The 144,179-nt window shown below is 41.3% G+C and overlaps 3 protein-coding genes across 3 annotated transcripts in view; 2 read left to right on the forward strand and 1 right to left on the reverse strand.

The window, feature by feature from the left end:
* Positions 1-11,533: 11,533 nt before the first annotated feature.
* On the forward strand, positions 11,534-113,678 carry LAMA4 (laminin subunit alpha 4; the record flags this gene model as incomplete). The annotated part of the gene is made up of 38 exons (XM_084261325.1): positions 11,534-11,734; positions 35,743-35,844; positions 47,227-47,351; positions 51,353-51,433; positions 56,220-56,434; positions 59,803-59,898; positions 61,212-61,363; positions 61,504-61,614; positions 64,896-65,007; positions 68,149-68,316; positions 69,072-69,265; positions 71,147-71,263; positions 72,991-73,139; positions 75,146-75,287; positions 76,340-76,436; positions 77,185-77,301; positions 79,244-79,429; positions 84,120-84,259; positions 85,473-85,646; positions 86,572-86,714; positions 87,031-87,193; positions 89,212-89,345; positions 90,475-90,646; positions 92,606-92,737; positions 93,796-93,938; positions 97,281-97,416; positions 98,549-98,686; positions 100,222-100,355; positions 101,664-101,828; positions 102,510-102,663; positions 103,380-103,573; positions 105,109-105,298; positions 105,946-106,101; positions 106,935-107,094; positions 108,096-108,226; positions 110,330-110,423; positions 111,439-111,558; positions 113,023-113,678. The coding sequence occupies 38 exons, from the start codon at positions 11,534-11,536 to the stop codon at positions 113,166-113,168; spliced, it is 5,484 nt and encodes a 1,827-aa protein (XP_084117451.1). The 3' UTR covers positions 113,169-113,678.
* Positions 113,679-119,279: 5,601 nt separating this feature from the next.
* Positions 119,280-132,315, forward strand: TUBE1 (tubulin epsilon 1; the record flags this gene model as incomplete). The annotated part of the gene is made up of 12 exons (XM_084261281.1): positions 119,280-119,304; positions 119,380-119,453; positions 120,666-120,718; positions 122,561-122,618; positions 123,140-123,255; positions 124,273-124,394; positions 125,828-126,015; positions 126,819-126,994; positions 127,732-127,872; positions 129,336-129,476; positions 130,360-130,534; positions 132,104-132,315. 12 exons carry the CDS (start codon positions 119,280-119,282, stop codon positions 132,260-132,262), a joined length of 1,428 nt encoding a protein of 475 aa, XP_084117407.1. The 3' UTR covers positions 132,263-132,315.
* A 1,421-nt stretch (positions 132,316-133,736) lies between these two features.
* CCN6 (cellular communication network factor 6) overlaps positions 133,737-144,179 on the reverse strand; it is a gene marked incomplete at its 5' end in the record, with an annotated part of 14,497 nt that continues 4,054 nt past the window's right edge. The window contains 7 exon segments of the mRNA XM_084262342.1: positions 133,737-134,226; positions 134,632-134,825; positions 135,481-135,723; positions 136,123-136,388; positions 139,652-139,710; positions 139,713-139,805; positions 139,807-139,862. Coding sequence (XP_084118468.1) covers positions 133,942-134,226; positions 134,632-134,825; positions 135,481-135,723; positions 136,123-136,388; positions 139,652-139,710; positions 139,713-139,805; positions 139,807-139,862 — 1,196 coding nt within the window. The 3' untranslated portion in view covers positions 133,737-133,941.

Consider the following 144,179-nt stretch of genomic DNA (forward strand, 5'->3'; position numbering starts at 1 on the left):
TCGGGAATGTACATGAGGAAACAGAAAGCAATTTAAACCTCTACCTGTGCTCGTCAACTAAGGAAAGCAGGAACAGAAAACAGGAGCTTAAAGACAGCTTTTCCATCTGTAAATAAGCATAAAAACTAACTGGGTAGTGAAGAAAACTTTCTGGCAGCGAGCAGTAATTTCTCAGCTATGGAAACTAGTGATAGTCACCAAAGAAAGTGGTTGGTTTTCTTGGATATCACAATGGGAACAGTGTCAAAGTGTTAGTGGGTTTACTGTAGTCTCCATACCAGGAATATTGACAGGAAGAATTTTTTACCATTACATTAGTGGTAAGCAAAAATATAAAAAGCATTTTGTATCCTTTTCCTCTTTGGCACAAATTATGAGAATTATACTGGCTACATAAACCTCATTTGGACTTCCCATCAATTACCAGAGTAATGGGTGATGCTATGGAGACCAAGAATATGTGCTGGAATGATACAGCAGTCTCTGAGTCAGGAGGACTGGGATAAATCAACTGGTATTGTTTTTAAAACAAATATAGATCCAGAAAGTCTGAATGCACCTCACTGTGAAGAATGAAATGACTGGTGATGGGACTGGTTTCTTATTTCCTTGCCTCTGTACGTGTGAATCAATTGGTCTTGACTGCATCGATGCTGTATATGGTAGATGGCTTGACTGGCTTGCACCATTCCCACAGCACATGGCAAGCTCCGGGAACAGAGTGGGAGCACTGCAGCTGGAGTCCACATGGCATCCACCCAGACCCATTATACTTTGTAAGGCTGTTATCCCACTGGCCAGGTAGTCTGCAGTTACAGACCCACCTGGCTAGCTGGTTTATTAGGGTTGTTAAACACTTTCATCTCAGAAATTAAGTTCTGATACATCTTTCACCTTAATTATGGAGCAAAGTTTCTCAAAAAGATATTCACAGCTTAGCCAGAAGAATCATCTAATCTACATGCAAAGCTTAGAGAAATCCAAGTAAATATTTCTAAAGTTATCTAAACAGTCCACTCTTTCTCAAAATTTCAGGTATCTAGCAGTGAAATCTTCCCAGGAGACCTGAACCTCAAGCACACAATTGAGGAGGTGGCACAGGGACAATACCATCAACACAACCTTCAGCAACACACAGCAGATCTGCCTTTAAGACTGTCGTGGTTTTACCCCGGCTGAGAGCCGAGATCCACGCAGCTGCCTGGGACTGTCCTGTTTGAAGTTAATAAGTCTCTATTACGTAGGAAAAGCTGCCGAGTTAAGCTTCTGATTCTTGTTAAAGGCAGACAGCTTTTCCTGTTTCAGATAAAGTCTGCCTGAGACACCAGAGAAGAAGCAGCTGCCTCCGGTCATCCCCGCAGCATGCGTATCTAAGGGCAGTTGCCTCACAGCACTGATCTGTTTGGAGTTTTACACAATGCCTGTCCACATGCGTACGCACTCAGACCTCCGATGGCTTAATAAAAGTGGACAAAGCAACATGGATTTCCTCACAGCTATGAAAGCAAGCGTCTAAAATTGAAGGGACTGGCTTAATCTGGAGCTGCCCGGCTGCATAGTTAACAGCTTGGCAATTAGAGAGCTACCAGGATTCATTTGGACGTGTGGGTAGGCAACTAAATCAGCCAATTTTCAACATGCATGCACAGTGCTCTGTCTGTCGGCTCCGTCGTGGCTGGCTGCTGTTGTAGCAAAACACTCTGTGCCAGCTCAGAGATGCTGGTGTTTCCTGAATTCTTTCTCATTCTGGTTTACCCAACAGCACAGCACCTTTGGTATGTGGTAACCTCACCACGCAAAGTCACTATGGATGGAGCGTGATCCACACGTTTGGAATGAAACTTTCTGTGGTGCAGGGTCTCTCTCTCTCTCTCTCTCTCGGAGCAGCTGAGGTCCCAAAGCTGCTGTTCCTTTTCCTCTGATCTGGATAGATCTGTGTAGCACTTACGCAATTCATTAGCCATCAAGGCTCGCAGTGGAGCCGGGTAGCAGCTGAAATGGTGTAGCTGTTGCTGTCAGCATTTCCTGGCAGCGGGACAGGGGCCAGCTGCTCAGCCAGGCCTGTTGCTAACAGACAAGTCGGGTTAGCTGGTATTGTGCTTCCTGTCAAAGGGAACTGCTTTGTTATTCTATTGAAGCCATCAGTTGGCCATGGCAAAAATCACTAAAAATACAGAAATCTAAAAAAAAATAAATCCCAAAGACAGTGTTTACTCTGTGTGAAACCCTTGCTGTTGAGACAGGACATGAAAATTGTGCAAAACTGTGTGACACTTTATTTTTTTTTGCCTTATTACAGGTCTTAGTTTCATTCAAATACTTTTGGCTTATTATGCAAATTAATACTCTTTTTGATTGAAGCGAAATCAACAGTACAGTTAGGTTCATTTGCGGTCAAGACTTAAATGTCAAAGACAAATGGGAAGTGTAATAAACACAACAATTTAAAAAAAAAATCTAATTACCTGTCTTAGTTCACTGCCTTTCTCATTTCGAGAGCCTCTATTATTCTGATGTCTTTGATTAAGCTCTTTCGGAAAAACTCAGAGCTCCAGCTGTCCATCATAATTGATGAGCTCAGCTAATTGCATCATACTAGCCAGTGCCCTTCATCAGATAGTCAAGACTTTGATGAGCATTCATTTAGTGCCTGTGGACTTGACGTTAACAAATTAAGCTGTCAGGAATACAGGTGGCATAGTGCAATCAAAATTTATTCCTCTTCCTTGACTGCTGGGCTGTTCAGGAGAAGTAATTCAAGCATCCAAAACCAGTAAGCCAAGAGTAGGTTCACAGCTTCCTCCACTTGAACGAATGGAAATAAGTAAGAGGGAAACCACAGATTTGGAAAATGCCCCATCAGATCATATGGCAGTGGGTGTGGTACAGAAATCTGGACTTCGAAAAGTTCTGAATCTGCCTTGCTGAACTGTTTATGCTACAGGGCAACGTTTCTCATCCCAGTAGCAAAGTGTTTGACTGCCTTTTAGGCTTTTTTCCTGCCAGCCAACTAAGGCTGTTCTCAAGCACTGCTGGCACTGAGCAACTTTAAAGCTGGCGCAATGCTTAAAAAGGGAATGACTGAGCACACAGAGCTGGCTGGTGTTAGAATCCTCTCCTATGGGACATAGGGGTTTGGAAAAGACTGATCTTGCAAGGCCAAACTGCTATCTCTCTGCTACATCTAGCACAAGGGGACATGTCAGGGTAAGTTCAGAGGTCAGTTATAAAACCTACCCAACTTGCCAGTAAACAATGCACTGAGTACTTTGCTGCCCTGGTTATTCTGCTAGAGTTGTCAGTATCAATTCAGTTTAGCTCAGTTAGATTTCATTTCTGCTGTCAGCTGTAGGTGACGTACTGCTGTCTGGCCACCAGCACATCTTTGGAACATGAGGGATAAACTTGAAGGGATCTAAGACAATTTCTTCTTTGTGCTGACCATGTAGGATCCATGGGAAGCATTTTGGCAGTGAGCTGGAATATCTACTTCTGTGTGACTTCACATCCAAGGCTAAGTTAAGCACTGTTGGATTTGGGAGAGCTGTTAGCCAGTTTTCCAGGGTCTGAAGTTTTGGGTGGGTTGTTGAGGATTTTTTTCCATTTTGGAAAGCTGTTTTATGGAGACTTCTAGAGGGGTTGTAAAGCTCAGTGTGGACTTTTCTGCAGCTCGTTTTCTTTAGCCAATGTTCCATTATTATGATCAAACAACACTTGATGAGGAAGGGTGGGGAAGCTTCCCTGGAGAGAGAATGGAGAATTAAAAATAAAAAAAAAACCCAGAGATATTTAACTTGAATTAGATAAACAAGTTGGGAAAAACAGGGAAATATCTGAAGGCTCCAGACTGAGAGGAAAGCAGTCAGTGTAGGTCAAAGCATAATGCAATGGAAAATGCCGCACCGTGTAGGAATTCAATAACTAAATACACCAGTTTAGTAGTGTGTGAGTACCAAAGCCAGGTGGAGGATGAGTGATTAGAAATTAAGCTTTTAATGTTTAATTTTCTTTGTTGTTGCCATTAGAGTAAACTCTACCTGACTTGACCTGGAAGAGCAGTTGTCCCCTTGTGCCCAGGATTTCAGCGACAGATCCAAGCTAAGTTACGGAGAGGAATCATTAGATTAAGAGGGCAGCCCCATGCAGGAACTGCTGTAGCTTTTAGAACTCTCCAATAAAGGACCTTTCAGAGGCAGCAAGGACAGGAGTGAAAACATAAAGAACTAACAAAATAAGAAGTATCTTTCTGGAGATTTGCAAGGAGAACAGCAATGGGAAAAAAATACAAGGAAATTTGAGGTTGGGATAGGCCTTCACTTTAAGGGAAGGATTTATCTGATCTGGATCATTATTCACCTATCATTAGTCTGAACATGGTTGAATTGTGCAAAACTATTTATCTTTCCCTAGGTAATCTTTTTCAGAAGCAAATGAGTTCATGGTTAACAGCAGGGAAAAGTCTAGCATCCAAATCCTACACTTCATTCATTATGATGGAGTGCCCAGTGATGATTTCTGTCTTCACTGGTACTCAGTGCAACTTCAGTAATTATAGCAATACACTGATTTCCTTATCTGCCTATATTAATCTCTCTAAGTCTGGCATTGAAGCCTATTCCTATCAATTTCAAAAGAAACTGTTGACACTGCTGGTCAGGTCCATCAACTCTCTTCTATAAATAACACAAATAAACACATTCCTGGCTACAATGCCATGTATTTCTTCATCAGTGTATCTACTGATATTAAGCATCATCATCATCTGCAAGAAAAATATAGTTGTCCTCGTCCCTCCTAATCATATTCCCTCCAGACTCAAAACAAACCTACAAGCATATTTAATAAAATCAGGGACATTTCCATTATAGTGATTTCTTTTTTTTTTTTTTTAATTTCTCACTTATCATTTATTTTGTTCTAGCAGAAGGCATCACTTTCCTGGCTATAACAGACTGGATTGATTTGTCTTGGCTTATTTTATCTTAAAAAATAAGCAGAAATGCCAAGAACTTATATGGGAGACCATCTGGAAATATCAGGTGTTGGATGTGCAAGCCAAGGTGTCAGAGCCAAACACTGGGTCACAAGAAACTGAATGACTGAAGTATTACAAGAGGACCTTGCCATGGCCACAGTGGCATGAGAATCATAACAGGAAACGAAACGTTTCAACTGTTCATCCACAGAAGACAAGAAGCACAGTCTCCATTCCTGCAAATTCCCCTTCACTCTTCCTCTTTCCAGTCCTACCTCCTCTAGCTCACTCTAATTGACTTTTTAAGACCACTGGGTCTGCTATTTAAGCAACACTGTGGTATTTTCTTTCCCCATGCGCCCTTCTACAACAGGAGTTGGGCTAACACCTCTCACCCACTTTGCAGTAATTTGTGTAGAGAAGCTGTCTCAGAAGCAGGCAGAACCTTAGGATCTGTAAGGAACGAAGTAGATAACGTCATTAATGGTATTATGGCACCTCTATAGCTCAGGCCATTCAACAGGAATAATGATATATCAAGAGTACCTGGGAGTTCAAATATGGGTGACAAAAATGACCAGAAGTACTGAAAGACTAACATATTAAAAAGGAATGAAGATGTTGTTGCTAATTGTTTAGAATTCAGAGGAGGATACTGGATTGGTAAAACCACTATTCTAAATCTGATTGACTTTTAACAACGAGTGTAGGCTGGATTTTTCAAGTAAGTTATGCAATCTTACATGATGCTGTGTTCATTTCTATTCTTACAGAGTCCATACAGTTCCCAAGGACAATGCTTTTAGTGAGAAAAACAGGCAGCTCTTTCCCTATTGCACTCTGGAAGTGGAAACCTTGAGAAATCTTTCTCAGTAAACAGGCTTGCCTTTAGCACCATGGTGTTAAAGATTAATGACATTTGCAAGATTTGGGCATGATTAATTGAATTTGAAGATTTTTACAGAGGAAAAAAATCGGCAGTAACAGGTATTGATACAGAAAAGGAACACTACAAGGTTAGTTGCAAGCAGCTTGGAACCAGCCAGACCCCAGTGTTGCCAGTAACTAGTAACATGAAGGATAAGAGCTGTTGGCTTTTGAGTGTTGTCATGTGGTAAACTCATCAGATGATGCCCTTAGCGAGTACAACAAAGAAGCAAAGGACATGCTTGTGCTTTCTTCCACCAGATTGGTAACTTGAAGGCTTTGAAGATATGCTGTCCTTGAACCCTACAGCGTAACTTCCATCTTCTACCTGCAAGCATAGACTTTTCTTAGTATGATATAATCCAAAGCACATCAGATAACTTAATGTGAGTATCATTTTGCTTTCATAACTGAGGTTTCATTAGCATCTCTATCTGGCACCGTGACAGGGAAATTATTGCTCGTTGCCCCTCAGTTGACATAGGTTTCTAGTGCAGGTTGTAGACTGCTAATTCATTTGATGATACATATACTGCCAATGTCTTCTAACCTTTAAAAAAGGTACTTTGAGCACTGGTTCCAAAATATTTTGGATCGCAAACATGAGTCATCTGTCAACATTTCCATTGGACCACCATGCAACATTATCAAATGTTTAACTGGTAACACTTGGCACTAGAGCTCGACAGACTGCGTGCAGATCTCCCACTGGGACCTGACAAACCACCAGTGGCCCACACACAACAGCTTGAGGGTGGCTAATTTGGAATATGTTATTTGTAATAAGACTTCCACTGGATTCTTCCTTTTGTCTTTCACTAATCCTACTGTCTGTCACAGCGAATCAAAACCAAATGTTAAAGAACTGGGAAAGAACTTGTAAAAAGAACAGAAGATGATACTGTGAAAACAGAAGGAGCAACTCCTGTTTCTGTACTTTGCCATATTGAAGAAGACCCGTTCCAAATCTGAGACTGCTCATGTAACACACCCACATTATCTCTGCCAAGGATAAAGAAACTGGAAGTCCATTACAGTATAAATTTACATTCAGAAGCTTGTGTTTTTAGGAGCACCCTATGCCCCATTTTATTTTTTCAGAATTTCTACACAAAACTGCAGTTTTTTAAGAGGAATGTGGTATGTTAAAAGTTTTTAAATTGGATACAGGAAACAGCTTTCAAAACCAATAGTTGTTCAGCAAGCTATTCCACTGCATAGCAATATTTATGGAAATTAATAAATGTACAGTATTTTCTGCTTAAAAGATGTTGGTTTAAAATATTTGTGGAGAGATGCAGATCTTGTAAACTGTGATGGACTGTGTCTTTCTTGATTTCTTGTATTTCATAAGAATAAATTATTTATTATTTAATAAATCTACCATTTGAAGTTGTCTGAATTTTCTTCCCTATATAGATTCATAACATAAAATTTTCCAGATTTTTAATGTCTTGGGCCAGAGAGAGACTTTTTTAAAGGACCTGATTTTCCAATGGTGTTAAATAGGCATCTCCCTCCTTTTAAGACTTTGATCTTGAGAATAATTGCAATCTTACCTATCTCAAAGTGCTGTAAATTAGCACTGTGAACTCTTTTACAGGGATATTAACATCTCTGTTCCAATTTTACATAAAGAAATGTGATTGGCAGAAATGTCATTTTCACTTTTGACCATTTTTATGAATGACATACTCTGTTTTCTGTAAATGTATTTCAGGGTTTTTGCATTTTTAGTAACTGCAAGGTGGGACACCTTCATCATACACTGAGGTTCATTTTGTTACCTGCTGTGTACATGCAATAACAACCTGGGTTTACTTGCATAACTTGTAATTTAAGCATCCTTAACATTAATGGTATCTCCTGCTGTGGCACACCCTACTTACCACCAAAGGTGTCCTTCCAAGACTGTACCACCAGCCATCTCCCCAGCAATGTCCCCTACCACACCTCCTCTATTTTATTTCTCCAAATGCATCTCTACATATTTTTCCTCATACCTTTTACTTTGTGTGCCCTCATTGCACATGTCTCCTCCCATGGCTCCTGCCCCAGCAGCTGCTGTCATTATAAGCATCTGTTTCAGCAGAGGAACCATGTTTGGGGGCAATGTGGGCTTTTTCCCTCTGTTAACAAGCTAACTGGACTGGCCCAGGGCACCCTGCAGCTGCTGGTCTCCAAACCCTGCTGTTCATTCCCAATACAACTACTAAAATAAGCCAAATTATTTAAATACATAAGCCCTGAACTCTTCAAAGTCGTTATGTGACTCACACACAAGATTGCAGGATCTTGACCTAAATTAAGTACCTGTGAGCATGCTGTTCAACTTCCTCTCAATAACCCTGCAATAAAAAGGCTTTGGGAAAAAAAATCAATTAAATTTTCAGGGTTTAATAATTCAATTAATTTTAATTCCTTGAATTAATTAAATTGTCAAAACTACAAATCACTCAACATAATGACTAATTCCTACCACTTACATACTGATATGTCTTGTGACATCCTACCAGTTCTGAACTCTACCCAAAAGCATGACACTAGGCAGATGAAAAGATCCAAAGAAATCTTATATACAGTGAAAATTACCTTTTTAAAGAACCTCTTTTAAAGCGGCTTCTATTCTGAAATTTTATTTACAAAAATTCCCAAAAAAATTTCTGGAAGGAATTATTTTCTTCATTGTTGCAATGCAACACAGAGGAAAATAAATAAAAATACGATCACTTACAGAAAAACAGTGCTACACCTTATTTTTGTTCCACTCTAATTAGAAGTGAAAGACAAAACCATAACAACTAATGACTTCCTAGGAAAAAGAAAGCTCACAATGCTAGGAATAACTCTCAAGAAGCCAATTAACATGGTCCTCCACCTTAAACAATTTCACTTCTCAGATTTACCCTTTGATAACTTTCTGTCTTTGATGGATATTGAAGCAAGTATCTCCCAACTCTTCCTCTCACACCTATTGTTTTCAAAATCACATCTTATTTTCTGCCTTCACCATTCAGCTTTCATCTGGATAGTTCCTCCTATGCTCGGATGTAGTCTCAGTTTTCAATTCCCACACGTTTCTTTCTTGAGCTTCAGGTCCAAAAAGACCTCACAGTTTGGCCAACTCTTCCTGTCTTTTCTGTCTTTCTGGTTCATGCAATTTCTTTACAGACTGCTTACTTTCTTCAGTTCCTTTCTCTACTAATCAAGAGAACTTGCCTCCCTGAATTTGTTGAAGACTGACTGCCAGAAATATGCAAATTAGATTTTCCTGTTCTTCTCATCTAAAGGTTTATGAACCTCAAGTAACTGTTCCACAAGTTAAGACACTGGAACAGGTTGCCCAGAGAAGCTGGGGATGCCCCCTCCTTGGAAGTGTTCAAGGCCAGGTTGAATGGGGCTTTAGACAACCTGGTCTAGTGAAGGGTATCCTCTCCCTATGGCAGGGAGTTTGGATCTAGGGCAGCTTTAAGGTGCCTTGCAACCCAAAACAGTCTGCGATTCTAAGTCATCTTCCTTTGTCATCTTGCCAGCAGTTCCTCCCTAAGGTCTGGGAACAGATGTAGAAGATTCTCTGGTGGTTGCTTTAATTTAAAAAAAAAATGTATATAAAAATTTTACTCAAACTTATTCCAGTAATTTGCTTCACCAAGTAGTTAAAAATCTCCATTGCCACCATAGGCGTGGTGATCCGGTCACTTACTGTCACGATATTTTATTCTCTTTCTTGCCTGTGGTTTAACATTGTATTTACAGCTTAAACTTGTCCCTGTAATAGGAGGCCTGTTGGGAACCTCATGGTGTCCCTGTCAGGTCTTCTGTTCCCCAAGCCTTCAGACAAGCTCCAGACCATTCGCAGGACTGACTGTCATTAGCAGAAAGAGATAGAAAAGTCTTTGTAGCCCTCAGTAACTTCTCACCCTCAGGCTCCTGGGAGGCAATGTGCTTTCCACACTACCAGATCCAGGTAACAGAGATATGTTTTCATTGCTTGCAGGACGGACTTACCTGCAACCACCATTGCCATCCTTTATTTCCTCCTAGAAACCTTGCTTCTGGGCCTCAAAGCCTTGGATCTCACAGCTTTTTCTTTCTCTGCCAGTGTATATTTTGTCCCACAAGCTTGATTGGCCTTGCCTGCTCAACTGCACCATTTCTGAATCAGTCAGTCTCTTGGTTGTTAACTTCTTTATAGTCTCTATATGACATCTGTACAGCATTTGTGGGCCCAAAGCTGTGCCTACAGGTGTGTATAAGTTAACAGATTGCCAAAACACTTTATTTTACCCTTAATTCTCTATTGCCTGCTTCCTCAGTTCATAATATCATCAAATATCATATCAAATAGGAAAGGAGGGAGAGAGGGAGAAAGAAGGAATCCAATCCCAGAAAGAAGCCTGATACACCATTTTCTTTTAAGACTTAAGAATGAAGCCTGACAGGCCAGTGGTGTTACAGACCTGGGGACACAGGACAGCTGAGGGACGGGGTGCTGACCCCTTGGCTGGAGCAGTCGTCATTAGTATAATGGTACCCTGACTTTGTCCCAGGACCTAGCAAGGGTTACTGCGTTGTCTTTCTGAAATCGTAGTCATAAAATTAAGCCGGCTATAGGCAATATATGCAGCTCGCTTTCATGCGCACACTGCAAGCCTTGTTACCAGGGCCTTACAAAGCATCACTTGAAAAAGGAATACAAGATGCTCTTTGTAAATAAAAGTTCATGAGTCTGAGGAATGAAGTCATTTTCCAAAATCGCAGTGAACGATATTCTTTTTCACAAGCCGATGAGAAGCTGAGAGGTGGGCTTGAGGGAAAGGATCTAAATGAAGCATGTTAGAGAAACCACTTAGCCCTATTAGCCCATGGCACAGCCGGACTGTTTCCCTCCTCCTTCTCCTCCTCCTTCTTCCGCCCACAGCTTCCCCTCCCCCATGCCAAAAGAAAAGGTTCATCTAGCAGGTTTTTTTAATGTATTTGGCACCTTTCTGCCTTCCACTGAATAAACTGGAGATGTTAAAAACAAAAAGACAGTCACGAGAGTCAGTGCTTCATGTGGAGCAGTCGGATGGACTTGTGGGGGGTGTGGCATGGGGGGGGTGGGGGAGGAAAGGGTGACCTCACTTTCTGAACAGCAAAGTTTGAGTGGGAGGGTCTCAACACGAAAGGTAAAAAAGGGAATGATGTGAACATGTGAAGGAAGCCAGAGCACCGAGCAGAGCGTCAGTCTGTATCCTGACACGGGGAGATAAGGTGGCTGGGGAGCCAGCGGTGCTTTCCTGGAATACAATCTCTGTTTGACACTCTCTGCTTAAGCACTGCCCATCTGTATGTTATTGAGCTGGAGCCTCTGGGGAAAAAGAGGAGCCACAGGCACAGAGAGTGAACGAAGGAGGCAGCAAAAGCGCTTTTCTTCCCCTCTTTTCCTTTTTTTTTCCTTTATTTTTTTTCTTTTTTTCCTTTTAAATGAGGATCTGGTTAGACTGCCTTGAAGTGCCACATCTGGAAACAGAACGCTGAAAGAAAGTTAAAATAACTGAGGCACCACTAAGCCAAGGGGGGCTGATTGCAGAAGAGGGTAAACAATTACTGAGACGATAGAAGAACCACTGCTGGATGTAAGGGGAGGAAATGGCTTTGATCTCCGCCTGGCCCCTCGTTTCTCCTATATTATTCCTTTTGAGATGCTTCTCCTCCAGCACAGCCTCAAGTGAGGGAGGCGTTTTTCAGTTTGACATTGAAGGTAGCTCAGCGGTCAGCGTGCAAGAAGCCACTGTTATCAGAGGGCAGCAGCAGGCAGTAGCTACTGGAAGTTGGGTGCCTTTTGCTGAGGTACAGTAACTCCCTTCTCTCTCTAGTGTCTGCACTTTTCCGCTTTCATCTGTCTGTGTTGAAACTCCCATCTGGTTAATGTTAGCTTAATCATTCGGTCCTTAAAGCGATACTGGAGGGTGTTTTTGCTGGGGGGGGGTCTGAGACTTTGCATTTCGGGACTGGAGAGATACAGTTCAGACTTCAAAATGTACACATGCCCTGCCTGCTGTGAGCAGACAGCTGCTGTACTTTGCAGTGAAGCTGGCTTAGCACGTCTCTGACTTTCCTGCCAACATAACTAAACAGGCCTGTCCAAACAGAGCTGTTTTACAAGGGTTAATTGTCACAACACTTTTCTGCTTGCCTCGTTGTAGTTCCTGGAATTGTAATTCATTAAACTTCCAGAAAGAGTCTGTCTTTTGGTGGCAAACACCCTACTGTAGAAGTTTATGCTTTTGTTTCTGAATGCCATAATGTGAAGTTCCTTCTCGCAATGAGACCAGGGATAATAAATCAAATGCATGTAGGAAACTGGCTGCAGAGAAAACACCTGCAGAGATTTTAAGACTTCCAAAAAGTGTGACAAATGAAACTAGAGAAATCTGAGAAGCAATTTGATGGTGGAATATTTTCTTGCAACCCCTGTGTGTTAGGATTGGTTGATACTCCTTGTTCTAGCAATGCTGCATTGGGAATGGGCTACTCAAAAATACAGCTTGAGAAAACAATTTACTATTCCAGCATATACTTGGTGGGGGAGGAGGGGGAAGAAATATCTCATGCGTGGGAGACGCAAAGCAGGAGGCAAATTGAGTTACATAAGGTCATGGGAAGGGAAAGAGTAGTTCTTCTAGCATAACATCCAAAAATGAGGTGAGAGTAACATAGCCGTGTCATTATGACAATATCAAGATTGTGGTCTCTGATATCACAAGGCTAGTTTTCCTCCTACGTTCCAACTACCAGAACTAACAGCCACAGAAAAGTAGTGCACAAGCCCTTCAGACAGCTGGGGTTACCGTGGGGCAGGGCAGCACTCATCCCCCCAATGCACCGGCTCCAAGCAGCTGGAGAGCCTTGGGAACTGCCTGCCCACCCTGCCAGGGGCTCAGCCGAAACATGACCTGTGTGAGAAAACTGGAGGCTAAACCCTGCTCTGATCAGCATACAGGCTCTTGGGAGCCATCCTGGGCTTGAACAGGCTCCGTGACGTGGGATGCACAGTTCTTCTCCCCTGGCCTGGGATCAGCCCTGGGAAGCTACATTGCCACCTGTTGCTTACAACATGGAAAATCCCTCAATGAAATGCCTGATTTAAAAGCCAGATGTGTTTTGTAGCTGCTTTTCACAGGATAATGGGCATGGGTGATTATTAGCCTTTCTCGATATGACTGTGTAATATGGTTTTCCCAAAGACACAGGTCACATTCATTCACTTAAATATATTGGACTTTACCCCGGGGAAGTTCCATGAGATGTATTGGATGTTGCAGGGGAAAGCCCCCTTCACCCATTTCAATCCTCCCTGGTTTTATTCGTACAGTTTGATCTAACAAACTCACTAACTGGTGTTTGCTCTGGCAGTTTACTTCAGCCCCTGCCATGGAAGCATTTAGATTCTGGATCCCATGTTACAAGTGAATGATGCTGCTTGCTATTGTCACGCCAAGTCACTTGGCTGCAGGATGCCATGAAGAAGGAACCAGGATTTCAGGCTCCTTTGCTAGCTGCAAGTTCACTATTGCATTTCAAAGCCCATCTCCATGGCAGTGTCCAGGGAAGCCCAGTAGGATGCTCTTTTGGGATAGGGCTGATGGCTCTGTAACAGTGATGAACCCACTTACCTGTTGATCCATGTAAGTAGCTGGTTACAGGAGACGGGGAAACGGCTCTAAGCCCACTGATGTAGGGGCCAGAGAGTGGTCATCTGGTAGTCTCTGAGCCAAGACAGGAACATTTCTTTTGGTCTTCCCCCTCCCACAGCCCACCTCCCCTCCCTCGGGCCCAAGAACAGGGTTTATCCCAGCAGGTTTGAATTAGCCTCTTTCAAAGCCCAAGTTCTTAACCCACAGCTCACAGTGAGCCACAGAGTAAACTCCCTTCCACAGAGTGGTTAGACTCAGCTCCCTCATCTAAATATTGACTCAGGCCTGTAGCTCTCCCGAGCAGACAGAGGCTGTTAGTCATGTTGAATAGTGCCAGATTATACAAAGTGAGCAGATTTACAAGGCAAAGATACAGACCCATGGGCGTTGCTTCATGATGGACTGGGGTGCCAGTCAACCATGATGTGAAACACGCCACTATACAGCTGCAGCACAGATCAGGGCAGATGGAAATCGTGACATTTCAGCCTGTGGGGCAGGTGCTGATCAGCATTTGCCCCACACATGACCCTGCTCTACACAACATCTTCAGAAATTTGCAAGGTCTGAAACAGCCCTAATGGAAGTTTCCAAGCTATGACTGGTGGGATACTCTTAAATCTTGGTAAGGATTTGATAACTATGAACCTAGAGAAGAACAGGAGACCTCAATAATGTAAATACATATTAGTGAATATTTCTCAGTTTTCCACTCGTCTTCCTTTCCCATGTTTGGCAACCCTAAACTCTGAGGAACTAGGGGAAGTGGTTTAAAAATTCAGAATTAATGCTAAATCAGGACTTTTCTGTGCCTTGGATTTGCACAAAAGCCTCTTGGTGGTAGAGACAAGAAGACTAAATACATTTTCAATGCTATGCTAATATACTGTACACACTCCCAAAGAAGACCAGGAGTCTGAGTTGGACCTCAGCAATACCTAATAGCTTGGTGTCCTAGTTGTTAATCAGTATGTAATCCAGTATACCTAAGTTAGGCAAATAAATCATGCCTAAAAATTTTTCAGTCCAAATGAGGCTCTATCTTCAAGTATAAACCCAAATTCCCCATATGGTAATTCCTATCTGTCTTCCCTCAAGGGCCTCAAAGGAGCCTCTTCCTCTGTAAGGACTACATTGGAAACTCACTTCAGGACAGCTTTATTAATCAGCAAAAGGCTGGGGCATAAAATGTAGATGTTTAAATTAGCTGGGCTAGATTCCACTCAATGAAATGTCATGTTATCTGCATAAAGACCACTGGGAGTATCCCTCATGGAATAATGTAGTTAGCTCTCTGCCTCTGTTTCAAAAAGAATGTTTATAAATTTATGATAATTATTCAGAAAAGTATCATGAGGAGTACTACAGTATCAGAAACTGGAAGATATCTGAGAGACTTCAAAATCCAATCTGCTTAGAGAAGTTAAGGAAAAAATTTGAACTTACCATGTAAGAACATATACAGGCAAAAGAAGTAATAGACTTCCTAGTCTGACAAAAGAAGGTCTCATCATATGCAACAACTGGAAACTGATGGTGACTCCATTCAGATTACAAGTTAGTTATAAATTTTCATTTCAAAGGTAATTAAGTACCTGAGACAATCCAGTTTTGTTGGATTCTGTATCAAGAGGTAGATAAATACGAAAAGCACTCTCAAGTGCTCAGTAGCTTGTGTGCTCTGTAGGATTAAGTTCCTTGTCTCACAAAGACAATAAGGGGGTATGGGAGAGATGTTACAGTGTCAAATTATGGTGTGTATGGGGAAACAGTGAGAAAGAGAGTGAGGACAAAGCGCAGGATGCGACTCATCAGTATAACCCATCCACGCTGGAGGCATTAAGTCAGAGACTGATTTTTCCAAGTAAAGATAGAGTAAAATATTTCACAAGATTCATCAGAGGTGGAAGTGGATGATTTAAAACTGACAGACATATCAAATGAAAGCAAACAAGTGAGTGGCAAACATCAAAAATCTTTAGTTTGGTTCCACTCATTAGCTTGGGCACGGCGGAAGGAAAGAGGGTGGTGAGACGCTTCCAGTTTTGGTGGGGCACAGAGTTAAAAGTGTAAACCAGCAGTAACTTCTGAGAACAGTTATACCCACTGTCAAACACATGCCTTTAAAATACAAGGCAAATCATACATTACCATCTTGGTTTGAAGCCTGCTGCTGTCAACATTTGTGAGTGTAAATTCCATTGACATGATGGTTTTAATTACATAGGTATAGATTTTGTTCCCCAGTAGGAAGAAAGTTCCTTACAGAGTCTTAAAATGAGAATAGACAAAGGTACAAATACTAGAAAGCATGGCATGATGCCCTGTAATTCATGTTGAGGGGTCACTCACTTTAATGCAAAATTAATGTAAGGTGGCATCCAAAAAAGACTCATGTCATTGTGATGTAAATGACTACATGAGGTCAAGAAAATAGCACAGACCCCAGTGCTGGAATTGAGTGTGGGAAGGATTAGTGGAAGAGTGTGGAAGACAGGCATTCTGTGGTAACACTTGCTGAGCAAGAAAGGATAATTTTAAATGTCCTCTGTGGAAAGAAATGAAACAAATAGTGGGAAAGAAAGCAAATCGAAGCAGGAAAAAGACAAAGGAGAGGAAAAAATATTAGAGCAAGAATGAGATAATCAAGAGCCTTAAGAGCAAAGAAAAAAATTAAATAGTTGGGGCAGGGCAGGAAGCCAATTCCCAGAGCAAAGGAAGGCATGATATTGTTGGACGGATGGAAGAGGAAAACCATTTCCAGCATCAGAGTTTTTAGCTCAGGGAAAAAACAGAGGGGCAAAAGAACTCCTTTAAAGGAAACAATTATCATAATCGAGACAAAATCACTCATTTTCTGTAAGATAAATTAAGAGGCAGAAGTTACCTTTAGAGCTTACATGTTCAAATGTTGTGTTTGACAATCATTTTCCCCACCTGACTCCTACCAGCAACCACTGATCTAAATTTTCAAAAGCAAGAAACTGTATTTGAGGTGCTTTCTTTCTGGCTTTCTAAAGCAATAAGCAATTATTAGCATGGGATCTGTGAAAAGCTCACCTCTCTGAAATATCTCATATTAAATATATAGAATGAGAGCCCTCAGAAGTCCCAGCCACTTGTTAACAAAGATTCCCTCTTACTAAAGTGCCTTCACCCCTTCCCCCACAAAAGTTGGAACAAAGTCTTGTAGACTGTTTGGAGAAACCACAATTTGATTCTTAGTTGTGGCATTAATCCGTTCAAAACAAACTACCACTAAAAGAAGCAGCAGAAGACCTAGTCCTGAGGTGTGAGCCAAAAAGGGTTTTAGCCTGACAGAAACCTTTATATTCTTTTAAGCTAATGGGAACCACTTCTACCTTTAAAAAAGCAGATCTTTAAATTAATTCACTTCAGACCTTTGAGGTTATGTTAGGTTAACTCCCATAATGGGCAATTTGGATTTCTAGCTGCTGTTTTTTTTCTGGTACAACAAGGTTATGTTCTGAGAAACATCTATTAGTGGGGAGGAAGTTTTACTGCAGATGTTTGTGATTCCAGCTTAAGTTTCTCATCAAAGCTCTAATGAAAATCAGATGCTTGGACTAGAGCTGCCAGACCCCAAACCCTTTAAATCATAGGAAGCTGAAGCAAATGTAAGCACAGGACAGAGCAGATGGATAGTGGGGAATGTTCTCATGTTCTTCATTTCAAGAAGGTGCATAAAGCACCCATGAGAACAAAGGAATTTAAACTCCACTGCAGTAAGTTCCCACAAAGTTTTGGGCAAGTACCAGCAAAGTGTCCAAAAGCTTATTCAGGACTGTGAAAACCAATAAAAGGCATTTCATACCCACTCTTATTCATGACATGGGAAGCAAGGAAGGAATTAAAAGTCCAGTTTTTCCAGGGGGCATGAGAGGCAATAGAAGAATCGGTTTCTAAAGGAGAACTTGTCCCAATTTAAACTGATCACAATTAGAGCTCAGAGTGCTCAAGAGCTGTGTAACACAGGTCTAGTTCCCAAGTAATACATAACCAGCCACTGATAATTTACAATTTGCTTCCAGACTTAGATTTCAAATGCCAAAATATAGACACCCTTGGTTTTTATATTTTAATAGGTCCTCTTGAATGTTTGGATCTGATCCCAGTTCATTTTCAGACACCACCATGAGCTGGGGATGTTTGGGTTATGCATCCTAATGCAAGACTTAACAATTGCTGAATAGTACTTTATACAAAGCTGTTAGAACGCCACAGGTTTTGAAATCTAATTGTTTGTTGCTAAATGATCTCAAAGAGATTCTCCTAATTATCAGTCAGGATACATACAACGTGCATTTGGCAATGCAGAGATTGACTAAAAATGGAGTTGATATGATCTGGCTTTGTCATTCCTGTTTAGCTGTATTGTGCAGTTCTTTAGATGGTTATTTCCTTAAAATAAGTACTTCAGAAATACTAAACTCCTTTTTTCATCTTTTTTCTTTTAAGACAAACCAGCAAGAAACAGTGTTAAAACCCCAACATTCAAGAGTTACTAAGATACCTAATATGAGCCAAAGAGTAAAAGAGGGTTGTGAAAAATATTTTAGAAATTACCATTCCAAGTTTACAAGACTGTGAGAAGAACTAAAATGTTGTATTTTTAAGCCATGACATATGAAAGCCAGGGAGCACAGGAAGAACTGACACACTTGAACATCAATTTGAAACATAACTTAATAAGTACTGAATTAAAATTCTCTACCTGCATGAACAATTTCCAATATGATCTGTAAAAAAAAAAGCCATTTCAACTGAAACTATAAGGATCTGAATCACTCTTTGACTCTTCCCAACAAAAGTTAATAAAAATGAACTCATTCAACCTTTCACCATTAGTATCAAGAGGAAGAAAAAGCACACAGAACCAGCAACTGAGCCAGATCTGGGCTGGGTTGTACCCTGTTACTGCCCTACACCGCATGTGGTTACTGTTGTGTGAAAGGCCACCTGAGCAGCCGCCTCTTCTGCCAAGGCTAATGCAAGGCCAATATGTCCTAGGGTTTCCACTGTGGTTTTCCACCTCTGGAGCCTGGATGATAACCTGTGGAGAGCCACAGAAAGCCTGTGATTCATGACTCCCCAAGCCTGGCTGAAGGGACCCTTCCTTGAAAGCACTGTGTGGAGGCAACTATTTGTCCAGAAAAAAATCTGCTCCAGAAGCAAAAAAACAAAGCTGGCAGGGCTAAACATGGCACAGCCCTCCCTACCCCAGCTATTCTATTCCTACATACCAGGGTGCTCCAGAGAAGCTAACAGAGCCTGGCCCGCTGAAGCTTGGGAAGGTCTCGAGAGCTCCAGTACCTGGCACAGATCTTTTCAAGGTGGGGGGGGATATGGGCAGGTGTTGAAGGTCTAGACATGGTTTAAGGTCAGAGGCATTTTTTGGTTTTATTGCAGGTTTGTGGTTTCCTGTGGCTCCCTGCTTCCCATCAATGGGGAAGATTGTTTACAGAGGCTGTGCGGTGTCACTAAAACACCTGCTAAGTACTTTTAAGTCATCTGGAAGCAGAGATTTGAGCAAGAGATTTTTGTGAGGCATAAGGAAAGAGATTGGATGGGTTTTTTTCTTTTGATGAATCTACTCTTCACCCTCTTTGAGCCAACAAGAAACTAATTTTTTCATTATCAGCCCATGTCTGTGATGAAACAAGCCATGGATGGAGTGACTGTGAGATATCAGGAAAGGTCATCCTTTCTCCTGAGCCCTGGGCTTTCCTCTTTCCTTTCAGGGCACAGTCTCTGCACACCTCCATGCTGGATGTAAGTCCAGCAGAATAAATTTACCCATAGCAAGCTTTCCCTTCTATTCCTCATATTTCCAAAATACTGGTGCTATCAAGGGGAAAACTCTGCTGGGAGGACAGAAACATGGCACCTTCCCATCAGCTATCCCCAGCAGCTACCTGTTTTGTCCACGGTTGGGCCACCCTTTGGATGGATTGATAGGTGAAAGCTTTTTCTCTTGATTTTTCAAGTTTTTCACAGTGTGAGTTGTGTTTTGTGCTAACAAGCTTTTAAATTAATGCCTTGAGTATTGGTCAAGCAGATCATTGTATGTCCCCACTGTGATTCCAACATTTCAAAGAGCTGCAAAATCAAAGCAGTAGATACTAGAATTCTGGGGGTTGGGGGAAATCAAACAAAGCTTTAGATTTACCCTCTCAGGTTAACAGTGTCCCTTTAAAACAGTCCTAACTGTTTTAAAGGCCACTTTTATTTTTGAACCTTTGAAAACTTTTGTCTCTATCTGGAAATCCCCCAGGAGCACTGTATTTTGTCAGTTGATTGTGTCTCACTTATCTGGGGGACTCAAGAGGAGAAAGCATGACTCAGAATCCACATCTCATGTAAGCGTTTTGTGGGAACTGGGTGGAGGGTGGTTAATGAGGAAACAGTACAAAATTATTTCTCTTTGAAGAAATTTGGCATTTTATTTGAAAGAGGAGAATAAAATAGCTACCTTTCCAACTGTAGATTTTCTGTTTCCAACAGTGATGATCTGTAAGAGTAAGGGTTTTTTTTACATAGTGGCTGTAGAAATAAGTACATTAGAGCAGAGGCTGGTATTAATCTCTAATCCTTTGCCAGCTTGCAGACAGCTAAAACATTTTAACCCTCCCCCTTTTTGAAGAAGAATGCCTTTTAAGCAGAGGCTTTGTCTTTCTCGCTGTATATGGAAAAAATGACTATGCACTTCTATGGAGAATGCCTAGCTGAGAAATGTTTATGTTGGATCGAACCCCATCTCTGCTGCTGAATGGCATTCTGTTTTCCACTTGGACTGGGGAAGTGGTAACCGTCTGGAAAAGTTTTTAACGCATGAATTTATTTTTTTTTTTCAATTAAAGACAATTGCTTCATCAAGGTAATAGATAATGGTGGTGTTGCTCCACATAAAGCCATCTGGCTTTCAGCTATTTCTTGGGGTTTTTGCGGGAATCACCATTACTCTGTCCCTACTGCAAGGGAAGCACGCACAAGCATACTCAAGGAACAGGAATGTGGAGTGATGGTGGGTTGGGAAAGGGGTTCCTTGTCATTCTCCTCTGTTGCCTGTGCTCTGCTTTGCTCATTGGTTTGGGTATTACCTGTGTGCAATTAGCCATATTCAGTCATGTGCTTGTTGTTGTCTTGGATAGAGGTCGTTTTCACAAGAAGCTGGGAGGGTTACAGAGGACAGCTGACCCAAATTAGCCAAAGGGGTATATTACATACCATATGACATCATGCTTAGTATATAAGGGGGAAGAAACCTGGCTTGCAAGGAGGAATTGCTGCTTGGGGGACAGGCGGATTCCAGGTGGTGAGCATATTGCATTGTGTATCACCTGATTTGTATATTCTTTTATTAGTATTGTTACTTTTCTTCTTTGCTGTTCTGGCAAACTGCCTGTATTCCAACACATGACTTTCATGTGTGTGTTCTGATTCTCCTCCCTGTCCCACCAAGGGGGTGACCAGTGAGGGAGTAGCCATGTGGTACTTAGTTGCCAGCTGGGGCTAAAGGACAAGCACTTCAAGCTATATTATGCAACAGGGACAAACAGAGGTAGCTTTTATAGTGTTAAGTTGCTGCTGAACACATAACAGTTGGAAAAACAGGCTAAATTCAGTCATCAAATATGTTCTTTAGCAACTGCACAATGGCCAGACATGATGTGAATGGCTCCAGACCTGGAGTTGCAGCCCTGTACTTTCAGGTGGGATGCAGACAAAAAGAGATAATACTAAAATCCACATACAGGGGATGACAGAAAGGAAACTAGTAACAGAAAATCATCACTCATTGAACAGTTCACTTATTGCAAAAGATTACCAATTCAAGACCAGTGTCCCTGGTTTATTTTTTTCTTTTGAAGAGTCAAATGATTGAGCTTCACAAAAACTCACCACTGCAGCTTTAATCAGCATTTCATATCTTCTACTTAGAAAATCTCACTATTATATTAATTAATAATCCCAGGTGTATGGCAGATGCACCCAGTGAAGCTTTGATTGTCATTGAACCTATCTCATCTTGGAATTTAATTTAAAAATATAAGAATATGCAACAATATTGGGGATTTTCTCTAAATTACTATTTCAGCAAGGAAGAATTTGGTTTTACATTTGAAAGCTAAATAATAAAACCAAAAGCTTGCTATTGTCTAATTCACACAGTTGCTTTGGATTTTAATCTCATTAAATGCAATTAGAACTGAGATACCTGTTAAGATTAGTGGATTAAAAAAATTATTACTAATACTGTGCTCAAAACGCTTTACAAACTTCTGGTTAATTTGTAATTTATAATATCAGTGGAGCACTGGAAGTACTAAATATTTCACAATGTCAGAAATTTAAGACAATAATGCAGGAATTTAATTACCACACCAGGGTGTTTATCATAAAACTATCACAAACACTGATTTGGAGACTAAGCTCAGAAATTTTTACCTAGATATTTTTACAGTTTTAGAAACAAATTTGAACTTGCAAAATGCTGATTTTCATGAGGCTCCTGCCCGTGAAATGATAAAGACTATAGAGTGGCTTTTTGCATGCAGACAGTACTCTACCAGCTGTAGTGTCCTATTAAATGGAGTGATTAACAGTCTAGCTATGATGTCACACACCGAATTAATTTCTCCAGCAATAATAGTTAGTATGTGACCTTTCTGTTTCAGAAGGATTTGATACAGTAGATGAGAAATAATGAAGGCTCATAGAGATAGAGCTTGGAGGCCTGAGGGGAAGCTGATGAGCAAGCTTGGGTTTACTTCTCTAGGTTTTTGAGGCTTCAAAGATCAAATAAACCTTACAGAAAACAATGAAGAAGTTGCAAAGCAGATGTATGCTTTTTTCTGCATGTTGTAGAGTACCTCATGGTAAAGTGTAGGACTTCGTCTTTTTTTATGATGACTTTGATGGTAGAGGATGTCTGGCCAACAGATCAGTTACTAACTCCTGAGATCCTCATTCTCCAGGGAAAGACAAAGATCCCTCTGAAATGTCACTTCATAGGGGTTTGTAAATTCAAGTACAAAGGCACTCTTGAATTTGCTATTACTTGAGGTCTGGGAATTTCAAATCCATTTATTTTTTTCAAATGATAAGTTATAGTGAAGTATGACAACTCTTAGGCCATAACCAGGGCACTTTATTTTTAAAATTAGTTATAGTATAATTCAGTAGTTGGAAGAACTCACAGCAACCTCTTCTATAGCCGATACCTGGTTTGGGAAGATATATGCAGCAAATAAAGAGAAATAAACAGGGCAGGTTAAAAGGGGAAGTTAGCAGCAGAACTAATGTTATTTTGTACCTTCAGAAGAGTTCCAACACTTCATTTGTTTTTTCAAGAAGAGGAAAATGGTTTAATCATTGTATCTAACAAAAACAAATGCCTTGAAAGACATTTTAACAAAAATAACTTCTATATCAAATAGATTCCATATTCATATTTCCTTCCTCTTATGTATTGAAGAAAAAGGTTTTCCTTAAGTATGTTAAAAGCTCTCTTACAAAGTTAGTTTCAACTTTTCATGTGAAATTTTAACACTGACATATAATTCTTTGACTAATCCTTTTCATATATCTAGTATGCTTTGGCAGTAAATCCTCACAGGTCACTTACAATAGATGCCCTCAAATACCAGAGTGTGGCCTATCCCTTAGGAAGGACAGAGGAAAAAAATTGGAAAGATGGCAGAATGCCAAACAGCTTTATGTAGATACATAGATGGCTTTTTAGCTGGAACCAAAAAAAGTTCTTTCAGCACTGGGTCAAAACAATTGGAAGTCTTGGGTCCAGCAGCAGCTTTATAGCCACTGTAAGGATCTGAAACAAGCAAAGTATGACCACCAGAAATGTCTGCCCATGTGGGGATATTCATTATTCCTGGTAGTTTGACTAGTTCTTTTAAAAGCCATGGTGTTGTTGACTTGTCACTGCTGTGGATTACGTTAGGGTACATCTGGAACACTATCATCTGGGGTTACATTGGCTACATCTGGATACAGTCGCAGGCAACCAGCTCTAGGTGGCCCTGCTTAAGCAAGGGAGTTCCGCCAGAGGTCCCTTTCAACCTCAACCATTCTGTGATTCTGTGTGACTGTGGTCATTAGTCTCTTTTACAGATAGAGAAACTGAGTGAAACAGTAATGTTTATCATCACATGAGATAAGCAGAGGAATGTGTTTTCTTTAGTTCCAATATCCTTATCAATAGAGCTAGGGACAGAGGAGCTCATGCACAGAAACAAGATGATGAGATTCTCATCTGTTCAGTGAGAAGGAATGTTCTTCTTTATATCAGTTTCAAACAACATAATGAAACTATTGCTGCAAAGCTGTTGGCAGATTAGAGGTGAAAGGTTTGTCATGAAATGGGTGAGTGACTAGAACCAGCTGCAGGGAAAGGCAAAGTGGAGGAGTTGGAGGACAAATGGAAAGCAGGACAGGGAGGACATGAGCATGAGTAGAGAACAACGCAGCAGCAGAAGGGCTGTGGGAGCCAACAGAGGGCAGGTGAAGATCCACAGCCCATAAGTGTAATGTTCAGATGCCCCATTAATAGAAACAGCCCAACAGAAGTGCAGAGGCCTCCCCCAAGAAGGGCCAATGAACAACCATCTCATCTGGTTGGCATTTACTGTAAGACTGTTTAAATGACATTCAAGCCTTGTTGCCAACAAGAGAGACATATAATATAGACAAGACTAAAAGGTAACCTATAAATAAAAAACTAGAGTGAATGCATGCTATAAATAAAAAGTGAGGAGCCATGGATTTAATCAATGTCTCACTATATATAAACGGACCTATTGGAACATGCTGCCTGCAGCAAACTCATCACTGCTACAAGGACACGCTGCGCTTTTGAGGAAAGTGTATCTGCACACATCTCTAGCCATATGATGAGTCTTTCTCTTCAGCAAATTCCAATACATCCAAATACTGGGGACACGAGAGCCAGAAGAAACTGATAAATGATTTGCAAGTCTATAGTTATGACTGTAAAAAGTAGCAGGAATATGAATAACAGGACAATGCCAGAGCTGTCATCAAATACTTGTATATAAAGAGCCCAAGGACATCTTCTATAAAATTTTTCTTTCTCCTGCTTCAAAAATCACAACAAAGCACAGCAGAGAAAATTTAGTTAGGCAAATTTTACCCCAAGTCACACAGTTCATGTAGGATCTATTAGATATGTTGTCCACATGGCCAACCATAGTTATGTCAAATGGAGTTGTAGAGATGGATCTTTTTGGCAGATTGAAGGAGTAACAAAAGTCTAAGTGTTTAAATACAGCCATCTGTTATCTCAACTATTTCAGCTGCTGAGAGACAGAGACCATCCTCCCAAGCTTGTCCCATAGTAGGTATTATGGGAAAAAATGCAGAGCTTTGCTCTGTGTTTCTTGATTACACATTGCTGGCAATCTTGTGAACAGCCTGGTGTTTGTGTGTGGAACAGATGAGGATAAAAGCTGTGAATAAGAGGAGCGGTGCCAAATAATATTCAAAGCAGCAAATAATATTGCAAGCACTGCTTCATGCAGTTATCAGTGATGGCCCTACCATTTTGGAAAACAGAAATCGAGAGTCTGGTCATACAGAGGCGTCTGGCCATTAATGCTTCTTTCCATGCTTTGTTATCCTGTAGTTACAAAGTGTAGCAAGACAGTATTTCATGGCCAGCTAAGCCAAATGGGAAAGGAAGATTGTGTGCTGATGCACACTTCTCATACCTTAGATGAGCTACTACTGTATGTGTAAAAAATGTAGGGTCCTGGAGGCTGACAAAATCACCATAGTTCTACCCTTTACCTGTCAAATTCATCCCAAGACTTACTTAACAGTGGTTCTCAGCTGTAGTCAATATTTGGTGTAAAAGTGTTTCCAGCAAAAGCTAGTAAGATAGGGCAAATGAGTTCCTCACCCACAAAAGTGGAAAAGTCTGGGTTTGAAGTATACCAGAGCATTACACACTGCCTGGATGGGCAGAGCATTGGCTGGAAAAGATGTGAGATGTGGATAAAAGCTTTTGTCAGTTCATCCCCTGTCAGAATTTGGCTCCATCTCCATGACTTACAGGCTACTCAAACCAGAGCATTAATTAATAAACACCCTATTAGGCTGGTAAACTCAATCTCCACTGGATCTAGTGCACCTACCTATGTATTCTGAAAAGAGAGAAATGAATGTGGGCTTTCCTGTCTCTGGACTCTACTCAGCAAATGCAGTTCACAGTTTTTCTAGTGAACATGCCAGTCCAGTTCTCTGGGAACAAGGCAGCAATGAGCATGACTGAATCAACAGCAGGATCCTGCAGGGCAAACGTAGATATATCCTTCCCCCACACACTGAACCCTCATCCATCCCCAGGTACACATGCGCTTTTGAGACCTCCTACATAGAATCATAGAATCACTTAGGTTGGAAGAGACCTTTAGGATCATCAGGTCCAACCACAGCCTAACTCTGATTAGTCCATCTCTAGACCATGTCCTCAAAGCACAGCGTCAACATGCCTTTTAAATACCTCCACCACTTCTCTGGGCAGCCTGTTCCAATACTTGACTGCCCTTTCAGTAAATAAATTCTTCTTGATATGTAAGCTAAATCTCCCCTGGTGCAATTTGAAAACATTTCCTCTTGTCTTATCTCTTGTTACCTGAGAGAAGAGACCAACCCCCACCACCAACCACACCCTCCTTGCAGGTAGTTATAGAGAGCGATAAAGTCTTCCCTAAGCCTCCTTTACTTAAGACTAAAAAGCCCCAGTTCCCTCAGCAACTCCTCACAGGACTTGTGCTCCAAACCCTTCACCAGTTTCATTCCCTTCTCTGGACACACTCCAGCATTTCAATGACATTCTTGTAGCGAGGGGCCCAAAACTGGACATAGTACTCAAGGTGCAGCATCACCAGAGCTGAGTATAATGGAACAATCACTTCCCTACTCCTGCTGGCCACACTATTCCTGATACAGGCCAGGATGCTGTTGGCCTTCTTGGCCACCTGGGCACACTGCTGGCTCATGTTCAGCCGGCTGTCCACTAACACCCCCAGGTCCTTTTCCTCCAGGGAGCTCCCCAGCCATGCTGCCCCAAGCCTCTAACACTGCGTGGGTTATTGTGACCAAAGTGCAGCAACCCCCATGCTGAACACCAAAAGGTTGGCCTCTGCCCATTGATGCAGCCTGTCTAGGTACCTCTGCAGAGCCTTCCTGCCTTCCAGCAGATCAACACTCCCACACAATTTGGTGTTGTCTGCAAAGTGAGAAAAGAGCCCACAGCTCCTAAGTGCGCTGCTCACCAGTAGCATGGACCAGCACAGTTGCCTTCTGTAGATCTGCTGGATTTTATGTTTTGGCAACAAAAGGAGTGGGGCTTCTCCTGCAGGTCACAATAGCCAGGAAGGTCAGGCCAATGGGGCACTGTGTTACTGAAGGTCTTTTTTCTTTGCATAAAGTTTCCCAGCAGATCGAAGAAGAACTAAATCTTTGTGCTTATGACCCAAGGAATTTGAAACGTCTGTTACTTTGCTGCTAGGGAGAAAGAAATGGTCAAATGTCCATCAGTCTGCAACTGGCAGTCTGGATTTTAAAAGTCTGTGTTTAAATGTTCTGGAAGTTAATTAAGTCCTGAGCTGAAAAGCAGAAGTAGAAGCAATGATGGTGTTCTCTGTACTTTCTTACTGAAGGAAACATCAGAAGTAGATTCATATATCTATCTGAGGTAAAGAATATTGCTTTGTAGCTAATGTTTTCCAGGCATGATAAGCCATACAGTTTGTGCCTAGCCAGAGTGATTTTAAGTGAGGATGTCCATGGAGCCAAACACATTGTTTATTTACATTCCAGTTTGGTGAAGCAGTCATTTCAGTGCAGTTAAAAGCCTACATTTTGAAGGGAATGAAAAGGTTTCCTTAGAACGGGGCTGTGCTCCTTTCTGCCCCAGAACTTCCCTGCATACTTATTCAGGGAATTTTACTCGAGTCACTAGCTCTGGAGATTGTCAAAGTCACTCACAGCATCAGAGCTCTTCTTCCCAGCAGTATCTACAGTGTTTAATTGCAACCTGGGCCAGAAATGAACATGGCAGCACTAATATGATGTCAGGGATCAATTTTACTCTTTGTAAAAGTGGTTAATCTGGTATCTCACAGGCCTGTGTGAGAACTACAGTCACTGCAGTATTTCAGATGACAACACAAAGTCTTAGTAAAAATTTCTTACAGATTTCTCTCTGTTCTCTGCTGTCCAAAGCCATCAAGATGAAGTAGGACTGAGCTACTAGCAGGGGAAAAAATTATTTCCAGATAGCAAATGTTTATTTTAGTGGCATTTTACAGCTTTTCCTAAGAATTACAGCTTTACTGAAGGTGCCAGTGTATGTGTACGCTTTGTGCCCCCCTAGGAAGAAAAAAATCTCAGATGGGCTGAAAAGATTTTGTTTGTAGATTTTTAATGCACAAGTATTCAGTAAGGAAGGTGGCATCAGTGCAGGGTAATATAATGCAGCTCCTTCAGAGAGCTAGCTGTAAATATCAGAGGAGACACTATCTGGACAAAGGGAAACATCCCATGAACACACTCTGAACTGACCAATATTGGCCTAAATTCAAATGTAGAAGCAGAATCACTTGGACCTGTCAGGCACCTTTAGATGCATCACTTTCTGCACTTGAAGATACTGACTGGTAGAACAGACTGGTAGAAGCCTTTGCACTTCTCCAAAGGTACAGGATGCCCTGAAGTTTCACCAGATCTGTGTCGTGGCAGCTGTACACAGCACAGCACACCTGAAGTGCAGTAAGTTTTGTCTCCCCAGACTCTGTATGCAGTACAGGTGTGCCTGCACATGAGCTAGCCCTCCAAGACCTCTTCACAGTCAGTAGAGAGCAACAGGCACAGCTGACCTACTGTAGACACATTTTAATACAGAAGGAACTAAACCATACAAAGGGTGTCTGTCTGGCTTCTTCCCCTCTGGATGTCTCCATGCTGATGACTCCCAGCTTGCTGTGATTTGGGTTTCCTACACACACAGTCCCACTGGCCAGCTGTGGAGGCTGCTGGCCAAGATGTCCCTGCACTAGCAGAGTCACAGCTGTGTAAGCTCAGCACTGCACCTGGGGCACAGAGGTCCTCTGGGGTTCAGCCTGGGACTCTCTTCATGGTTGACGTAGACATGTCAGGTGGGACCTGCTGAATGCTGAAAATGTGTGTTTTCTGTGAGCACTTGGCTGGGGATTGAGTATTTCTGAACACGAAGATCCTATTGCAGGTGAGAAAGACCAGGAATCACTTCATGAAAGATTCCTACCTATTCTGAGGAGACCAGAGAAACTGGAATAGCATCAAATGTACAGTAAAGGACTGCTTTCTCAGACTTGTTCCTCTAATGTGCTTATTTCTAATAAAAAATCAGATAAATGAAAGTACTGGAAGACATTCAAACAGGAAAACATCTTTATTTTTAGGAAGGGCAGTAGGCTATTTATCTCAAGCTGGCCTAAGCAAACAATCTTCAAAAAGGCCTCAGAACTGTGGCTGCCAATTCCAAATACTGCTCATAAAAAATAAACAAAAGCAAGCACGTTTGAGTTGGGTTTGGAAGAGTCCCCAAGGGGCAGAGGGCTGTTGTTTCCACGGCAATGCCATGCACTTCCAGCAGGCTGGTCTCCCTTTTAGATCCACAGACTTTAAAACGTGTGGATGATATTTAGAGCATCAATTCACCACGGTATAGCAAAAGATGGAAAGTTTCAGGGCTGTAGTATTATGGTGAGTCCTAAACTGTTTGGCAAAACCATTCCTTCCAGAGAAACATTAAAACTTGATGGGAAACTGTCAAGAAAGGAAGAATCCTTTTCTCCATTCAATTTGTCTGATTATTTTCATCAACAAAATAAAAAATTGGGCTTTATTTGCTCATGTGGCCTTCTTTGACAGGTATTCATGGCCAAGGGTAATTATCTATGTATGGTTTTGACCATCACCAGATGACAGGTAACAAGAATTAATTTAATTCTCTTCCACTGAAGGCTTAAAGAGCACAATCAGGAACAACTACTGTGACTTGAGTAACATCCCATAAATTAAGCTATAGTCATTTGTCTTGCCTCTTGGCATACAAAGTAGTGGGAGGGTAATGACACAGGATAGAACTCCTTTGTATTTTCCCAGGTACATTTGGGATATTAGGTTAATTTAGTTTTCATTTCATCACAAGCCCATGAGTTTATAGGATTCAACTGTGTCCAGGCTGCACTCACTTTTACTCTCCTGAACCGACCTTTGAAGTGAGAATCTACTAAGTAATATCATAATTTTTGATCTTCACTCTCATGTCTGAACGTCTGTGTAGCCCACTGAGGATCCCTCTCAGACCTGGAAGGAAATGTCAGCTAAAGCTAAACTTAGAGCAGTGACTTGGCAGCTGATGTACCATGATGTGGTACATCATGGTACACAGCTCCTCTGAGTGCTGTGCTTCAGCTCCCCAAGTGCATGAGCTGCCTACTCTTTTACAATGGTCCTCAAGGCAAGCACCATCTTTTTCTCCTGGGTTTGTTTTGGATCAAATGCAATGAGTTTCCTGGCCCAAGACTGGTAGGCATGAGTATAACAAAGGCTGAAATGTCTTAATGTAGACCATTTAACCCTGAATCACATCCCTTCATGTGCTCCAACACTCAAGAGAAAACTCTGGAAATAACAAACTTTGGTGTGGATCCAAGGGAACCTTTTATTGTGGAAGAAAGAGACCCTTTGTGCTTTTACATATTCACAGGAAAGCCACAAGTTCCAGTACAAACTAAAGAAACTTGCCATGTTTTCTTACTATTAGATGAGAGAGTCAATGGCTACATCTGAATTACCAAATAAAAAGCCATGCAGAGACCTCAAGGCAAGTAGCATAATACAGCCCATGGCCACGTGCTGAAGCTCTCTCTGTGCTTGCCCAGAACAGCACAGTCTCATGCAGACAGCCTTGTGGGAACATGTCCTAACAGATGCCGTGCTCTGAGCTGTGCCTGGACATTGTCAGGGAAAACACAATCTGTCAAAAAGCAAAATCAAGGCAGAAAATGAACCGTCACTCAGTATGGATGATCATAAGGCAGTGCCTGAAACCATGCCTTGCCCTCCTTCAGCTGGCTGCTGCAGATGTAACCACAGAGAACATTCTGTGCATGTTTACCAGCACGGCGCTCTTCCCTTGGGAAAAAAGCAAGCCAGGAGAAGCAGGGTCAAGACAAACATACCTACCTGGGCATGACAGCACCACTACTGCTAGCTGGCAGCTGGGAAGGAATGGGGACCTGATTCTGCCCTCAGTTATGCAGGCACAGATCAGGGGCAGCAGCAATGAAATTGGTGGAAATGGTTGAATGTAATATGGGAGTAAACTCATACCCTGTCTTTGTCAATTATTTTCCATCTGCAGTCCCATCTTTCACCCATACCACTAGGAGGGCCTAAACAAGCAGTATATGACTATAGGCTCCACAGCTCTTCCAGCACTGCAGCTGGTTCTTTTTCTTTTAAGAAATGTAATAATTAAATCCAGATGCAAAGGGAGGGGGACTAAATGCCCCATGGGTGTGAAAAATTTTCAAGAGCTCAGCAAGATCCACATTAGATTGGACTTTACATCTTGAACTGGTGAAAACATTGTCTCTTGAGCAAAAATAAAAATTCTAATAATCGTGAAGACATAATTGTTAATGCAGAACTAGCATCTTGGCCTACTAGTTGTCTTTATTCAGAAAGAGACCAAGAACAGAAATGTTCCTCACTCAATTGCCTACATAACCATTTTTCAGGGAAGGTATTTCCATTTTGTTCCAGCCGTGTTTGTGCTTTGTGTGCAATTATTTTGTGCTCCCAGAACATTTGGCCATTTGAATCCCTCAATTAGCTCAACACTCTGACACTTCTTTTTATAAATATGATGTTGGCTCATGCCCTGGAACAACTAACCGATCAGTCCATCACCACAAGTAGGACAAAGATCAACAAAAATATATTAGAATACTAGAGAATGCCTGAGAAATTTTCTGAACCTAAAGGAAACTATCCAGATCCCATTTTCACAGAACTGCAGGGGCTGGAAGGAACCTCCAGAGATCATCAAGTCCAATCCCCTCATTCCCACTTCCCTCATAGCCTTGATTGTCAATACCTCACTTCTAGTTTAAAGTAATGAAGCTCATGGTTTAAAACACTACATTAAAATAATGAGTATCTGCACCTTCCAAGTTTTTGTGATGAATTGAATAATGTGGAGGGAAAATATTTCCAAAAAATACCCAGGTGACTTAAGATCCTGCATCTCATTTTCAAAAGGGGCTCTAGCAGCAAGAATAGCAAAGGTACCCAAAACTGAGGCAGATGTTTTGAGGAACTGAGAAGAGAGTCTGCTCAGAACTCAGAGTGTGAGCTGGTTTCCCAGTGGACCTCAGCAAAGACTGTACAACCCTACCCGTACAGCTGGAACTGGTGATGTTGGCACTGAACTGTACCCAACTGGCTACTGCTGGGTGAGTGAACTAGATGAAGGCTCGCTCACGGCTGTAAGCCAGCATACCCTTAGTTGAAGTATAAAGGAGATGAGCTTTATGGCTGACTGAAGGATTGTCCATATTCACCATCATAAGTAAAAAACTATTCTGCTTAGACCTGGAAAACAAAGAAGGCTTTTGGCCAGACACTAGTGGACTGGCTGCGACCACCCATCAGTCGAGGGTTGTCAGAGAATATAACATGCCTTAGACCTGGATGGGTGGAGAGAAAAATTCCAAGACACATGCTGGGATAAGAATCTGTTTTCAATTTAGAAACTGTCTCCCTTCCACGGTGTGTGGCATAATCATTCAGCTGAAATCCTTATCCTGGTGGGAGCCAGTCCTACAGCTCCATGTTAAGACTAAACAACTGAAAGAAACAAGCAGTACAAGTAGATAGTATTTCTGATGTCCCAAAGTGGCTATGGTATGAAGGCTTTTCCTCCTAGGAGCTATTATCTAAGAAAGTGTTTCCAAAGCAAACCAGATAAAATATTGTGTGTAAGAATGGTAAAGGCAACTGAGTTTTCCATTTATGTTCATCTCTGCTTCTCAGAGCTCTCTGGGATAAGATTGGATTAATGATTCATTTGTAAACCTCATGTCTAAAGCTTGTTGTTAGTCATCTCATAAGATCCATTATTTGCTAAACAAGCAGCTTATCTGGCTGAATAGAAGCATCTACCCACCCTTGAGAATGGAAACTACCACAAAGATGAACCTCAGAATGACTGCCTTTTGCTACCCAGTGCTCCACAGCTGTATGTGCAGCACCATGCAGACGTAGTTTCAGGCCCCAAAAGCAATACAGCCACAGATCTATGCCAGGGTTAATTAGTCACAGCCACCATCAGGGCTAGGTAGCATTACTACTCACAGGCTATGTTTTGAAGTGGAGGTATCACTGCCCACTGCTGCATTCGGTATTAGAGACCTGCTGTTCATATCTGTGGTGCTTTCACCCTGGCTGGAGGCCAGACACCCACCAAAGTCCATCACTCCCCTTTTCAGCTGGACAGGGGAGAAAATACATATTGAGAGGCTTAGGAGTTAAGGACAGGGAGAGATCATTCCACAATTAGTGTCAAGGGCAACACGGACTAAACACAGAATTAAAGAAACACCTAATTTATTACACACATAAACACTGAAACCAGAGTAGGATAATGAGAAGTACAACCAGGTCTTAAAACCTCCCACAACCTATCCCTTCTTCGCAGACTCAAGTTGATTCATGATTTCTCCCCCTTCCTCCCCCCTCAGGTGGCACAGGGGGAGACAGGGATGGGGGTTTCAGTCAGTTCCTCACAAGTTGTTTTCCTTCTTAGCTGGGAGAGGGCATTCCTCACACCTTTCCCCTGCTCTAATGTGGGGTCCCACCCACGGGACACAGACCTCAATGAACATCTCCAACATGAGTCCTTTCCCACAGGGCTTCAGCTCTTCACCAACTGCCCCAGCGTGCGTGACTTCTGTGGGGTGCAGTCATAAATCACAGAATGTCTCTCAGTCTCTCAGGCCCAGCCTGCTCCAGCCTGGTCCCCCATGGACTCACAAGTTCTGTCAGAAAACCTGCTCCAGCATGGGCCTCTCTGTCCACAGGCTGCAGGTCCTGCCAGGAGCTTGTTCCAACGCAGATCACAGTGTCTTCTCTATGTCTCCACCTGCTCTGGCATGGGGCCTCCCCAAGGGCTGCAGGTGGGGTCTCTGTTCCCCATCATCTTCCACTGGCTGCAGAGGGACAACCCTCTCCACCATGATCTTCTCCACAGGCTGTAGGGGAATCTTTCTTTCAGGCACCTGAGGCACCTCCTTTCCCATTCTTCACTGACCTTGGTGCCTGCACAGTTCCTTACATCTTCTCACTCCCCTCTCTGGTGGCAAAAAGCAGCTGCTTGTGTTTGGTTTTTTCTCATAAATGTGATTCCCAGAGGCGCTGTGACTGTCGCTGATGGGCTCGGCCTTGGTCAGCAACGACTCCGGCCTTGAGCCAGCTGGTGTTTGCTCTGTGGGGCCTGCAGAGAGCTTCTGGCTGCTTCCTAAAGAAGCCACCCCTGCAGCCCCCCCTTCTCCACCAGAACCCAACCATGCAAAACCACAGTATTATAGCTTACAGTAGGCATACAAAGCAATGGTCAGGCCAGTGCAGCAAAGAAATTATTCTTTATTTCAGGGCAGCCCAGGAAAATGAGGAAAAGGGAGATACAACTGAAACCTAGTCCTCATTAGATCAGTAAAATATAATAACAAGCCTCATGCTTCATACAAATGTGAGCTATGTAACCTCACTCTGCTTCACTTCAACCTCCCCCCTTTTCCCACATTTTGCAAGAGTAAGTGACCCCAATAGCCACAGAGTACACAGAGTGCTGTACAGGCTGCCACAGAAGATATTCCAGGAGAGCCTGAGGAACCTTGGGCTCTGCAGCCACTTCAGGGATACTGTTTCTAATTGCTAGCAGAATTGCTAGCAGGAACCGGGTGGGCTGAATTATTTCTGGAGATCTAAATGACAGACTATGGCCTTCACATCAGTGCTGCAACAATACTGCAAGAGACAGGCAAGGGTAAGAAATTTAGGATCCAAAACATTCATGATGGATTCTGTATGGATCCAACACATTAAATATGACATGGGGAGACTGCACAGGGTGAGCAGGTGCTGCCTGAATAACAGAGGCCAACCTCTGAGTGCCTTCACCAGTTTTGCATAATTTACACATATCAAATAAATTCTACATTCTTTCAGTTCCTTTTTATTTTCTAGTCTTAGAAGGGCATCTTAATAGCTTTGCTTGTGTTTCTGATTCCTCATATTATTGGTCTTAAAAGCCAATTTAGATATTTATAATCTTCTGCTTAATTTTGGTACATTTGGTAAATTATCAATAGCCCTAAACTGAAGAATGACTAAAGAACTGTTATATCTCCCAGGGACTGATTACTTCCTGGAATTTCAACAGATTATTGCTGGTACATCTCCCCAGCCTCACAGACAGACAGACAGACAGTCCACCCTGCTTCGGTAGCCTCTCACAGCAGCCAGTCAGCTTTCATTCAGAAGGGCATTGATCTTTGTAGATATGTTTCTGTCTCCTCTAGGCTCTGCATCCAAAGCCCATCAAAGCCAGTACGAAGTCTGCTTTTAGTAAACTTCTTAATGCTTTTATTTTTTAAGTTATAAATGATTTCTTTCCTATACATACACATTCATTACTGAATAAGGATCATAATTTCTAGCTAACTCATCCTTTAGTACAAAATGCAGTGAAAACCTGCTGGCTCCTCACCTGTAGGCAGGCACCGCTGCTGGCCAGGGGCAGGACACAGGCAGGAATGCTGACAGCTTCAATATTGTAAAGCAAAAAGAGCAGCACCGGGGCACAGAGTGAAATAACAGACCCGAGTTCAACAGCATGTGTGTGGTCTGCTATGGTGGAGTTGTGCAGTATGCTCTGGAGAGACCTGATGGTTGTAATTCTTGCTTTCCCCTGCCTCTCAGCCAAACCCAACTCTCCAAATATGTATGCATAGGAAATGCTTTATTTTTATTTTTTCATTGTAGGGATGCCAAGAAGGATTTTACCGTACCAGCTCAGGAAAATGCTCTCCTTGCAACTGTAATGGGAATGCAAACAGATGCCTGGATGGATCTGGAATCTGTGTGGTAAGGAATTCCTGCCTTCTCTGCTGGTGTCTCACTGAATAACTGTACTACTCTTTTTTTTTGTTTGGTTTGGTTTTGGTTTTTTTGGTAAGAAGGACCCTTTCACCTTCTTTCAGTCTTGCATGAGGCTTCACATGAAAGAAATAATTCCCAGGGTAACCCAAGGAACCATGTTCTGACTCTTCTGTTAGAACCAATGCTCAATGTCAAGACACAGCAAAAGCAGTGTCAATGCCACAGGAGCTTTTTGTTGATGGGCAGTCATAAGTAGGGCCGAGGTCAAAACATTAATAAGATTATCCTGGCCTAATTTCATTCTCACTTAGTTAAATTAGCTCTGCAGTTTCAAAACACTTCCTGTGTGTAGTATTTCTGAGTCAGGATGCTGGGGAAAATTTTAGTCCATGAGAAATGCAGGAGTTTGGTATACCCATGGAGAAGAAAAAAAGTATAAATTCAAACACATTTCATTCTCCCCTTTATGAATACAGTGCTGTATAACATAAAAACAATTTACAATGGTGAGTGACCACTCTGAGTGTATATACATGTGCTATCCATAGTAATTCTGCTGCATGGTAGCCTCCTGATGAAACAGCATGAGGTTGAAATAACACACCAAGGCAAGAGCGTGTAGAGCTCCAAGGTAGTATTGCAATTTCCTGATTGTTCCATCTCGCTCTATGTTGGCTCATTGAGAAAGCTGCAAGTTAGTATTACTCATTGAGCACTTGCAGCTCCAGAGCAAAATTGTGTCCAGTAAAACTAGCCCAAATTACTAGTGGGCAGTCAGAGCAGTAATACACTAAAGAAAGGATGGAAGTTACTAATGTAACATATCTAAACCACATAGCAGGAGCTAGGCACTAGTGTACTCTTTACAGGCTTGTAAAGCTGAAGTAGAACCCAGAGCTCCTTGCTCTGCCATGTGTTACTTTTGACAAGTCATAAACCTTTGCCCTCAGTTTGTCTCTCCATAAAATGGCCTGATAATATTCGCATACTTCACATCGTTGCAGCGTCTATCAAATTTCCAGTTATATAAATACAGACAGCCATGCTCCGTGGCGTATTTCCTACCATTTTTATTCCTGTGGGAGAAAGACAATGCAGCCAACAATTATTACAGCTTGGCCACTGTAGTGTGCTGAGTATTGGCTGATTTCTCCAGAACACGTATTGGCTTACTCTTTTAACATTACATTTTTTAAAATGGCTTCACACTGCCAGGCATTCCCAGTTATTCTCTTTCACAAGCACATGGCTTTTGCTCATGGGATGATTGTCCCCTTAGTGACAGGTGACAATGATGACAAGAGAAAATTTCCAATGAAAGACTTGAGAACAAGAGAAAGAGCTTGACAGATGCCTGCTTCTGATGACTCTGGTGACCAGATATGAGGTAGCGAAGTGCTGAGATCCTCAGTTTAGAAACACAACAGAAATCTTGTCTCCTCTCTTTTACAAAAATAAGGATGAGGTCAAGCGTTTGGAGAAAAAACCAAAAAGTTACTGTATCAGCAGGAAATAATCTGAAAGTATATGTGCATTCCTGACTGGTGTTTCTCCAGGACACCGAACTCTCAGAACACGTCAGGTAGTAAAAAACAAAACTTAGAGGTAAACCCCAGTTTACTGCTTGAGTTCAAAGAAGCCATTTGGTGACATATCTGAAAGATTTAATAAGCCATTAAGTTCAGGGCATTCATTTCTGAAGAACGATGAACAGTGACAAGGCTTAAGTGAATTAAGAGTGAAAAGGAGAGGGAAAGAGCATGGTTCAAGGTGAGAGCAAAACCAAAAGGGGTTTTGAATGCACGGTAGCATAAAACAGGACCAGAGATGCCCATGGGCACTGCAGTCACAGGACTTTCCTGAGGATGGGGAAGTTTCCAAGAAAGGCTGATGAAACTGCTAAACTGCAAAAAGTGACCGAGGAAACCTGGGAGAAGAAGAGTTTAGAGAAAGAAAGATGGAATTTGGAGTCCATCAAGAAGAAACATGTTAAATGAATGAAAGCAAGTAATTTTGGGAAAAGAGACTTCATGGTTGATAATATTTTGTATTGGAATGAGTGGACAAAGAAGCTTTCCCTAAGAACCATTCTGGAGAAGCACAGGAGTGTATCTCGCCAAAGCCTACTCAGGGCTGAGGCTGGATCAGAAAGGAACAGGTACCTCCTGGTTGGGAGCTTCTGCAGAGTTAGGACCACATGGTATGGAGAGCTCACGATTGTCTCAGTCCTCAATTTTTTAGGCAAATTATTCCAATAATTCTTGCAGTGGTAGCCACCGCGCCTGACAGTAAGATGTATATGACCTGCATTCAGTTGGTTTTTAATAGGCTGCTTAAAAAAAAAAATAAATCTGCATTTTATCCCATATTATAATTGTTGTCATTCTCAGTTTCTATCAGTATAAATCTGCTATCTCCCTGTTTCTGAGATGCAATGGTTTTATCACTTATGGACTCTCCACTGGCACCACACATTACCCCACCCATGAGTCGCAGATGTTTCAGAATGTCCTTAGGAAAAGACCTTTAGAAGAACTGGTGTTCCCCACAGTTAAAAGTTTTGATGTCTGTATGTTTATTGACACAATGGAATGATTTAAACACGAAAAAATATAATTTTTTAACGTTAACTCTGCTAACAATGACAGAAAACAACATAGAATACTAATAGCACTGTGTTTAGTTGGTAGATTATTTTTGTAGTGTAAGTAATAACTAAGCTGAATAAATGAATAAGGCGGCATGAAAATGTGCTCTACTTCAAAAGAGATGAAATATGAGGGTCAGACTCCATGCAATGCTCTAAAACCATCTTACTACTGAAATCCTCCAAATCAATTTGGTGAATATACTTCTCACAGCATACAAATTAATGACATTTTCATTGGCCTCTGCCCTGATTTGAAATCAAATAAAATTAAACCCCTATTAACAATGCCTTAGGGTGCTCATGTCTTTAATTTCCACTGACATAAGTATCTGGTTTAGGGGTCTGTTTCAAAACTTCTCTCAGCTTATTCATAGAGTGTAAATCAAATCCACAAGTCTTTAAAAGCTTATTGAACAACACAATCAATGAATCAACAATCTCATTAGGTAACCAGACAGAAATTATTGCAGACAGATCCTTTCTTGGATAGATGTCAACATAAAACTGGAGTAGAAACGCATTGTCCCAGGATTAAAACTGAAGGGCCACTCAGTGCAATTTTTCTAGCATAGAAAATCACCCAAGTGTTGGAAGAAGAGCAGCCAGAGCAATGTAAGCTTCATTATGATATAATACAATACAGATGTCAAATAATGCTTCATTTCAAATACCATTTCATTATCTGCTCATGCATGTAAGGCTAGTAGAGGAAGAAACACCAATTCTTTGTACTGATTTTAGACTTTGAACTTTTAATGTAGTGTTTCTATGTAATGTAATGTAAGGCAACTAGCTAGGAGAAGGAAGTCATTTATGGGACCCTCTGGCTTCTGATTTTGGAAGCATGCATAGATGTGATGTTAAGTGGGTGAAACCACAAGTGGCTGTAGGAGGTAGAATGACATGCATTTCCCCTGCATAATGCCCATTGGGTTTTACTGTTAATAAGATATGGAGATATGAAAGGGATATTTTACCTCCTTCACCATCCCCAGACCCTACCCCACAATGACCCACACCTAAGGTATTTCTTTACAGCACCTCCACTGAGGGTTCAACATTTGAAAATTCAGGCATGAGAGTGGGCTTCAAATGACTTGACAGCTAAGCAGAATGTCAGAGCAGTCGTGATGATCAGCTCTGAAGTGAGTGGCATATGGAGGAAGGGGAAACAGCTTGTCTGAAGCAGTGAGCTCTGATGCCATACGTAAGTAATGTAATGGGAAGGGCTTTACCATACTGATAAATCTGACTGGATACACTAGAGGAAGAAGTTGCTTGAGGTGACAGCAGTGTACTGTGACAGTGACTCCAGAACACAGTTAAATGGATTGGAAAGTTGAAGGGATTGAAAAATGACAAAGCCAGATATCCAGACAAGATTTTTGTTGGACTGGGTTATCAGTGTCCTTTCTGATATTACTACTGCTATTAGAGGTTAGATCTGCATGAATGGATGGAAACACATAAAGCAGAAGGATCAAGTCTGGAAAGAACACTAGAGCTGAAGATGAAGGGTAAATGTGTCGGTGTCTCCCTAAAAATGTCTTTTTTGTTATTACTCAGATCCTTGTATTTCATTAGTCTATATATATAAAAGGCATCCAAAGATTACTCAGAAGTAAATAAATAAATAAATAGATAGACAAATAAATAAATAAGAACTTTTTGGAACAAGGAAGGCCAAAGGATCATAACGGTGGAAAGGATATCCTGGTATCCTTTCCTTTCCAGCCTTTTATGGAATTTTTTACAATACAGCGTATTGTCATGTAAGTGATTTGTGTTTAAGCTGTTGGGTTTACAGCTGAGTGGAAAGGTTGGAATGGATTTGGCAGTTCTGCCCAAGAGGATAATATGTTCCACATGATTGCCAAGGAAGGTCTGGAGAATTGCCAGTGGATCTACAACAATCCATCAAGCATGAGCAAAAAGCAGCAGGGACCTAGCAAAACTCTCCAGCTTATTAGGTACTTCTGGCTTCATGAGGAGCCTTGCAGCTTACAGCTCACTGTTTCTTCCTACAAAGATGGACCTCACCTATCTATAGTGACCTTGGTGATTCATGTTTGGAAAGCGAACCAGAACAGTCTGGTGCTGAAATGCAGCCCTTCTCCAGCGTGTGTTGGTGTGCACTAGTCGAAAGTGGTAGTGTTAATAGATTCATTTCCTAATACGCAGCTATCTCCATCCCTCTTAGCTATGTTTCAATGCAGCAGTCACTGTCCTTACTCTTTTACTATTGAAAACTTGCAATAGGCACCCCCAACACAGACAACTCTGCTTCTGTTCCCTGTATAAAAGGCATGTAGGAAAACAGGCAAGGCTGTGAAGATGGGCTGTTGTTGCTCCCAGGCCTGCCCAGCCACATTTCACACAGTAAGCTAAGACAAATGATTAGAAAGTAGAGGGCCAGGAGGTTTTGTCAAACCATCAGCCTCACTCATTAATACAGAACAAATTTCCACAGCCCCAAACTTTGACACAGAGGGGGTATGTTGACTCAAACTGGATCAGGAACCGACTTCTGTTGCTGTTATTACTTTAGGTTGGCAGTTGTCTTTACCTCAGTGGAAGCTGTGCAATACTTAGTGTCCCTTCTTAGTGCCTCTTGTCCTTCTGTTAAGAAATTTGGAAAACTAACACCGTGTCTTATCCACAGCAGCTTGAGAGAGAAGGCTTGAAATCATAAACCCCAAAGAAAAAGATAAAACATGTCCATCTCCTGGCTTTCAAGTCATTATGCTGAAGTAACTTTTTTTAAACAACTATTATTTTGGGACAGCAGTAAGTTCTGGCATGCCAGCATGGACAGTGTTATGCAGTTCTGTAACCTCAGAAATGAGACCATCTCCCAGATTTGGGAAAGCCTAAATCTGTACCCAGATATTATACATCAGGCCAATCTTTACCCTTCCAGCAATAAACACAGACAAACTGGACAGCAGTGGAAACTACTTGCATGTCTTTACCCATATAATTTATTTATTCTTGTGAAATCTTTCTGCATTGCCAACTGTTAGAAGACAATTGCTTGCTCTCAGAGGAGCAAGAAATAATGAGGAGGAAAAAACCCCACAAAAACAACCCAGTTCCTGCTACATTGTAACAAAGACTGGTTTCAGCTGCAAAGTAGTATTAAGAATTCCTAACCAGGGTCTGAGGACACTTGCGGATTTCACAGGCAATGTTTCAGATCCTAGGATTCCTTTTGGTTTGTTGTTGTACTAGCTGCACTAGAACCAGGGCTGGGTATTAATGTTTTGTCCCTGGAGAATCCCCCTACCATCTCACATTAGGTGGCCAGCACAGGTAATCTGCTCCACTCTGTGGCAGGGAAGGTAGACAGAAAATGGGTTTGCTACCCTAGTTTTCCAAGGAGGAGGTCCAGCCTGCCTAAACTGTGCTGCCAGCCATCCGATGAAATCATCTCCCTAAAATAACCACCTAAATGGCACATTTAATGAAGCTGATATCTCTGAAGACCGTTAGAGGAGTTACCCTCTCTTAAGTTCAGGTTCCTAAATTAAGGTGAGGCAGATTCCCACCTCTTAGATTTTCATTTGTGTTCATTTGCAGAAAGGCATGTTTGTTTTTTCGCTGGGAAACCTGTCCTGGTAGCATTGCCTGAAGAGAATCAACAAACTTTTCATTATTATTCATGGACCAGCATATCTACTGAGCAGAACCACATCACACAAAGTGCCCTATGGTCTCAGAGCAGCAGTTCCAGCTTTACTTTCCAAGCAGATGAGTGTAAAACTTCAGTGCTGACAACCATTCACAAATACCACCCCCCTCCTGTAGCATCTTTTCATGTGCTTTTCTTGTGTGTAGCATATAGATGGTTACACTAAGGGCCAGGCAGAAATGCTCACCCTAATTTACTGACTCTCAGTGACAGCAGAGTAGTAGAACCAGCTAAGGCATTTTCTAATGTAGGAAAATACAGTCCAGCCACTGTCATCTGACAGGCTGCTGCTGCTGTAGCGATGGATGAATCATTATACGCCGTATCCTCGGATAGAAGCTTTTTGAAGCCAGGCTGCTATTCAGCTGGATTAGATCTTCTGGAGCTGAAATGTTCAGGAGGAAAGAGCACCTCTGCTTGACTTTCACTCTAAGAAAATAAAGGTTGTATTAACATGGCCATAGGAAATGATTAAGCTTAGAATTTTAGCTTGCTATAATATGAAACATAGATTACAAAAAGCAGAGTATATGAAGCCTATTTATGATACTTCTAACTGCATGGTTGTACCTGTTTTCATGACCTTTACCATGTCTCACTCTGCTCTGTACAAAGGCAGGCAGCAATTTTCTGCTAAACTTCAGTGTTTGATGTCCTTTGATATGTATCACTGAGTATTTTCTAGAGATTTTTATTTCAGTCTTCCTTGTTTTTCAAAGGAAAAACCAAAAACCAAGAGTAGCCATTGGAACTCATACAGCAAAGCACTTTAAAATCCAATTTCACAAAAATTGCCAGAAATCGAATTCCATTTTTTCCTCATCATTACTTCTCTGTCAAAAGTGACCCTCTCCAAAGCAAAACATTTTTCTCAAACTAACAAGCCAGTGACACCCTGTGCTGAGAATCAGCCGTGAGCGCAGGGAGGGCGTCCTCTCTGCCATCAGAGATTACTTCAGGCTTACTGAAGTCAGCAGTTTTGTTGGAGACACAAGCTTGTGGAACATACAGTAGAAGGACACCTTTTTTTTTATTGCTGTAAAAAATGTGATTATAAATACCCAGATGAATTCTGACTTGTTAAATAAGATAAAGCCACTTTTCCATAATCACTAAACAGAGAGAAATGACAAAAGAGTATCCTCCAGCTCTCAGCTAACAGAGTCTTTGGGGTAAAAGGGACTTTTAGCTCATCCCTTCAGTTTAGAAGATTAAAAACACAGCAAGTTTAAGGAGCAACATCAGCTCCCCTGCTGCCCTGCTCTGTTCATCACAACAGTATCTGAGCTTTGGAAAGCAATAAGAGATTTATTCTGATAATACCCGTGTGCTGTTTGGAGACCTGAGGACAAGAGAGGTGAAGTGAATTGCTCAGAGCACAAATGAAGAGTGTGGTGAAGGCTACAACTGAACACAGCCCACCTCAGGCCTCTGCTAGTGCTTCACACACAGGATTGCTCTTTCTCTCTGAGCACTCAATGCCCACGCTCTCACTCTCATCTCTCTTGTGCTACATTAAAATCACCTTTTCATGGAGTAATGACAAACAAAATCTATTTTTGCAATGGTATTAGCTTCCCAATGCCTTCTGGCTCACACCTGGTGAGATCTGGACATCTCCCTAGCAGCTGTATGCCAGTCTGCCCTCATTTCTCTCAACTCCTCTGCTCTTACCAAGTTTCTTTTCTCCTCCTTCTCCAAGTCAAGCTTTCTGTATTATAGAGCCTTTTAGTTAATTTGATTTTCTGTATACTACTTACTCTCTTCTTTACAGCAAGAATTACTATGAAAAAATATCTTTAGCTGTACAACTATTGGTGTTTAATCTATTTAAAATCCATGTTAAAAGAAATTGACATTTTTCCCTTTGTTATCATATTCTACCTGTTGTAGAGTTCTTTGGCCAAGTCACAGCTCTGTAGAATATAAATCAATGCTGTGCAATAGGTTCTGTATGCCTATAAAAAATGCAGCAACATAAGCCAAGTCTTCTAGAATCAAAAAGGATCTGGATTAAACAGAGTCCTGCCTGGGGGCTTTAATGGGATTCAAAGAAGGAATATTGGCTAAAGAAAAGATCAGATTTGTTGTCACAAGGGAGTGTCCGTTACCAAAATTATACTTTTCAATGCAGATTGATGATATCTGGACACAGACTTTGGAAAGAAACCCAAACAAACCCAAAACATCAATGTTGCCAGGACAAAATTCTGCCACTAAATTAAGTTACGATATTCGGATACAAAACTCATTTAGCAATGCCTCCACAAAACTCATTTAGCAATGCCTCCACAAGTCAAACTTGACTATTTGTTTTCATTAAACATCTTCCTTAATCATATTCCTCACTTCTCATACTCTTTTCTTTAAAGGAAACACCTTGGTTGGAGTAGAAAGTGAGTTTCAAATCTGTAGGGACTGGCTCAAATGAAAAATCTGCAACCACAGAGAAGCCAAGGTGCTCCTTGCCCCATGCTGGGAAGCTCCTGACATCCCAAACCCAGCTTCCTTGTTATTCCAGGGACCGTCAGCTGCTGACAGCAGAATGACCCCTGTGATGGGATTGGTGACTGATAGAGAATGAACTGCGGCACTGCAGTCATTTCTATGCACCTCTGCCAACTCTGAATGTAACACAGGAGGTCCCAAGCAAGGTCCAACCATAGGTCTCCGCTGTCCCTATTGGGTGCCCAGCAGTGGCAATAGAAGATGCTGTCTGGGGAGGGCACCTAGCCTCGCCGGCTTCTGAATCTGCTTCATACTCTGCCAGCATCCATCTCCTGAATGCTTTTTGAATCCATTCATGAATCTGTGGCCCATTAATTTCTCTGGGACCCCCCATTTGCCACCACCAATACTGTCATCTGCTGGCAGTAGGATACAGAAGTTTCTTACCTTCTGTGTAAGTACCTTTTCAAGGTAGTGCCCCTCAGCTCTTGTGTTGCAGGATTCAGGTGAAGTATCACTCTGCATCCAGCTTACCTACCAACTTTGTGATGTAACGTAGCCCAAACACACCCTCCTGGCAGCCTTTCTCTCCCAGCTGAGCAGCCCTAGCACTTTTGGTCTCTGTTTGTGAGACACTGGCAAATACTGAACAAAACTGGTCTTTGCACCAAGGCAGAGGTGCTCCAAATAGTCACTCTTCCCCATGCTGAAAAGTTACCACTACACCCTACATGTTGCTTCCTAGCCTTTATCAGCTTTCAGTGTGTAAAATGAACTTTTTTCAAGTCCCCTGACAACTTAGTTGGCTTTTATTAAAGTCCATATATGCTACATCCCCTGGTTCCCCTTCATACACTTGCTAATTTGCACCATTATACAGCAGGTAAATGAAGCAGCAGTTCCTGACTCAGGTGGTGCTTAGTCATCTCCTCAAGAGTGACAGAGCCCTGGGACAGGCTGCCCAGGGAGGTGGTGGAGTCTCCTTCTCTGGAGATATTCAAGACCTGTCTGGATGCCTATCTGTGCAATATGAGCTGGGGAGCTGCTCTGGCAGGGGGGTTGGACCCAATGATCTCTGGAGGTCCCTTCCAACCCCTACAATTCTGTGATTCTGTGATCTACTCAGAGATCTTCTTTATTATCGACATTGTCATCTTACCAGGGATGAAAATCATATCCATCAGTCTGCAGTTTCCATGACCCGCTGTTTGTAGGTCAGAAGAAGGAAGAATCAAGCATGCTAATCAAGAACCACAGCAATTAAGCACTGACAGAGTAGCTCTCCACGTACTTCTGCCATCAGCTGGCTCCTTGCTGCCTCAGGCCTTGCTTAGCTGTTTGTATCTGTCCTGTATCGGTATGAAATGGTGTAACTGGAGAGTTCTGATTCAGGGACACTGAAAAATTCATTGCACAGCTGCAAGAAAGAAAAGCACTTCTGCACTCTTCCTACTCGCTGAAAGTAATTTGGTGAGACAGCTGGAATTTGGAGGGTTGTGGGGTTTTGATGACATCTCCTGGGTGTTTTGCTGAAGCAGAAAGGGAGACAGGAGTGTGCAGGAGCCCAGCAGCAGGCAGGAGCACTGTTCACGCACTCTGCACCAGTCACTCATCGCCTTGCCACGTGCCATGGGGACAACCCACATAACCTGTGGCATCAGAGTCTGTCCATTTGTAAACCAAAAGATAGACTGATGCTTCCTTAAGCTTTAAGGACTTACAAATTCAATTTACAATTAATTACAGCACACATTGACATCTTTTTGTGATTGAAAATATTACGAGACACAATTTTGCACCTAACATTATGAAATATTTTGCAACAAATATTCTGTATGACTTACCACAGCTTGATTTACTTCCACGGACCCCAACAGTGTCAGCTGGTGGCCAATTTGCCTCTGCATGAGGAAGCGTAATTCTTCACAAGTGTTGAAGTGTGGAGGTGAAATTTGCTTATAAAAAGTAAGAGACATTTTCCACAGTTGCTCTGTATTTCATAGAAAGGCCAGTTACAGAAGTCTCCTGCTTCTTCCCTCCATTAAGTGGATGTCCTTTAAAGCTCAGAGGAAGGTGTAGTGATAACACACCCCCTTCATGCTGTAACACTTTTCATCTTAGGAGAAAGACGTCAGAGGCACTGGTATATTAGCCATGATTTGCAGGCAGATTCCCCTGTTACCAGCAGATATTTTCAATTTTGTTTTGGTGTCAGCAAAGGGGATTTCTTTCCTACTGGCACATGCAACTCCAAACAGGGCTGTGGTTCCACCGGAGTACCCCTGACATCTCTGAGGACAGGCAGTGCTGCTTCTGCTCCAGGACCTGGCAACCACATATGCCTGTTTTGTCCTGTACTGCACCTTGCCAACTCTTGCTGGCTGGCCACTGTAATCATTTATAGCACTTTCATTTGTAGCAGTGCTAGCTGGTTTGGCTTCATCTATCAATGCCTTGAGGGGTTGGGGTCTGGCATCAGCCCCTATTCTGCTTGGACAGGTCTTCAGCTAAATGATTTCTTTCCGAATTAGGCAGCACCTCTGTTTAACTTTCACCACTCTCTCTCTTTGCACCGAAGGACTGCCAGAGAAACACAACAGGACAGCACTGCGAGCAATGTCCGGATGGCTTCATCGGTGATGTGGTCAGAGGAGTGCCCACGTTCTGCCAGCCCTGTCCCTGCCCCCTGCCAGAACTTGCCAAGTATGTAAAGAGTCTTTGCTTCTCTCTGATTTGGGCTGGCTTTGGCCCTTTCTGAGGTGGGGTCAGCATCCCTTCCCGGATGCAGGAGACAAAGGCTTGCGCCCTTGCCAGCCAGGGCAAAATAAGAGGACTACCAGCTGCTCACATCTGTAACCACAGGAAACAGCATTTCATTTAGAAGGTGTAAAATATCCTTAAGTGCTCATAACAATTCTTACCAAGAGGGAGGAGAAAACATTTGAGCAAATTGAAGCTCCCCCTCTTTTATGTAGGAGAGGTTATGCAGCTGCCTGGTTACTTTTAAGAGACCCTGAAAGACAAATTCCTCAGGAAGGTGGCATCAGGGATGTGTGTAGCTGAGACAGACCAACAGAAAGATCAATCCATGACATCCAGATTGTAAAATCAACCATGAAGAAGCATAGCCATACAGAGTCCTGAGCAAACAGTGACTGGATCTGGTTAGTACAAGAACAGTTAATAGGTAAGGTCTGGAGAATCCTTTGACAGGTTCAGTGCCCTTTGTCTGATCTTCAGATATCTTTGGGTAAGAAACTCTGAAGGCTGATGGAAAACCATGACCAAGGTGAAGAGCTCCAGCTGTCAGCCCGTTGGTGTTGGCACCAAGAGTGTCTGGGTTCACAAAACATGACCAGCAGCTATTAGAAACTCTTAGTGGTACATCAGGAATGCAGATGAAAGAAATCATCACCTTTTTTTAGCTTGAGGTTTGTGCTCTTAGGGAAAGGCATCTATGCAAACCCTGCTCTGGTGTGTAGAGGAGATGCTAGGAAATACTTGCCAAGGGGTTAAAGCTATTTTGCAGTGAGATACGTCCTCCCCTTGTGTTGTTTCCCATTTTGCTTTTAGCAGGGCTTCTCAGCAAAGGGGAATTTCCTCCTTGTATTTGTTTGTGGTTGCCATAGGATTACACATATGGCCTCAAGGTGGGATGAGCCACATTTTGCTCAGCTACTCAGTGGCACAGGCTCAAAATGGCAATTCAGCCAAAGCACTCCAGCCAGACTCCTGCAGCTCACCTCTTGGCTTTCTCAGTGAGCTGCAGACATGTGAGGAGGGCCATGGGGTGAAGAATAGCTATTGTTGAAAGACTGCAGCTTTGCCTGTATTAGAGAGGAAAATCCTCAGAGACAGGGGAAGAACCTGGCTTTGCTCACATTTAAAGACTTAGGAGTGAGTGAGCTCACAGACGAAGCAGACTGCTTCCTCCAGCTTCAGTAGCAGCTGTAATGCCAGAAATAGTAGAAATACAGCAGGCAGAAGCAGAGCTCTTTCCTTAGCAGAGTGCTATTTTTTTTGTTGACCTGGTGGGCACAGAGCAGCCACCTTGGTGTAAGGAAGAGCCCTCTCACTCACAACCTGGGCTGCATGTGCCAGAGGCACCACCAGATGATAAGAACCAGTCTCTACTGAGCACAGCCAGTCAAACAAACATCTGGGTTGTCCTCCCTACAGTGCAATTGGACAGAGCATGGCTGGGTTTGCATTCACCTTGTCCCACAGCCCACCAGGCTTCTGTAGCAACGCCCCCTGATCACGGGGAGCCAGTTGGCCCACCAACCTAGCAGGGCTTGGTGCAGTGGGACCAGCAGGGACCAGAGCTACGGGCTGTCCCTGACAGTACTGTGGGAGATGAGCACAGAGGCTAAGGAGCATTGCCTGCTTCAACAAGCTCGTTAGCCACCCTGTTAGGAACATATGCCTCTCCTATTCCAGACTACCAGAGACAAAGAAGCCCTGAACCTAAAAGGATAGCAGGTAGGGATTGGGAAGGAAGAATAGAAGTTGCAAGCAGTCTGAATGCAGATGCTCCAACATTAGCAGCAATACAGGAGTTAGAATTGATGATCCTCATGGGTCCCTTCCATCTCAGGATATTTGATGTTCTATGATAAGTCACCCCTTTAAAACTACCCTGCTAAAAACCCACCTCAATTTTTTAGGGATTTCCTTCGGAAAATTCCCAAAGGCCATAGTTAAAGGAACATCTGATCCCAATTTGCTACATACCCCTATTTAAATAGCATGCAGAAATTGCCTGTTCAGCTTCTTGCATGGGAGAGATCTGACCACAGCAATAGCCTTCAGCTGGGGCTCCAACCAGCAAATAATAATGATTGAGCAACATTCAGCCTTGCATAACTAAATTCAAGGAAAAGCCATTCTTTCTTTTTTTCATTTTTCTTTTTCCTCCATTAATCCTGTTTTCATTTATATTAAAGCAAAACAGTAACTACCAGAAAGCAAAACAGTAACTACCAGAAAGCAGAGAAGCATTAAATGCTTTCAATAAAATACATCCAAAGGATGTTGGTTTATACTCTCTTTTACTTTGGAAATAGCAAGTGAATTCATAATAGTTAGACAAAGTGACCCAATCTGTAAACTGACAGACTCATCAGACATATTTTTTGTTGAGATTCATCTGTGTGTCTCCAGATTTTCTGGCCAGACTATCTTCATATCTGCTATCCCTGGAACCTTTGGACATTACATATGAAGTATAATGTCATCTCTTTGGAATAAAAACAGGAGAGAGCCTGCTTCACAGTCCAGCAGATGTTACTTTTTTTTTTTCAAACCTGAGGGAATTTTACAAACTTTTTTTCCCTAAAAGGTCACAAAAGTATAAAACCTGGGCAAGGCTTCAGTCTTATTTCATAATCTAAGTCCACAATGTGGGTTTTTTTCAACTACATGATGGAATTAGACTCAGCAAAAGAAGAGGAAGGCTCAAAACTGTTAGAATTTCCTCTGTATGTTCTCAAAAAAAGCCTTCCTGAATTTGTGAATCCTATGAGAAGAACCTCATTTTATGTTCCCTCTGTGTACATGAAATGCTTTAAGACAGCACAGATCCACACACAGGTTTATTTGACCCTGATCATGCCACCAGCAGAGAAATGCTTGAGGGAACTAAAATCACGCAGGGATTGTGGTCACCCTGCAAAGCTGCTCATTCCTGAAACAAACGTGGCTCATGCTCTTTCCCGTTGCCCAGAGGCTTTTCTCCTTCTGTGCAAATGGGATGCAACCTGGCCACAGCTGCCCAGCACTGCACCACTCTGACCTGTGTTTGAGCATCCCTGGGCCTGCAGCCGGCAGCTGCTGCGTCTCGCTTCTCTGGTTGCACTCCAGTGCTGGCAGGCATTTGCTCACACATATCACAAACAAGCTGGGAACATCTTTGGGATTGTACGTCTTTTTTCCTGGAAATGTATTCAAGCCATGTCAGTCTCTGCATTTGAAGCCTATACAATTTGTAATTTACACATCTGGCTGCTGCCTGTTGCTTTAGTTACACAGTTGTTAAATCCAGAAAACAAGCAAGCAAAGGAATCCATGATTTTGAATCACAGAATCGAAAATTACTGCTGCCAGTATCACTACTTGGCATGTTGGTATCAGAAGCAGCCCCAGATTGTTACTTAGAGAGATGGTAGAGCAGTTTTGGTTATTGTAAATGAGGGTGGCGTCACAGGTCAGTTTTCATGGCTTAGTACTTCCAGATCAGACTTGAAGGAAAACTGTAGGATTTGCCTAGGAAACTGCTGCGCCCATTCCAGAGACTACACTGCTGAAGTGCTCACTGCAGTGTCTTTTGCAAGCAATATTTCATGCCCTAGAATAAGAGACAGGAAGCAATTCGGTTCGCATGAGATGCATATTTATCCTAAATCCTTTATCCAATGTGTGTCAAAACCTGCAGGTGTGTCCAATCTACACTACAAGACAGGGACTTACATGTATCTGTATATATAGCTTCATAGCACTATATTAGTGCTTTCTACGTTAATTAAAAAGACTCAATGAGGAGTATAATGTGAATAACGCACAGAGCTTAAGAATACCCATTCAGCACCAAGTAACTGAGAGCCTGAGCTCACCCTGACAGCAAATGTCCATCCTGTAATAAAGAAATGCTCTCAAGTGTTAGCTGTTGTCTGCTATCCCACTCATCCATTCTCATGACATTCCAGCTTTGCCGTCTCCTGCTACTGGAAAAGCGGAAGCGTGCGCTGTGTCTGTAAGGAAAACTACGCAGGACCCAACTGTGAAAGGTAAGAAAGTGTTTGGGTGACTTACTAGTCAACAATGCTGAAGTTCAGAAGCCTTTGAGGGAATCTTCCCACATGGGGAAGAAATCTTTGTGAAAGGTTCTCATTCAGTTCCTAGTAAAATCCACTAAGAACCTGTGGTGGAGACATGTCAGGGTGAGACAGACATGTACATCTGAAGTGCTTTGATTGAGTTCTTGCACTTCATGGGCCTTCATGTGGTGATCTTCCTAAAAGGAATATAATTTATCAATTAAAATAAAAAATGCAAATCAGAAACAGCAGCTGAAGTGGAAAAAAAAACCCCACATAGATGCCTCTTGCAATTTTCTCCCTCTAAGACATACAGCAGGCTTCTACTAAATACTTTTTCAAAAGCAAAGGAGAAAATGCATTATCTAGTCAAATTCTTAATGAGCAGGTGCAGCTTTTTTAGTTAAATTTTAAATGTACTTCACAGGCATAGCTGAGTAAATTTAAGCAAACCAGTGTTGCTTTTCAATTTTCCCTTATGCCTATAAACATTTTCCAGTAAATACCTTCTAAATAACAAATAAATGGAGCTATGCAGCAGAAACATCACTTATTCTCCAATCTCATACAGGGATATCTTACTCACTATGAGCACACACGTATGATGTTTCAATGAATGTCAGAGGCCTGATCATAATTCAGAAATTCTCCTTGAGTGGCCAATAAATTAAAGCAGTTCTAATGCAAAAACTGAGGGGTGGCTCAGACACTGCCTTCCTGAACACCTCATTTTGGTTTTATTATTATAGTATTTAAGACTTCAGTTCACTGTCGTTAATGGGTAAGTCTTGAATTCAAGGGATACTTAATGTAACTAGAAGGGAGTAAGGGGATGCTTCAGATGCAAAGGGAAATCAGTATGAAAAAGGTAAGATGAAAAAAAACCCAAAGGCTTTTGCCCTTCGAGACGATGCAAAAGCATCAGCATATTACCTCTGCATCACCAGCATAGTGGCAGCAATAGTGAAAGCCCTTCAGAGAGATGGCACAAAAATAATTGTTTAAAAAAATCAAGTCCTTGTTTCCAGGCCTGTGGCTGTATTCTTTTGTTCTTCCAAAATGTCAGATTTATACACAAAGGATAACGGCAGACAATTAAAAGGTCACTGAGGTTTCTTAATGGTTATTAAAATGTCAGCCTAGACTACAAGCAACTCAAATCCTATGAAATGAGCAGCAGATGCATAGCAACAGCAGAAAGCAGGCTTTGTTTTCTAACAGCCACTACCCAGCCTGACAAAGTGCATCTGCCTCAAGGAAGGCGAAACCCCAGAGTTGGGTTAGGAAAAGCCACCGAAAGAAATCAGCCCGTCCTGGTCACTGTGTTCAGTCCTTGGCTACCTGCTGGGGTAAATGACAGGCAGTGGCAAGCAGGATTTTCCTCCTGGTAGGTTCCTGGTCCTGCTCCCATTTGTGTCAGAAGCGACGAAAAGCCTTTCGAAGGCCAGTGAGAAGCGCAGCGGTGGGTGACGGGTGTCGCAGGGCTGCAGGACACCCCTCCACGGGCTGCACCTGGGATCTCCAGAGCAGCACAATGGGAGGCGATCTGCTCCGTTTCCTCTGGCATTCGTGTAGGAGGCTTTCCTGTGCTGCTCCAGGGGCTTGGCACAAACCTGTGCCGTCTGTATTTGCCAGCAAACGGTGTTGTGAAATCACAGAGGCTTTTGCTGGGGACCGAGAAAACCAGCTTCCCAATCAGAAATTTAGGAACCATTTTGCCTCAGCGATAAGGCATTAAGGTGGCAGCAGATGAAATCCAGGGTTTGTTCATGCCCCAAACGTTAAAAAAGATAACTGAACAAATTATATTTCAGTGGCCAAAGCGAACAGACAAAAAAGGGTTCCTTTGGCATTGCCAGGGAAGAGGAAGCTAATTTCGTGCTCACCAATAATTACAGGAAACAAACGTTGCTGCAAAATGAAACAAAGATAAATCAGCAGCTTTATTATGGGAGAGGAAAGATTCTTTGTTAGACAACAAAGAGCCATTTATTGATACAAGATAGGAAAAGACATTCACCACAGACCTCTGCTTTTTCAGTGCAGTATGTTTCCATCCAGTGGCTTCTGCTATTCTCACATGCTGCCAACCATGCAAAAGAGATCAAGCTCAGTCCAGCCCTATGAGAGATGCACTGAGTGGCAAAGGGAAGGGGAAAGTGAAGGTGACACGTTTATTTTCAGCTCTAAAAGTTTTTATTTGCTTTAGACAGCTATGCCAGATGAAGAGATATAGCTAATAAAAGTGAATCAGATGGTCATAAAAAGCAGCACGCACACAATATATCTGCGAGGCTGTGAGAAACTGTCCACTACATTTCTGGCAAGTCAAACAAATGGTGTATTTCACAGAAAGGGGTGTGGGGGGGTGGAAATCCCCTTGCCTTGATGAGAAGGCAGATGTTTTGGGCCTGATAGGAACAGTGCACAGACTTCAGGAGATGCTGGCTGAAAGCCAGAGCTGGGTAGCAGTAAGCAAAATGTTGGTGTCACCCCAGCACTGCTCAGTGGCTTCTGTGACACGGTGGCCACATTGGACAGGTGGCCATTTGGAAAATGCCTAACTAGAGAAAATTTAAAAGAAGCTCTGCAAGACACAGAATAAAGGAATAATTTTATTTATGTTTTTTTTTTAAATCCAGAGTAGGGTTTTTTTCTGGTTCAAACTTCATAAACATAGTGTAGTTTTGAAAATTGGGAAAGCACTACAGTCTCAGATTGGTTGAAATATTTGGCATAACGAAACAGTAGCACTACCCATCACTGCCTGCTCTTTCTCCCTCTGGTCCCACGGGAATGGGGAGTGACTCCACTCAAGTCAGCTAAATCGCACTCATTATGCTCCATGTCGCATTCACAGTTCTCTGAGCAGGGCACAGAACTCCAGGTCACACTTTTATCCTTTACATCTGGGTCACCCAAGTGGTAAGATCTGCACCAAAGCTTCTGGCAGTGCTGCAGAGAAACAGACAGAGTCTTTGTCGCTGGCAGTATTTGAGGCAGCCAAGTGATTTACATTAAGATGCTTAAGATTTTATGTGTTTTTACTGTGGGGTTTCAGGACTGGAACATGAACAAAGCAGCACTGAGGAAATTACTTTATTAAAAAAAAAAAAAAAAAGCATCAGCAAATGTAGGAACAGATCAAAACTAGAAGCTCTTATCAGATCTCCAACACGTTCATCGTTCAGACATACCAGAACCTGGATTTGACTGTGCTCATATTTTAGGAGACAACAGACCTCAGCAGATCAGGTCCCCCAGCCAGAAACCTGGGAAACTAAACTGCCTGAGAGATCATCCTCCCTGCCAACAGACAGCAGAACAAACAGCATCTTAAAAGAGGACTTTATGGGTGGGAGAAAAGACAAGGACAACAGCATGATAAGACAGGCTGAAATGCAATAACCACTCCTTACCTAAATCACGGCAACAACTATTCAATCCTTTGATCTCCTCAGTCAGCAGTTTCTGCACCAGTTATCCCCCTTCCCGCAGTTTCTTTATTCCCAGTTTGGGGCTATGAGTCCCTGACCTCTGTGCTCCAGGCTGCTGGGTCACTGACCCTCCTGCAGTGATACTGTGAGTGTCATGGGTTGTCCCTGTCCTGCCAGTGACCCTTCCAGTCCCTCAGCCACTGCTTCAGGCTCCTCCAGCCCCTGGTTTGCCCAGAGAAGCCCATGCTCAAGGATTTGCTCCTGGAAGCTGCTCCATGTCCACTCCTGTGCCAGTTTTGTTTGCCTCACTGGTTGTTTTGCAAAGTCCCTCTAGCTCATAGGATTAAGCTTGTTTCCTGCTACTACCAGAAATGCCTTTAACTGAAACTCACCCCTTTGTTTCCAAATGCTGACACCAAATCCTCTACCTTTTGCCTCAGCTTAGGGTCACTGATGACACAGGAACATAAGGTATTGCTGGTTTGTCCTTCAAAAACCACTGCAGTTCCAACATGTCTTCCACGTTAAGATGCAGCAGTTTTTCAGCTGAAATGCTTCCCAAATGTGACGTGACATGAAAAGCAATTTGGATCCATTTCAGGCCTCCCTTGGAGTGCTTTTCACTGACCGACCTCCCTCCCTCTGCAAAGCAGCAGAGGAATCCTCCTCTCCTGGGCTGGTGGCTGCTCTCAGCCTTTTGCCCTCAGACAGCAGGCTAAAATCAAACAAATCTGAAAAATAGAGGCTGGTTAAGGGCCTGTTTTATTTTGCAAAAATAACCCAGAAACTATCCCAGTGCTGCACTATAGAATTATTTATAGAAATGTTTTCTGATCAGTATTTTGTTACATGCACCATAAAAATAAGGTCTGCCCTTCCTCTTGAGTTTCAGCATCATGAAATGCAAGGCCTTATCCCAGTTTCCTATATAAAACAATATAGCTGGTGAGATCCAAAACTGAGAGAGACCAAAATAAACACCAGAGCTGCCTCTCTGCCAAGGTCATTCTGTCATAGATTTTAAAACAATGGGGAACAAATCATTTTGCTGCTAAAGACACGCACACACAAAACCACCGCAGACTGGTGTGATTGAGAAACCAGGAGTGTTCAAGGAGGGAAAAATATATAACTGTACAGATTGAGGTCAGAGCACAGAAGAGCCTCTGCAGCAGCAGAGCTCCTAAGTTGCCTTCTGTCCTTTAGTAGCCACAGACCATCATCGATTCCTGGTGACACGAATAAGGTCAGAGAAAAGAGATGATACAGCAGATGGGAATGTCATTGCTCGTCATCACCGGGCTTGCTCTTCCTTCCAGGTGTGCCCCTGGTTACTATGGGAACCCTCTGCTAATTGGAAGCACTTGTAAAAAATGCGATTGCAGCGGCAACTCCGACCCAAACCTGATTTTTGAAGACTGTGATGAAGAGACGGGCCAGTGCCGCAACTGCCTGCGCAACACCACCGGGTTCAAGTGCGAGCGATGCGCTCCGGGTTACTACGGGGACGCCAGAGTTGCTAAAAACTGTACAGGTACTGTCAACAGCTCCACTGGGCACAGCAAAACACAGCACAGCACGGTCTGTGGATGACCTGCCAGAGAGCAGAGCTGCCTGTATCCATCACCAGGCACTTGTGGCTGCAGGAGGCAGGGGATGCAAGTGGCCACCTTGCTGGTTGGGATAATTTGGATTCCTGTTTGGCTGAATTATCCCTTCTTCCCACTGCCCACAAGGACATCTCAAACAGGATGAACGTAGGCACTATTGTATCCTGCATCTAAGGTTTCCCTAGGCAGAGATTTCACCTTTGTGTTTGTTCACACCACATGCTGCCCAGCATGACCACTCAGACTGATGGCTCTTAAAGACTTGAAAGCAGTTTTTATGGGAACAGTATCACCCTTCCTGTCCTGCCCCAATCCCTGCTCAGTTTCTGCTAGTTTTCACACTGATAACGCATTCTGCAGTTGCCAATTATCTGCAGTTGCCATGTTTCCATGTAATCTTGCTGATTGCTCTATTTCCACACCAGACATGACTACTTCCAGGGTCTGGTAAAGTGCTACCAAGATCTTACCAAAACAAGCCCACACAGAGGGGTCACAGAGGTTTACATCCTCTGACATAATTACTCTCCTAATTTACAAGGAGTTACATCCAAATAGGACTTTGTCCTTGCTTTGCTTCTGGGACACAAGATTACATCCTCCTTAAAGCACTGAGGAAGAGCTACCCTTTACCAGGGTCCTTCCCTCAAGGACCAGAACACAAGTGGGGGGGATTAATCCCTCCAAGCTCTCACCCAGACTTGAAGGTAAGACACCACCAAACTTGGCTCCCGAATGCCACGAGGCAGGAGAAACACACCCAGCACTTCAGCTCAGCAAACTGCAGCCATCGTGCCCTGGCCATGTACAGAAGCAGAGCTTCAGACAGCTACAAGTAGCTTTGCCAGAAGCCTGAAGATTACAGGGCATTCCAAGTATCTGTGCCGATCATGCAAGGCATAATTTTGGAAGGCATCTCTGAACACAGAGTGTCTAAACTGAAGGCACACTTCCATCACCTCAGTACAGTTTTAGGTCGTACCCTTAAGGAGTTGCAGGAATTGCAAGCAGAATGCCTATGTACAGGTCTGAGGAACAGTTTAACTGGGATTTCACTGTGCACAGGACTTTTCTACACAGGTTTTTCACACAAGCTACCAATCAACTTGGTAATTCCCTTCATGAGCAGATTTCCTTGTAGTGTTTGATCTCTGCTAAAAATAGGAAGTGCATGGGCACTTGAATGTGTTGTGAGAAGTACATCTTTTCTCTGTTTAGGAGTGCATTTAATCTTGTAGTTAACTCTAACAAATCCTGATTATGAAGTATTATGTTTCAGAGAATTACACACTTCTCGTTTCATCTTCATTTCTGCTAAACAATGCACGGCACTTAACAGTGCTGCACAGACTGCCCACACCACTCAATTCATCCACAATATCCAAACTATTAATGGGCAGTTTACAAGGCATACAAGTTTAACTTCGGCATTCTGAAGCCATTTGGAACTCTTGTTTAGAAAAATATTGATTCTGAAATAAGACAAATACCTTCTTTGAAATACAATAATATCAAAAATAGACTAGTGCAAGAAACAAGAGTCTGTGCACATGGTTTCCACAGAGCACCTCAAAGGCTATACAGAACAAAAAACCACAGAACTAAATGAGCAAACAGCTCATTCCAGCTAAGATCACCTCTTTTTCTTTTGAGCAAAAGGCAGTATCTGTGTAGCTGTGAATAGCAGTTTTCAGCTTCTTTTCAATAATTTTTTTAACCAGGTATCCTTCAGCCACACTTCAAAACTTTCCACAAACGTCCTCAGAAATAAAGGTGAATCTAGCTTCCTCCAACAGTAAGCCACCAAGGCTGTGAAAGTCTTAACTCCCAACTAAAATTGCAGTACCTCCTAAAGAAGTAGACAAAAAATTTTCAGGAATGCTTTTGAAATTAATTTACTATAAGCATTTGTGTAGAAAATTGTTGCCCATTTAAATGAGAAGACACTGTTTGAGTTTCTTGAGCATCAATCTCATCCAAATTTTAATCCTGTAACTGAATCCTTGCCACCTGTTTTGGGGATAGCCTTGATCTTGTGATGTAGGTAAAGAGAAACGCCTGCCTTCAACAAAGATTTTTTTTCTCACACTTTTTAACAAAAGAAATAACAAATCAAAAGCTGTGGGTCCAAGAGCTGGGAGACACGCAGTTAATACAGATTGTAGTGAGGTCAAAATACGACTGCACCACAGAACTCATAACCAAATTCTGTTCTCCTGATGGTACAAAAATGTGAGTAGTTCTACAAATACAGGTTCAGTTACACAGAATTATTCCAGTGTTAGTGCATCAGGTTGACTTTGAAGCTGCACTACACATTTTCCCTGATATTTCCTCGAACGTGCAATGTGGAATGTAAACATGAGGGCAATTCACAGAGAACAATGAATGGGCTGCACTAAAATGGCAGTAAATGATTTTGTTACATGAGATCCTGCTGAAACCATGAATCACAAGAGCAAAATGACTTCCAGATAAGTCACTGCTGTTCTTATGTTTTGCTTGAGTTTTTGTTATTCTATTAAAGTGTTCCAAGAATATTTTAATCTTTAAAATAATATATTTTAAAAGGTCAATTAAACCTTGAAAGAGACACTTTAGATTAAATATCATAATTTTTTTAAAAAGCTACTTGTGCTGGCAATAAACCTGTATCTTACTCAAGTTTTAAAAAAATGTAAAGCTTTATTTATTCTTCATTGTAAATGGTAAGAGATATTTACTTATTATATGCTCAAGGGTGATGAGGGAATTGGGAGTCCACTATCAGTCCCTGATAACTGGAAAGCTTGTAGAGCAGCCGCCTGACACAGTGTTGATAAGTTCCACAGGTCTGTGGAGAGATTTGAAACTAATAATTGGGGGTTGGACCCGATGATGTCTTGAGGTCCCTTCCAACCCCTATGATTCTGTGATTAACTTTAGTTGTACTGCTTTCCTTAACCCGTCTCCTAAGCATCACCCTCTCCAGACAGTGATGTATAATGGCCCAGACAGGCAACTCTGTCCTCACTGACTCTGCTTGTGGCCAGCTGTGAAGCTTCAAGCAAGTTGCTTCAGGCTTCCTGGTTCTGTTTCCTGTCTCACAGTTTGTCTGGTCCACCTCAACCACAGTGCAAGCAGCATGTTTTTCTACATACTGAAGGAAACATCAGGTCCAAGAAGCCCTTGATTTTGGTTTCACTCTCCATGCACAACCCAAAGTACAATCACTTCACTAGCCTCCGGGGAGGAAAGGTGGGTTGTACCTTTTCAAGATTCTTCTTTCAAAAATCCTTTCTTTTTCCCCCAGAATGTAACTGTGGAGGAAGGATGTGCAACAGCCAGACTGGAGAATGCCTTGCAGACAGTCCAGAAGTTTCTACTGGCACAGACTGCCCAACCATCAGTAAGATTATCATAAGAACACCAAAAATTAATATCTCTCTTGTATTCATATGCTTGCAAGTACTAACCTAAGAGCTTGATTCTTGGTGGGCTCAGCACTGTGACCTTGGTTCCACAGTACACTTAAACATGTAAATATACACAGTGCCCCACTGACAGAGTATTTAAACATGTTCTTGCTTGTCTGAGTGCAAGCATAGGTCCAACTCTGTGCTGCAGACTGAATGTTCAGGTACAAACAGTGGAGCAGCAGGGAAGTATTACCAAAGACCATTCTATAGACTCTAGGATAATATTCTGGCCCTAAATTCTGCCATCACAACTTCATCTGTGCCATCTTGCATATAGTTTCTGTTTTTCTCATTCTACATCTACTATCAACTGTTGCTGTTGACAATTTGACATATATCCATCAGTCAGTTGCCTTCCCGCTCTCATCTCCCCATATTCTAATGACAGGAAGACTGGAGACTTCCCAGAAGCACTGTGTTGTAACTAGTGGTAACCACTGAAGGTTTTGGGTTTTTTAAATGTTAGTATGATTATGCCTGTGGTATAAAGCAGGCTGTGTTGCACACATGGGTTCCTAAACTGACTCTGAAAAGAGTGGTTCATGTGCCTGGAAGTGCAACCAGAAGGAAAACATTTGGGAGCTGCTGCCATCAAGAATACAGAGGATACAATACCAAGCAGAAGCTTCTGTAGGAATCTGTGTTTTGTGTTCACCTAAGACCCCTGCATTTAGCAGTGGCACCAATGCCACTAAAAGCAAGGTGGTGCTGCAAGCATTCAGCAGAGGATATAGCTCTGCAGAAGTGTATCCCAAACATGTTACAACTGTGTTTTCAGAAGTTGCCTTCTTAATGAAATTGGCAGCCAAAAGCCCATCTGCTGGACATCGGTACTTCTCATACCACCAAATTTTAAAAACAAAGTTTTGGGATCTGAGAAAATACAGTTATTTTTTTGACCCTCATCTGTTGTTCTTCAGGCCACAAGCACATAGAGCCCCTTGGGAATAGCCAGGAAATACCTTGTTTTCCTTTCTCCTACCCTACTGATTACGGAGCCGCTGTGGCAGCCTCTTAGAGCAGTCCCATCTGGTGCTGCTCGGCTGGAAGCATGATGACTGTACTGTGGGACCTTGCAAGTGGGTGGACAAGAGTGAAAGAAAAATGGGGATCCGTCTGAATCCATCAGTGACAAAGACAGGGAACACCATGGGGCAGGAGCACTATGATGTGAATTTAAGATACTTGCTGTTAACTGACAAAAACCCTGAAGAAAAATGACACTCTGTTAATTTCTTACCAGGCTGCGACAAATGTATTTGGGATTTGACAGATGACATCCGATTAGCAGTTCTGGCTATCGACGACAGCAAATCAACCTTACTGAGCATTTCTACAGGTGTTGCAGCTCAAAAGCGCTTGAATGACCTGAACCTTACTACCAACCATCTCCAGGTACAAACATTGATGACATTTTATTTCTTAATGTCATTTTAATCTATGAATTTCCCCTCTATTCTTGTAAATTTCAATCGCTGTTCTCATCAGAGAAATAACTTGTTTTCAGATGCACTGACTTTTTACCCCCCACACAGGCAGCAATGTCCAAGAAAAAGAACCATGCTGCACTTTGGACCATGGAGGTTGATGATGCTGCAGATGAAATGAACGATCTCCTGAGAGAGGCAGCAACTCTTGATGAACAGGTTTGTTCATAGCCCCCTGCCAGAGCTCTGACAGTTTACGTTTTGTCATATTCACATGTTGGCATAAGAGGTCAAGATAGAATAGTTACAGTTGGAAGGGACCTACAACAACCATCTAGTCCAACCGCCTGACCACTTCAGGGCTGGAAATATGTTATTCAGGGCACTGCCCTGAAACACTGACAGGCCTGGGGCATCAATCACCTCTCTAGAAAGCCCGTTCCAGTGCTTGACTGCCCTGTCAGTAAACTGTTTCCTGACATCAAATCTGAACTTCTAGGCTCACGAAAAAGGAGTGAGGGTGCCCTAAGAAGGTAGTTGGGATAACTTGTCTATTTCTAAGCTTTCTACTTTAGTTCTGAATGAAAAGCATAAACGATCTACCAACTCTTCTTCCCAGAAAAGGAAGCATGTAGGGCTGTAGTGTCTGTTGAATGTGGTCAGGGGCTTGTCACCAATCACAAAAAGCCTCCCCCTTAGGTTCTGAGATCCCACCTACACCCCTACACAATGTTTGCTCTAAAAAGGAGGCATTGCCTTTCTGTTTCACATTTTGATTTCTAATTAAGAGAAGTAACCAACACTAAAGTAATTCTGATTGACTGTGGGAGTATTTGTACTATGTCTATTTTACATGTGTGCTCTCCTAAAATTAAATTAGCCCCGATTAGACACTTCAAAATACATTACAAAACTGCCAGTTTAAAAGGTTTTTCACGTACCCACTGAGATGGGAGCCTGATCAGCACTCAAGATATGTTTTAACACAACTGTATCATAAATGTTGCAGCCACATTCAATTGCTAGGCTATAAAATTAAGGTTATCTGCACGCAGCTCACATAACACTTTCATTGCACCCTAGAAGAATCCTGATACACATTAAGAGAAGAAATAGGGTTCAAAATTGCTTCTCCTCGATTTTAAAGAGATATTATTAAACCTTTCTGTTGCTAAGATATATATTATATACATCTATGTTATTCCCAGATATAACAACAGCTGTAGTATGACTAGAGTACATTTCACGGTTATTGCAAAATGCCAGACCTTGTATTCACTTACCAATTCCTTCACAAGACAAATTAAAATTATACCTTAGACTAAAACTCAAATACAGGAGCAAGTAGGAGAAAGAAAAGAAAGGGAAAAAAAAAAAGACTGTATAGATAGAGGAAGAGAAAATTTGGGTTTGGCTGTTTTTAATCAGCACTTATTTAGTAGAAAGGGTACTACAGAATTACACAGCCTATGCTTGTGTTCAAGAGAGGTTTGATTAAATCAGGTCCCCCACATACACACCCCTCTGTACCTGTGAAAATCCAGCAGAGCTCTATGTAGTTGCAGGCAGGATGATTAAGGCTTTAGGTTTTCTAGGAATATTTAGTGAATTTGAATAACAATGATTTTGTCATCTTCAGTACCATCTGAGGATTTCCTAGCTCGTTCCTCAGTTTGACTGTTGCTGAACCAGTGAATTCAGTGTTTCCTCTGGCCTTTTCTCCCTGGCTATTCCCAATGTTGTTCCACATGAATGGCTGCAATCAATTGAGAAGGCAGGGAAATAATGGCCCCGGACTCTCTCAGCTGAAGGAAGGCCACAGTATTAATTCTGCATATATTGGACTTTTTGCTCTTGTTTATGGAAAATAGGCACTAGGACCTTCTGTTCAGAGCATTTCAAGTGCTCGTCCCCATGTCTGAGGGGTCTCTGGAGATTCTGAGCTAAACCCTGAGGGCAGGATGCATGCACCTGCTGTAGGGAAGCCCTCCTGCCAAGAGTAAACGTGAGCTGTAACTCCCGGAGCCTGTTTGGGACCAGCTCAGGGTACAATAGCACGTAGTTCGACCCTGGATGTTTGGCAGGGACTTGGAGGAGCCGAGGACCTCTCGGTCCTCTCCTGGCCTCTCGGGAAGCGTCAGGCCGAGTCTCTCTGTACACGGGTGGGAATTTGGGAGTCCCTCAGAGCGACCCTCGCTTGTGCTGCTCTGTCCCCCATCGGTCACCCAGCAAACAGCAAACCTGTCTCGGCAGCTCCCTGCCTGTTCTGTAGCTAAAAATCTGTCAAGGAAGGAGCATTATGCGAAGGCCAGTGCGCGTACAAACAGCCCGCTGCTGGAAATGGGCGTGAAGTGCCGGTGCCGAGCAACGGAGCTTCCCCGAGAAGCCCCAGTGGCCTAAGGCAATACGAGTCAGGCACGCAGCGCTTGCCTGTGAATAACAACACACACACACAACGTCCCAACCTCACACCCCCCCCCCCCCCCCCCAAAAAAGCCCAACCCCAAGTGCATGGAAATAACCCGGAACCCCCTCCGCACCCCCAACAACGCGCGTCCCCCTCGGAGACGGCCGCGGGCGCCCCCTGGTGCCTCTGCAGGCCGCCGGCTAGAGCCGCCGCCGGGGGCCGGGCCTCTGCCCGCGCCGGGCCCGGCAGGCACTTGGCGCATCGAGCATGACGTGAGCACCTCAACAGGCTAATACCCTCCGATTTAGGAGGTGTCGGGGCACCCCAAACCGGGAAACTAACCCCACGGTGGGCATGTTTGCTGGTTCAGCCCCGGCGGGCACTGTGAATCGATCACCTCATGGCTGGCGAGGGTGTGTTGCCGGCTTACGCCTGTGCATGCACACGCATCGCCCCCCCATATTACTAATTTTTTCCTCTTTCTCGAGAAACACTGGCTAAAATTCCAGCTCAGGACTCCCAAGGTCAGTGGCCTTCTCAGCAAGATGGCTACTGCGACATAAGGCACTTCATTTCCCTGCTACATAAAGAACCGCAAGGCAAAGCACAGCCTCCGACGCAATATACGACAGGAGGGTGCCTGTGCGCCTCCGTATTTTGAGTCCTCAGGCATTTCCTTAAGCTGCAGAGCTGGGGATCTCACTTGAGGGAGACACTGATCTAAAAATGGTTGTAAGCTCAACGCCTTGTTCCACAGTCTATATGCTCACTCAGGAAACGCCGTAGCCAGCAAAATGAGCCAGCCTAGGAGACTCAGCAGATGGGAGTTTACAACTGTACCTAATTTATGGCAATTTGATTGCAGCAAATGGTGGATAAATGTGGGACAGATTTTAATCTCGCTGCAATCCTGAAAATACTGACAAGACAGCCCTTCACTTCAAACCTTCCTGCAAATGCCGCTTTCTATGATAAATGGACTGCCACAACCTCACCGGGAGAAAGCGAAATGCGTGTTTACACTGCTCATCCTCACGCATGCATATGGATCTGAAAAGAAATCTAATGTCTAGTTCACATGGTTTATTCATAGGGAAATGAAGCATCCAGCAAAGGTCTACTGGTACAGAAGGAAACCATGGAGACCAACAACCGTGCTACTCAGCTTGTGCAGCAGCTCAGTAATATGAGGGATAACATTCAAGGTAAATAGATTTCTTTCTGGTTCAGCTCAGTGTCAAATATGTATTCATGAAGCCTCCAGCAAAAAAATGTCACAGCACCCAGGCACTCTCGGAAAGCAACCAGCACATAAGGCTTTTCCAGGCTGCAATGCCATGGCAAAAACTTGTCTCTCTTAAAAGACAACTGATGCCACGTACTGACTGGGTCAGACGCTTAGAGCAAGGGCTTCTCTTTCTTTTTTTTTCTGTCTTTGACAGAGCTAAATAATAGCAAATAGGTTTACACTGAATACTTCAGGCTAATTCAGCTTGTAGCCTTTGTTTATTTGAATAGGTGCTCGAGGTATTTATGTACACTTGTGATTAAAAAAACAGTATCAGCTTGGGGTGGGATGGAGCCATAAAGACAAGCACAGGATGGGGGAGGGAAGTGTTCCCTGTCTTACTTAGCAGACTCGTGCACATGCACTTTTCCCATCCTGCTGATAAGTAATGGAGGCCATAGGCACAGCAAGACAGGTTGCTTAAAAATTATGCTTTCCCTTTTGAAGCCATGGCAGCCAGTTAGGTGAGACTACCTCTGGTCATCGCACCAGTGAGTGTTAGTTTAAATCCAAATTTTGCCTTTTTTGCCAACTGTCACCCAGTAGGATTGTGCTGGTGCCTATAAATTCATGCAGATGCTTCTAAAAAGGAGAGGATGCTGAATAGTAAATAATTACATGACCTTACTGCTTCCCCAGGCTCAGTGTGGGAAGCAGTGGTGATTTTCTTTTCAAGCTCCTTATCACTTCCTCTGATCAGAATTTCCAAGTGAGTTTGGGTCCAGACACATCTAAAGAGCATTACAGCCTAGCTGTTGTCCTCTGGTTCCTTTCTTTTTCTGTTTTTTTTTTTTCCCTGAAATACCGTAGAATTGGAAAACTGCATTCACATTGCCTTCTTTTTCCACAAAGGAAGTGCTGCCTCCAGTAAAAGTGAAAGGCAGAATTGTAAGCCGTATGGTTTATGCAAACTGTCAGTAATGGTTATAGTGATGCTGTTTCTCAGTGGGGAAGATAAACATGATGATGAAGATCTCCCAAAAAGGAAGACTGAAACCAAGAGCTGTTTCCTGTTTAAATGTTGGGACAAACTGTCACCTGTTATCCCAGTGTCCTGCTCACCTGTCCATATGATGTGAGAGGATGCAGATAAAACATAAAAAGTCCATCTTGGGGCAACATCCTAGAGCAATAAATTAAAAAACTATAACTTCTGATTGTAATAATATATATTTTACACTTTCCAAGATAAAGATTTATTTTTTTGAGGCCACAAAACCTCTTGCATCTTCAAGAATTTTTACTGCCTTGTATATCAAAGGATAAATGACAACAGTGAACACCTTCCCAAGCAAAACTCCACTTATAAATTATTTCCTAGTCAGATGATCATCTTCATCTGGAATATCTAAACCACATCATTATCATGCTGACATATAAAACTGAGATTAAACCAGTTGCAGCCTCTTCCCTGGTACCTACAGAAAGCAATAAAACACCAAGGAAATGGATTCTGAAGCACCCCTGCCCCCTGAACATCTGCATCATGAAAGCCTCCATCCTGCCATAGAGCAGTCTTCCACAGCAGTCATCCTGCCCAGTCTTCCACAGAGCCAACAGTACAAAAGCTGTTTATGGCACCAGAATAGAAAGGCTGACTGACAGCTGAGGCTAAACGGCCCTTTTTCAATATTAATACTTGATTAACAGACCTAAGTAGTTCTGTCTTAGAGCACTTACTGCAAGCTCTGTGGCAACTTGTGTAAGGAAGAATGGTTACATATCCACTGGTAGCCTTGCTTATCCTTCTCTCCCTTGGTGCTTCAACCATTGCTTTATTTCAGCAAACCTAGTTAGGTTAACATATCCCATCACACACAAGAGGCAAGCTGAGACCAGGCTCACTGGATCACACACAATGAGCCTCATTGTATGTCACTAACAATCACTGGTTGACCTCTGTGAACCTCCCTTTTGTGTTATTAATTAGTTTGGGGCAGGACAGGTACCACAGAAGGTAGACATCTATCTAGTTTGGCCCACAAACAGCACAATCAGGCTGTGAATAAGACAGTGTTTGTTTATCCAGAAAGACAAGCAGGTGACAATTATTTCCACCATGCTGAAAACTATTCTTCTGTATTGCCCTTGTAGAAGACAAGCCACTCTTTACCCCAGGGAAGGTGTATGTCTGCAAACACACACATGTGTGTGCCAGCATGAGAAGGAAAGAAATCCATGGAGCCTCTGGTGGTGATGTGTTACTGCTCAGTATGAGCCTTTAAAGCTTCACTAATAGGCTCAAGAGCCAGCAAGAAACTGCATAAAAAGACACTCTGCCAAAGGCACAGTTATGCCACAAATGGACATCTATTTTTTGCAAAAATATTGCAGAGGCATAGTGCTGGCTTTACCAGCTCTGGCTGGCCACTGAAGGAACAATGAACACAAGCCTACTTACTGCTTACATTGTAGGGTGTAAAAGAGGTATTCGAGGCCAGGGAGCAAGGGGTGGGTAAACTTTGTAATGCCTATGCTGGGGATGGGTAAACTCAATTTCAGCTGCAAGGATCCAGCAGCGTGTTTTGAACTGAGACCAAAACCTTGAAATAGAATCTGTCTCCAAACCAGCCAGGCAGTCAGTCAGGCCAGAAGCCATATGTTACCTCTTTAGGGTGCCTCAGACTTCTTCAGATGGAAAAAAGAGGTTGCCTCAATCTCCTTGCCGTTGTTGTTATTTAATAAACATAACGTTTCAGCAGCAGCACTTAAAAACCACAATCCTGGATGAAAGCCCCAGCCTGCTACATGCCACAGAATAAAATGATGATCCTGGCCTAGAAGAACTGCCAAGCCAAATAATGCACACAACCCATGCCTGCTTGATCTCATTTTCTTTTGCTGAGCTCCCCAACGTGTACCAGAAAGTGTTATGTATTTACAGGTTTAATTTTAAGACTGGACTAAGCATAATAATTATCTACTGTAGAGCTGGGAGATAATTAAAACTTTCTTTTGTCGTCAGCATGATCTGGATTCAAAAAAGTAGAAGTACTCCACAGTATTTACTTCTCTGTAGCCATGTTGGACTGGCCATCTGTTCCTTTTCCCCCCCCAGAAATCAGCAGCAAGATGAAATACTATGCAATGCAACAGGAGCTGAGCTCTGAAGAAATTGCCCAGAAGCTGAGCGAGGCTGAGGAGATGCTGAAGGCGATCAAACACCGTAAGCCTTTCACTGATCAGAGGCAACTTGCAGATGAGGAGGAAAACGCAGCGGAGGAGGGTAAGTTTTAAATCTGTTTGCCACTCACCCACACGTTGATGGGCAGCTGGCACGGGCTGGGCAGCTCTGGGTAGCTAGGTGGGGAGGACCAGCAGGCAATTGGCAAGCACCGACTGAAGGTCTGAAGATGCTGCTGCTTCCAAATGCCTGCCCCGAGTGTCTGATGGCACTTGCTGCCTCCATGGCAGCATGGACCAAAAAATAAGCGTGTGTCTGTGTGCATCTGCTCACTGCAGCACCTCAGTGACAGCCACTTAAGGAGGTTTGTGCCAGGGCTGGAACTGCTCATGGGAATGTCTCCCGTCCCCCCCGCCAGCTCTGCCATGGGGACAGTAAGCTCCAGCAAAGAGAGAAATACTGCTGGTATGGGAAAGAGGGGCAGCTTCATTCTCACAGCTTGGTGAACATGAGGCAGAGCCCCAGGACATTAAGGACTGTCTTCTCCAAAATAGCCTGCTTAGCTGTGACTACAAAAAACAAATGAAAAGCAGAGAAAACAAAGCTGAGTTTCTTTCAGGAAAAGCTACATGAGAGGGGGAATTAGTAGGATTAAAATGAGATACTAAAATGAGAGGCAACTTTCCTATTCGAAAGAGGAGGGAAAATCAAAGCCTAGGTATGCAATCTCTCAAATGAGCTTTCGACAACTGGGTTTTACGGTCCCATGAGTAGCAGCAACAGAAACTGTTGCATAGGTAAGTTTTGTCAGAAATCCAAGCTTTGGATTACTCAGCATCTTCTGATCTTTCTCCCAGTGCTCCAGCAAGTGGAAGAGTTTCACGAGAGGTACAATGACACCAGATCTCTCGTATCTGATGTGCTGGACCAGCTCAGCGAACAGGACATGAAGCTGTTGGACCTGGAGGAGGCGTTAGACCAGGCGCTTGACTATGTTATACAAACAGAGGATATAAATAAGGAACACGCAGCCACTCTTCAGAGGCGTGAGGTACTACATGATGCATTTATCATCACTGCTTTCTGTGAGCACTCCTCTGACAGTGTTTAAAATAGTAGATTGCAAACAATTTAGATTCGGGAAATTCTTGGACCACTCAGCAGGATGAGCTTGACCCTCCAGTTCTAGGCAGCAAGTTGTGGAAGTGCAAGGTGCTATTTATATTCATGGAGTGACAATAAATGACAAGTTTTGGCATGGCATGTCTCAGCAGGCCCAGGAACAGATGGATACTAATGCCTAAACTAGGAAGAAGAATTACAACAAAACCCAAGAAGCTTAACATCCCATGTAGTGTGGCTGCTATAAGTATTGTGGTGGGATTGTTTCACCTGTTAGGTACTCATTTATAATGCAGAAGGATTTCACGCTCATGAAAGTAGTTTTACAGACTTTGCACTGCATTTGTGCCCTAAGCTGAGTGCATTCATAGTGCCTCATCCAATTTTTTTCTCTGGGCCTCTTAAACAAAATGCATCCCCGTTTGTTGTTTTTTTTTTTTTTTTAAGGAAGAGCAGATGATTGTCCTTGCATCTCCAAGCACAAATCCATTCTCTACCTTCTCCACAACAGAAACCCTGAAACTGGGTTTCCTACTTACTGGGTGAACAGCCCAGCTACAGGCTGCTGCCAGGCTGCAGCAATTTCCCCTTACGCTCCCCTTGACATTCAAACAAATAGTTTCAGTATTTGGAGCAAAGTAATCACTCCAGAGGAGATCTCAGAGGAGACCTGTCCCCAACAGCGCTGAAGGGGGCCGTGTTTGCCTGTAAGTGGTGGTATTAGGTTCAAATCCCATCTGGCTGATGAGGAAATTGAATTTTCAGGCCTTTTATCCCAGAAAAGTATCCAATCCATCAGTCATGCAAAAGGACTGGGTTTTTTCTCCTCCCAGCAGTTTTGTGACTCTTTCCCTGTTTTCTTTAGTTTCCTATAAGGGACACAAACCCGGCATGTCCCACCTGAAACTTGTCTCTTTATTTTTTCAACAAAGAATAAAATCACAAAGAGAATAATTTGGGACCATTTGAGTTGAACTGTTTTCATGTCAATGTCTGCAATTTTATGCATTCTGGAAGAGAGGGGTTTAGGGAGCAATTCTGTGATTTGAAGAACGATCTTGCACATTCAGGACAACTTCTGGGTTTCGTAGCATCAGTGGCTGAGTTTTGAGCTCTTGAAATTCGCAGTGCTCAATGTTCCTGCTGATGTGGAACTGAATAAAGAAATCAGACATGCTGTTCTTGTGAATTCTTCTACAGTCAGCCCGGGATCCTTATGTACAAAGCCTCTTCTGTTGTTCCATTGTTTCATAATTACAGCGCCAAGCTGCAGCTCATCTCACATTTATGAAGCAAAGCCTGAAGTGTGTAGTCACAATTGTTCACTGTTTTTAACATGCTGGATCTTCATTATTCCTCACAATGAAGGCAGATGCTGTGCAAAAGAGACTGTTCACATTAGCTTTACTATTGAGAAGGAAAAGAAATCTGTGTATACTGTAGATTTAAAAAAACTCCAGAAGAAAACAAAAAATTAGTCCAGGACCAGTCTGTAAAAACCAGGTTTGATTTGTCTCTGCTGGAAATATGCTGACTAATGCTTCATTCCAGTAATTACTCATGCTGTAACATAAAATGAAATTAATAAATTAAAAAACAACATTCAAGAAAATGCAGAGTCATATTATAATAAGGAGCTATTAAAGATGTATGGGAAAACTTAGACTTGAAATTTGTCTAAAATCCATTTAGTTCATCATTCATTTTAATAAACTTAACAAAAATGATGCCACTGCATTTTAGCAATTCACAGATGAGTTTGAATGTGATTCCATCTTATTTTTATTTTGTTTTGTTTTACTTTTTGTAGAAACAACATGAGAAAATAAAAGAGCAAATAGATGAACTGAACGGCATTCTGCTAAGTGCCACAACTATTCTGGCAGGACCACAAAAGGTCAGCTCTGAGCTAAGTGAGGTAATAAAGGTAGGTGCCTCAGTGACTTGTTTAAATGATATGTCCTGATTTTTTGAACTTTTAAGTCATGCATGTAGACCAGTAAATAAGAACTACTTCATTTTTATACTGCTTCAGTGAGATACTGATAAATATTCAAAAAAGAAAAAAGTATGTAACTTCCTGGATGAAAAGCTTTCTAATTACATTTTACTGCCTCAGAAAAATAGTTCTGTTGTTAAGGACACCTTGCTGTAGGCAGAGCTGAATGAAGAATTTTGCTGTAGAGTTCTCAACCATTTCATTACAAGCAGCTGCCAAAGATGCTCTGGTTAGAAGAAGACTGCATTATATGCTAAATTCCTTTTCTCTTGCCTACAAGTGAGCGTAAGAGAACGCTAAAGATCCCAGGTATCGGTGTTAAAAACAACCCCTGTCAGAGTGTAAAGAATATATAAACACATTGTCTTACAGAAATCCTCTTCTGTAACTGTAGACTAGTATCCAGTGTTTAAATAAAACAAGGTGTCTAGGAAATTTTAGATAAATTTTAGAGATTTAGACATTCTATGAAAAAATTACAAAAATAAAACCGGGATTTTGCTAATAAAATATTTATTGAAGCAGCTTTTCTTTTTTTTTTCCTTCAATATTGATATAATTTAAGCCAAATGAAAATTGCCCACAAGCTTTCATTTTGGTCATACTTGCCCACTTCTTTTTTTAACACAAAAGTCCTTAATTTTTCTTTGAAAAAGTAATTTGAAAAAAAAAACCAGAAAGGAGGGAACTTCCTTTATAACCATCCTGGGTGATCAAGCAGTATGTTTTTGAGTTTTTCACCTGTGTTTTGTGCAAAAGAAACCACTGCAGTTTATCATTTTGGGTTCCCCAATCCTGTGGATGAGTTTAGACCCAGGGGACATTCACACCAGAAGGAAATAAGTAGTATATGAAAATCACACATCTTCCACCTTCACCAGCAATAAGTATTTTCATGCTTCACTCATTCATTCTTTTTCTTTCCCTTCATTTCACTCTTTTTTTTTTTTTCATGTATTTTGAGGCCACACTGATAATGCTCAAACACATCAGCAAGCTGGAGAGAAGGTGAATGCTGCTCCACTCCAGCAATTGTCAAGTCATGCTTGAGGCACAGGCACTGCCTCATGATGCTCCCCAAGGAGGCAGGTTTGGGGAAAGGAAGAGCTGTAGCTCTCCAAAAGAGTGCCAGGGCCCATGCAGCAAGGGGATGAGGCATAAGCCTGCCCTCCCCAGCCCTATTTAGGTAGCTTTTATAAATCCCAAAAACTAATTTACGGTCTGCAGTCTTCACAGAGAAGAAAGTTTTAAAAAATCAAAATCTATTTCACCTCCCAATTTAAGCAAAGCTACAGTAAGGGGTTTAATTACTTCATGCATTTAACTTTGAAAGATTTGTCATTGGCACTGTTCTGGAGGAAACAAAGGATAGTAAGGCATTTCTCAACTGTCTTCCACTGGTATTTTATACCTATGTCTCTAATATCTTTATAAAGCATTCATGGACTTTTGGTTAATTATTCTCTTCCTGCATTTGTCTTGTCATACTGACATTCATGAGACAGGCTCTTTTTGATCTTTCCTCTTTTTTATCTGTTAAAAATATCATGTCAAACGTAACATAAACCAACATTATAATACAAAACATCATAATCAACATAAACACTTGATCTTTTTGCAATTTCCATCTTTCTTTCCTTCTGTGTGCTGTGCAGAATGCCTCAGGGTTCTACGCAGAAATAGACGGAGCGAAAAAGGAGCTGCAGGAAAAAATAGCCAACCTGTCTCTGTTCAACGATGACCTGGTGGAAGAGGCTATGCAGCATGCACACAACCTGAGGAGGCTTGCTGATGAGCTGGACCGGTAAAATTTAACTTCAGCAGGCGCTGTTCCTACAAGTGCTGCTGACTGAACAGCTGAATGAGCTAAATGACAAGCAGAAACACGGTGACATTAGATATGCTGTCTGCAGATAGGCACTAAACAAATCACTGTTAAGTCATGTATGGAGGGACTTGTCAAGGTCCAGAGGGAACAGCTGAAGTTGAGCTAGGCAAAATCTATTAATCTTCTCAGAGAATAAACAAACATGTACCTTGTGTGACGTTCTCCCCTTTCTAATTTGGCATGTTCTTCTCCTTCCATAGCAAGAGAGTAGGAAAGGTAGATAACTGAGAAGGAAAATAATACAGGTGGATTAAATGGGGTTTGCAGAAACAGCTCAGGTCATTAAGTTGATTCACATTAAAAGCTGTTTAGCATTGTGGGACAAAAAATGGGCTTTGGGATGATTTTTGTTCAAGAAAAGTAGTTCTGATGCTCAGTAGGTTGTGTCCCAGTGAAACCGGCCCACTGTAACACCAAGAACTAAAAGTAAGTCTTCCTAGCTTGCTGGAAGATACTGAATGCATCAAATTTCCCTCCAACAATTAAAAAGCCGCTTTTAGATAGATTTGAAATATGACTTTATTTGCAATTGGGACTAGCATGGAAAAATCACTGCTGCAAATGCATTCTTAAATGAGATATTTCACCAAATTCTACTGTAAGTAGCATCATGGACATATGCTTTTGGATGATAAAACTACTCTTCAAGTATATTATCTAAATACCAGTTGTTTCTTAATATTAGTATGCCCTAGATAGAAGATTAAAAGACAGAAAAAAAACAAAACAGATGGTTTTATTTAGTAGTATAAAGCTGTCATCTGAAACTGTGTTCTATAACACCACACAGACAGCCTAAAAAAGCATCGGTATGTTCACCGTGACAGCAGCTAACATGGGGAGGCAGCAGAATCATTTGAAAGAAAATACCCCATATGGCTAGACTTCATCCCCAACCAAAATAATTTCAAAATGAACTACCAAGTCCATCACATTAGGAATGCAACAGAAAGCAAACAGAAATAATTCTGAAATACCCAGATGGAATTGTGCTGACTCTTTTATTTGTTGAGGAGATTTTCCTGCAGTGAAACTTTAATCCTTTAAAAAAAAATGTAGCCTGTCTTCAAATAATTTGGGGGGTTTATGAGTTTGTTTTATTAGCCTGTTAGGCTTTTATTTGGTAGTTTCTTCTTTTGTCTCAGGGGAACCTAGCAGGAAATTCTTGCAACAACACTGAGTCTGGAAGCTTAATAACTCCTCGGTGTGCGAACTCTTTGTAGGGAGTTCACACACACGTGTATTTAGAGTCTGTATCTGACATACAGTCTGAATTCTGTATTGCAAAAACATAAAGAAATGCTATTTAGTCAGAATTTCTAACAGCTGAAGGATGACTCTGAAACCAACTGTTTTGAACCTCCCCCGATGATCAGTTATCATCTAATATACAAATCAAGCTCTACCATGCCAACAAAGCTATCTTGTATTTTTGAAATCTAACTTTTTGCAAACTTTCGGGATCAGGGGACAGTTCTTCTTCTGATCCTCCCCTTTTTCCCACCTACTTTTGGAAAGTATAAACAGCCCAGTGATAGAGCTGTTCTCATCACTGGCACGCACACAGGTCCTTCCATTCACAGCCAGGAGTCAGCCCTAAAGAATGAGAAGGGATAGATGTTGTTCTGTTAATTTATGGAATATCTAACCTCAGTAGTCATTTCTTGCTGCTCAGATAGATGATACGGGCAAAATTCCCAGAGCTGAACTACTGGGAGGTACCTTCTATACACAGAATTTTCACCTGCTTCAGACTGACAGAAATTGTGACACACAATGAAAATACTACTACTTAGGCCAAGCATATTTATGTGCATGATTACTACATAGTCAGAATTCACATCGTGTTAAGAAAATGAATCCATTTGAAACTACTTTGATCCAGTTTGGTTTCTTCCTCCTTTTACTCTCTTTTTTAACAGGAATTTGTATGGTGTTGATACAAATGGGTTGGTGCAAAGAGCAATAAATGCTTCAAATGTGTATGAAAACATTGCTGGTTACATTGAAGAAGCTAATAAAGCTGCATTGCTGGCACTGAACACAACAAACCGGGTCAATGATGTAAGTAATTGTCATAATATCAGCTTCTACTTTGCAATGCTTTGGGGACTTTGGGCACCTAAGTGTAAAATAGAAACAAGATTTGTCTTAATGGTCAGCACTGAGCTTCCTACACACGTTTTGCTTCATCTACCATTTCCTGAATTAAATCCTAGGTGATTAATTATTCTGCCAGCCTAAAGTCCCGGGGTATTCAAAAAGATGCAACAGGTTCTTCTGTCCTTATGAAGAGGGTGATGCTGTTTTGTGTTGTCACGCAACACGAGGCATTTCTGTGGAAGACCAGACAACTCCCTGGTCCTGTTGGAACATGAGCTAGCATTTAGTGCTCAAGTCCTCCTAGTCCCCACAGCACCACATGTCAGGAAAGGTGGTCAAGACATCTAACAGAAGCATCACGGTTTCTTCTAGAAAGTCAAGTTAGAAGGGGGCAAATAGCCCACTCACATACTCAGAGTAGGGAGGAGGATGCTAATTTTGTCTCTGGCCTTGCTGTTCTATAATATTTTACTTGTATTTTTACAAGCATACAGTGTCCAATTGCTACTTAACAGCTATTTAAGAGGGCAAGGATGAGGATTTGGTTAGATTTCAGGAGCCTGAACCCCAGGGAGCTGTGGGATTTCAAGTCCAGCACTCTGCTTCCATGACGCTACTGGGGACTGCAGAGCAGCTTCCCACGCAGTAAAACTGTTCATCACCCATCTGAGATGACAGTGGAAATGAACAGTCATGGTAGCATGAGTATCACATTGAACATACAGGAGTTGATAAATCAGAGGGACTTCTGTGCTTTCTCCATCTTTGTTATTCGGTGGTGGTGTCTGGAAAAGCAAAAATATCTCTAAACTTTAGTTGTAATCTATGGAAAATTTGGCTTTTTGGACTTTTTTTTCCTACTTCAGCTGCCAGCCTTAAATGTTAATAAAGCAAATGAACCTGCAGTGACTTCGTAGTTGCATTTATATGAAGCAATATGTTGTCCATAATTTAAAACAATAAAAAGGAATAAGCATTATTTTGACACTTACTTTTTTGGAACCTACTTGTAGGCTGCAGTTGGAATTGATACTCAGACCATTTACCATAAAGGTAAAAGCGAAGAACTTCTCAACCAAGCCATAGAGCTACAACGGACAGCAGATGACAGTAAATATACATCCTTTCTACTTTCCCAGCCAGTTTATAAGCATTCCTGTTAAAATAAATTCCAAAAGCACATGACTAAGGCAGGAACACCGCTGTAACTGAAAGTGTATTGATGGAAGTTACCACACAAAAGTAATTGACATGGCTACAAGCACAGTTTGAGTGGCTCATGGGTTGTCATCCTGCCAGATGCTGAGAGTTTATTTCATTTAGAAAAGGGCCATTTCAAATACAGCCACTGTTTAAATATGTGTCCCTGCAAACAGTTGTTCACAAGTAAGTATGCTCAGTCAAGTAGTTCAGCACAAATAAATTTGCAAGGGTGTAATTCTTCAGAAAGCTGGATTTTGCTAGTGAAGGACAATAATAAATGTTAAAGGATTGTGGCCTTTTTTTCACTGAAAATGACAGAAAGATCTAGAATTACAGAAGTGACCTCTTCAATTTCTCAGCACCTTTAGAGTTCCTTAAAACTTTTCTTGTATACTTGTGGCAGCTGTTCTCAGCAGTTCTGGTAAAGCAGAGAGAGTACTGACTGAGACACACGTCTCCAGGTTTTACTACAAAGCCCCGTCACAAGCAAATAATGCCTGGGAGCTGCAAGGTTGCCTTTTCCTTTAAGTTTTATGAAGTCGAGAGTACTAATATGCCCTATAGAAAAAGCAGCTATAGTATACTGCCTATGGTCCATAACATATTTCCACAGGGTAAAATTTACCTTTTTAAATGCCACTTTTTCTCCCTCCAGGTAGCGATTTAACCATTGCAAACACCGGCTGGCATGTTAACAGCACTCTTGCCAGAATGAATGCTCTGCGAAGCCAGCTGATGAGAGCCATCACAAAGATGCAATCAGCAGACCCAGGTTGTAAGAGGAACTTCATCTTTGTAATGCTTTATCTTCACACATTTAAGAGCTTGTTTTACCTTTGCATATGGCCTGTGAAGTTGATATTAAGATTTCAGTCGCAGAAAGACCTGAAAGAATCATAGAATCATGGAATCATAGAATGGTCTGGGTTGGAAGGGACCCCAAGGATCATAGAGTTCCAACCCTCCTGCCACAGGCAGGGACACCAACCTCCAGGCCTGGATCTACACAAGGATGCCCAGGGCCCCATCCAACCTGGCCTTGAACACCTCCAGGGACAGGGCATCCACCACCTCTCTGGGCAGTCCATTCCAGCATCTTACCACTCTCTCTGTAAAGAACTTCCCCCTAATCTCTAATCTAAACCTTCCTTCCTTTAGCTTCAGTCCATTCCCCCTTGTCCTGCCATTGTCTATCCTTTTAAAAAGTTGAATCCCCTCCTGTTTATAAGCTCCCTTCAGGTACTGGAAGGCTGCAATGAGGTCTCCCCGCAGCCTTCTCTTCTCCAGGCTGAACAAGCCCATTTCCCTCAGCCTCTCTTCGTAGGGGAGGTGCTCCAGCCCTCTAATCATCTTTGTGGCTCCTCTGAACCCTCTCCAACAGTTCCACATCTTTCTTGTATTGCAGGCCCCAGACCTGGACACAGGACTCCAGCTGGGGCCTCACGAGGGCAGAGTAGAGAGGGACAATCACCTCCCTGTCCCTGCTGCCACCCCTCTTCTGATGGAGCCCAGGATACCATTGGCCTTGCGAGCTGCAAGAGCACACTGCTGGCTCATGTTTCTCATCCACCAGAATCCCCAGGTCCTTCTCAGCAGGGCTAGTCTCAAGAAGCTCTTCTCCCAGTCTGTATCTGTGTCTGGGATTCTTCCAGCCCAAGTGTTTACACTTGGCAGTGTTGAACCTCATCAGGTTCCCCCGGGCCCATCTTTCCAGCCTGTCAAGATCCCTCTGGATGGCTTCCTTTCCTTCTAGGGTGTCAACCACACCACTCAGCTTGGTGTCATCCTCAAACTTGCTGAGGGTGCACAGAATTTGACTGAAACTACAAGACCTGGGCAGAAAACATCCAGCTTTATCCAGCTTTCACAGCGAAATTATGTTTGCCACCTGTAGTTATTAACATTCTTCTTGGTACTCCTTAATACAACTGTCCTCTCCCATGCTACTTTTGATCTTTTCAGGGCTTGGAGAATGCACAAGTCTGTGCATTCTATTGGTAGTCAAAATCTAATTCACATACACATGACACCTGGCAAATAGAGTATTTGGGAGATAATAACTGAGACTCTTGATTGACAAAAAAAAAATCACCTTAGCTTTCCCAGAGAGAAGCATCATAGAGCATCCAGCAGTATATATGAAAGTGTTCAAAGTTGACATGGTCAAGATTTCTTCATTAATCTCAATTTTAAATGGCTGCCAAGACATTACCGTATGCAAAATGTCACAGGTTGTACAAATACAGAAGTTCAGAACTCAAAAAAAAATTGAAACCCTGAAACAACAGGTATGAAAAAGCCAAAGCCACTGCAGTGGCTTGGCTTTTGCTCCTTCAGAAATAATTTCCATGAAAAATATTCAACAAACACGTGCATTTTTTTAAAAAAACATGATGAAAAACAATGTGGGTTTTGATTCATCTCTATTCCAATTTCCTGGGCTATATAACACCCATCAAGATCCAAACACATTGAAAATGTCTAACAATCTAGAATGGAAATATGAATTTGTTAAATTTTAAGAATTAATATTACTGTAGACCTACCACAGAAAGCTTTTCATATTTCCCTATGGAAATAAAATCAACCAAGCAAGGTTGGACCCCATTTGGCAGAAGGTAAAACCAGCTTAGCCTCACAATTTTTTTAAGTACTGGTTATAGCTTTCTTGAATCATTGAGTTAATCTCCTCTCATCCCCTGTTTATTTTGCAGTGGAGGCCAGACAACGTTTGGAGCAGGCTAAACAGAAGACTGCAGAGGCTGTAAGTGCTACCATGACAGTAACACAGGCTACGACCCCCATGGATGAGAACGTGAGGTTGTGGTCTCAGAACCTGCAAGACTTACAGCACAGTTCAGCAGACTACGACAGTGTTGTGCATTCAGCTGGGGATGCAGGTATGGTGACCTGAATTTTGTCATTCCTTACCACTAAAGGGTCAGGAAATCATCACAACATCATGTTGTAAGAATTGTTTACATTGCATATTCATTGCATATAATCTTCTAGCATTTTAACTCCATGAAAACATTTCGAAAACTAGAAGGTTTTCTAGAGTTTAGGGACTGTACTTTAAAACTTTTGGATACTTGGGCATTTCCAAAGGTTACTTCAACACTAAAAGACTGAAGTCTTTCTGGCTTTTAAGTAGTTTTATCAGGGTACTAAGGTCACACAGAACAGTAAACAGCTTATTTAAATACTTCACACTGTTATGACTGGCGGTTCAGCTATTTTTTTAACACTGGGAGGCATTTGAAAACAGGGCCCTTTTGTCCTCAGCAGTTCAAACACAGGGGAGAAATGGTCCCTGACTTGATGAGGTTGTAGTCTAAACAAAGGGGGCAGAGAGTATTTGGGAGGAAATATAATATTTAAGCAGGGTGATTGCTGTAAAAGCTTATAAACATAACATTAATTCCACTTTTATTATCGGGGGGGGGGGGGATTAGAGTAAAATTGGAAGATTTGTTATTAAAAATTTAAGGTAAATAAAAAGGCAAAATAAAAACAGAGGAATGCTATAAAAATGAAATGGAAATGATAGGAAGGAGTGGGAAAAGGGGCAGCAAGAGTGAAGCTGAAATGAAGTGACTGATGAAAGAAGGAAAAGCATAATTAGGAAAGAAAAGAATTGACCTAGAACTGAAAATACTTGGAATAAAAAACTTCTGACAAGCACCGCTATTTATTGCTCAATATATTCCTGGCTTTGGTTAGAAGGCTCTCTAATCCAAAGTTATTCACAGCTAGGGAAGCTGGAAATCAGGAATAAAAAATTTCCTGTGTATGTTTGATGGTATGTACTGTCACTGGCAGCCCTGTTCAGTGATGCCTTCCCTCCTGAAAGTGCCTCAAAGAAGGTGCATAACTCCATTGGCTCTATCTCCATAAAGTCAGACCTACTGCCCCAAATCCCTTCTCCTTCTGTCAGAAGCTTTGAAACTTGTCATTTTATTGCAAACAGTGCTGTAAGTACCAAACCCAGCATTGTTTCTAGTGCCCCAAAACCACACTCTTTCCTCTAGACCAAGAAATCCAAGGGCCAAACTTTTTCCAGAATGGAAATACAGTAATGGGTAAGACCCCTGGCACTAGTATTTTTGTTTAAGTCAGTACTCCGAAGAACTGGTATAAAAGCGGTTCCTTCCACAACAAGAAATTCAGTGCTATTTAATATCCCAACTTCTGGCTCTAGAACCAGGAGGAACTCACATTTCTCTGAGTGGTGCATCCAAAGGAAGCTCTGAGACACTCCCTCCAGGAACGGGCCGGTCACTGCACAGAGCCCTGTGAGGGTGTAGTTAATATATCAGTAGTTGTATTGCATTGCTGTAAAATGGTTTTGATCACCACAGAGCACAGTTTAGGATCCAATTCCCATTTATGATAATATAAATGTGGATATGATTGGCATCCAGGGAAAGAACACTATGAGGAAAAGCATCTAATAGAAACAGTCTACTCTAGCTTATGCATGAAGGCTATTGTTTTATTCACCTTTACACCTGACTTACTTTCAACATTTACCAGTGCAAGCTTACTACACAGAGCAGCAAAACATACTTCATTTGACTTTTTGTGCTCAAAATTCCAGCAGATATTCAGGATTCAAAAAAACTGCTCATACTATATGTTATACTGGAAGTATTTCCAGTAGCATTTGAGAGGCTCCATAAGAGCAGATAGACCTAAGATGGCCCAGCTGTCCTAGTTGGCTCTGTTCCCCAAAAGGCACAAATGATACACACATAGTAAAGAACAGCTCAGCTCCTATGTGATGTGCCCAACAAAAATAGCTTCTCTGTGATAGTGGGTTTGCAGACAGGGAGTCACCCTGAAAGTATTCTGATATCAGGGTGCCTGGAGGGCCTGCTGACCACAAACTGTTAGAGATGCTCAGACAAGCTGCAGCGATGTGTGGCCTATTACATTTTCAGAGGCTGTGTTTCCATGGCATTTTTGGCCTGAAGGCATTAAGTTTTTTGTTTTAAGGCATGATAACTTTTTTTTCCAGAAAGATCAAGTGGATCTGAGAAGACAGATCAGTGCAACAGAGGAGGCTGGCATGGGTAGTGCTCCAGTCAAATGTGAATACGATTCACAGCCTGGGAAGACAGATGTAGACACGCCAGGGCACAGCAGAGTGTTCTCAGATCAGCTGCACATGTTGCCAGGAGTGGTTGATCTAACAGGAGGAATGTCCATCAAAGTTCAAAAAGAAAGTCACAAAAAATGTTCAGAGCAGTGCCTGAAACACCAAAACCTCTGATCATCATGCCAATAACTCTACCAAGGCAGGTGAAGTCTCTAAGCTGGCATGTCTGGATTGCCTTTAAATAAAGCTTGTGCTTGACTTTTGGAAGGGTGAGAGCATGTCTTGGCTGTGCAGTTTGTCTGAGAATACTCCATTGTTGCCATTGTGCAGGGAACTGGAGCTTCATCACAGAATATGAAGAACAGTTTGGGAAGGAAAACACAAAAGGTTATAGTCAAGGTATTTCCACCTTGACAGTTTCCCTTGTGTTCTTTTCTGTATTTTATAACTGGGTAAGGCTAGTTTTGCTTTTTTTTTTCATCCTCACCTTCAGCCCAAACAATAAATAAAAAAATCAGTACACTTCTGTGTTGAAGAATGCTCTGTAAATGACAAGAGGGAGAGATTTTTGGTGAGATTTTATAATAGGGCCAGTAGTAATAATAGATGTTAGGTTTGTGTTTTCATGTTGTAGTTGCATTTCAAGTTTAGTACCTCAAATTTCAAACAGATGAGAAGCCAGAAGACATCACATCAGAGAATTCCAGTTCAGTTACCAATTATTAAAAAAAGGTGGTTGAAATTTGCTAAATCACTTTCTGAGCTTGCAGTTGTTCTTCTTTAAGAATAATCTGGGCATTTTTCTGACGACTTGGAACATTCATTACAAAAGGCAGTGAAACTTTCTGTAAGTTGATCATTATCCTAGTTATAACAGTAGAAATTTTAATGCATTCTGGAATTAGTGTTACCCAGAACTCGTTGTAGGTATTTGAAAATTGACTAAAGTAATGTAATTGGAACGTACGGTAAGCTTTGTATAGCATCTCTGATTAGTGACCCACAGCATATAAAGTTTTTCAGCATTTAATGGGAATAACTGCAGAGGCCAAATGTCTTTATGGCCCACTCTTACACTGGACTTGAAAAGTAAAACACAAGTGAAAAGAACCAAGCAGAAAGTCGGCAGGACTGGGGCAAATCGAGCTTTTCACTCCATCCACAGAAAACAGGATTTATAGGACTCTGTGGTATCTTCCAGTACTCTTCCCTCCTTCTTTCTCTTCTACACTGTTTCTCAGTACATCTGAGGATTAGCTCCTCTACCTGTCTCTCTGTTACCGTCTCAGACAAGAGTAAAGATGTGAGGGGAAGAACACAAAAGCAGGACACAAGTTGACAACCCCTAAAATATAACTGCATATCTGGTCTTAACCTTTATAGTGAATCCATGCCATTAAAAATTAATTGTGAATACTGGATTTTTTCTTATATGCATGTAGCTTCTGGCTAAAGTCTCATTTCATTATACTCAGCTAGTTGTACCTACATCTAATTAAAGATGAAAAATGATGTGATGTGTAAATATCCTTCAAAGGGCAGTATGTCGTTGGAATCTGATGTGATGAAATTGGATTATAATTACGGGTAGTTATTTGTCCTTCTTTTTGTCTGGGAAAGGACCTCTCTCCCTTTGAACACCACAAAGCACTTGCATTTTCCTTTGAGAACAGTCCTATTGCACGTATACCAGAAGGCACAGCAATGAAAGACCTACGGTCCACAACTCTGATGATACATGACTCCTGGCAGATGTAGGCAGGAGAGATGAAGAGATTACCACTCCCAGGTGGAGCAGGAAGTAAACACAGTTTATGTGCACATGCATCAGCAGATTGGGCTTTCATTACCCAACGCAGGCCTGTTACCGCAGTCTGAAAGCACCAATGTTTCTGTTCAGAGAGTGGGCTGTGAACCACACATCACATGTACAGCCATTGGTGTTACCTGGGTGATAACCTTCAGGAGAGATGCACAGCTGACAGCTGAGGGAAACAACGTACTCGTCTCTCCTGAAATGAATTTGAGGAGCTCGTGAACCGTAGCTCCTAGATGCAGTCCCCGGGTCAGCCACAGATACCCAGCGAGATGCTGAATAAATAATCCTTCTGCTCCCGTTGCCTTATCTGTAAAATTTGGTTTAAGGTTTATCTGCCTTGAAGAAAGATGAAAAGGTTAAAATTATTAACATTTGCAAAGCTCCTTGAGGAAAGTATTACAGAGGTAGGACATCACAGTAGTACCTAGAGTCTCAGAAAAATCAGTCTCCTCTGTGCAAACTTCTTTCCAATAACTGTTGTGATACTAAATTCTGATAAATCACTACATTTTCTGAAATCACTGCCTCTCACACACCACAGTTAAGACTTGTTCTTGAAGCAGAAGGAGATAAGTCAGTTAACCTATAGGAGGGTAAGGAGGAATTTTCCTTGTGCAAAGCCAGTGTTACAAAGGAACAACCCAAGCTGTCACTTCTTTTCTAACTGCAGTGAGGAAACTTGCAGAAGTCTTCCCTGAACTCCTGGACAAACTGAGCAGAGTAGAACAGAAGGCACCAGCAAACAATATTTCTTCCAGCATCCAGCGGATCAGAGAGATAATTGCTCAAACCAGGAGTGTAGCAAGCAAGGTAAAACTTTTGGATGGGACTTTTGGTTATTAGTGATAATAATCTTATGAGAAGCTCCATTTTCTTGCACTGTTCAGAAGACCACACCTTGACATTTTCTCCTCTCAACAACTGGATAAACAAAGTACCCTGGAAGTCATTAAAATCTTTACAGTTGCTATTTGCAAGCAATTAACATTACCATGGTATTCATGGTAGACTACTGCTACTGCAGTAGCAACTTTAATTAATTGGCATAGTGTTAAAAATGTCCACAATAACAAAACCATTTAAAGATAAAACTAATAAGTCATTACTCAGCTGGCAGCATTAGTTACAAGCAGTAGTAATTAAGGCAATTTAATGCAAAAATTTCTAAGATGACAGTATTTCCTTTTTTTTTTCTTTTGAATTAATTTTCTGCAGGGTAAGAGAATCTTTAGCTCATACATATTTAATAGAGAAAAACACTTTCATTATCATCCATAAATTATGAGGGATTTTTCTGTAACAAGAAGACTTGGGGTCAAAAATTAAAACAGTGCATTTGGACTGATTCAGAGAAATCAAAAATTCAGTGCATTATCATATGTTCACAATGCTGGAATACGCTGTCCATATCTGTTACTTCAAAGAAGGAAAGACAAAACTGAGTTAGAATGTGTGCAGTACCTGACTGTCCTTTGGTGTATTTTGTCATATCATGCTGAACCTTGAAACCATTCTCTCAGTTATGTTGAAGCCATTCTGAACTAAAATGAACATGGTTTAAAATTTTATTAACATCTCATATATATCACAGTAGCTTCAGTAATATAACAGGATTAGTTGTGAACAGACAATTGGTCATACTGCTCCCAAAGCAAAGAAATAAATTATGGGTAGAAGTTTTATGGCTGTGTAAGGAATTCATTATGTGCCACACATAATGATGTAGCCATGATTTAACTAAGGGCACGTCTATTTCCCACTGAAATTTCATTTACTTTATGAATATGCTTACACACAGTTAATTAGGAGATTTAATTAATTTTAGAATTAATTCCCTTCATCTTCTTTACAGTGTCTTCCAGAAGTGATTGTTATAAACATACAATTTTCATGATCAGTATATAGATGCCAAGTCTGCTCTTGCAGTAAGCAAGGCTGCTGGCAAAGTATTCTTGCACATTTACTTTAAGTAATGTCCCCAGGGAGCAATACGGTGTCTCACTTAGCACACTTGCAACCACAGGTCCAAGTCTCTATGATGTTTGGAGGCCAATCAGCTGTTGAAGTTAATCCAAAGGTCAATGTGGAGGAACTGAAATCTTTCACTTCCATGAGCTTGTACATAAAGCTTCAGAAAGACGACCCACAACTGGCAGCATCTCCAGACAGATTTATTTTGTACCTCGGAGATAAAAATGTAAGAAAATAATTCACTTAATTTATATATTTATATTTTTTCTTTTTTTTAATGTAAATAGGTTTGAAGTGTTTTTACCTTTGGTTTTTCCCCTCTCTATTTCTCTGTGTTTCAAAATAGGAGGTGCCTACAAGAAAGGTTTCTCTCTAAGAAGCAAATTAGACTGCCTATACAATATGCTGCTGTTATTCAGAGCTGAGGTGCTCTGAAACAGTTAATGTCACCCACCTGGCTTTTGTGCACCATGTTTTATGCTGCTGATAGTGCCAATTCCAAACCTCTGAGGTCACAGGCTCACAAGATAAGCAGGTTTCTTTGCCTGCCTGCGGCTTGTGCTGCTGTTGTACGCTCTGTACATCACTACTTTGAAACACCTCGAAAGGGCGTATACTCTCACCACCTGTGTGTGAAGTAATTGGGCTTTGAATTGTGGTTCCTAAAAGCAAAAAGATCACACCTCAGAAACCAGGTACAATCCTGGCAAGCTGTTACTTAGGAAGGGTAAAGAGGTTTTCTTTTTCAGCTTTTCTAAAAAAGAATGCATAATGAATACAAATCACATAAAACCCCTCTTGGCAGAATATTTAATTGCAGCATAATACCTATGCTTTAGACAAACATTTACTCTTAATTCCTGGATATGATGCTGCACACTAAATACTGATGAACAGCTTCCCGTTGTACAAGACCAATGTAGAGTCAGAAGACATCTTGTGACCTTGTACTGACCTCAGTCAAAATGAAGCAAAATGCCAGGGACTTTTTCTGTACCTGGTGAATAAAAATAATTAGAGAATGAAGCTTTTGTTTATTAGTAATATTTAAAGGTCTCATTCAGTCTATCAAAGCACATCCTTTACTAAAGTTCTGCATTAAACCTCTTTTGATGTTACACTTCTGACATCCTTCTCTTTTGGTGTTCTAGGCAAAAAATTACATTGGACTTGCAATTAAAAATGACAACCTTGTGTACATTTATAATCTGGGGGGCCAAGACATGGAGATACCTCTGGATGCAAAGCCAGTCAGCACCTGGCCTTCTTACTTCAGCATCATCAAAATTGAGAGGTAACGTGATAATGTGCATTTCCCCAAAAAAAAATCAAGTAGAAAAGGCTGGGCTAGAATTGCTCATCAGTATTGTTCAGCTACTGGTTCTACTCCTAATGAAACAAATGGAAATTATCTTTGCTTTTAGAGAGCCAAAACCCAAAAGGCCACAGAGGGAAAGACAAAGTGTCCATAGTTTCTCTCCTTTTTCCCCAGAGTACCTTCCAGTCTTCTAGTGAGGAAATAAATACCCTTCCTGGAGTTGGAGGCTTGCTTGTTTATTTTTAAGTCTAGCCCACACAAAACTCTCTTCTCTTACAATCCCCTTCTACAGGATTGGGAGACATGGCAAAATGTTTTTAACTGTGCCCAGTCTTAGCAGTACAGCTGAAGAAAAGTTCATCAAAAAGGGAGAGGTTCTTGGTCCTGGCTCTCTCCTGAATTTGGACCCTGAAAATGCTGTCTTCTACGTTGGCGGAGTGCCTCCAGACTTCAAGGTTGGTCAGATAAATACTCTATATTCAAAATTAAATAATAGAAACATCTTGCTGGACTTCCCTTTAAACACAGAAATGGTTTATAAATGTCCTTATTTAGTCATTTATTGTCTTAGGACTCTTATCTTCTAGCCATGGTCAAAACTACTATTTTCACCAGCATATGATGCCATACAGTAAGGTGATCAGATTCCTGTTGGCTGTCACTCAGGTTTTCTGAAATGTAATAACAAGAAAAAAGCTGGCTAGCTGTTAAGTAGTATGCATAAATTAAAGTCTATTAGCCCAGCTTAACAAAGTTTGAAGGCTACCAGGTGGGGGGTTTTTCAATGCTAATGAGTTCTTGGTGCTTACAGTTTCTTTAACAGCTGTCACAGAAATGGAAAGTAATGTTTTGATCATATTAGGACAGTGTGGGGAACTAGCAGTATAGTGATTTGTTTGAACTTAAATTATCATTGATTTAAATCCAGCCTTACAACAGCATGAAGCCTTGCCTGTGCAAAACATGCCTGAAGATGTGTAAGACAGTTGCTTCAGTCTAGTTCCTAGTAGTCAGCAGGAATTAGCACCTCACTTACCTGCCTCTGTGAACATACCAGGTGCTCTTTTAGGAATCAGAAATTTTTATGAAACCTTGGCTATGAAAATTGCATGCCTGAATGAAAACAGACTTTAAAGAATGCTGAATTCTTTAAGCTAACTTTAGCAGGTGCTAAAAACTACTGTTCTACAAGCAGTCCTTCTATCAACACAAACAAACACAAACATTAACTCAATACACTCTCATATTCCTGAGTTTTTGCATTGTTGTCACTACCAGATACATGCCATGGTTTGAATTTTACATTACTGAGCCCGGGGTGAGATTGCCTGGGAATAGGATTGGGGACTGAATAATAGTTGCACACACATGCACAAAAAATGCAATCCAGCAAATGAATGCTCCAAGTCTGTTCCAGAGCAGGGCAGAGGAGAAGGAAAATGGGAAGAACAGGGTTCATAGAATGATTTGATAAGCGTATGGATATCTTCTCTCTTAGGAATCAGTACCTCACATTGTCATTTATTAACATACAGTCTTATTTGCTAAAAGCTTTTGCCCTTTCTTCCCTGCAACATACTTTGTAAATATGAAACTTAACCATTAGAAGTCTCATACTTAACATAATTTAAGAGAATAGTAGAAGAAACATGTTCATTTACCAAATGTATCTGTGCTGCAGATAAGAATCTCATTTTCTCTTACAGTTACACATATTCTGCACTGCTGTATTACCATTATTATTACATCATAAGCAAAATGGAAATAATGAGAAGCCGAAGAAAAGTTACTGGCAGTGATCAGACTCTGAAGTAGAAGAGGTGTTATTAATTATCACACCTGTTCTACAGGGCAGAGTATTTTAATATTAGAGGAATGATTCACTAGCTCTCTCAGCTTTATTCTTTTGTATTATTCCCTTCACCAATGTGGCTATTTAAATTCCATTTGCAGTGACCTCTGTTAAAAGAAGGAGCTTCTATATCCTGCTAACTGTTCAAAACAATATGTAGTGAGGATTAGCCACTGGTACAGACTTTGAATCCAAGTCTCCTGGGTTTAAAGAGCTCTCATTTCTCATTACACTATGAAGTTATTTTTCTGGCAGTGAAGGATGTCTATATGTTAAGTATGAAATAGCTGCTGGCAGACTCAGATACACCAAGCAGAATCTGTGATTAGTCAAATCTTAACCTTTTTCCCCTTTTCCAAGCATGCTCCTTCCAAAACCACAAAAGAAGCTTTTGTCTGCCTTACCTGGCCTATTGATCTCACAGAGACACCATTTATGTGCTCCATTTTAAGGTACAGCACGATGGCCATATCATAAGGACTGCAGAGACTGTTCCAGGGTAGCATCAGCACATTTGTTTCAAAACATGAAGAGCACAGAGACCAAACTGACCCTAGGCACAAATCGCTCCCAGATAGAGTGTGACCTTTCTCCTTTTACTTTCCCTTGCCCTCTGCACAGCTCCCTCCTAGTTTAAACCTACCTGGCTTCATCGGCTGCCTGGAACTGGCTACCCTGAACGATGATGTGATCAGTCTATACAACTTCAAGCACGTCTATAACATCGACACCACCACATCGCCACCTTGTGCCAGGTAGGGGACAGTCCCACTATCACTCTGCTGCTCTGGTTTGTTGCAAGTGACAGTCCTGGTGGTTCAATCCTGGTGTAGATTACAAACGTGAGGATGACACTGAGTTGTACAGAAGAAACTTCACCACTTTTAACTCCCAGTTGCATCAAGTTGAATTCATACACACACACACACACATATATATATATATGAGTTGGACTCAATGATCCTTAGGGGTCCCTTCCAACTCAAGATACCCTATGGTGTGCTGCTTTCTCCCTTAACTATCTCACAACCTTGCTCTCATGCCTTCAAAAGCGAAACTGTCTCCTTGCCCCCACTGCTCACCTAGGACAGGACTGATCCTGACCTGAATCCTGTCACTGCAAGCAATAAAGCCAAAGCCTGTCACCTCCTGTGGGCCTGCTAAATTTGAGTGCAGTCCCACCCCAGCTAGCAAAGTCCACACAGAGGTTATCTTTCTGCCATATGCTCTTAAACCCACCACAGAAATTCCTCAGATAAGCCGTTCACAAACTGGGAAACAGCCACTGAAGTTAAGTGAGTATCAGCCCCAGCACTTGTTAAGCACAGACAGAGGAGGCAACTTGTTCATATAATGGGCTGTAACAGTAGCATCTCTCTATACAAAGAGCACTAGAGAAACTTGCTGCTCTTCCTGGGAAGAAATGCAGGAGGTGATTTCTTCCCACACCATTCCCACAGGGAGCACAAGCTGCTGCTCTCAAGGACAGGGCATTGGGTCACTCCTGGGCTCCCCAGCAGAGCCCATGCTCTGAAGTTAAAGGCCTCAGAGAATTCAAATGGGTTTCTGCACAAACTGGGCGAGCTGTTAACAGAAATGTATGTGTATCCTTATAATGAGGAGGTGGTGTGGGCCTTCCACTTGACAAGGGTGAGCAAAGAACCTTCCTGTTCTCTACATAAAACACAGGGTAAAAGCAGGATGTAATGATGGAGTTAGATATCCCAGAAAGAATTTGAAAGGATTTAATCAGACTCACCACTGCCAGGAAGAAGCAGCAGTTCAGAATGATTATTTAAGTATTTTAATTGTACAGGCTTTTAAATTTCCCCAAATTAAAGTGGGAATATGCCAAATATTACCTCCCTGCTTGTTTTTTCATAGAAATAAGTTGGCTTTCACTCAGAGCCGGGCTGTGAGCTACTTCTTTGATGGGTCTGGCTATGCCTTGGCAAGAAACATTGAGAGAAGGGGAAGATTCAGCCAGGTGACTCGGTTTGATATTGAAGTTCGAACACCTACAGACAACGGATTGATCCTGCTGATGGTTAATGGGGTGAGTACCAAATCCTGCTGGTACCCTTATCCATGAGCACCTCACGTTCCCCAGTACTTAGAATATCATGAAAAATCCAAAATGCTTATGTCCTTATACTTCACTTCTGGCAAGAGGAAATTATTTGTGTTTGTCTGATGCATGTGTACATTGGGAGGGAACTGGAACTAGCTCTGCAACTGCCTCAAGAATCCAGGGCCCTGGGTTGGACTCTGCTCTTATCCAGAGACAATCAGGACTTCAAACCGGTCATTACCCTTGTGATGACACTTTTAAGCCTTGCATTTGCAACTTTATTTAAATGTGAATGCACAATCAAAACAATAGGAAATTTTCTGTAAAGTAACTCCCATAAAGCAGCCACTTTGTGGCAGCTGACACTTAGTAACTCTCTCAGGGTGAATTAAAGTTAAATATTTATCTAAGTTACTGAAAATAAAAAGGCTTGATCCAAATCACCAGCTTTTCAGATGTTTGAGAGTGTTGCAAACTCTAGGGTTTGAAGAAAGTAGATTCCATAAGCTATAATCCTCTGAACACAAAGTTTGTCCTTGAGCATCTCCACATCAAGCTCCCAAGTCCCATGTAGATTACAATTTGGCAAAGCCACAGAAAACATTTTGCCATATAGATACAGTCTACAGACACCTAAATGCACTGAGCATTTAAAAGAGGAAAAATCCACTCTCATTAGAAGAGCTGCTCTCTAGTGTTTGCCTTTAGGTAACTTCCAGAGGAGAGTTGTGGGGAGCGATTCGCATGCCACCACTAACCTTCGCTCTCAGGTGGCTTTGGACTAAGCAACTGCTGTTAATAGTTTAACAGCCTCTACTGCAGATCAGTCATTCTTCTTCCAAGCCAAAGTGCCCAGAGGTTTGTGTTACAGTGAAAATTGCAATCAAGCTGGATGCTGGCTGTGGAAGACTCTGCCTGCTTACAGGCACTTTTAGAAGGAATCTAAGCCAGCCCATCATTCAGTTCTGCAAAGACAGCTCATAAATATTCTGAATGTAATCCCTGTTTCATTTTCAAGTGTAAACTGTTCAAAGCAAACCCAAGCTACAGTTTCAATTTAAAACACTAGATTAAAACCTACTTCTACTATTTTAAATAATAACTTCAGAAGGTGGACTCATTTATGTCAGGGGCAGCAGTTCTTGGCCTGTAGTAGAGAATTATTGTTCCCATGTTTCCATTAGGCATAGGAACAACAGCATGAACATTTGGAGAGAAGACAAACATTAACATGAAAAGCATTAATCCAGTTGCTGTAACCTGTCCTTTCTGCTTCTTTATGCTCAGTTTTGGAGCAAGATTAATTCTTCATTTCAAGCACTCCCTAAAGATCTTCTAAATTAGAGCTCCTGTTTATAAAGTTTAGGTCACCCAGCCACAGAACAGAATCCAAACCGTGAAGCAGGAATAGTCAGGAAATCCAGAAACCAAATACACAGTAAATTCACTCTAGCTATTGCTCAGCCTTCCATAAATACATCAGTGCTGATCAGGGTTGTGAAAAGATATAATCCTGAGCTACTGCAGGCACAGTGACAGAAGCTGCTGATGCAGATACAACCATTTTAGCACAACATTGCTTTTACCAGTATAACATTTTTCATTTGGGGCATGTGGTATTACTTCGACAGTAGATAGATGTGTTTGCATTAGGAATACTTTGCTGGTAAAGAATACTGACATTACTGTGCTACCAAATACTATTCCTACTGAGAAACAGTTCACCAAGTCTTCAAGTAAGTGCCATTTATCAAACAATTATGTGTGCATGTGGGTATATACAAGTATTATATATATATATATATATATAGTCCAGAAACCATCTTATAGTTTTGGAAATAAAAAGACCTTTTCCCAGCATGCTTTTTATAATGTCAGAGACTCTCATAACAATGTTTATTAATTTTTTAAGTGCTCTTCTGACTGCTGTTTTGTTTTGTGTAGAGCATGTTCTTCAGTCTAGAGATGCACAATGGTTTCTTGTACCTCCGCTATGACTTTGGCTTCAGCACTGGTCCTGTGCTGCTAGAGGACTCCATGAAGAAGGCTCAGATTAACGACGCTAAATTTCATGAGGTAGAGATGCAGTTACAATCACATCTATTTGACCAACTATCCCAACAGCTCCAAAGCAGCAGCAATTTTCTCCAACACCCATGAAAGGAAAAAAAGGATGAGGGATCAGGTGGTAATGCAGTAGAGTGGGCAGAAGAGTACAACATATGCCTGCCTTGGATGTGAAAAAGCAAAAGCAAGTCCCACCACTACTGGTGGGGAAAGGGAAGGCTCTCCCTGCCTCCTGATAAAGCAGTGCTTGTGGAGAGATTCTGTGTATTTCTAGCCAAGGACAAGGCATGGGAGAAAGAGTGATATTAATTCAAGATGAAATTATATCCAGGACAACTGTATCCTTCAAATATACAACAATCCTCAACTAAAAACATGTCGTTATGTTCACTTGACCACCTTGTTTTTATGCATAGTATCACAAGAAATACCACATTTCCCATTTCATTTGAAGGTAGAATTAATTTGGCAGCAGTCTTTTACATAGGCATAGTATTTTAGGGACTTCAACTGATCTAAAATATCTACGTGCATTTTATTTAAGAGAATTTTCTTTAAGCCGGTGTAACTGTGACAGTGACAGTAGCAAATCCCCCTTCTTCTGCCATTTACTTGATGTAAATTCCAAGTCTGATTCCTGATCCACAAGTCTACAAGTTCTGTTCAATGTGTTTAAGCAGAGCACAATTAAGCCTTTTATGCTTTGACAATGAAATAAGTTATTGAAGAAGTCTACCTTAACTTCCTGGATAAATCAAGAAAGCACTCTGAAGTTAATGGAGCTTATCTGTTTGCCACAGTGTAGAATTTGACATGGTGTATTTTCATGTGGATTTACTCATAAGGGAAATAGCCTGGGGTTTCAGTCATCAGAGAAATCGTGACATCAAAATAAGCTCTGTAATAGTAACAGTTGTCAGCCTCGCCCTATTCACAAACAGTTTTTTGATAAATGGAAGGAACTTTTCAAACAAAGAGATAGAAAGATGCGATTAGCTTTGCAAAATCAAGATGACTTGCAAAAGATGACATTTTGGACACTTTTAAACACATATTTTTGTTTTCAGATTTCTATTATATATCACAATTCTAAGAAGATGATCTTGGTAGTAGACAGGCGACATATCAAAAGTGTGGACAACGAAAGAACAGCAATGCCATTCAGAGACATCTACATTGGAGGAGCACCTGCTGAGATCTTGCACTCCAGGTTGGTTTACAATTGGGATTCAATCATTATCTTCAATTAATCACCATATTTAAATTATGCTGCATGACCTGTGCTGAAGGGCTTACAATGAAATATTTTTCCCAGCCTCAACACCTGATGTGAAACAACCCCTCAGACACTCATTCTAAGCATCTCTCAGAGCTCTAAAGTACCAAGGGTCAGGCTGATCCAGCAGAGGTAAATTCTGCTGAAAGTGGTCTAGTTTCACTGAGGGCAACAGAAACTGTCATCTTCTTAAAACAAAAGGGCATTTTCAAAGAACACATGGATATATAGAATCACTGTTCCTCCTTGCTTTGCAGAAAGTGACCTTTGTAAATAGCAATGCACTAGCTGAAGGATCAAAACCCTCTACCAACCACATTTCCAAATCTAAAGATGGTATTTTTCCTACTACACGCTCCAGTTGTGATCCGTCTCAGGTTGTCTCCAGACCCAGGTCAGCTGGCTCCGTGTAGGCGTGGGAAGAAAAGAAAAAGCCTCTTTTTCCCATTGTACCATTTGACAGAAGCCATGTTTAATCTCAGTAGACTGTATAACTCTCATTTCCTGCAGTGGGAATCTGCCAGACCAGGGTCACGCTCTGGGAGAGCAGACTGGCTCCTTGAAGAGGGGTATGCTCTTCTGACAGGCAATATACATTCCTGGGGTCAGACAGCAAGGCCAACATGTTCAGAAGGGCTCCAGCTGCTGTTTCAAGTGTCACAAATGCTAACAGAAATGCCACCTCTTTTTCAAATACCCTCTATGTAACAAAACAAAAGCAAATATTGCACAAGTTTCTAAGAATTAGTAGTAAATCTCCTGAAACCTTATTTTGTTGTCTGTAGAGCCTGTTGAATCGATAAATAATGCTTGAGATATAAAACATTTACAGATTAAGCTTTGAAGATAGGGACAGACTTCACGTAAAGAAAAATGCTGCCTTTCAATCCCATGTAATTATTTGTACATGCAAACAAAATGGTGGGTAAGGGAGAAACAGTATATAATTTATCTGGCTTTTCAAATAGTTCTTTACAACGGTCTTTCATAAGGGGCTATTAAGAAAACTAGTGGGGTGGAGAGGGGAAAGACTGCAATGGATTAGAAAGCAGCTGGGAAAGAGAAAATAGGACATTGTGATAACTCTTCAATTTTCACAGCATAAAAAGTCTACAGCACATGACCAAAGGCTCTCTCTTAGGGCTGGTATTAAACACATTAATGAACTAGAAACAAAGGACAAAATGATGGTGAAAATTGCTTTGGTTAATCAAGCCTAGAGAACACTGAAAAAGCCCAGAACTAGAAATCTGGGCAATTGTGCAGCTCAATGGTGGATGAGTCGTGTTCATAAATGAAGGATATAAGATGAATCACATGAATTATGCCTGCAGTTTTCTGAGTGAATTGTGGTTATTCTTCTGCAAAACACCTGGAAGGCATTGTCAAAGCAGGAAAAACCACATCTCAATAAAAAATTGTATCAGAAAAAATCCATAGGCATTGTAAAAATATGATCAATTATAATACTGAAAAATGTACACAGAAATTATTCAAGTGGAGCTACACCTTTGTCTTCGATTTTGTACTCAGGTTTGGATCACATGACAAGAGCAGACAGTAAAAAGTGCAGTCCAAATGGGGAGACATTTTCATCATGATCATAAATTAGTACTGTAATTACATCATCTACTGATGATCTGCTATTATCATCCTACTAGTACAATCAACTACTGCTACTTATTATTTTATTCCTTTTTCTAGATAGATTTCGATTTACATGACATTGGGGACAGCAGTAGTGGGGGAAACTAGCTCTAGTCTTAGAAGAGGAGCTTAATATTCTTTCAAAGCAGTGTATATTCATTCACTTTTCAGCACTTTTCTCTGTCAATTGCCTTTTTTCCCCCAATAAATGTTACTTTGCTCCCACCTCAGTCACTGCATAAAGCAGAAAGTTAAGGGGGAGTAGGCACGCTGTGTGCTGGAAACTGTTAAGAAACAAACTCAGAAGCCCTTTTTTTGTGTTAAAGCCTATCTTCTATGTTTTATAGTTCTTGCTGCTCCTAGAAAATGTTAACAGCATTTACCAGAAAGGCATATTTGTAGCATCCAGACAGTTTCATGGTCAATCAGAGTAGAGATTAACATGGCTGGCTGATAGCCCACACTCTGATCCAAATCCCAGTGAGGATGGCAGGAGCCTTCCTGTTGATTCTGCCTACCCTGCTGATTTCACTGAGGAACAGGTTAAGCCCCAACAGTGCTCCTTCTCTCACCTTATTTCAGACACATATACATATATATGCACTATTTCACTTTTGCCAATGTAGAGAAATAACCATTTCTGGAGCCTGATTCGTCTATCATGTTTCCAGTGTCTACCTTGCAATAGATAATGCATAGACAAGTAGAGCAGATGCAGATGTCAACACTGTCAACATCATCTCATGTGAGATGAGAAAAATCCCAAGGCCAAGGTACATCCTGTTGAAAAAAAAAAGACCATCTACACGTAGCCAGGTCAAAATTCCAGATTTCACTCCCTAGTTATCTCCTGGACTGGTACCCATTTCCTTGCCCTGTCACAGATGCTCTCTGATTTTAGGCAAACTACATCTTCTTCATGCACCTTGAGTATTGTGAGGAGAATTTTGATTATATTTACCCAGTGCTGTAATGCTGTGATACCTTGGTGAGGGTGGAGATGGAAAACTTAGAGCAGTGAGTAGGAGCAGTTGGGATACACTGCTGCGCTGTTTACCTCAGATCTGGCATAAAAAGGATCCTTGAAGCCCACCTACTGCTCACATTTGCAATTATCTAAACACACTCATGAGCAAGCAACATTTACTCTTAGTACCCTGACTTCTGTTACTATTGTTTGTTGAGGAATAGAGATCCATTTGCTTCCAAAGGCAAGAATGGAGCTTGCTAGTAAAAGCAAGACAGGAACACTAGACCAGAATTTTTCTAAAATGATAAAAAGCTGAGATAGAAATGAATTTATTTTTACTGTAAGTGGGTAGAAGCACATTTTAAAATAAGTCTTTTTATTTCAGCAGCTATTTTATCTTTTTAAAGTTATTCTATATTGATCTCCTCTCTGAATCCTCATATGTGTCCCCCCCATAACATTTATTACAACTGGTGCATCCTGACTTTTCAAAACACATCGTGTGGTTAATTAGTTGTTTTACATAAAGATGCAGGAAACAGGCACTAGTGAGACAAATGATTGAGACATAAGTTGTTTTTAGAACATCTTGGAGATAAATGTTTGTCAGAAATGCAAGGGCTACCTATCTACAGCTTGTTTGGCACTGTTTTCCACAGCATTAGCTCACATCTGTCAGGAAATATCGGCTTTAAAGGCTGCATGAAGGGTTTCCAGTTCCAAAAGAAGGATTTCAACTTGTTAGAAGAACCAGGAACCTTAGGAATCAGCTATGGATGCCCAGAGGATTCTCTGGTAAGCACAGAATCATTTGTGAGATAATAAGAAAATTTTTGCAATGGACACAGCTGTGAGCTTGAGTTTTACTCCAAACAATGGAACAAAAGTCTTCACCCAAAGAAATGACAGTGCACTCTTTGGCTGGAGAGGGGTGGGCATGCGTGTGTGTTCATGTGTTAAGGCTGCTGACAGACTACTCCATTTTCACCCTGAATCACAGTGCAAGGTGTTTCACTTGATATTCTTATCATATGTGAGACTGCAATGTGAAAGCCAGATCTGAAATAAATTGTGTGCTGTATTCTGAAAAGAAACATTCCCACGTAGTTTGGTTTTCTGTTAAAGAATCAAGGACAATTGCCCTCACATGCATCCTAATACAGATATTAAATGAAATTAAATTTAAAAGACTGCAAGATATTCACCCTTTCAATGAGTTCTCCCTTGAAGTCAGGCCAGCTCTTCCTCTGTGATACACAAACCAACTGCATCAGCATTAACACTGAGGAAATTGACATTTTGCTTCTGATCCCTTCCACCATTCATCATTTTTCCATTGCAATGCAAGGCTGGTAAATCTACCCCTAGTATTTTTGGTCTTTATCCTACAGCCAGGTCTACCCAAAGCTGTGCTGTGAACCTGTGAAGATGAAGAAGCCCACCACTTGCAGAACTTACCACACACTCTCACCCTCTGTCAACAAGGAAGCTAGCTGCACTTTTTCCTACCTTGGACACAGTTTTACTCCTAAGACTCAGAGGGACATATAGCACCATGTCCAACACCCATCCCACCCCCTACCCTGCCCCAGCACTCAAGTGTAGCATGCAAACTAATATATCACACGTTAGGTTGGTGATTCAGTGTTACACAGCTCAGACATGGGCTTGAGCCCCCTCTGCTCTGAGTCTTCATGCTGACCAACATCAGCAGAAACAGGATTAAGTCTAGAATCTGGGGAAATCAAGTACAATTTGGCTTACGCTGTCTAAAAGGGCTACACTTTCTTGAGATTTTCAGAGGATGTGAGGGAAAGCCTGTATAAATTAGGTTAAGACATGCAGGAAAAAGTGTTAGTTTTCATTCTTTTTATGCCTTGGATGTTTTCTGGGGTTCACTAGCCATTTTGCTTTATCTAATGTACAGATGTCCCGCAACGCATATTTCAACGGCGAGAGCTTCATCGCATCAAGCCAAAAAGTGTCCCTCTTGAGCGAATTTGAAGGAGGCTTTAATTTCCGGACACTGCAGCCCAACGGGCTGCTCTTTTACTATTCTGAAGGAGTAAGTATATGTTTCCTTAAAGTTTGTCTTCTTTTATCCTCACATTGTTTCCCAGGAGAATACAAGGGGAATAATATAAGTTCTCACTTCATGGTTTCGTAGCAGAGAAAGGAGTCTGCAATATAGAAGCATTCATTGGTGACCTCATTTTCACAGTTTGCATCTGATCTACAGATGAAGATCAGCAATGCTCAGACATTAGTTTGTTGTTGAAGAGAGGATGTGGTCATATGCCTAGAATTAACAAGCTTCCATTTGTGCTCAATTAAGTCCTTTGGGCAGCAATGTACAGAGGATCTCGCTGTGCTGAGCAGCACTGCAATCCCTATTTGGACCTGTAGGTGCTACCAAAGTACAAATAATATTAAAGGCCTGACATTTTCCAACCAGAGACAATCCCCTAGAAACAAAGTTTGCCTGAATTAGTTGGAAGGGATTTTGAGCACTGCTGAATTGATAGAAATAAGTCAGAAAGCTGCCTATGTTCCCAGGCAGTACTTAGACCTCCCTGTGTGAGTGGGAAAAGCTACACTTGACAATGGGTCCCTGCAGCTATGGTAAATCAGGCTGCTCTGAATGCGCCCTCATAGGTGGGACATGGGCAGAAATAGGCACCTGCACTCCCAAAATGTTGTGTGAGCCAAAGTGATTCCAAGATCCTGCAGGCTCAGACTGATGCCTGCAGCAAGCATGAGCTCAGATGAGAGAACATTTGCAACCACCCCCAAATGTCTGTTCTGTCTTATTTGCAGAAGATAATCAGCAGTGCATCAGGGAGGGCTGTAAGACACCGATAACCACTCCTGAACTTTTACATTTTACAGCCTGGAGTATTACCTTAAATTGAAATTAGTAACCAGGTCAGTTATCCACATGGTCTGCATAAATGAGGCCTTACACACACATGCCACTTGTGGTTTTAACTCAAATGCTCTAATCCTATGAGGGTGCCAAGTGCCCTACTTAAGAAATGGAGGTTCAACTATTTAGCACTTCACAGAATAAGACAGGGTGATTCCTACCAGTGCACAGTGGTACTGCTTGCTCTAATGGAACAGACAGTATTCCTGCTATGTGTCGCAGTGGTACCATCTGCCTGACACAGTAGAACATATCTCTGGGAGAATTTTGTGGGATTGAATGGGTCTAATCAAAGGGAATTAGGAAAAGGAAAAAACTGTTGGTATTATGACAGCAGGAATCTTGCAGTAACAGCCGTTCTATACAGTATGAGGGATACCAGAAACATAGAGGAAATACAAACATCATATATCCATGCTAGGTGGAAGGAAATTGTGACAGATACATGACACATAATCAGCAGCAGAATTCCCAGAACTCAGACTTAAAAACCAGCAAAAATATCAATTCTATTGAGATCATCTCCTGTTTTGCTTCTCAGTGTACCTTTCTGCAATTGAAGCGCAAATGGGGAAAACAGCAGGAAGGAAAATAAATACAACAGGAAAATGCATGGAACGGTTAAATTTTCTGTGCTATGCTTGTTTATGAAGATGGTTTTGTCTGTATTTCAGTCAGATGTATTATCCATCTCCATGGACAGAGGTGCTGTCGTTTTAAATGCAAGTGGAACCAAAATTCAATCACCAGACCGAAATTACAATGATGGAAAAACCCACTTCATCATTACTTCTGTCACCCCAGAAAGGTAAAGCAGTCCAGCATCTTTTATTGCCTACCTTTAGAACAGAAATATTTCTTGTAAAGCACATCATCATTTCATATTCACTGTCAAAGTGATGTTTAAGTGGGGTTTTTAAAGTGATATTTTTAACTGATAAATTCAGTTAAAAAGTACAAAGCTGGAGATCTATGTGACTGAAAACTGGCCAGCTTGGCCTGAGCACAAGATGCTGGGAATTTCTAGTAAAACTAAACTAATATTTCTTCTAAAAGCTTGGTCCTCCTTTGTCCTCAGGTATGAAAGCATTTTAATATCATTTAAGACTAGCATAAGATTAATATTTCAGCAGGATTGATCATTCTCATTTGTTAGAGCAATCCAAAATTGACCCTGAAATAATTGAATCATCTTCACAAAAAATCCGCCAAAACATTTAGGATATACGCAGTGGACCATGTTCAAAATATTTTTAGCAGTGACAGACACAAATGTAAGACTAAATACAGCAGTAAGGAATAAGTCTATCTATGTGCCTCTTAAAAAAAACCCTTGAAAGCATTGTTTTATTGGTATGCTTTCAGAACAACAGAAAACTGTTGTTTTCTATGTTTAATATTTGCTTAGAAGGTCAAAAAATCAAAGCGTCTTTCTTCAAGAATCTTGCTTATGCAGATACAACCAGGTCATTCTCAGTTTTATAATGGAAATGGAGGTTTGCACCTATTACTTCTGACATCTGACAGACAATTTGAAGCTGAAGGTGTGAAAAGGTGCCTTGGAATAGTGTTGAGGACTGCTGTTTCCCTAAGTGTTTTCAGTTTTGAACTTTCCAAACAAAATCAATGCCTGATGCTCTAGTTATGCTCAATTTCTTATTAAAGCAATATAATCCTTGACTTCTGCAGCACTCATTGTGTTGCAAAATGAGACTGTATAAGCTCAAACTTCAACACACTGTGATGAAAGAGAAGGAAAAAGGGATAGGAGCAGGAAGAAGAAGCACTAGCATGCACTTAGCTTTTGTTTTACCAACATGGTGGCTCCATACATTTATTAGCAATCCCTTGGTTTCTCTATTCTTCACTGAGTGGGCTGCATTTTTTTTGGACTTCATAATAAACCCCAGGATATTATGAAATCCGTGGGCCTCTGGACTCAACTTTACTAGTGGATAATTTCACTGCTGCTTGTTTCACAGTTGGAAGTGAGAAGGTCTTCTCATGACTTTGAGCTACCATTCAGTGATGTATGTGCACTGATCTGAGTGCTCACTAATCACTGGCATTGATGTTTCTGAAACCAGACTACAAAACGGACGTTTTGCCTTTCCAGATACGAGCTGACTGTTGATGACAAGAAACAAAGTAAGAAGAATCCAGCAAAGGACAGAGCGGGGAAAAGCCCAGACAGCATCAAGAAGTTTTACTTTGGTGGCTCTCCCTTCAGAACACAGCAAGCCAACTTCACTGGCTGCATAAGTAACGCTTACTTCACTAGGTGGGTAGCATCCTCCCAAACACATTACCAGGCAGTTGCTGCCTGACAGCTTGAATAGTGGCTGATTTATTGTCACAATAAAAATCCCAAACTCATCTTGTGAGGCTAGACAGCATGTGTGAATAAGTTTCTTACCTTATTTGTTAGGGAATCTGTTGGCACAGATCTGCTAGGTTAAGATACTGTTAACGAGGGAATAACTTGATGTAAATCAGATTTCAGTAGGGCAGCTGCTGATGCTGCTGGTGCAAAGTATAATTTGCATAGCTGAAATCTACATTTATACTTTGTAGCTTTCAGCTCTGCCATTGAAACAAAATGATACTAAGGCACCTCACAGAAGCTGGGGAACTTAGGAGGTTGGTCATATGAAAAAAGTCAGTTTGTTGATCTTAATTGTGTTATGAAATGTTGTTATATGTAAAATTTTAAAGTTAAGTTTCTGCTGGAGATTGATACTCTGTGTATGCAAGCATGGATACAACAGACAGAAGTAGGATAAGCTGCCCACATTAACAAACATTACCTGATAAATCTGTACTTCTATGCATGATCCAAGAATGAAAAAAAAGCCAATTCAAACATCATTTTTAACTTAACATAAAAATTCTGTGACTTTTATGAAGAAAATTCCAAGACTTGGAAAAAAGATGTTCCTGTCCTCCCCTCTTTGAAACACAGGTTGGATCGAGAGGTTGAAGTGGAAGATTTCCAGCAGTACTCTGAGAAAGTTCAGACTTCTTTGTATGGATGCCCTGTTGAATCTCCTCCAGTAGCTCTTCTCCATAAGAAAGGAAAAAACTCATCAAAACCCAAAGGAAACCGTAATAAAAAGGTTTGCCACAAATTGCCCCAATATCACCCCAGAATGTTCCAAAAGTTGATAAATACTGTGCCATGATTGGGAATTCTCCAAATCATGGATCCAAACTGTACCACATGGAGACTATTTCAGATATAAGAAGGAAAGGATCCTGTTCCTTTACATATTGTATCACTGCAAATGACTGCCTGATCTGATCTGCCTGACCTACACCTGAATCATTCTCCCTTGTGAGAACTGTACAAACAAAATTTATGACATCTTTTGAAAAGTACCACAGAAACAAGCCTTACTGATTTCTTCTATATCCTAAAGGCAACAAGCTTCCCTCTGTTCTCAACTGTTTCTACGTGTCTCTCTCTGCTGCATACGATTAGCACACATTAATATAAATGAGAAAAAAACTACTTCCAGCATACAGAACTCTGGGTCCAAGCATACCCTCATATGCCTATAGTGAAACTGATAGCATCAAAAGCAGAGAGAAATAGATTCAATTAGGAAAACTGCAAAAGAATAGAATTGTAATGATGTTAGCTATGTATGCATTCTGTTTAATCCCTCTCCCCCCCTTCTGCATCTATAGTAGATCTGTTCAAGGAAAATTTGAATTGGAGCCATTCCTGGTATTTTTGTAAGGAAAAAACAGCTTAGATACAATGATACTGATGTTTTATTGTGTCCAATCTCAGTTACAGTTTTTTGTTAATGGTTATTTTTCTATGAAGGTTGGAAGATACAAAGACAAGATTTCACAGCCTTCAACTGGCCTCAAAAAACTGCATCAAGAAGCCAGTATTCAGAGAGACCCTCAGTGCCACTTGCCCATGAATCCCAAGGCAACTGAACATGCGTATCAGTTTGGAGGAACAGCGAACAGCCGACAAGAATTTGATCACATACCAAAGGATTTCAGTGAGAGGTAAAGGAGCCATAGAACTTAAAATTAAATATATTGGGGAGGTTAAAGATGCATTTCAGATAGGAAAAAGAATATTGTTCTGCTTTTACCCTGGCTTTTTCCTTAGGCCAATTTTTCTGTACAGCACATTGTTAGGATATATTAAAAGTGTTTCAGTTGAGTAAGAGCAATAAATAGAATGTGTTTCCAGTTACATCCCTCTTGTGGAGTCTTCATCTGCACTGTATACGAACAAAATGTGTCTCCCTGGCTATTTGTATGGAGACTTGGAGGATGTTAGTTCTGTGCTCCTTTGGTCTCTTTATGTAAAAAGCAATGGCATAAGAGCCAAGCTGGAAAAGACAGTTCACCAAGAAATGAAGCAGTTACATGCTGAGTAGACATTGCCAGCTGTTTAATGGTTAGGAATCTACACAGTGCAGTAGGACATAAAGCTATGAAAGCCACGTCCAATTCAAGCCATAATGGAAATCGAAGTAATTGTGGGCATTTAATTCTCAGGCTCCCATAGAATATGCCATATGGTATGTAATGACCAACAAAGGATTTTGGTTTAATATTTTCCATGAAAGACTATAAATTCAACAACACTGCACTTCCTGGAAGCATACCAGACCACTAACTCAGAAGAGTGCTATTTCCTGACTCAAATAGAAAAAGCATTACGTTTGTTTTAATTCAATAGTGTTTTACTTAGGAAAGTCCTGATGGTGCCCATATGAAGAAGGAAAACCCAAACTTTTAATATGTCTCTTCATCCTTACAAGACATACTTGTTTTACAACTGTTATTACAGCTTCATCATTGTAATGTGCATCTTAAAAAAACAATGTTTTTTTAAGACTTGTGATGTTTCCTATCAGCCAATATTGGCAAGGGCCTAAGTGTATGTGGAATGTACACACACACTAAATGGGGAATGCATAGATCCTTCTGGCAATACGAAGCATGGAAGCTAGGCTAGAGATCTGGCATAAGAAGCAGAAGTAATCAGTTTGTCACTGACTTACACCAATACAGCTTTACCATTTTTTAGACCTAAAGCAATATGATCAATCACTCAAGAAATCTTCACCATTGGCAGTGTCAAACCAGGTTGATATAACTTGCCATTTATCTTGGACTTTGGAAGGAACTACAAGGAACAAGCAGTTCAGCAGTGAGTTTGGAATAAATTTAAAGATTTGTGAACTGTCAAGCCTCAGTGCCATCACAGTTAAAAAGTCCCCTAAAGTTGCTGTTCAGCAGGAGTGGAGATGTAGTGGATATAGTGTCAGTTATCAGTGGTCTGTATTGATTTTATTCACTCCAGAGATTTTAATTCTTGGAAAACAAGTTATTTGGAAGGCACCTGCTTCTGTAACTTCGACTCCTACTCCAAAAATTAGTATGGAATGTTTTTCAGAACCACCACTTCCATAAAGGAGATGTACATCCCTCTGGATGAAAGGAAAATCTCAGTCATCTTCTTCCCACAGTTTGATTTAAATCAGTTATATCTGCTCTAATTTTAATATTGTGTTTTCATGTGCCAGTGCTCAGTTCTCTATCAGTCTGAAAACTCACTCATCTCATGGAATGATTTTCTACATCTCGGATCAAAAAGAGACCAACTTCATGGCCCTTTTCGTTGCTCATGGCCGACTCATTTTTATGTTTAATGCTGGTCACCAGAAGATAAGGATTAAGAGCCAAGAGAAATACAATGATGGCCTTTGGCACAACGTAAGTAAAAGCAAGCAATTGTTTTGATATGCTATCAAGACTGCAGTAAAGATGCTGCTGACATGACAGCTCAGGGTGTTTTCATTCATGTGTTCATAACCATACTTGTATGTTGAGAAACTTCTGCCAGTATTTTTAAATCTTCCATGTGGCATTTTATCAAGTCATAACTAGGGACAGGGAAGTGAGTCAGTTATAGAAATCCAGCAATTCCCAGCACTAACAGCTGAACAAAAGTGACCAAAAGAAGCAGAACAGTGGAGCAATTACGAGTTAAGTTAGCTAGGAAAGGAAGGACTATGATGATTTTGTTCAGCAGATCTCTCTGAAGTGCCTTAGACTCCTTCTGTAGACTATGAAAATAAGAAGACAATTTTAAGGGTCAAGCTGAATTTTTCTCTGTAGGTACCTCTCTCCTCACTGACTACAGAGGAAGTAACTAAATTACTAAACTCCTAACTTGGGCTTTTAAGTATTTAAAGCAGACTGGATGGATGTGAAAAGATAAGGTTGTCCAGTGAAGAATATTGGCAGTTAATAGAACAGGCTTCTAGAGTATCACTCCCAAGCTTTTCTTCTCAAACTTCTTAGCTTCGTTGATTGCACAGGAGAAATTAACCATCAAATATTTTTTCCTCCCTTTCTAGGTGATATTTATTAGAGGCAAAAATATTGGTCGCTTGATAATCGATGGTCTCCGAGTACTTGAAGAACCCTTCAGCGGTGATGCTAACACCTGGCAAGTCACTGAGCCGCTCTATATTGGGGGTGTAGCTCCTGGAAAAGCTGTAAAAAATATCCAGGTAAAGCAGACACCCATGACATCATCCCATACCTCTAGATAGAGCTAACACAAAAGCTGACTGTAGGGATGAGCTAAGGCAAGAGCATATTATGGTCTGAATCTTCAGCATGCTGATGAGTACACAGCTCTTTTCAAGTGGATAGCAAAGCTCCTGCAGGGCCGAGCTGGCGAGAGCTGGGCTAGGTTTCCATTAGGATATGCATCAGCAACTGGAAAGCCAGTAGTCCCTGAGGAACAGAGAAATCCTAGTGACATTCAAGCTTAGTTAAGACAGGTAAAGATAGCTGAGGTCAGTTTCACCCTAAGGTCTGAGATACAGATGCATTTCAGAGAGACTTTAGTGTTGTCTTAGTATCTCTGTTTAAAGACAATACCTAGAAGTCAGGATTCTGCTCTGCATCATGGTACTTAAGTATATGGAAAGGACTGTCAGAGCAACAATGAACATAACCAAGTGTCCTTCAAGGTAATTTTTAGTGTTATGTGCCAAACAAGATAGATGCCCTACTCAGAAAAAAATGACCCCTGTCTTGCCTTGAGGGTATGAGGTATGTATAATGCTGCCTTGCTCTAGCTGTGCTTTGTTTCTCATGGTTCAATAAGGATTGTTTGAGAAACAACACAAGCTGGAGTTACCTTGAAGTCACAGGAGAGACATGAGAGGCCATGAAAAGCATCTGTCCTGCTTCTCTTCTCTGGAAACGTTTTTTATTCAAAACTGATGCACCAGACAATCACAGCCTTACAGCTCATAAACAAGTACAAATAAGGTCAGAAGAGTTTATCTCCTTCAGTTTATCTACTAATCAGCCTTTTTTTTCTCCCCCTCAGATTAACTCTGTCTACAGTTTTAGTGGTTGTCTCAGCAATTTACAGCTCAATGGAAGATCAATAACTTCAGCTTCACAGACATTTAGTGTGACACCTTGTTTTGAAGGCCCATCAGAAGCAGGAACATACTTTTCATCAGAAGGAGGATATGTCATCCTTGGTAATACATGACTAAATAAATGTATCCCATAGTAATGCTGAGGTATATTCACTGTGCTTCAGAATGGCATATTTCACTAAAGGGTGTGTTAATTCCCAAGGCTGTGAGCTGTAAGGATTATTAGATGGATCTTTATTGTGGCAAGCAGATGATGTTGACATATAACAATGTCACAATGAAACAAGCTGATACATAAATACATCTGTATGTATATATTAAAAAGAATAATTTCACAATGGAATGGGTTATAATATGTTAAAAATTATCATAGACATACAGTAGTCAATGTGGCTAAGAGAAAGTACAACAGCAAGTAGTTATTCCTTGTTTTTTTAATTAATAAACCCACATGGAATTCAAAAATCCTAACAAAAGGCTTTCTGCATGTCTTGATAACGAGCAGCATGACAGAACACATCTTGTCTGTCATTTACACCTGCTGTGTTCCAGGAAATGTTTTGTGAGCTTTTTTTGGTCACAAAGACTCTGATCTGAACAGAAAACTGCACAACCCTGTTCACTGGCAACACCAAGAAGAATTAAGTGGTGTTTCTAATTTGCTCGCTGGCCTGCCACCATATTGAAGAAAGGGAGTTTCTTCTACTGAATCATCAAAGCTCAAGTGAACTCCCACTCACTGTATAAATGCTGAGTGTCTAGCAAATGGCACAGTAAGAAACTGCCAAAAAATACAGAGAATTTACTTTCTGCTGTCCATGTCATTGCTAAGAAATATTTTTAAACAAAATACATTGTTAAATGATGAGAAAAATAAATCTGTTTTACTGTTGCAAGCAAACAAAACAAAACAAAAGTTAAAATGGGTCATTGACAGCACACCATGCCCTCTCTTCAAGTATGTGTAGTGGCACATGTTTCAATAGTTTTAAAGAGAGAACAAATAAGTTTCACCCTGAGCACTGAATTTCTATTTTGTCTTTGAATAAATGTCCAATTTTATCACTCAGTGCAACAAGAATGTTACTCTTTTTACCTCACAGATGAATCCTTCAGTTTAGGCCTGAAATTTGAAGTTGTTTTTGAAATACGTCCCCGAAGCAGCTCAGGAATTCTACTGCATGGTCACAGCGTGAATGGGGAGTACTTGAATATGCACATGAGAAATGGACAGGTATAATGAAGGTTACATTTCCTCCAGTGCTTTGACTGCCTCTGCTACCTACCTGGGCACTGCTGTATGCTGCTTTTGTCTTACAAATTTCCCATTAATTGATTCTTATTTCTCTCCTAAATATTACATTAAGCAACCCAGATATTTATTTCAAAATACAAAAAAATAACACCTAAGACAAAATCAGATCACTTTAATGATGCCAACTATAAATACTTAATGAGCAGTTGAAAGGAAACAAGAAACTCTTTGCTGTTCCTCTTTCATTCACGTTTAAAATGTGTAACAGTTCCAGGCAAGGTTGATGAATTCTTATTTCTCCTTTGGTAAAAGAGAAGTCTGTCACGCTCATATTCTTCTTCCCTTAACATTCATGCCTGTGGTGGGGAAACTGGGGGAAAGGAAAAGTTCTGAATGTCTGTTGATCTGATCTCTAGAGCCTCTGGATTTTTGTAAGGCCGCCAGTTGAAAGAGAGAGGTTTGAAATAAACTTACTGGTCATTTGTTTCTGTTGATAATTTTTATTATGTTCACTGCTAAAATCTGCATCCCTTCATGCTACTCATTGCACACATAAAGTAGTAAGTCGCAGTCTAAATGGACAAAACAAGCAGAGGTTTAGAGCAGGGTAATTATCTTTTTTTCCTTTTTGCAAAAAAGTAACTCAGGGCATAGTCAAGAAACTGAGCAGAGTGGATACTGGTTAACCACTGCAATGCACTACCCAGCATGTAACTGTCAACCAAAGTAGAAGGGTATTTAAGCGAGTCTGGCTTTACCTTGGTTAGAAACACAACACCTGAGGAAACATGCTGTCACCTCTCTTACAAGAGCAGGGAACTACAGTAGTGAGTGAGTGAACAGTTCAACATGGTGATTCATCCTATCCCAAAGCAAGTGTCTAATACAGGTGACTAAATGAGCTGTCATTCAGAGAACCTTTTTTTTTATATTGGCTATAGAGAACTGGTGCTTCAGTTAGTCACTTAACTTCAGAAAGCTGATCAGATAAGATAAAGCCCATTCTCCCAGCAGTATAGCGAATCAACAAAGAACCTTTTAAAGCACATTTCACTGCTGTGTATCATGCCACATTTAAAGGTTGCATCTAGACACAACTGCTCCAGACAAGTACTCCTCATGTCAAGATCTGACAGAAGCTCTGTCTAGATAAAAGCACTGTGTAGACAAGATGGCCCAGCCAAATCTTAGAAGTGTCCTATGGTGGGGAAAAGTGAGAATCATTGCATTTTTGTTTTCTGATACTTTTGTGGGAAAACAGTTTAGAAATTTCTTAGTTACAACTATATTGAAACAGAGATCCTCTAAAATTAAACTGAAGTTGTTTCCTTTCAAAGTTTTCAGTCAACAAAGGTGCCAGTATTATCAGGGCCAGCTTACACATTTGAAAAGCCTGAGTGGCTAGACTCAGTGTTTGGGGTTGTCTAGCAATCACCACTTGGAATGTTGTGCCCCACAATAGGGATGTAACACTGCTCTGCTACTGCTGCACTATTTCCACACAGAAAGAAACTAATCCACATAACTAAAGCTGAGGTGGAAAATTCAGAATTAGGTTCACGTTCTAGATTTGCTGAGATTTGCTGGTAAGCTTGAACAAGTAACTTAATTAATTTTTAAGTTCCCTATCCCTTTCTAACATCTTGTCTGTTTATACTTGGGTTTCTCATCACTGTTTTCCTTATTAAGTGGCTAGCAAGATGCCAAAACATCATCTGATGCCTCTAAACACTAATTTACCACACAGGAAATTATAGAGTAGCAGTACTAGAAAATTTGAGTGAAATTAGCTCTTACTTTTTTATCTTTTTTTGAACTCTTCCTTGAATTCGAATCAGGAATGTTGCAGAACTATTGAATCTAAAAGGAAAAAAATTTTTAAAACCCACCACCCTACATTTGTGAATTAGAAAGGTGCTTCATTTTAAAGAATTTAATGAAATCATGTTTTTTTGTTCTTTCACTTACATACTAGACATCTTTTGTGTGCTATTTAATACAAATAATTTAGCATTATTATAAGAAAAGGAAAAAAGAAAACAGGAAGGGATTTATAGTGATGACGACATTATTTTTCCCCAGGTTACTGTGAAACTGAATAATGGAATCAGGGACTTTTCAACTTCAGTGACACTGAAACAGAGTCTCTGCGATGGCAGGTGGCACCGAATTGCAGGTCAGTAAAACATGGTTGGCCCACAAATAAGGTGACAGAGCCCAGTTCTCCCTCATCAGATATCCACCTCCATGGGCTAGTGCACTGGGGATGGAGTCATACTTTCAGTTCTTCCTTTTCACCTGTTAAGACACAGGTTTGTGTGAAAGACGCTGTTGTATTTGTCCCTCAGGCACATGATAAATGAACTGTAGAGTTTCCTAGAAGGACAAGCACAAATTCCTATGAAGAACAAGCAAAGATTTCTTATTTAAGGAACACAAGACAGCCTAGCTGAAATGCTGGAAATCCTTCCTAAGTCATATACCGGACAATATTATTATTCTCCCAATTAAAGGTGTCATATACCAGACAAATATTCTCCCAATAAGACATTAAGTAAGTTGGCAGAATGTATACACTAAGTATATACTGCCCTTAAAGGTCAAATAACAGATCTGGGCAGTCCCTGACTCACACAGAGAAATCTACAGTCAGGATGCTGCCTCTGTGCCAGACAGCTGTCCTTCTTTCCTAGGTTTGAAAGTCAAAAAGTACTTCTAAACCTCAGGTACTTTGAATTTCCTTACCTTCCTGCCTAGATGTTGAGTTGGGAAGTCTCCCAGTGTCACATCCAGAAGAATGCTATGTGCACCCTTTCCCCATGCATTTGGTTTCCTTCTGAAGGAAACCCAGACACACAAGCAAGGAGGAAACCTGACTGCATTCTAGTACACCCCCTCTGGGGAAAAAGTTGGCAAACAGTTTTTCTAAACCACACACTGTTGTGAGCTCATACCGTGTGGCCAGCAATCCATAGCCCCACTCAAAAGAACTCTTACACCCACAGTGCATCTTCCCTTGGCCCTGCTCTATGCCAGAATCTGCCCACATACTATTACTGGTGGCTCACATCCAATCTAGCAAATATTAAATCAAACTACTCAGATCAAACAGATTAATTCCTCTGTCTGCCATAGAAAAATCACTTTCTACTTCTTACAGTCTTCTTGATCCCTGTTCCTTCTCCTTTCAGTTATCAGAGATGCTAACGTTGTGCAACTGGATGTAGACTCTGAAGTCAACCATGTAGTAGGGCCACTAAATCCAAAGGCAACTGACCACAGGGAGCCCGTGTTTATTGGAGGAGTGCCAGGTAAGGTTTTGGCAGCTCTGTCGTACCTTGCTCTCAAATTTCAATGCTGTTTCAAGAGAAAACATAGACAACTTGGTTTTCATTTTTAAAAAGAATAAAAGGTATCTCATGAGAACAGTTTGGTAAAATGCAAAGACTCGAGAGCTGATGAGAAGTCTTCAGCCTCAAGTTCTCAAAGGAAAACAAAAAAAGTGTTGCTTCATTGAAATTAAAACATTCACAGTTCCTGGAGGGTCAGGTACAGACTTGGTAGAGAAGTCAGACAAGCAGTCAGACAAGTCAGCTAGAAAAAAAATTGGGTTTTTTTACATTTTATTTTCCAGGATGGGCCTACTGTTTTTTAAGAAGGGATTTATTTATTGATGTGATTGGAAACCCACTGTCAGTATCTGGAGAGTTAAGGTTTTGTTGCTGATAGGCTTCTTTACTCTTCTTGAGGCAATGGCATCTGAACACAAGACGAAACATAAAAATTCTTTTTCTGACTATTGGTTTCTATTTCACAGATGTCTGCAAATGTGAATTTGTGACTCACAGACCATCTGTGTAGCGTGGGCCAAGATTACTACATTTACTTCCCTTATACAACAGACAGAGCTACTCTGTTGGGGTTCATATACAAACTGTAATCAACACTACGTGATTCAATTTTTAAGTCATGTCCTGTACATTTCTCATTGAAAACATGCAGCATTATTTCTCTGTGCCTTGCATGTCAATCACAAATGGCTCTAACTACCAAATTTATTATATTACTATCTTGGATTAGTGGCTTGAGTGTGTGATTTTCTCATCCATCCCACACTACCAGGAGGAAAAATGAGCCTAAAGGGAATAATAAAATCTATGTGCAGATGCTTGTTCATTCTTTAAATCCAAACTGGAATTTTATTAGGACAGAACTCTTCCCAGAGAGGTAATATAAAGTGGTAATTGCAAATGCTGTTCTGCTTCATAACGGAGCCTTCTACTTCTACATTAATTATAGAATACTAAAGCAATGTCATACATTGCCTCTATAATACTGTTATCACTCTAGCACAAAAAAAAACCCCTTAGAAAACTTCACATCAGCAAACAAGATGCAATACTACCTAATACCATGTAAATGTAGTACACTAAATGCAAACTAACAAATCAGACACAGAAGACAACATGTGTAAAATCAAAAGAAATTACAAGCATGCACCCTGGGATTCATCTACTCAGTATTTAAAAGAAAATGCAATTGTCAAAAAATGCAAGATTGGGCCTCTATGGACTAGGTACATAAATGTTGGTAACTCCCTGTGCTTTCTCTGATGACCTCTAGGATGCTGGCAATGTGGGAGGAACATTTTAACAGACCCACAGAACAGTCAGAGAGCTGTAGTTAGTAGTAAATTGAAAAGATTCTGCCACCAAACTCAATACGTGGGTCATCGTGAGCTCTAACTTATTTGTTTTTAAATCTGCTTCTTCCAGAGTCCCTGCTGACACCCAGCCTGACCACACGCAACTCTTTCATTGGCTGCATTCGGAACTTCATGATTGATGAAAAACCAGTGAGTTTCAGTAAAGCAGCTTTGGTTAGCGGTGCCGTAAGCATCAATACCTGTCCAGCAGCCTGATAGTGCACTGCATCAATCCCATAAACCACAGAAAGAAGAACAGAGCAAAAGAAAACAGGTTCGGTAAGAGCAGAAGAATGAAAACGTCAAGGATCCATCTACAGAAAGCTGTATGTTCAAGGGTCGCTTCCAATGTTTACGTGCAAACAAAAGTCACTAAAGGGCTGTTGCTTCTGCACTTCTCTAACTATACCACAAGAGTGAGCTTTGCCATTTCTTATAGCATATGCGTGGCCACTCCGTTACAAGAAACTGTGGGATTATAAAAGAAATTAAAAATATATTAAATATGTTACTTTCAAGATAAATCCTCTACACTATTTCATTCCATACCTTAAGTCACTCTTTGTTCTGCAGGAAAGGATCTGATAATGCACATTAAAGAATAAAGCTAGATAATAGACTTACATTGCAAATTATTGTGTTCAAGGATTATGTTTTTATTTTATTTTCCATTCAACTCATTTATATATTCCTCAATTAAAATGGGGTGCAGAGAGCACATCAAATATGTAAGTTTACAAACAATGAAAAACTAAAATTTTTATTCCACTTCTAGATTCCACTGATATGTTCTAGCACAGCATGAAGATGGGATGTATATCTTTTCATAAAGACGCTTTTTATAACTGATCATTTACCACAGCTATGAAATTTTAGAGCAATACTTACATAGGAAGGGAGAGGAGAGACAAAATTCTAAATTTCAACTTTTTTTCCTCTAAATTTTTAAATCCACTTGCATAGAAACACAGCACTAAATCCACAATCTCATTTGCACTAATATAACACAAGTAAACACAAGATATATAAAGCAGAATCATAGTCACAGTTTCAGACAAATCCATTGTGACATAAAATCATCACTTCCTTGTGAGACTGCTGCAGGACCTCAGGCTACAGCAGTAAACCTCAAATTAGGAACACATTCCTGTGGAAGATAAGCTGCTGCAGAAGAACTGGAGGTGAACTTGGAAGACGGAAACAGAAGGCAAAGGGCTGCGAGTCTGAGCTGTGTTAAAACCATAGAAGGTACATGGAAGTTAATGCTGGGCTTTAGCTCACAGTAGACTTGAACATCAGACAGAAGTCACTTGCAAAACTTAGTCTCTTCAAGGATAAGCTACAAGGCAGCAAAGCCATTTAGGGTTTTTATTCCTTAAACTTCCGTTGACAGAAAGTTTAATGATTGCTGGGCAAATTATTGTTGGAATCAACTCCAAACGTGGCCAACTGCAAGCAGCAAAGTATGAAATGTGAAAATAAAGGACAACACCCTACAGACTAAAAGTTAATAGGAGCTCATCTGGAAAACACACAAGTGACAATGGGAATCCAAAGATCTTGAATCTACAGACAGCTGGAGGAACCATCACAGTAAGATACACGTAAGCAGTAAACAGTAGCTTCCCTACTACGCCCTCAGTAGGAAATGGGTTTTCACAGATTGAAGTGGTCTTGCCTTACTCTGGATAAAGAAATGCAAGCTCTGGACAGACAGACACAGGAACTCCCCAGCAGCTGGGACTCTGTCGCTGCCTCTCCACTTGCCTCTACAGTGGGTACCAGAGGCCATGCACGGGGGTCTGGGCTGTGCAGCTAGGAACAGGGTAAAAAAGGAAGTCTCTCTCCTTCCAGTGGCAGCAAATTGTTAGATTGCCTGAATGAATCCCATGACACCACAACCTAGGCTAAACTTCCTCAGGCTCTGGCCTCCAGGACCCTATTGCTAGAGAGAAAAGAACAGCAGATTCCCAGCTTTGGTAGGTTTGTTACAAGGATTACTGAAATTCCATTCAAGGTTTTCTGCTCAGCAGCTGCAGAGATGGCCAGGAATAGCATATGCTCATGCCCCCTAAGAGCATCATAGTTTAGTGAATGCTGGTATGAAGCAGAGCCTAGTATGCTAACTGGTACACACATACACAGAATGTTTTTCCATCTTACACCTTCTTCAAAGTAAAGCGTATTTTCTCATCCCCACATCCAAACACTGTGAATAAACAGTATTTCTCTTAGCCATATTTGCTGCAGTGACATTTGGTCTTGTTCAACAGATTTACATTCAATAATTACTTTTCTAATTAATCAGTCCTTTGCATACTTTATATATGGAAAACTGAAAATACACCAAAATAATATGTGAATAAAACCAGATTAAAATTAATAAACTGCTACCATTCAATTTACTTCTCTTTACTATATCACCACCTAATCAAACACAGCATATTTGTAGAGGAGACCTTCCTCAATTTTCCTTTCTAGGCCTCCAAGTGCAGGTTTTCCCTCTGCAGAACAGGGTTTCCAAAGAAAATACTACAAACCAGACAATACTTGCAGACTCAGAAGAGAACAGAGAATGCAAATTTCCCTGCCCCAAATATCCACACAGACCTTGAAATTACCATTCCATATGAACCAAAGACGGTCTGTATGTGACATATTATATTACACATGCCTCCATATTCATTTCAAAGCTCCAGGTGTTTAAGAGAAGGCAACTGCCTAAACAGAAATCTTCCCAGAATTCAATTTGTCTTCTGTATCTTAAAAATTATAGCTCCAAAGCACGAAAGCCTTCATCTACAAAGAATGTGGGGAAAAACCTCCAAGTTCTGATGCACATTGTCAGATCATACACTTGCATTTTCAATATGAATACAACTATGTCAATTCTGAAGAAAGCCCAGAAAAAAATTGAGTATAGACCCTAGGGAGATTATAACTTTTCCCTGCTACCTTCAATATAAGTGTTGTTATCACTGTTATCTAAATCAGAACTACACTGTTACTATACCATGGAACATTCTGAAGTTTGACATTCATGTTGCTATATAAGAATACAATTTGAAATTGAAATACTTACCGAACTGCTTCAAAGTAGAGTAATTAGGATCTCTGCCCCCTCTATCACTTATTTCTGAAGGTGTGTAGAGATCTCCTGTTGCTAAAGGTTCTTACCAAACTTCACTTTTCTTCAAGGATGAAGAGTATGGACAACAGCCTGAAAAGGGAAAAGGAAAGATGAAGGTTTATAGGTATGACAGTAACTCTCCAAAAGCCAACCATTCTAACCGTTCTATGCTTAAAAAAAACCCCAAAACCCACCAAATAACCCCCAAAATCCCAGCAACAACAACAGAAAAAAAAATCAAAACCAACTAACCTTCCTACATGAACTAAGCCCTGATATAAATCAAGGGATAACATCAGTTCAAATCCCAGTGTATTCTCCCTACAGCAGCATGTGGCCTAAATAGTCAAATGACTGTCATTAAAAGGATGCTGAAAGCATAGCACATATATTTAACTTGTGATGTATTTGGTTCTTGTTATGGTTGGGATTTAAGGGTTATTCATAGATTCACACTGGTCCATGCCAGCTCATTTCCTCTCAATAACACAGCAAGTTATTCCTACAATTGAATTATTCAGTTTGTGTTCCAAAGCTGTGGAATGCTATTACTGTATAGCATCAAACAACAACAAGTTACTGAGAAAATAACAGAAACACATATTAACATAAGACTGGTGATTAAATGATTAACATACATGTGGTGGTTTGACCCTATCTGGAGGCTAGACTCCCATGAAAGTCACTCTATAACTCCCCTTTTTAGCTGGACAGGGGAGAAAATAGATATTGAGAGGCTTAGGAGTCGAGATAAGGACAGGGAGAGATCATTCTACAATCAGTGTCGTGGGCAAAACAGACTCAACACAGAATTAAAAAAACTATCTAGTTTATTATACTACACAATACACAAAGAAATATTTGAGGGGATCTGACTAGATTCATGCAGCTGAATTACAGCTGAAGTACAGATGCAACAAAACAGAAAGTCAGTGTGTGATTATTTCTTTCACACAGTTGAGCTGCCTGTTTCATTAAAACTCTGAGCATATGCATCAAGCCAAACTGGTTATTATGCATCCACTTCCTGCCCCTGGACCTCCTTTGGAAGCTATAAAATATTCCCAGGTGAATAAGAATCTCAATTGTATCTCTGATTCACAGTGTTTCACAGCAAGAATAATCACTTTATATTTGCCATCTCAGACCTCTTAACAGCATATTGGAAGCCAATGCACAGAGTTTGTTGCTGTAATCTCATGTTCAATGGAGTGAATCACATTAAGCTGAATCTTGATGGGACATAGGACACAAAAGCTGTATCTAAGTGAAAGAACAAGTAGAAAGCATAGCTACCTACACAAGAAGAAAACAAGTTGGACACTGACACATTAAGAGATTTCTGTAGACTTTTAATTAAGGTTTAGAATCCTTACAAGCAATGTTGTACTGCTTTTAGCCTAAGTGAGGCCAAAAAGACACGTGAAGGGAAGACTTTAAGGACATGGTGGTAAGCGAGAAGTATAGAAACAGCTTCACATCACGTAGCTACAACAGGCCGTAACCTGCAGGTTTGTACTAGTTCAGGTATAAGTTATGTCTATTCTGTCCAGAGAGAGAGAAGAAATTATTGCCTGCTTTTCCTGATTAATTTTTGCATGGTTTTATACTGCTGATTAATTCATAAAAGAAGTGTCTGAGGCAGTATTACTCTGTTCATGCTACACTTTCCACCCGCCCATAACACTGAAGCCATCGGTCCTTTGCAGCTTCAAGCAAGTAAGCTTGGGCCACTCATTACTTTGTCTTAAGAACAATACAATTTTTCAGTAGATGGCATCTCTTTCAAAGACATTTTAAAAATTAGCTTTGATGTGTATTTATTATACATAAAACACATTATTATACTGTATTGTACAATATTGTATTTGCTGCAATACATACTTAATCTTTCCAGGAACGTTTTGGGGTTTTTTAAAAGAGTCATTTGTTAGAACTTTATTTTCCTGGGGACTTATAATTGATCTTTATAGCATCCTAGGTCATGTCCAGCAGTCAGCACCATGTTTTTTTCCAGAGTAAGTAAAGGATTAAGATGCACTGAACTTCAAATTCCTATTAAGAATGTAATTTAACAAATTTTCTTTGCACTAGAAATAATGTATTTTGGAAAAGCATGTTTTGTTGGATACTTTTAGCCATAAAACCTAATGAACTGGGTTGCATGGCAGTTCTTTTCTTCTCCCACAGGAAGTAGAAATGTCTGTGTCACATGAGAGCTTTCTGCAAGTGACTTGTTTTGCCTGTCACACATTCTTGACATCATTTTGCAGCACAGCCATGCTGTGGACCAGTCAACAGTATCTCTACGCTTCTTGTCTCCCACTTTTAGTCCCAAAGTTGCTACGTTCAACACATAGGCAAAAGCACCTCCCAACTGCACTGTGGATTATTTGCACAAGAAATATGAAATCCAGATGGTGGGAGGGTATGTAATTACAGTATTTCCACATTACCATTTTTTTTTAATTTAATTTTTGCTTCCTGCTTCTGGCACAGTGCACCTCTGTATCATCTGGCACATCCCACACCATCGCCCTGCACAATGTATGTGGGCAAAGTTAAAACCTATCTTGTCATACATTCCTAGCCATAAAAGGCAATGGACTGTACTGTATGGAAATATTTCTGTTCTCCCACAGAACGACTTTATTTTAGGTCCTTGGCGCGTCTCCCACATTTGGGCTTTAGCAGGGACCTGCAGCCCCTGCAAGGTTCACCCTCAGGGCTATGCCGGTCTCCCGAGTATCTCACCACGCCTGCTGCTCCAGCACTGCAAAAGAGGCGACAGTCGCCTTACTCCTCCCCTCAGCTCCTCTCAGTGCACGCTTACTGTCACACCAAACCGTGAATCTTACAGAAACGGCCATTAAGATCAGCACCCACACGCCGCGCTCTCGGGCTCCCGCCTCAGGCTGTCCCACACGCCCGCCACGCTGTACGCGAGGCACAGCCTCACACACGCACACCCCCCATGTCCTAATGGAATATTCCACTCGCAACGGGTAGGCGGCAAGCGCCACAGCTAAGCCCACGGATGGGACTTTCCACCACAGGAGGAAGGAGGGGGGGAAGGACGCCGCACCGTTGGAAAACTCCGCCCGCCGCAGCGTCCCCCCCTCCACCGCAGCCGTTAAGAGGGGCGTGGCTTCCGGGCGCCGAGTTCGAAAGCCGGGGCAGCCGGCGCTCGCCCCGCTATGACCCAGTCGGTGGTGGTGCAGGGTAAGGGGTCATGGCGCTTAGAGCCCTCCCCGCCTCCCCCTCTTCGTGTCTGACCCGTGTCTCTCCCCTTTGCAGTGGGCCAGTGCGGGAACCAGGTGGGCTGCCGCTTCTGGGACCTGGCGCTGAGGGAGCACGCTGCCGTCAACAAGGTAACGGCGCTGTTTCCCGCCCCACCCCGCCTCCGGCCGCTGCGGGGCTGAGGGGGAGGCGCGGCGGTTGGGCCGAGCCGCCTTCCGCGCTGGCAGTGGGGAGGTTCCGTCTTCTTTACTGTGACTGGAAAGCACTGCGTTTATTTGGTGAAATGAAGGCCGCTTCGCGATGAGCAAAAGTACCCCCGGGTTTTTATGCCGTTTAACTCGTTATCTGCAGTTCAGGTCGGCTTTCTCGAGCCGTTCCACCCCGAAAAGCCCCAGACTCCTCCCTGAAGTCAGACGTTATTACAAGGCAGGTTCTTCGCCACTGGCAGTGAGGCAAAAAAGCAGCCCACTGAAGCCCACCTCTTTTCCATGGTGTCACAGGCCGTGCAGTAACCTACTGTACAGCTGTGCTGACCAAAATAACAGCATAAAGGCAGCACAGGGTTGTGCTGAGTACTCTGAACAAAAATACCCTCTTCTTGCCGTGATTATAAGGATAAATATCTCTTGGTAAACACGGGACGTTAATAGATAATGATGAGCAGTCCTTCTCAATGCCTTCTGTTGAAGTAGCTGTAAAATGGCAATGCATCAAGTTCATATGTGCATGAAGAGTCTCTCCCTTTTAGTGTTGTAAGGAACAGGGATTTCCAAATTCTGCTTCATCATGCCTGTAGGGGTATGATAAGCAGTCTGTAAAATATAAATGCTAAAGTATTTAAGTTTGCCAGGTCCCCAGTTTTACAGTGGGGTAAATAATTTCCGTGCCACCCCTCAGCAGAGAGTTTGGAATCACTGATAAATGTGATGTGCTTTCCACAGAAGTTCATACACATTAGTATGGTGGGCATAGTGAAACAAGTCTTGTATCAGCAATGAACTGAGTCAGCCAAACAACAGCACTTCAATTCTATAATTGCATTGAGGTCTTTGGTAAAATCCTACATCTTTAGAAATGACAGAATAGTGGTTGTTTGATCTTGTACTGAAAAATTAATTTCCTAGTCTTCCTGTGAGTTTTTAATATGAAGCTGATGTTTCAATTAAACGTTCCTCTTAGTGCTGTCTAAAGCTAGTTGAATTCAGCATAAATGTTCACTGTTTTGATTGGGAAGGTTTGACAGGTGACCTTCGGAGTTCCCTTCCAACTCAAATTATTTTATGGAAAAGCACTGAGAATTTCTGATGTTACACATCATCTTACATTGTGTTGTTTCCTTTTAGAAAGGAATTTATGATGAAGCATTAAGCAGTTTCTTTAGGAACGTAGATACAAGGTAAGTCATCTTACCAAGCAGCCCATGGGCAGATAAACAATTCTTGTATCTTAACTGAAGTTACAATTTTCTTTGCTTCAGGTCATATCTAGTTTGTGCTAGAAAAAGATTATGATTTTTTTATATTATTCCCAAAACACTACCTTTCCATTTTAATTAATTTACTTCAGTAAGGGTGTTGGAAGTGTTCAGGTTTGTTTTCCTTTCCTTCTGTCCCAAAAATGGATAATCAGGGTCTGATAGCTTTTGCCATTGCAAATCACAGTCAGAACGCAAGCTCTCTGAATTCCAGTTTAGCAGTATTTCTTGAAGAATTGTAAGAGGAATCATATATGACTAAGTCAAAAAAGGTCATACCAGTTTTTAAGTTGCTTTTATCTGAGTAGCTTGTTACACAGAGTAGTGACTATAATTTTTTTTTTCCAGTACCTTAAGAGCATTCAGACATCTCTTATATGTCCAGTAGAAAAAAACCTTGCAGTTTGCAAAAATAAAAGAGTTGTTAACTTGGATATTGCTGTTGCATTTTAATTCATTAAAAAGCATTTGTCGAGCCTCTGTTCCCTTCTATTATATGGCAAGGCTGTAGTACAGCATGCAATTTTAGAAGAAAAAATGGCATTGAAACTAATTGTTTTATCTCAAACTTTTTGAAAGAACATGCAAATGCACTGAAGTTTATTACTGCCATTCTTTTTGGGCCTTACTTCTTTTACAAAAAGAAAAGAAAAATTGGTTATAAACAGTGTCTCTGTTTCTGTATGTGCCAGATGTCATGACCTAATTTATAATTGACAGCTTGGCTGCAATAGAAACATCTTTTTTTCTCTCTGTGAAGAGGAAAGACTTAGCTCACTGAATACTGTAGAAATTTCAGGGAAGTAAGTACTGGAGGCTGCTGTGACCTGCTCAGCTAATGAGAAGCATCTGAAGAGCTTCTTTGAGTGAGAGGGTTGAAGATCCTTGAGGAATTTATTGTAGCCTCATACTCTTCTGGTCATTCTTAATGGGACTGAGCATGATCAGAACATTTGGTGCTGATGGTTTTGGAATATTATTGTGGTTGAATGAATAGTCTAAGAAATACTTTGTATTTAGGCTTGAACAGCCCATAAATTAGGTAAATAATTGAGAGGAAAATTAGATCCATCTTCCAGTATCCCTGCCTTTTTATTCTGTGTTGAATATAGCTTGACCAGACAGGATTATCTCATCCTTTGAGTGCAGAAGCACCAGCATTCATTGTGGAAAAAATGTGATTATACACAATGCATAATCCCCTGGACTGACTCAGAGCAACCAATCCTGGAAAAAAATTGGAAGTTAAGCTATGTGGGCCCAGCATGATTCCTGAACTGGTGAATCTTAATGGCAGAGTCGGTCAAGCACAATATTGTGCTGCTGTGGCTGTGCAGCTTTCACACCCTGAGCAGCAGCACAGCCCAGACTACCCCTATTGAAAAACTGACCATGCTGGTTGGTGCTCTGTGTCCCCTTACGTGATGCTGATATATACCACATGCTGGATAAAAGACAATCCTTTCAAGTTTGGCGATGCAGGTACAATTACCACAGAGCAGAGGTGGTGTTTGAGAGTAAACTGTCGTTGCTTATCTTTTCAGCTTCCTGAAGTACTGCTTAGGATATTTCTGATAGAGATCATGCCCTGCAATTGCACTACTTCAGGGAATTATGAGGGCTTTCTTAGCAGTATGTTCAGTGTTTCAGTTTGCTTACAGTGTAACAGTCTTCTGAACACAAAAGATTGAGAGAATTTTGTTTTTATATATATTGCCTTATTTTCTATTATGATTCTGAATTTGGGATTTTTTTTCTCCCCAGAAGTGGTGGTGATGGTCCTGATATTTACAAAGGAAGAATCTGCTCATTGAAAGCACGAGTAAGGCTATCTCTAATGATGCTTCTTTTTATATTGTGTATTTTGCACCCAACTGAGGAATTTTCATGAAGTTCTTGTAATAATTGCATATGTTTTTAAATATGAATTTGAATAGTAAAATTTCTAATACTGATTTTATGGTTCAGTGGAGTCTTGTTGAGTAATTTAAATTATAATTTTACTAAAATTACTGCAGATATTGCCAGCCAAGGTTTTCATTCAGTTTCTGAGGGGTGGGTTTCTTTGGGACACTTTAAGTGATTCAGAAGCAAGAAAACATGAAACATAAAGATACAAAATTTTTACAAGATTGCATTATCTGAAACTGTGCTCTTGAACAACAACTAGCAAATCCACTAAGGTGTATCTAGTTGGTCTCCTACTTGAAGAAAATGTAGTTTCTTGAGCATGGTAGGAACAATGTAGTTTTTCTATTGTAAATAATGTTGTATTTCTTTGTGTGATTATTTCAAAGGGTGGTTTGCTTACTGACTGAATTTTAATTCTTTCCCTTCTCAAAGGCACTGTTGATTGACATGGAGGAGGGTGTGGTAAATGAAATTCTGCAGGGACCATTGAGGGATGTGTTTGATAGCAAGCAGCTTATCACAGATGTTTCTGGTTCAGGAAACAACTGGTGAGAACCTCTTCAGAAAGCATTTCTTAGCAACTAATTAGATGGCATTTGAAAAGGGAGACGGTAACAGTAGCATTCTCGTTCATTCTGCATCTGGGGAGCTGCAGCCTATTACCAGTAAACTTTGTGGAGTCACTGTTGCCTGGAGGAGGCCTTTGAAAAGCCTTTCACAGGAGAATAATTCCGCTGATATATCATTTTGTCTATTTGCTCTTCCTCTTTTTTGATTTTCTTTTTTAAAAGAACATGCTTTTTATTTTTGTTTCTTTGAAATTCATCTGTTCCCATTGCTCAATCGAAGCCATAATCTAGTTTGAGACCGTGCAGCTAGTGGGGAAATGAGATACATGAAGAAATGCACTTTGGATTTCTAAGCACCACAGCGTCTGGCTTTGTGCATATAAACTACATCACCCAAAAAAGAGAAATTCAGAAAAAGATTGAGTAACATAATGAATTCCGTATTTTCACCAAGACCTTAATGCACCTCTAATAATACTCAGCACACTGCAGTCCAGAAAGCAGATCATCAGCTAAGGTGCTGAAAGAGAACACAATACAGGGACTAAAGCATCCAGTAACTTCATAAGCCAGCAAGCAAGAGTTTTGAAAATGAGCTGTTTATGTTGGCTTTATTACTGGTAGCAACTGACTTCTGACTTGCATAGTGCTCCAAGGAAAATCAGTACACGTTTTAGATTAGGCTATATCCTTGTTGTTAAGAAGGAGTGTGTAAATTTCACTTGATAATTACAATTTCATCATCCAATGTAGGATTTTATTCCCTTTTCAGCAATACTAATGCATACTCCAAAGCTGTGAACTGAGTGATCCTTGCATCCATAAAATTAAGAGCACACTCTGTGTGCTCTATTCACAGGATGTAGCTACAGCTTAGCAACTGTCAAAAATTAGGTGTTGCACCTAGCTCTGGACTCTAAAATTTGATTCTGAAATGTCAAATAGGAATTAAAAAAACCTGAAAGATTGATTGGTGGATCTTCTTCATATCCTCAGGGCTGTAGGTCATAAGCTATATGGCGCTCAGTACCGGGAAAAGATCGTGGAAAAGCTGAGGAAAACTGCAGAACATTGTGACTGTCTACAGTGTTTTTTTATAATTCATTCTATGGGAGGTGGTAAGTAATTTTTTTTAGGGTTAGTATGGCTGCAGTAGCCACAGATGAAAAAGAAAAACCTGAATCTTGAAAAGAAAAATCAGTGTAATAATGTACATAATTTGGAATGCAGAATACAAAACTTAACACAGTCCAATTAAGTAGACCTGCAATTATCTATTACTTGTTTTGTTAGAGCACTGAGGACCCCTAAACATGAACTACTATAAGTGCAACCCACAACAAAAATACAGCTAAAATTTTAAATACGAGGCAGTGGATGGATCAAGGCAGGTACAAGGAAACTCTGAGGTCTTACTGATCAGAAGAAGGGGCAGCAGCCTCAGAACACTGGCATCATCATCAGTGCAGTCTATTTATTTTTAACTGTAGAGATTTTTCCAAAAGACTTTGAATCACAGAATCACAGCATTGTAGGGGTTTGAAGGGACCTCGAGAGATCATCAGGTCCAACCCCCCTGCCAAAGCAGCTCCCTAGGACAGATAGGCGTCCAGGCAGGTCTTGAATATCTCCAGTGAAGGAGACTCCACCACCTCCCTGGGCAGCCTATTCCAGTGCTCTGTCACCCAGACTTCTAATGTTGCTTAACTGTGTAAAAAAAAAAGAAATAAAATTGGGTTTCTGTTTTCCTTCCACATAACTCAAGGCCAGTCTAACTACTTTGTTAATAAATCAGAAGCAGAATCCCTTGCAGTAGCAATTTTGTCATTACTGCATTACTACTAAGCCTTCCTCCCCTGAAACGCGGCGGGAGCAGGTGGTATATTGGTTATGATGTGGAAAGAGACAGAAAATGGCTCTAAATATGAAGCAAGATTTTTGTCAAGGGCCTTTTATGTGGCCATTGGTTTAGTTTCAAACCCTGCAGATACTGTTTTCATTATTGCAGAAAATTGCTGACTTGTTCATGGATGAAATTGTCTCTCTCTGGTTTGAGCTGTGTGCTTACTGCTAATGAAGAAAAAACATGTGTGTGCTTGGGGAAAGGGGTGGTTCTGTTTTGACTGGAGAATGAGAAAGCTTTATAAAGGAATCCCAAAAGGAGAGTAAATAATTGTTTGGGGCCACTCAGTGTCTAAAAAAAAGGTTTTATTTTAAAATTCAAATTAAAGGCCTTAAAATAAGAAATAAAAATACCAGGTCAGAAAAATGTTGCTTACATAATAGGACATACTGGTTTGCAGAATTTTTTGAGATTGTATGCTTCATTCTGTCTGGTATACTAGGGTAAATACTTTTATCCCTTAATTATTTTCCTTTCTTGGAAAAACCTTCCTGCCTTAATTTACATCTGAGTAGCCTCCACTGTGAGCCAAAAGCTTCAGAAAATATTCATTAATGTATATAATCGAAAAGTTCTCTGTTTCCAACAGGCTTAAGATAACACAAGGAACCTTATATCTTCTCTCATTCTGTCTTCATTCGTAATTAGGGACAGGCTCTGGTCTTGGAACTTTTGTACTGAAGTTGCTTGAGGATGAATTCCCAGAAGTCTATAGATTTGTTACTTCAGTTTATCCCTCTCGTGAAGATGATGTTATTACTTCTCCATATAACAGTGTTCTGGCTATGAAGGAGCTTAATGAACATGCAGACTGTGTGCTACCAATAGAGAATGAAGTAAGAAATAATATTTATTTCTGTCAATTTCTTTTTTTATTAGGGCTATTGGGGTGCACATTGGAAGAGTTTCTGTATATTGATTTGAGTAACAAGTCTTAAAAAACATAATTTATTTTTTTAAGTAAAAATTGAACACCTATGTCACTTGCAGGCTTTTGAAATTAATACGGCTGTCACTAAAAGTTGTTCTGCACCTTCGTTGTAGTCTACAGTTAATTTTTTCATCTCCATTTCAAGGTAAACAGTAAAAAGCAATTTGCTGTGGCTGGGAGTCTTACATTCTTTTGTCAGCCAGTTTGTACATAATATTAGTAGAGTCCCGCAAGGGACATGACTGACTGCTCCAAGTTCCAATAGACTTTACTGATTAGTGATCTAGGCATGATAGGCATACCTGACCATGCAAACCACTAGACTTGTTTGTATCTAACTTTGATGACTCTTGCTGTTCGCTCATGACAAAGCAAGAGAAATGAAATGTATTTAGAAACTGTATTTTTACTTTTGCAGAAATTATGAATCTTTAAAATCTTAATTTTTGAGGATGAGGATTTTTAATAATTGAATAAAATTCAGACTTCTGAGTCATGCTGTGTACATGCTTGTCACATGTAGGGAACAGGCTTTTAGAAACACTTCAGTCAGTTGCAATTGGTTGGACTTAGATGTATCCAAGGTATAATCTTTGAGCTGAAAGTTACCATGTCTTAGCTTCTTCTTCAAGAACAATTAAGATGAAAAATGGGCATATTGAATCTGTACTCAAAACCTACTGTCTGCTTTTTTCCCCTCTCTCAAAGTCTCTGTTTGATATAGTGAATAAAATTCATCAGATGATCAATACTGGGAAGCTAGGGTCAACTGTGAAGCAGAACAGCGTGCTAACATCAAGCGCAGGCAGTGCAAAAACTGGACAAGAGAAGCCATTTGATGCAATGAATAATATTGTAGCCAACTTGCTGTTGAACCTGACAAGGTAAAGTTAACAGGTTATTCTTCTGTTAAAGTAGTATTGCTGCAGGCAGTGTGTGCTGCAAATGTGCAGGCCTTCATCAACTCAAAAAACATTAATTGTTTGCCATTTGATATGAGTTTCCTCTTTTAAAGAATTAGTTACTTAACATTAATGTATTTGGAAGTATTCAGGTTGCAGTGGTGGTTTTTTAACCATAATTATATTCGAAATGAAGTAAGAAGAGGTTTATAGGCAGAAGGATTTTGTCTTCTATTAATGGACCCCAGGGAGGTTTGTCTTTCTAGGCCAGTTTTCTTATTTTATAAATGCTGTTGGATCATTGTTGCTCCTAAACTGTGTATTGGTACAAGAAACTCCTGGTGAAATACACTTCTGGAGTATTGGCCAGCTTTTCTTTTCAATGGCTTGTGAGGAATCTAAGCTGTGTGTGTTTTATTACAGTCTATTTATTAAAACTTGTGTTCAGCAGCTGCATCCACATACAGAAAAACAGTGCTAAAGAGGCTACATTCAGTAAACAAGGTCTCATTCTTCATGATTTATTGTTCTGTAATGAAAAGTCTAAGTAAATAAGCTGTAGCACAGTTACTGCCAAATGTGAAGGTTGAGTAATTAGACATGAAGTTTCTTGAACACTGTGTTTTACTGTTTTAATGGACAGAACAGTTGAAAAGTAGATTTAATGAATGTTTACATTATAAAAGTAATCCGTTTATAACAGTTTGTTAATTTTTCAGCTCGGCTAGGTTTGAAGGTTCCCTTAACATGGATCTTAGTGAAATCACCATGAATCTGGTTCCATTTCCTCGACTTCATTACTTGGTTTCAAGCTTGACTCCTCTTTATACACTGGCCGATGTTAACGTACCTTCTAGAAGGTAAGAAAATATTATGGAAGCCTTCCACTTGAAGCTTATTTTCTGATTCTGCATTAAAAAAAATACCCATTCTGTAGCAAAACTAAGGGAAGAAGTTCTAAAAGTTTTAAGTCTGTCACGTTTTCAGATTCATCCTGCTGATTTTAGGAACATCCTTTGTCCCTTTTCTCTGTAATGGTTGAGCCAGTAAACCTGAAATACATTTGTTACCTCTGCTGGGAAATGTTTCTGTTGGATAAAATATATTACCTAGAACCCACATCACAAATTCTTTGCACTTGATGCACAAAATACTGTGAAGACAAACAAGGAATTAAATGCAGTTCCTTGGAAGTAGTGACACCTTTGGTCTGGAGATGCAGTGAGCCTATTTAACAGCTTATTGTAACAATAAGCTGACGCTTTTCAAATTTTGTGAAATTGTCTCACTGACATGGCAGAAAAATAACTAGTTAAAATAGATTTCTCTGGGTTCAGTACAGTCAGCAAAAGGACCAAATAATGATAGAGATGACTAAGGTTAAGTGATGAAAGTATACAAAGTGGAGAAGAGGGCAGGAGCACTCCTTTTCTGTGATAGTGAGTTGTGACATTGTCTGAGGAGACAGTGCAGTGCTGGAGGGAAGGTAGCAGGCTGTGGGGGTTTCTTAGTCAATCATTTTTCAGAATGAGGTGGGAACAGTAATATTTTTGTCTACTTTAGTTATTTTTAAAAGGCAGATAGTGGCAGAGGTGATTTAAAAAAAAAAACCAAAAGATGATAGATGAAGAGAGTGAAAAGAACAAATGGCAAGAGTATCTTAGATGTTATGGGTCCACAGAAATCTCAAGGCACCACCTTTGATATCTCACAGTACAATGGAATTTGCTTAAGGGGGTGAAGATAGATTATATCCTGCAGTGTCATCTTCTAAAGCAGTTGTACACAATGAAATTAGAATAAGTAGACAAATATGTGCAGCCTGTCTTTTCCTAAATAATTAAAATTAATACAGTTCTACAACTCATCCTTTTAAATAATGAAGTGTAATTAGCAGATAATCAGTTCTGTAAGGGTCATCAGCACCTCAGTATTCCTCGTTAGATCCCTCACAAGCAGTGTCCACTCAAAATTTTCATATAGCCAGGACCTCAAGTAGTTAAATTCTTTTACATATTTTTAATACTTTGTAAATATTGACCTAAAATTGGCCAATTGAAAGTCTCTTAGTCTGCATAGATTTCCTGACTTTAAACTAAACAGTGGCTTGTAACATTAGGGAGACCAGAGGGGGAAAATGGATCTGGTGTATTTGTACATATAAAGATTTGAATCCTTTTCCTGTCATTCATGGTCCCAGGTTAAATGTACCTCCAGAATTGTAGGAACTTTTAAACTCTGAGGGTGGTCATTCTGAAGAACTTTTGTAGCCTGCTTTACTAAGAGTGGATAACTCTTGGGTTTGGTTTTTTTTTTCACTTAGGTTGGACCAGATGTTTTCAGATGCTTTTAGCAGAGATCATCAGTTAATTCAGGCCGATCCAAAGCACAGCCTCTACTTGGCCTGCGCGCTTCTTGTTCGAGGAAATGTGCAGCTTTCAGACCTCCGCAGAAACATCGAAAGGTTTGTTGGATCACACACAGTGCTCAGGGGTTGGTTTTGTTATTGAAACTCTTGTCAGTTGTCCAGAGCACTCTTAACTTTCATTTGAAGAATTTCAATGCCAAATCTGTTTGCTCAGAAATATTTTTCTTAATTTCAGAAGGGAAGAAAGTGTAATTAATTTACATAATGAGTTAGAAAAAGTCACAGTATTCTTACATTTCCAAGCAAAGGCAGCTAACTATATGTCCCTGTGCTGCTCCCCTCATTATCAAAAATGCAAAGGAAAGCAAAGCCTGACCTTCCAGAGGTCCCCTGCCAGTAAAGGATGTTGGAGGAATAAGTTCTATAGTAAAAGTTTGGTTTTAATGAACAGAAGACCTCTCTTTCATCATTACTTTCATGTAGATAGGGAATCATCATTTTTTTAACATCTCTGTATTGTTAGTACTCTGCTTCTAGCTTCTGCACTACTCATTTACGTAGCTGTAACAGGAAAGGCAGGCAGGATTCACATACAGGGTGCACAGGCAAAACTTCTGAGGATCTAAAGTATTTTACCTGTTTCTAAACTACAGGCAGACTGATTGTCCCCACAGAGTATTAATGTGCCCTTCTCCTGAATCTCAGTATTTGCAGTCCCTTTTGTAAAAGTAGATGTTGTAACTTTACTCTTCAAACCCTGATACATTAAATTAGCAAAACAAAATTGGTGTTTGCAATTTAAATTTAAAATAGCCAGAGTGGTTTAGTCTGAAGTCTGAAGTTTCTTATTCAACATGATAGTTATAACTGGGTTGCTTAGTTCTGAAAGCTTAAATGTTAACATTTTCAGACTGTTTGTTAGGAAAGGGAACTTAAACTTTCTTTACATTCCTTACGTAACTACATTTTTTAATCACAGGTTGAAGCCTTCCCTGCACTTTGTGTCCTGGAATCAAGAGGGATGGAAAACTGGTTTATGTTCAATACCTCCCGTGGGCCATTCCCATTCCCTTCTGGCTTTAGCAAACAACACCTGTGTAAAACCAACTTTCATGGAACTCAAAGACAGATTCATGAAGCTCTACAAGAAAAAGGTACAACCCTTCCTGTTAAAACAGCCTGAAGAAAAGGCTTCAGGGAGACCTAATTACAGTGTACCAATACTTAAAGGTGTTTTACCGAAGAGTGGGAGAGGGACTGGGACTCAGAGAGTATGATGGTAGGGTAATGGCTTCAAGCTGAAAGAGGGCAGGTTCACATCAGACGTTAGGAAGAAATCCTTCCCTGTGAGGGAGGTGGGGCCCTGGCACAGGCTGCCCAGAGAGTCACAGAATCGTAGGGGTTGGAAGGGACCTCAAGAGATCATCGGGTCCAACCCCCGATGAAGCCGTGGCTGCCCCTTCCCTGGCAGAGTTCAAGGCCAGGTTGGATGGGGCTTTGGGCAGCCTGGTCTAACGAAGGGTTCCCCTGTCTGGCAGGGGATTGAAACTAGGTGATCTTTGAGGTCCCTTCCAATCCAAAGCATTCTAGGGTTCTGTGAAATCTCTGTATTGCAAATGGACTGCTTAAAAGTAATAGCCTGAAATTATTTGTGTTACTTACCAAGGAATCATTGCAACAGCTGCTGCTTATAAAACATAAATCCCTTAGTAGTCTGTACCTACCAGGCAGTAGACTTACAGTGAGGCAGTATGTGATAGATCTGCCTGCCAGCCTGTGGTGGGTTGACCTTGGCTGTTCTGTTGTGTCCCTTCTTCATCAGGACGGGGGCAGAAAATATGATGAGTGAGTCAAGATATGATCTTGTGAGTCAAGATGAACAACCTGATGATGTTCAAAAAATGTGTAGGCACTCCAGGACATGTTTTAGTTGCCATGGTGGTATTGAACAGACAGTTGGACTTAATGATCTTAAATCTTTAAGGTTGGAAAAGACCATTAATGATCCTTTAAGGATGGGGAGATCACTCACCAGTTACTATCATGGGTGAAACAGACTTGACTGGGAGGATAGTAATTTCATTTATTGCCATTCAATAACAGAGTAGAATAGCAAGAAATAAAACCAAACCTGAAAACACCTTCGCTGCATCCCACACCCTTCTTCGCAGGTTCAGTTTCACTCCAGGCCTTCCTTCACTCATCTTGGTGTCTGCAGGGCTGTTTTACTCACTCCTCTCTCTCACAGCAGTTGTGCAGTGTTTTTACCCCTCCTTATATATATTATCACATAGGCACTACCAGCATTGCTCATGGGCTAAGCTTTGGCCAGCAGGTCTGGTTTAGACCCAGTTGAAACTGTTTCTGTCCTTCGTGGAGGCAGCTCTTGGTATCTTTTTGCAAAAGCTGCCCCTGCAGCGCTTCCCCTCCCCCCCACTCCTTGCTACCAAAACCTTTGTCCCATAAAGCAAATCACAGTTTGTCCAGACTTACCCAAGGAGACAGAAAGATGAATGTGTAAGAACTAAGTAATATTGACCGTGATTCTGCAGGGGATTGTTACTGAAGCATTTAAACAAGGAAGGGATGTCATGATGTAAGTCCTTATATCTAGTTTCTGCAGTGCTTGCACTCCCCTCTTCAGTGCAGGCTAAATGGTATCATTGAGTCAAAGGAATTAGGCACCAGACAAAGGATAACACGGACTTCTTTTCCTCTCACAGGCTCACCTTCACCACTATCTGCACATAGACGGGATGGAGCAAAGCTGTTTTTCTGAAGCTGTGTCATCTTTGTCTGACCTAATAGAAGAATACAGTGAACTGGATGCCACGAAAGGTGTGCCTAGAACAGATCCATCAAGACTGAAGATAGCTGTTTAAAGAAGGAAGAACTGATTTTTTTTTTTTGAAATTTCCTTCAAACATCCAACCACATGAGTTAGCCAGAAGGAATTGCAGCATGCCTACCTATTCTAATTCCCTTGGGACATCAGCTTTCTCTGCTCTGAGAAGTGTCATCATATTAAGTGGCAGGCCCACCCTCTACGAAAGATTTGAAGGCACCTAATTACAATAGGTATCAATAAAAGCAGTCTTCCGAATTATAGAGTGAATTGACATACCATATGCTGTAATGAGAAGAAAGAGAGGTTGTAGCAGCCAAAAATGTAGCTCTTTTCTCAGACTTTCAGCTTACAGTAAGCTAATGGCAGGCATTCCTTCAAAGAAGGATCACTGCTGCAAGGTTGTTCTTTTTTTAACAAGCAAGCTATGAGAAGAAAACCCCACGTAGACTTTGCAAAGATGAAAGCAAGTCTCTAGTGAAACTGACCTCTTAAACTTTGCAGGGTAGTAGTCATTTCAGAGTGCTCTAAGCTGTATTTACAGCCTTAATATTTGTTGCTTCCATATTGTACTTAGCTGCATCAGAGCACTCTGAGTTCATATCAAAGTTGGCAATATCAGAAAATTCAACCAAATAAATTTTGTTTCAAGTATTCTACTTGGAGTATTAATTAACATATTAATGATTCATATTCATGAATGCTGAGTTGCACTTGATAATGAGACAATAAATATACCTCTGAGCAACACACATGCACTTACACCAAAGTTATAATGACTGTTTGAGGACCACAGTTTATATGCTTAAAAGAATGCAAGTAAAATAGATGTTTTAATATTTATAATTAGCAGGGTAAGTCCTTTTTTATATTACAGTAAAAACTTTTATGAAATAGTATGTACAGCAGTTTCCAGCTGCTTGCCAGCCTTGGCTGTCTTAAAACAGCAAGACTGGTGAACTGTTACAAATCAGAATGGACCAATACAATGATTTCTTAAATCTTGAAGTCCTGGAAGAGGTGGAGCAGGTGTATAAGTAAGCACAATTTTCACTGTGAGTCCAGAAGTATTCAACAAAACCTTGTGATAACATTTGTTGAGAGCATTTTTTTAAGAAAACACTGTAAAAATAGTAACTTCCTTAAAATGTTGCATGTCTTCTGCAGGTGCCCACTTACTTGTTCCTTTACAAGTGCATTGTTACAATCACAACACTAGAGAAGGTTATCCGCTGCAAAAAGCGATACGAGCTTTAAATTGACTTCTCTCTGCAACAACATTGATGTGTTTTACTGCTGCAGATGCATAGTAGAAAATGTTAAGAATCAAGAATGACAGGTGAAGTGTTACAGGGTCATTTTTTTCTGATCGGTTAGGACTTTACACTTGTATTGTTCTTTGTTCTTTGTGGGCAATGACTTGTTACAGTGGGGTAAGAAGCTGTGTCTTGCTGTGCCTTTTTTAATTACCAAAAGTTCTTGTTTTGACAACAGTAGTGTTGTATACAACCTTTTAGAGAGTGTATCTCCACGTAATATAACACCAGTAAGTTTGGAAAGATGCAGTCTCACTGGCGTTTTCCAGGTGCTATTTTAAAAATGAATATTCACCTACATAGTTTCACTAGAAACACTGCTGTGGCAGGGGCTTAGGCTAGCTCTGCAGGGTGTGAACGTGCTGTGGCGCTCGCAGGATGGTACAGTCAGTGGTGTAACTCATCTTACAACTTTGAGCTCAGAAAACATATCTCCCGGCGCACTGCAGATCCTCTGGCACACGCACGATGTTATCCACATCATCTTCCACGTGAAGAAGCCTTCGTTGGGACACTCAAACTCTACTGTGATCATTCTGGATTTGTTAGGTATGCAGCACCTCTTGTCCTTGCACACCCCACAGAACGTTAGTTTGTAGCTCTGAGTAGTTGAGCACCCAGAAAAAAGGATTTTCTCTGCTGTAGGAAGCTGGAATGTCGGTTGACATGTTTTTCCTTTTGGAATCTTTAATATAAAAACAGAAAGAAGCCTGAGGTTTTATACATTAAAAACCAGACATGTAAGAAAAAAAATTGCAGCATTTACATAGAAATATCTTGAAAATTACTCCTGTGAAAGCTGTCTTATTTTTCTTTCATCAGTCAACAACTAGAAAATATTTTCTGAGTGACTGAGCAGCACCGGGACAGCACTAGCAGCATGTTTATTTCAGGACATTACATTCTTTTGTTTGAAATTGCATGTGTCTAGCATTCTATAGAAATGTGAAGACTGGAAGTAGAAAACAGAAGAGTTATTTTTAAAACCCTTTTAAAAAGTCACTTATAGTAGCTGTTAGTACATCCATTTTTCTGTGACTGCCAAGATTTTAATTTTCTGTTAGGAGGTAATTTTTGTATTAGAAAATACCTTTACAGTCTTCAGTATATTGGTCAGGCAAGGCTGGATGAAGCATAATCTCTTTTCCTTTTTCATTTCACATTTTCTGTTGTCGTTGGTGACTCTGCTGGACATGCCTATGCCACAGGTCCTGGAGCAGGGGGTCCAGGGCGTCGCCTGTACTAGGCACTTTTTCTTCAGAACTAGGGGTAAGCTTCTGTAAGCTAACACAGCAATAGTGAGAGAAGTGAAAGAACTACAGCCTTAACAGCAGAGCAGAGATGAGGTGAAAGGGAGTACCAGCTCACCCTGGCAGGGCTGCATGGGCAAGCTCATGGACACTTTTGATCAGACTCAGAAGAAACTGGGGGGAGCACTGTCCTTGCAGTGACCTGAAATTCTGTGGTTTCAAGGAAAGCCACTAAGACAATTTATATACTTTTTCTGTTCTCTGTTGAATGTAGAGGCCTGTGACATGCTAACATATGTGGAAACCAGGACTCCCTACTACCACAGCGCAGGAGAAAGTGAGGCGGCTCCCAGGCTGCAAAGTAGCTGGCTGTCCACCAGCAGCCGTAATTGGTCTGATCTGATGGGTAGCAAACCTCTGCAGAAAGATGAGTTGAAGGTTGCTTTGGCCAATTCCCTGGTGAGAAGCCAAAAAGCTTTTTTTTGCTTTTCATATTCATCATGTTTAGAGAAAAGAATCTGTGACCTAAGAGTAAGAGGGGTAATTGGGACAGGGCAGTCACCCTGGCAAGGGCCCCCAGCAAGAACGGAGACATTGCCAGCGTGCTGCCTGCCTGGCTGCAGGAGCCAGGGATGTGAAATGCAGTGGGGCTCATGTACAGAAAGGTTTACCAGTGTAGCCAGGCATACCAGACATCAGTCTGTAGTTTGTTGATTGAAGCTGCTTGTGCTGTCCTGGGCCATAGGTGGATTGTCTGGGTTTCTTTCTGCCCATGACCCTGGCGCGGGGACTTGCTGCTAATCTTGGCGTGAATATAGGTGTACATCCAATTGCACCACTGATGCACAGGCACGTATAAAGTGGGTTAGGTTGGAAGGTCTGCCCGTTAAGATAGAAAACTCCATTGACCTCACATCCTACAGCTACCAGATCTGCAAATGGTAAACAACAGTTACTAACACAGGAGTGGTTCCTGCTTACAGAGTGTGAAAATGCAACCAGCTTTTACTGCACCCACAGCCTTGCATTCTTCCCAGCCCAAGCACCTATTCTTTAATGTATGCCCAGTGGTAACCTTAACCTAACCTTAAATGGGTCATCAACACATCTCCAAGTAACAAGCTTGTGCACAATGAGCTGGTTTTGCTAATGTGTATGCAGGTTGGTTTAAAGACAGTCCTAGCCCTACTCTCAGCTTCTCTGACAACAGAGGACTAAATTAGGATAAATTGCCTAGCACCAACAAGCAGAGCTCCCCCCCCCCCAAACCACTCAGCTGCATGCTCCCAAACTCCTGGATTTCAAGAAAGGAACATGGAAGAACAACTTACATGCACACACGCCTGTTTCATACCTAGGCTCGTCTTCCGAGTAGTCACAGTAGAGGCCTTTGTGGGGATCGCAGATGTCTGCTTCATTGCAGGTCTCTCCCGCCTGCTTGGCACAGACCTTACAGCAGCCACAGCCGTCCTTCACCAGGCTTACCCCAGGGGTGCAGGCTGGCACAGGCGGGCATCTGCATGGCCAGTGACAAACCTCCTTGCGCTGGTGGACCTCACTGGTTTCTGAAGGTTTTTCTCCAGGCTTCACTGGTGGGCTGTGGGAAAACTTACACACAGCGGGATATTTTAAGAACCGAGTGCATCATGTGAGGCTGGGATAGCATAAAATGAAATTGGGATAGAAGGAAAAACTAGGAGGTTGCACGAAGGCACTTCATGTTTCTCATCCCACAGGATCCAAAAGGCAAGAAGCTATGAGGTTTAGGTAGTAGACAGGGGACCAATTTCAGGAGTCACTGGCATGCAATGAGGTGTCATTCCGCCAGCGAGCCTGGCCCACCACTTGGATGAAACACAATTTGTTGGTCCTTCCTTTACCTTCAATAGAACAAAACCTGTAGCAGATCTAAAGTAGAAAGAAAGTGTTTTAGAGCAGACCGTGTCAATTTTAAATATTCCTTCCCACAAATGTCCTATCAAATTAATTAGCTTTTGATTCCTCCCACTGTTGGATAGCCAGCCGCTGCCCTGTGTGCTGCTTCTTACAGCAAAGGTCTTTTAAAATAGTAAACCTCTTGTGAGTGTTATTTTTCCTCCAAAATGGGAGTCGCTGTTTGGGAAGGAGCATTACAACATTTACAAATTCTCTTCCACAAAGCTGAGTAAGGGAGGCTGGTAGTGGTGCTGAGCTTAGGTCATTTTCTAGGAGTCTGTTTGCATGAGTAAGTGTTCGTTGAATCCCAGGCTCAAGGGGCAAAGAGCTATCTTTGCAAGAGATTTGTATCAGCAGTAGGAAGTCAAGATCTAGCCAGAATGTACAGTTTTCCATACTGCTTCAGAATTTGGGTCTGTCTTTTTGTGCCTCTGTGTGTGTGTGTGTCTCTCTCTCTTTTCAAGAGAAAGAAGCCCTAAGTAATTCTTGATGGATTGGTTTTTCTGAAGCAAGGGGAAGATGAAGTCAGTGTGGAGTATGAAATGATCAGTTTGAGATAAGATATAGCTATCTGTTTGGGTTTTTTTCCCTAAGAACCACATCTAGAACATAACAGTTTAGATCTTCACCATAAATCTTCCCCTCCTGCTGATTTCAGCAGAAATGCAGATTGTGATATAGTTATTCATCGCGGATGACTGAGTCCATCGTTAAGCGGAGGCGCACACGATGCTTGGTCACTAGCACTCTGTAAGGCTTGGGATCTGCTCTCATGAAGCAACACTGACTGCCTGAAGAGCGAGAGGGAAAGACAAGATCCAGCCCCTTGTCAGATGCCAGCAAACAGCACCTAGCTTGCAGGAAAAAAAGAGTATATACATCCTCTATTTTTTTCTGGGCATGTGAAGCCCCACCTATGAGTCTCTCCCTGTTCCTCCAAACTGCAGACGGCTAGTGATGTAGAAACCACCCCAGCAGAGAAACTGAGGGAAGGCTGGGGAAGGGGTTGTTCTGCTGGGTTTCCTTTCAGTCCAACTTTCAACCTGAGAGTACCCGCAGAATTCAGCATTTCATTTGTCATATGCCATGAAAGTTCTTGCAGCATAATTGAGCTGGCCTAATTGCATGCAGCAGTAAATGACCTTTTAAAAGGCTTTTTTCTACCACTAATTTTCATTCTTCATGGTCATTTACAACTATACTTACAATATCTTAATCCACAGCTACTAATGAAGCTCCAAAGTAGTAGCTTTCAAGTTCCTAGGGCTGAATGGTTTTTAAGATACATATTAATTTGCGGAGGCAATTGATTTAATAAATGAATATTAAACAATTTCATGCAGTGTGCAGAAGATAGTTTCATAAATGTGTTATTTTGTTAATCATTTCCCGATAAAGGATTTCTTCTAATCCTTTTTACCAAAGTGCAGCAATAATATGGAAGCAACTAACTTAAGTCTACTTATTTTTTTAGGCAGCTAAGCCTTTCCTATAAACCGTACTGTTAATTTGACGAACACGTGCATTGGAGTGTAAAGCTGCTTAAAGCCTTGTTCTGGAAACAAGACCCACAGGTGTTTCTATACATTTAGCAGTGTTCAGTACTGTATGGTTGCTTTTGGTAACTCTCTGGCTGCTTTACTTTTCTCTCCTCTTTTTAAGCAGAGTATCATTGTTAGGAATTTGGCCATGTGCCACTTCCAGGAGGTTGTGTGGCTTAAATCAGATATCGCATTTCAAAATGGGCGTGTGTGGCAGGAAATAATCTGTGTGCTTCAACCAGTGTGTTTAATTTGTAGTACAAATTCAGATGTGCTTTAAACCTACAGAATTCTACCCGAGCAACCGAGTTTTCTTTCCTTCTTTTAGGGAAAGATGTCAACAGAAACATGTGGGACTACAAAGTTTCCCAGTGAGAAGAACACGATTAGGCAACTACCTGATGGTTTTAACTGTGGAATTACTGAGGAATCTGAAAAAAATCCATTAAGTTATAGAGGCAAATTTAATGTTTGTTTGCAAAGTTTACAGGCCAAATATTTTCCTAATTCTTGCTCCCTAGTGTTTCTACCAAAGCTATCCCTATCACACAAGCCCACCGCATACTTTTCCTGATCCTATGGGCAGAATAAAAAATGACACCATTGTGTAGGAGCCCTTCATGTATTGTCATTCATTTTCTTCTGCTGCAAAAACTGAACCAGGTCTGTGTGGCATAGATAAGCAAGTAGCAGTAACAGGCAGTGTGTTATTGCCAATGTTCAGCTACCTGAGTCCGGCTTTGAAAACTCCAAAAGCTAGCAGAGGGAGACAGTCACTTGAAAATTCTCCATTCATCTTGATGGTAAAGGAGAAATACCCTCTGTAGGCATACAGTGCGTTTTCAGAGTTAAGCAACTAAATAATGAAATTGGCCTTTGACACAAATACCTTCAGCAAAAACTATCACTTAAAATTTTCTTACCAGAGACAAAGCATAACACAACCCAGGTGCCTTTCTCATTTGTAAAACTAGCCTGGAGTCAGATCACTGTGTGTATATATATACATATATGGTGTATATATGACCATGGGCAAGATGTTTATTTTCTCACTGCTTCAGACAACCATTTGTGCTTCTATTTAAAAAATAAATAAATAAAAAAGCACAAGGTCACTGACAATTTAAGCTCCCCTAACATACTTTTTTCCTACCGAATCATATTCACATACAAATTAGAGAGAAGAAGAAAAAAAAGCCGAAACCAAGACTGATGCACTAAATAAACTGCAAAAGAAATTTACTCAGGGGTAGGGAACGGCTCCTTATTCTTTATGAGGAATTTGCTTCTCTGAGATTTATTTTGTCATTAAGCAAATAAACACCTTAAACCGGGACAGGGTAAGGAAGGGAGAAATCCTTTTCTTCTTTTTCAATGAACTTACCTGTTGCGTACAAGGGATGATGAAGATGGTGGGGAAAAGGAGCCACCGCATGTTCCTGCACATTCAGAAGTGAAACCGGGAGATAGGGAACAGGCTGAGCTGTGTCGGAGGAAGCACTGAACACAAAGCTCTCCTCTGTCTCCCTTGCCAACCCTACTTTTCCCCAGCACATGCACGAACACATACACGCATTCACACTTGAAATTCTCCGCTTCACACAGAACCAGCTTCACGCTGAAATTTCCAACCCATCTTCTCTTCGCTGCCCGCCGCTCGAATACAGATTTTCACACCCTGCTTGATCCCATCCAGCTGCTTCAGCAGATTCTGCCCAACTTAATTGAGGTCGGGTGGGGTGACATCAGATTCTTAAAATCTTGCTGCTGGAAGCGTGGTGTTATTTTTAACTTCCCTTTAAGCCCATAGCACAGGGATTTCTGAACTGGGAAGAGCAGAGCTCTGAGTGTGTGTATTTTTTGAGACAGAGAAAGTGGAGTGTCTCACAGTTTCTAATGTATTGTGCCTTGCAGAATCATGGCATCAAAATTAATTCCGTCAGGGTATGTTCTCTAAATAGGGAAAGAGAAGCTATGATGTGTTGTAATGCTGGTTCATATTCTGCACTACTTCTTTCCATGGAATCCTGATGGGGAAACCCAAACTATAATGTTTGTACTTCTCCCTGAGGTAGGTGCTCTGTCTTGCTGCCATTCCACCCCGATTAAACACCAGACTGTCCAAATCTCCTCCTCCCTAATACTATGAAGGTGATGTGCCTGATTTTTAGGCTAAGTGAGGGTGTCCAGGGTACCATGGCAGTGGTGCCCTGGTGGATGCTCCTTTGTGTTTGTCCTCAGTCAATCACCTCCTATGAAGTCCAGAAGTTACTAGGGGAGGCTGCCAAAGCCCACGCTCACACAGCAGCTGCATGCAGATGGAGGCAGTGGTAGGAGTATGGAATCAAATCCAGTCCCAGCAATTCTGCTTTGCTCCCCATCTCAGAGCACTGCATGTCCTCAGTGGTAGCAAATGAATCCTGAACTGCCCTTTCAAAGTCTTGTGCAGCCCACTGAAACCACTGGAAAACTGTTGTTCTTTAGCTTTGACACACACTTCAACATAAAGCCCAAACAATTCCCAGGTGCCAAGCAGATGCTGCAGATCAGTGAACTTCAGTGATGTTACACCGAGTGTGCATCTGGGCAGACCAGGTCTGACTCAAGCCGTGTGTTTCCCATTAAAAGCCTATGAATGTAGCACCTAGGTTTCTCAAAAATCTCTTCTATATACTTTTCAAAAGCTTGTTTCATGGGATCAGAGGAGAGTTGAAGTTGGAAGAGACCCAGGAGGTTTCTAGCCCAACCCCTGCTCAAGCAGGGTCAGCTCTGAAATCAGACCAGGTGACTCAGGTCTCTGTCTGTTTGGGTCTGAAAAATTTCCAAGGGTAGAGACTGCCAAACCTCTCCTGGCAGCCTTTTGGAGTGATAATAATGAGCAATGCATGCTGTCTGAGGAGATCCCAGGTAGTTTTTTACTGCAGACCCTTTCTTGCTTCAGCCTGGAAGAAGTGAGGATGGTCAGGGGACTAGGACATCCATTCTTCTACTCCTTGGGCTGCAGGTTTTTGTTTGAAATGTGTTGTTTCTCTTTGTCTTGCAGAAATAAAGTGTGTGGCCAGCGCAGGCCTGGTGAATGCTCTGTGTGAGCTGCCAAAGCCTGCTCAGCTGTGGATAACCGTCCCTGCTCTCAGGAAACAAGAGAAACACATTCCTGTAGGATTATCCATTTGTTTTGCATGGTGTATATTCTGTTTTGAATTCACCTGGAGAACACAGCATCTTCAGGATCAGAGAGTGTGACTTTGAAACTGGGGTTTGAGCACAGTTACGCTGATTGACAGAAAACGATGGGTTTGGGAGGGGTGGGTGGGAGGAATGTTCCTCCTTGAGGAAGACATTCTGGTGGTATAACACATTTAAATGTGATTTTACATGGCTGGATGGTTGCCCACTTGTGTGCAAAGTAACTAGCATGCTGCTTCTGTCCAGGAAGGGCCTGCTCCTAGGAGGAGCACTCTGACTAGTCAGACTCTGTTCTCCAAAGCAGTAATGTGCCTTCACTGCCTGTCCCAAGCAAAGGCATTAACTGAGGCTGTCTGGAGCTTGCAGTACATGCAGTACCGAACCTTGAGTGTATTTCATAAGGAGCCTCAAAGGCCCAACACTAACTCCTTTTCATAAATAATGCACCAACACTTTGACTGAGTGTTAGTCTATCTCTGCTAGTATTGGCTCTGATTTAAATAAATGGAGGCTGTGTGCCCTTTTCCTCTCCTATGGATCTTTAGTGATTCCCCACAACTTAAAAATTAATGTTCTTAATGTCATGTCCAGACTCAGCAATAGTTTTTCTGTATGCATCCTTGATGCCAAATCTCCCTTGCAGATTTGATTACACGAAGCATCGTTCATTTCCTGAACTCAAATTGCTGTGTTATCTGGTGCCATTCTAATACTTCCCTGAAGGGAAATGTTGTTTGGATGTACATTTAGTGATCTCTATGTACTGCACGCATTTCTTTGGTGCCAAAAAATCATCTCCCTGTCTGTGAAATATGCCATGTAAATCCATTGTCTTAAGGGACGGGAAAGTATGAGATCTAAACTCATAAATGAATATAACTATGCATTCTAACACGATACCCTCTCTTAGACAAAACTGCAGAATTCTTCTGATATTTGTTACCAGCCAGGATTTTAAAGACTTCCTACTGGTCTTGGTGGAGTTGTTGTGTCTAAATTCAGCAAAGCCAGGGCTGAGTTCGGTCATTCCTAATAACAGGGTGTCAGTCCCAGGTACAGACCAGGGCAGGCAGGTTTTAAAATGTTGTCTTGTTTTCTTGTTCTTTGTGCAAAGAAACTGCTCTCTTTCAGTCAGTCAAACCTCCTGTCTGTGTCTCTTTGCTCAAAAACCCCCCAAAAAAAAAGATGAGTAAAAAGAAATAGGCACATTATGTGACAACATATTACCCTTGGCTCTCCCTGTCTCACATGCTATTTGCTCCCTTGCATTTGCAAAGAAACTGCCTTCCTCCAAAGGCTCCAAACCCACCAAAGGACTTCACCAAGAGGTGTGCTTGCTATTGATGGCAGTTTGGGCACACTGAGGCACAGAAATCTCTCTGCTGCGAGCAGTGGTCTGCTCCCAGGCAGCATGGCATGCCCCAGGTCCTGGGCTAAGCCATGCTCAAGCGTGTGGTGATGTTCCCTGCTGGGTCACTCAGGCTGTGCACTGCGATGGTCTTTGCAGAGGACCCACGACCACTGATGAGCTCTCGTGAGGTGCTTCCCTTCCTGGCTGGTCAGATGCTCAACTTTTGTAAATTTGGGGCATGCTTGCTTCTCTTCAACTTGTGTTTCAGACATGAGTCACACTCAAAAAGGCTCCATACCTCTCCTCATGGAGCACCACATGTTCCTCAGTGCAGCTGAGTAAGGGACTTCTCCTGAGGTGGACAGGGGTATCACCAGTGGGACAAACAGAGACTCCTGTTGTCCTTCATAACCACTTCAGCAAGGCCATGTGCAACACTGACCGCTGCAGAAACTCTTTGTACAAGGAACCTGTAATGCATTTCCCAGCATGCTGCTGTTGCAGCTGCCATCTGCTTTCAAACTAATTCATAAAGCTTCTCAGAGCTGTAACACACTACCTGGTTTATGAAGATATTTACAGGCTGATTTAAGATGTCTAGGTCCCTTTTTCAGAACTGACCTATGCAGGTAGTTGTTTATATTTTCTTCTAACAGACCTCACACATGGAAAAGATGCTGTGAGGTGACTGTACTCCTAAGGACACATCCCTGAAATGATTCATCTTTCCATGACAGTCAACCATGTGAAACAAAAACCTCACAGAATTAAGTTGAATGAGCTTTCATTTTCCTTGTTAGTAGACCATTTAAAAATACCTATACGTGTTGAACAGGCCTAACCTGCATTCTGCCCAGCTCTGTGGGGCAGACTCGCTGCACTCAATCCGGGGAGGCACAGACTTTAAAATACACATCAGAAAGAGGGAAGGCAGAGACAGGAATAGAAATGAAGACAAATTGGGGACCCACCACGCAAGGGAAAGAAGCCTAACTGTGCTGAGCTAACCTATTACACGCTGCAATCGGCCAGTTCTGCGTAGAGCGCAGCGGCTCCGCTTTCTCGTTTCGATTTGATGCTGAATTCACTGTGACAGAATAAACTGGGATCAGCCCAAACCCTGTTCACGAAGCAGCTTTTCTCCTCACAGCCTGGCTGTACGAGCACCCCAATGCTGGCAGCTCCATCCTCTGCTACCTTTCTGTGCCTGCGCTTCGCAGAGCACGCAGCCGGCTGCTCCTCGGGGGTTGAGCGCCGTCAGGGTAAATATTTGAGCACAGTGTCTAATCCCACGTGTCAGGAGACAGGCGAACTTCCACTGAGGCTTGTGTGATTCTCAAAGGGTTTCCATTGTTAGTTGTAGGAGGAAATGGTA

This window comes from Gallinula chloropus, assembly GCF_964237585.1.
Source record: "Gallinula chloropus genome assembly, chromosome: 3".
Classification (NCBI taxonomy): Eukaryota; Metazoa; Chordata; class Aves; order Gruiformes; family Rallidae; genus Gallinula; species Gallinula chloropus.